Below are 143,436 nucleotides of genomic sequence, written 5' to 3'. Positions count from 1 at the left end.
ACCTGAGATCTAAAGACACATTGTAACTGCTGAGGCAGGGCTTCCACCCACTGGCCAGCTGGATGGCAGCAGAGACGAGCCTGCAAAACTTGAGGATCCCCTGCCTGGACCTGGGGACTGGCAAGCCAACTACCAGGCCTCTCACTATGGTGGAAGGCCACCCACTAGCAGCCCTAGTTGCCTGCCACTGCTCCAAGCAGTGACAGGAGAAACATAAAAAAGCAATATGGGCTGCATTTCTACATCACATCCAGAGGGAACCTGGATATCTCTAAGAATCAATAGGATATTGCTAAGAATCGCTATAAACTATATGTTAAAATAATAGAGTTTCTGGTGATTCCTAGAGCTATCCTATGTCACTTCATGGTTTTTCTCAGAAGTGATGTAGTGATGTAGTTGATGTCATTTCCCCTATGTCCCCACTCCTGACTCTCCAGTCAGTTGGCCTGGCATCCTATTTTATATTCTATTAGCAAAGTCTGGATATCTTTGGATACTTAAATCCAATTACTGGAGCTGTGAACAGCCAAGACAAATCATGCTACAAACCTAAAAAGGGCCCTAGGTTTGCAGAAAAATGTGAAATAAAAAAAAATATGCTGGGCAGCTTAAAAAGATACAAACATAATAAAAAGAGTACCCATAGCTTTAAGCAAGGAATTATTTCATTGACTATTGCTAGGCAATCCCAAACTTGGCTCTGTCAGGAAAAGGCAAAAGGAGGAAGCTGGGCCCTTTCCAGCCCTATTTTGGCCTATGAGGTAATGTGGCAAGCCTGGCTAGAGTTGCCAGATTGGGATATTCTTGGAGATTTTGTGATGAAGTCTGAGGAGTGCGGAGTTTGGGGAGTGGAGAGGCCTTGCTATGGTATAATGCCACAAAATCCGCCCTCCAAAGCAGCCATTTTCTCACAGAGAAGGTGTAATTCTGGGGGAACTCCAGGTCCTGGTGGGCAGAAACCCTCAAAAATAGAGGATCCCCCACCTCCATCTGGAGATTGGAAACTCTACTATAAAAGCTGATTTGGTGAAGCAGTTAGAGCTTCAAAGTAGAGTCTGAGCCAGCCAGGTTCAGATCATCATCTTGTTGTAGAAACTGACTGGGTGATTTTGGACCAGTCACGTACTTTCAGCCTAACCTACCTCACAGGATTGTTGTGTGAGTAAAAAAGGAGAAAAGGGGAATGATATAAGCCGCTTTGGTCCTCACTGTGGAGAAAGAATATAAATTTACACCCCATTTGGGGGTATAAAGGAAGTAAATAAAGAGTATCTCTGAATATGGGAGGTAGATAAAAGATAGGTTGGTAAATGGTTAAGAAGAAGAAAATGAGGCAAGGAAAGGATATGGGGATTTCCAAGAGGAAGGAAAGGTTAAGAAATTTCTAGAAAAAAAAACTTTTTTGGGTGGAGGGATCCTGAGAAGGTGACATTTGAGGAGAGGAGGGACCTTAGAGGAGTAAAATGCATAGACTCCACCCACTCAAACATCCATTTCCTCCATGAGAATTGGGGGTTGCTTAGTGGGGGCTGGAGATTACCTGAAAGTACAACTGCTTTCCAGATGTCAAAGATCATTACCCCTGAAGAAAATGGCTGCTTTGGATGCTGGTCTCTATGACACTGAGCCCCACTGAGGTCCCTGTCCTCCAAAGGCTCCACCCCCAAAATTTCAAAGGATTTCCCAGCTTTGACCTAGTCACCCTAAGGAGAACTGGTATCTGTAGTCGGGGGATCTGTTGTATTTCCACATGATCTCCAGCCCCCACCAAGATGTTGGCAACCCTAGAAGAAAAGAAGGAAACAGGAAAAAGGGAGAGATTATGAGGGCTTTCAGAAAAGAGAAAATAGTCAGAGAGGAGAAAGTGAGATGCCTCCCGTGAGTCTTTGTGGGTTCCCACTTGTTCTGTTCTAACATTCTTAACTATTATGCAATGCTAGCACTCTATTTTGAGACCTAAGGCCAGTCTGTTTCAGTCTAACCTCTACATCATATGGTTGGTGTGAGGACAAAATGGTGGGAAGGCCATGTATGCTGCCCTGAGCTCCTTGGAAGGGGGCATAGATAGACAACTATGCCCTTCTCTGCTTTTGCTGATACATGCAGTGCCTTTTTCAGAACAATAGTTGATTCACACTTTAAGGCCTAATTCTATCTACATACAAATTAAGACAACTTCTTATATTTTAATTAGGAGTCTCGCTTACAATTTGCCTTTCTAATTAATCTATTTATACTTCTCCACAATTTTGTCATTTCCTCTGCATGATAGCAAGCAACCCATCATGACTGCTTATTTAATGTCCTGTTCCCTCTCATTGAAAATCCATCCTAAAAACTGTGTTAAATGAAAGCCTCTGAATGGTGGATGCTGCATAGAAATTAATTATTTCTATGATTTGAATCTTCAGGGTTAGCAAGTCTAATGTATTTGAGCAGAGTCACTCTCTGGTCCCTGAGGATCAAGTTTAGAACAGAATTGTATCTAAAACTCATACAGCTGGAGGGGACTTGAAGATATGGTCCAAAATTCTAATCCAGGATTGTTTGTTTTTGGACTACAGAATATTATTTTTGCTTGCCTGTTCTTTGCAGAGGGTGACATTGTCTTTCATGCAACTAGCTCAATCACATTTTGTTTCTGGTTTGTTTTGTTTTACAGTATAGCTGTTACAGAGTAGGACAGCTGAAAACTTTCTAAACCAAGTTTTTTCTGTACTTCTGTACAGCTGTACTAAATGTCAGCTTGACAGCATCAGCGTGGAGAAGGAGAGTTTTCACTTGGTGTTTATTAGCAGTGTGTACCTTTAAACCTAACCTACTTAACTTGTTATTGTGAGATCAAGGAAGTAAGAATTTTAAAGCATTCCCCATGGAAAAGTGGTATAGAAATACTGCTGTTGCTGTGCTGAGAGTGAGAGAAATAAAGAGCACTGTTGACATCAATTAAATGTTTCTAATCATGTGGGGCCTCTTATAAAGTCACCAAGGAATGCACACACCCATGTGGGAAAGCCAGATGTAGCAATAAGCACATTTGTGCAACAACCTACTTCTGACCAGTTGTAGGGGCATGGCTGAATGCCACAGAAAACCACAGAACTGCACTTGCCTTTATAGAGAGCACTCTGCTGCTGCATTTCAAATGGGTACCCACTCACAAATGGGCCATTAAATTCCCTGAGGTTCAGTGCAGGAGATGGCAGGCTCCCAGCACCTCATCTGTCACTTCCGGCAAACTTTACCAAATATAGTCTATGTTTTTACCTTACTGTCCTCCTTCTTTGGACTCTTAGATTTGTATAAGTTAAAAACTAGTCATAGTTTGGAGTTACAGATCTGTTGTTTTACTGGTATTTATACTTGTTTATCACTGCTTTCAGCTGTGAGTTCAAAGTTCAAGGGTATTGTCCTAGAAAGCGAATCACAAACCTTGGAGCTAAACCAACCTGAATTTTTGTTTTCATTAACTAACTGGGAGGTGCAACAGCAAAAGGACTGTTGTTTTGCTGTATGTTTGAATGTATGTGTGCCTTTTACACTCTATATTTCCATCTCTAATTCCCTATGCAATTACTTTTCTTAATAAAAATGCTCACTTTAAAACTTTCCCTGTTTATTTCTGGGGATTTCCCCACTGTCATATGAAGTGCACCCCAAAGCCAGGACTCTGGTATACATCAGGCAGAAGGTTCTAGCTTCCCTGGATACACATGCGCAGGTGTGCTTGACATGCAAAAAGAGAACACTCCTGTAGCTGAGACACACACACATATATACCATTCAGGTACCACTTGCAGGACTGCAAGAACAGCCCTTTCAGAAAAGTAGCAATTAGCTGATTGGAAAATAGGACCAATTCTCCACTAGCCTTGTCTCGGTCTCACACTCCTCTTCTCCTCAGGGCTTCGGTCTGATTTCACGCAAGCTGCCCCGGGCCTACAACCTGCTCTGTCTCTTTCATGCAGCAAGCAAGATCCTCTAAAAACCATTTTCTTCTTGCTGCGCAGAAGAGGCAGAGCGAGTTGCAGCCCCAGGGCAGCTTGTGTGAAATCAGATGGAAGCACCGTGGAGAAGAGGAGCATGAGACCAGGGCAAGGCTAGTGGGGAATCAGTCTTGATTTAATTTAACCTCCCCCCATCCTGCCAAACAACCAACTAATGAGATCTCTCATTTTCTGAGAAGTTATGCAGCTGGCTCCAGAAGCCACAAGTATGCACAGTTGCACCAGGGGATATGTATTTGAAAATAACACTAGCCTAAGGATTTTGGGGTGATTTCTGTTTTTGTGTTTGGCTTTTTTAAAAAAGTCACTGGAACTGTTAAACGGTTTGCATTGGGATGAAAACCATCATTTAGCTAAACTGTCTTTAGTTTTCAAAACAGTGGAATTATAATAAAAATACTACAGCACTTAAAAGAGCTTGATAGTGCTCCATGATGCTTACAAAACCATCAATTATTGATCCTCTAGCTCATGATAATTGCTGTTTCCCTACTTCTCTTGCCCCAGCTGTCAAAACAGGGAACAAAGAGTCTGCCTCCAGTTCATTTAACATAAACAAAAGTACTGGCAGCCTTGGAACTGTCTGTCTTCTCAAAGGCTTTAATGTGGGCATATAGTCTTCAGTTTTTGTTTTTGTTTTTTTAAAAACATACCATTTTGATATTTCTTTTCATCAGGACCAAGTGTTTGTGAATGAGTGTCAGAATTCATGGTTGCATTAATATTGCAGTTCTCTTCCAGATATCAAAAGAAGATTCCTTCAGCGTATTGTGACTGCATCTCACCTATCCTGTATTTATCCTGCCTTCCTTCTAGAAGTTCAAGACAACTCCATTTTATCTTCAAAACAATTGCAAGGGTAGAGTTGCCAACTGCACTGGAGAAAAGTGCCCTTCCTCTTCAACAGAGGTTTGATAAGAACATAAGAGAAGCCATGTTGGATCAGGCCAACGGCCCATCCAGTCCAACACTCTGTGTCACACAGTGGCAAAATTTTTTATATATACACACACACTGTGGCTAATAGCCACTGATGGACCTGTGCTCCATATTTTTATCTAAACCCCTCTTGAAGGTGGCTATACTTGTGGCCGCCACCACCTCCTGTGGCAGTGAATTCCACATGTTAATCACCCTTTGGGTGAAGAAGTACTTCCTTTTATCTGTTTTAACCTGTCTGCTCAGCAATTTCATCAAATGCCCACGAGTTCTTGTATTGTGAGAAAGGAAGAAAAGTACTTCTTTCTCCACTTTCTCCATCCCATGCATTATCTTGTAAACCTCTATCATGTCACCCCGCAGTCGACGTTTCTCCAAGCTAAAGAGTCCCAAGCGTTTCAACCTTTCTTCATAGGGAAAGTGCTCCAGCCCTTTAATCATTCTAGTTGACCTTTTCTGGACTTTCTCCAATGCCCTGAGACCAAATGAGACCGCACCATCGATTTATACAGGGGCATTATGATACTGGCTGATTTGTTTTCAATTCCCTTCCTAATAATTCCCAGCATGGCGTTGGCCTTTTTTATTGCAAACGCACACTGTCTTGACATTTTCAGTGAATTATCTACCATGACCCCAAGATCTCTCTCTTGGTCTGTCTCTGCCAGTTCACACCCCATCAACTTGTATTTGTAGCTGGGATTCTTGGCCCCAATGTGCATTACTTTGCACTTGGCCACATTGAACCGCATCTGCCACGTTGACGCCCACTCACCCAGCCTCAACAGATCCCTTTGGAGTTCCTCACAATCCTTTCTGGTTCTCACCACCCTGAACAATTTAGTGTCATCCGCAAACTTGGCCACTTCACTGCTCACTCCCAACTCTAAATCATTTATGAACAAGTTAAAGAGCATGGGACCCAGTACTGAGCCCTGCGGCACCCCACTGCTTACCGTCCTCCACTGCAAATACTGCCCATTTATACTCACTCTCTACTTCCTATTACTCAGCCAGTTTTTGATCCACAGTTTTTGATGTGTAACTTGCCTCCCATAGCGGGATACTGAAGGTTTTCATGACAGGGAAAATATTATTACCTCATAAATATGCTTCTGTTGAAGAGATGGGACATTTTTCTCCTAGCCTTTTGGCAACCCTATGTGAGGTAGGTTAGGCCATGAGAAAGTCTTGCTAGTCCAAGGTCTCCATGTTTCTTCATGAGTGAATGGAGGTTTGAACCGAGGCCCTCTGAATCCAAACTTTCATATGGAATGTAAATCCTTTTCATTCACAGTATTCTAAACCAGAAAATTCCCCAAACATGTTCCATGCTTTGCTGAAATTATGCAAGGAAGAGCAGAAGGCCTTTCATCAAATCCTCAAACTCCACCAGTGTGAAAGCTTTCTAACAGTAGTAGATGTGGGGCATTATAAAAGACAGGGCTTTGGGCATTCCTGCTTTTGTTTGAATATGAGGACTATTTCTAGGGGACCCTGATGATCCTCAGCATATTACCAGGAATTACTCAATGAGAAAACCAGTAATGGCAGGAATGCTTTCTTGAAAAACAAGTTGTCTAACATTCCTTATATTCCCTGGTGATGTGGAGTCAAAAAAGGGAGTAATGTATATTCTAAGACATGGTTCTTTTGGTGAGAGGGTAAGCACATGAACTGAATATGTGCTCTGGTACCTTCTCCAGAATCCACATGTAGGAAAACCACTTCAGTCAAAGTAGAAATGAGGCTGAATTTTGTCATAATGGGTTATACTTTGGGGCTGGTGTCACCACTGTCAGTGCTTTTTTTGTAGCAGGAACTCCTTTGCATATTAGGCCACACACCCCTGATGTAGCCAATCCTCCAAGAGCTTACATGGCTCTTAATACAGGGCCTACTGTAAGCTCCAGGAGGATTGGCTATATCAGGGGTGTGTTGACTAATATGCAAAGGAGTTCCTGCTGCAAAAAAAGGTCCTGCTTTTGGTCAAAGTATGCACCCTTCCCACTAACATTGTTAGTTAGAATCTCCCGTGTCTTCCCAAAATGCATTGTGTCAGCTTAGGGTTGCCAAGTCTGAATCAAGAAATATCTAGGGACTTTGGGGGTGGAGCCAGGAGCAAAGTTGTGACAAGCACGATTGAACTCTGAAAGGAGTTCTGGCCATTACATTTAAAGGGACTGTGGTCTTTTTAAATGCCTTTCCCAGGTGGGGAGAGCCAGTTTGGTGTAGTGGTTAAGTGTGCGGACTCTTATCTGGGAGAACCGGGTTTGATTCCCCACTCCTCCACTTGTACCTGCTAGCATGGTCTTGGGTCAGCCATAGCTCTGGCAGAGGTTGTCCTTGAAAGGGCAGCTGCTGAGAGAGTCCTCTCCAGCCCCACCCACCTCACAGGATGTCTGTTGTGGGGGAGGAAGGTAAAGGAGATTGTGAGCTGCTCTGAGACTCTTCAGAGTGGAGGGCGGGATATAAATCCAATATCATCTTCTTCTTCTTCCCTCCATTTGGAAATAATGAAGGATAGGGTCACCTTCTTCTGGGGCTCATAGAATTGGACCTCCTGGTCCAATCCTTTTGAAATTTGGAGGGTGTTTTGTGAAGAAGCACTAGATGTTATGCTGCAAATTTGGTGCCTCTACTTCAAAAGAACAGCCCCCCAGAGCCCCAGATACCCATGGGTCAATTCTCCATTATACCCTATGGGAATCAGTCTCCATAGAGTATAATGGAATGCCCAGCAGACATTTCCCTCTCCCCATTGCACTTTCTGATAACCCTGAAGCAGAAGGAGGGCTTCCAAACTGGGGGATCCCCTTCCCCCACCTGGGGCTTATATATCACCCTAGAAAACCACAGAAAGTGTTAAGCAACCCAAAAAACTGTGGAAGTTTTTTGGGTTGTTCTTCCCACCTGGGGCTTGGCAACCCTATTCCAGCTGCCACTATCAAGCATGATGAGAAGAAAAGAAACACTCTGGTTTGTAGTCACAGTGATCTGACTCTCACTGCTAATTGAGACCTTGCTCATGATATAATTACTTGCCAAAACCTCACATACAGCTGAAAGCTCACATTTCCAGATTATCGCATCCCAAGGCTGAAATCAGTGCATGGCAGAATAGTCACAAAGGCACCTTTGTGCTGGGTGGCCTTCAGACACATCTAATTGCATATGCAAACAAATTATCTGCTCATTATGAGCAGGCAGGTTTAAACATTAAAGTCTGGAGTAAAGAATAAATATCCAATTAACTCTATGCCACTAGAGGCAAAGGTGTGTTTTTCTGAAAGCTTCCTCTACATGTGCATTTATGTTTTCAGTCAGACAAGTGGATAAAGGTGTGAAGAAATGCCATGTGTTTCAGAAACCAGAGTCTCCATATTTTCAGTGATAGTTAATGACTTCCTATCAGGAATTTAAACCAAGGACTAACTAGCTGTGTTATACCTCACTTGTGAGTTTCCAAGAAGTATATGAAGATGGCTTCATCTGTTACTAGGAAGTATAACAGTTGATATGTGAATGAATTAAGAACATAAGAACATAAGAGAAGCCATGTTGGATCAGGCCAATGGCCCATCCAATCCAACACTCTGGGTCACACAGTGGCCAATATATGTGTGTGTGCACTTTTTTCAATGTTATAATATCCTTTTTGAGGTGCAGTGACCAGAATTATACACAGTATTCCAAATAAAACCGCATCATCGATTTATACAGGGGCATTATGATACTGGCTGATTTGTTTTCAATTCCTTCCTAATAATTCACTGCATGGTGTTGGCCTTTTTTATTGCAATTGCACACTGTCTTGACATTTTCAGTGAGTTATCTACCACAACCCCAAGATCTCTCTCTTGGTCAGTCTCTGCCAGTTCACACCCCATCAACTTGTATTTGTAGCTGGGATTCTTGACCCCAATATGCATTACTTTGTACTTAGTCACACTGAACCTCATTTGCCACGTTGACACCCACTCATCCAGCCTCAACGGATCCCTTAGGAGTTCTTCACAATCCTCTCTGGTTCTCACCAACCTGAACAATTTAGTGTCATCTGCAAACTTGGCCACTTCACTGCTTACTGCCAACTCCAAATCATTAATGAACAAGTTAAAGAGCATGGGACCCAGTACTGAGCCCTGCGGCACTGCGAAGACTGCCCATTTATACTCACTCTCTGCTTCCTATTAATTAGCCAGTTTTTGATCCACAAGAGGACCTGTCCTTTTATTCCATGACTTCTGAGCTTACTAAGGAGCCTTTGATGAGGAACTTTATCAAAAGCTTTCTGGAAGTCAAGGTAAACAACATCTATTGGGTCCCCTTTGTCTACATGTTTTTCACCCCCTCAAAGAACTGTAACAGGTTAGTGAGGCAAGGTCTTCCCTTACAGAACCCATGCTGAGTCTTCCTCAATAACCCGTGTTCATCAATGTGTCTACTCATTCTGTCCTTGATAATGATTTCTACCAATTTTCCTGGTACTGAAGGCAGACTGACTGGCCTGTAATTTCCTGGATCTCCTCTGGAACCCTTTTTAAAGATGGGGGTGACATTTGCTACCTTTCAGTCCTCAGGAACAGAGGCATATTTCAATGAAAGACTACATATTTTTGTCAGGAGATCCACAAGTTCAACTTTGAGTTCTTTCAGAACCTTGGATGTATGCCATCCGGACCTGGTGACTTATTAGTTTTTAATTTGTCAATCAGTTGTAAGACCTCCTCTCTTGTCACCTCAATCTGACTCAGGTCTTTCAACACCCCTTCCAAAATTAGTGGTTCTGGAGTGGGCAGACACTTCTCATCTTCCACAATGAAGACTGAGGTAATAATGCATTCAGCTTCTCAGCCATTTCCCTATCCTCCTTCAGTAATCCTTTGACCCCTTGGTCATTCAAGGGCCCCACTGCCTCCCTGGCTGGTTTCCTGCTTCTAATATATTTGAAGAAATTTTTATTATTGGTCTTTATGATTTTTGCAATATGCTTCTCATAGTCCCTTTTTGCCTGCCTGATCACAATCTTGCATTTGATTTGCCACAGCCTGTGTTCCCTTTTATTAATCTCACTTGGACTAGCTTTCCACCGCTTAAAGGAGTCCTTCTTACCTTTTACAGCTTCCATTACTTTGTTTGTTAACCATGCAGGTATTTTCTTATACCTGTTTGTGCCTTTCCTAACTTGTGGTATATATTTTATCTGAGCTTCTAGGATTGTAGTTTTAAATAGCCTCCAAGCTTTCCCAAGGGTTTTGACTGTATTTACCTTTCCTTTCAGTTTCCTCTTCACATGCCTTCTCATCTCAGAGAATTTACCGGTGGTTGTGCTGATCTTTTGGGGCAACTCCCTATTTATACAAATGGTAAAATCAATAACATTATGGTTACTGCTCCCAAGCGGTGCGATCACTTTTACATCTCTCACCAAGACTTGGGCATTACTTAGGACCAAATCCAGGATCGCCTCACCCCTGGTAGGTTCTGTGACCATCTGCTCCATAGCACAGTCATTGAGAGCATCTAGAAACTCAATTTCTTTCTCTCGACCTGATGGAAGTTAGGCCCACAACCTTCCTCCTGCTGCCTCGAGACTTTGGCAGACACTCTATACTGCTTGTCACCATCTCAGTGGAAAACTCTGATCCATTACCCGGTAGAAAAGTAACAGCTAACCCTTCATCTCTTTGAGATGAGTCCTCCCGAACCAGAGACATTTCATCTCCTGTAGGCTTTCCCCCAAGATTTAGTTTAAAAACTGCTCTGCCACCTTTTTGAATTTTAGCGCCAGCAGCTTGGTTCCATCTGGGGACAAGTGGAGACCATCTCTTTTGTACAGCTCTCGCTTGTTCCAGAAAAAATCCCAGTGCCTAACAAACTTAAATTCTGCATCCATACTTCCATACTTCAGAAATTCTTCTTCAGATACTAAAAAGAAGTTTGCTTTGCTCACAGAGATCCAAGTGATACTGCTTATTACAACAAATGTCATGGAAAATGTGCCAAGTTAATAACTCAGCCCCTATATTTGCTTACAGATACCCTGTGAAGTTGCCTTCACATGACCGTAGAGAGCCAGTTTGGTGTAGTGGTTAAGTGTGTGGACTTTTATCTGGAAGAACCGCGTTTGATTCCTCACTCCTCCACTTGCACCTGCTGGAATGGCCTTGAGTTAGCCAAAGCTATTGCAGGAGTTGTCCTTGAAAGGGCAGCTGCTGTGAGAGCCCTCTCAGCCCCACCTACCTCATAGGGTGTCTGTTGTGGGGGGAGAAAATACAGGAAATTGTAAGCCACTCTGAGTCTCTGATTCAGGGAGAAGGGTGGGGTATAAAACTGCAGTCTTCTTCTTCTTCTTCTTAGAAATGTATGGATGTAAGTCTCTTGGAAATAGGAGAGTACACCTTCTAAAAATGGAAATGCTTTCAATTTTTTTTTTTAGTACCCATAAGGGGAATTTGAATATCTGCTGCATGGGACAATGTGTGAACTATTTATGTTGGTTTTTGTCAAATATGTATTTATTTACAAAATTTACATCCTGCCTTTCTGCCCTCATAAAGGCCACCAAGATGGCTAACAGATCAAAAACATATATAGTAAAAGCACATCTTAAAAACCATTAAAACAAAAATAATTAAAACCAGAGTTAAAATATACATATCTGAACATAAAAACAACAATTAAAACATTGTGCAAGAAGAGATCACTGAAAGAAACAATTTGTAGAAAACTGTCAACAGAAGGGCTGGGAGGAATTTCCTAAGAAACAAGGTATTTTTTCACCCCTGGAAAAAGTGGTGCAGGAACTCTCAAGAGGGAAATGAAGCAGAAACATAAGGAAAAAATGTTTAAACACTTTTTTTTTTGAGAATTTTGTTTCCACAAAGAGGTTCTGGAACTCCATTCTGCTGCACTGTTCCAGCCCTGCTGGGAAGAAAATTTCAGAGTTTTGGTGCCACGATTGAGAAGTCCCTTGCCTTGTTTGTCAACCACCTAATCTGAGAAGATGCAGGCACCTGAAGCAAAGCCACCAAAGATGACCACAGTAGTTGGACAGGTTCACAAGGGAGTAGGCAGTCCTTCAGTTATGCTTTAAGGGTCAATAGTAGCACCTTGAATTGTTCCAAGAAACAGAAGTGGGAATCGGGCATCTCTTATTGCCATTTTGTGGCAACTTACAAATTCCTTTGAACTTTGTTCTGAATCTTAAAATCAATGTCAATCTTCCACATACCTGTCTGATGACAGAAATGATATTCCTATTTAAAACAGTCTTTAAATTCAGGAGGCTATTTTTCACAACTTTGACCTGGCAAGCTTAATCCAGCATAAGAAAGACCCCAAAACTGGCCAGCAGCCTCGTTCATCAATAGGACAGCAAGCAGGGTTAGTCTCTCATTTGTGAATGAGCCTGAGTTTTGAAAAGCTGTACTGATCACTTACTTAGCCATGATTGTGACTCACAGGGGCTGTTCAGACACACAGAATAATCAGTTGTTGGTACTGTTTCATATCGGATTAAAAGTGGCTGATCAGACAGCAACATCTGCCTCCCGGTATTAACTCATAGTAGCCCCCCCCAATCCTTCTCAGAGCCGGAGTATTTTGTTACCTGCTCCTTTGCGGTGTTTTTTGAGTTCTCCAGTTTCACCTCGTAGTTTCCCTGTCTGGATAGTTCTCGACCAACTTCCAGATGTCTGAAGGTTGTCCCAGAGCAAAAGGAGCCTCAGATATCTGGTTTATGGTCGGCATTTTTTTTTTTACTGCTTAGTGATATGTGCATAACCACATAACCACAATGTTTTAACCCATGCGCATGCGCATAATAGTGGAGAAAAAAAGAACTGCATGGTGCCGTCATGTGGACGGCAGAAGAAGGTTTCACCATGGAGTGATTCGAATTGCAGTATGGCAGTCTGATTGATAATATCTGGAACAAAGATATTTGGAACAGAACCGGGTCAGTTTAACCCAGACTCAACATGCTGTGTGAACAGGGCCACACTATGAGTAGAATCTTCCATGCTATGCTCACATTAGGAAACAGGAAAAGTGTCTTCCAGCTTTGCATCATGAATACATTGGAGAACTTGAAGTGGAGACTGCCTCCCATATGGAAAAAATAATATGGCAAATCTTGTTAATTTCAACATAGGGATCTTTATCTCTTACTGCTGAACATTCTCCATGTGTCAGCATCAGCTGAAGGTTTGTACAATCAATCAAGACTGTTTTCCTGTACACCAGCTGCAGTTAGGCACACAGGTGCTCAGGCAAGAGACAGATGCCCAAAATCAAGCCACGAATTAGGTAGTCAGAGATCAGCAATAAAGCTGCAGGTTACAGCAGACCCAAAGTGAAAATCAAGCCAGAATCAGGATCCATGGGAAAAGGGCAGTTTAAAGATAGGCAGAGTATCAAGATAAGGCAGGGAGTTAGAATCCACCAGGCATTCCAAAGCAAAGACAGGCAAGATCCAAAATCAGCATTATAATATTCACAGCACAGACTAGTTGCTTAGATTGGCAGCCCACTCTGGAGGCAGCAGCTTTATGGCTTCCTATTGAGTCCTACAGTCAGTTGACTCCAGCAGCACTTATTGAATCCTTCCAGGCAGGGTGTGGTTCCTCATTTGGCCACCTTCACGAGACCACTGTGGTGGAACAAACTGGGCTAACAGGCAGCTTGGATGGCATAGAGAGCAAAGCTCCATTTGTTGGCGCCAGATTTGGGGTCTGAGCCTCCATAGCACCCTTCAGCATCATGCCATAGCCATATATCCCCTCTGCTTTGGGGCTTTTTGTGCATCTTCATTCTAGAACACTGCTGCTCAGAGCAATGACACCTGAACTCAAACAAGTACTTTACATACTGTACAACCTGGGGATATATGCATATCTACAGTGCAGTCCCATGCAGTGTAATCCTTTTTAAACCCATTGATTTCAATGGACTTTAACCTGCTTTAACTACTGAAAGCAAACTTTTTTTTACAAGAAGTTTTCACATACCTTGAGGATAAAATAGTACATATGCAATCCGCAATGGCATGTACTCTAACACTAAAGTCAGAGCTTTTCTATAACTTGTTGCCAGGGCTTTTTTTGTAGCAGGAACACCTTTGTATAATAGGCCACACACCCCTGATGTAGCCAATCCTCCTGGAGCTTACAGTAGGTCCTGTACTAAGAGCCCTGCAAGCTCTTGGAGGATTGGCTGCATGCAAAGGAGTTCCTGCTACAAAAAAAGGCCTTGCTTGTTGCTATCTCGAGAGTAATGGGCTTTCTTTTGGGAATCAGAGTCCAGTGCCTGCCATCAGGTGTTGACAAACCAAGTTATATTTATGCACTTGTGAGCATCAATCAGCCCTTTGTTTGCCACCTCTCTAAATGAGGGGAGAAAATCACTGTATATTATAAAAATCCCAATCAAATCTCAAGACAGAAACAACAGAAGGCTGTAGGACTAAGTTCACAGGATAAACAAGAGGTCCATACTAGTAAATTTACCCATGATCTTGTATGGACAAAAGACTTATAAATAATTTGAAAAATCCCAGATTTTCATTATGTTTCTTACTCTCTCTCTCTCTCTAACTAGAAACCCAACATTGAAAACTATCAGCAGTCAGCATGAGCGCATAATGAGGGCATTTCCATGTAAGTGGGGCTCATGAATAATTTCATCTTGTTTCTGAGTGATTCAGGAGAAATGATTTTTCCAATTCATAAATTGGGGTGGGGGTATGAACTTTTAGAAACCATAATGCTTTCATGATTTCCCCATAATCATAACTGCCCCAAACTGCAGTTTCCAACTGACAGAGACTTCAAAATGAACTCCAAAGGGAAAACAAAAGCCAGGATGATTTTCAATGTTGTGTTTACATTATGCAAGCCAACTTGGCGGGGTTTGGTGGTTTTTGCATATTTCATCATCAGGAGCATCATGGCATTTGCTGCAAACTTAGAACGTCTTGGAAACTGGTTCATTGGCTTTCAGTTTGAAATTCACTGGCAAGGATTAGTGGTTTAGTCTAGGTTTGGGACTCCACCAATGACATAAATTAAGACCATAAATAAAGTCTGTTAGATCAGACTGCTGAACCATCTAGTCCATCATAGTGATTAACACAGCAGCCAACCAGTTGTCCTGGAAGGCCAAATGACAGGGCACAGAGACCAAGTCTCTCTCCTACCGCTGCCTCTCAGCACTGGGATTCAGAGGTTTGCTGCCTTTGTATATGAGGGCTCCCTTCAGTAATCATGACTACTAGTCATTGATGGTTCCATCCTCTATGAATCTGCCTAACCCCACCCCGTTAAAGCTATTTGCTCTCATAGCCATCCCTACTTCCATTGGCAGTGAAATTCACAGTCAATTATTCATCTAGTAATGAAACATTTCCTTTTATCTGACCTGAACTTATTTCTCAACAATTTCATTGGGTTACCTATCCCCCAAAATGTTGTATTATGAAGATGAAAAAGCTCCCTTCCTCCATTTTCTCCGCCTCATGCATCATTTTATAATGCTCTATACTATCTCCCTTAGTTGCTTCCCCCCACCCCAAGACTGAGAAGTCCCAGGACATACACAGCTTCCTTTAATGCAGCATGCCTAGATATGATACATAGAAGGAGGCTATAGACCAAAGAGGTTGAATTACTTTAGGAAGAGCAATGTCTGAAGGCATTGTGTATCTTGAGATCTCTTGGGAGTCAGTTTAATGTTGTGGTTACAATGGAGGGAGAAGGAGGAGATTGGATTTGTAACCTGCCCTCACTTGGAGTCTCAGGGTGGCTTACAACCTCCTCTCCCTCTCCCCCCCCCCCCAGCAGACACTCTGGCCGTTTTCGCACTCACGTTTTACTGGCGCCACGACCATCCTGACGCCGGCGAATCTGCATGGCTTTCGCACCAGAAGCTCCGGCGCTCCCAGAAGCGCCGGCTACTTCCGTCGCTAAGCCAGCGCAAACGGAAATCGCAAAGATGCAGGAAAACGTTTGCGCTGGCTTAGCGACGGAAAGCGCCGGCGCTTCTGGGAGCGCCGGCGCTTCTGTTGCGAAATCCATGCAGATTTGCCGGCGTCAGGAGGGTCGTGGCGCCAGTAAAACGTGAGTGCGAAAACACCCATTGTGAGGTAGTTGGAGCTGAGAGAGCTCTTTTCAGGACTGCTCTTGAGAGAACAACTCTGAAAGAATTTGTGACTGACTCAATGTCACCAGAAGCTGCATGTGGAGGAGTAGGGAATCAAACCCAGTTCTCCCAGATTAGCTCCTAACCACTACACCAAACTGGTTCTTTTGGGGACACTTGGTTTTAAATCCCCACTTGCCCTAAAATTTAGCAGGTAATTTAAAGCCTTTCTTTATCTATCATGCTAACTCATCTCAGAAGGTTGTTGTGAGGAAAAAATGGGGGTGAGGAGATCCAAGTATGCTGCCATGAGCTCCTTAAAGGAAAGGTGGGATACAAATGCCTCAGATAAGTAAATATCTCTGAATTTTTTTGTAGTATATTAAGAAATGTTTCCAGACTTCAGATTATGACCAGTACTTGGATCCAGTCTATTTTAAATGTTAACATTCAGGAGAATTCTTTCAGTGACTGTGAAACTTGTTGTAGCATTCATGATGGATTCATCCCTTGGTCCTAACCATGGGCAGGCAAATCAGAATCCCTTGTTTCACACTCTAAGCATGTACAATGAACAGCTGTGTTTCCATTGGGAGGGGTCATCTCAAACACAGCACCATGACAACCAATGTTGAAAAACAACATAAGGGCATTTGGCCGTAGTAGCATTTCAGTTGCTTTTGTTCAGTGCATGAATTATTTCATTTACCAGACAAAAGGTAAGATCTCTGGGTTGTGGTCATTTGAATCATTAAAGGAACAATCCTAACCAAGTCTTCTCAGAGGGAAGGCCTACTACATTCAATGGTGCTTAATCCCAAGAAAGTTCTTTTCAGGATTTTTAACTTAACTACCTCTCAAGCATGGGCTCCCTTGCCCTTCATCTCCTCTTTGCACCTGCTGGATGCAACTGCATATGTTGTATTGCCAGCTTTCTGTACATATTCAGTCAAAGGCATCTGTTCAAGACATGACCAAAAGTAGGGATAACCTGGGTAGACAGGCTGGCACTGAACGCACACCAAAACTGTAATTCCCACTCCAAAATATCAAACTCTTACTTTGTTTTTGCTTATTTCACTTTGGTGCTTCAGGTATGTAATGTTCAGTCTGAAACCAGTCAGTCTGCATTTCATTCAGTTTCATAATTTCTGCTGCTCTGATTGCTCTCTGATTCTCTTCATTTGTATCTGTTGGTAGCTCTTCCATTGGCCCTTTAAGACTTCCTATGCTTCTTCTCCCTGCGGTGTCCATTCTGACTAATTCAGTTCAGTTTAGGTCACTCCAGATTTTAGTTTAAATGGCTTCATAGCAAAATCACTCCTCCTTGCTCTAATGACAGAGGAATCTTTTCTCCCTCACCTGCTGGGAAGACTGCTGATTAAGTTTAGCAGCTGTTTCTTCTGAGTTGCATAGACAGGAGGGGTGGGGTGGTGTAGTGTATTGCGTTAGTACACTATCACGTTATTGCGTTATTATGCCATATTGTAATACAAGCACCGCGCAGCCATGCAGCGGAGGCGACTGGGGGACAGTCCCCAGGCAACTCTGCGCAGCGCGCGAAAGGCTCCGCCTATGACCATCAGTGGCGGGAAGTTTGACTGGCCAGGATTGGACTGGCCAGCCGGGGAGGTTGTTCCGGGTTATGTATATAAGCGGGACCCGGTCCGCGTGTTCTCTCTCTTGTGATGTGCCTCCATTAAAGCATGTTGCCCTATCATCATCTCCAGTCTCGGTACATTACAGGTGGGGTGGGGTGAGGGGTGGAAAGTGTTGTCAAGCTGCAGCTGACATGGTGATCCTATAGAGTTTTCCAGGCAAGATACCAACAGAGGGTGGTTTGCCATTGTCTGCCTCTACATAGCAACTCCAGACTTTGTTGGAGTTTCCATCCAAATATTATCTGGGAGTCAACCCTGCTTAGCTTCTGAGATCTGACAAGACTGGGCTCACCTGAACACTCCTCTACATCTGTAATGCAGGTGTATGCATGTGATCAACTGACAGCTTTTTGTTTAACTCTTTCTGGTTGGAACTAGCATGAGGGAGGTATATCGGGTTAGATAAGGTAATGATCATGAGAATTTCTGTACCTGACTCCAGTTTTTCCACACAGTTTTGTTTCCTTGCCTTAAATTCACCTGACGATGTCTGAAAATTAAAGATCAGGAAAATCTCACCCCCCCCCCCATTCTATTTACTCATTCAGTTTCATCATCAAACTGCATGTGTTGTTCTGGCATATTTTCATGTCAGTTCACATGGTTATGTAACTTTATTTCCTGAATCATTCTTCTTTGTTTCAGGTGCAAGACCAGAGAGCAATATAAATATTCTGTTTAATGAGAACTTCCCTCCTTTTCACCGTTAAAACCTTTTCCTGTTTGGGTGTATGCACCTGAACACAAGCAGGCTGTATTTTAAAATAAGTATTGGAAAAGAATGTCCTTTATATTGATGCAGTTTCAGAATAATGTGCCAAGAAGGGGAATGCCCAATGTGTTTTGCCCTTATCCAGTTAATGGGGGAATTCAGGAACCAGTTTTCTATATGCATTTCCTCAGCTGGAAGAGAAATGGGGGTCACTTGTGTATGGATGGTTTGCCCCTGCTTGGATCCCTACAGCATCATTGTGCTTCCATGCACTTCCCAGGGTTTTCCCAACTTTCCTGAAATCTTTCCCAAACCTGCTTTGTTGCAATGCTTTGGGAAAGGTCACAGCAAATACAAGGGTCTTTCTGGTCTCATCTACACTGGTGCCACTCCCCCCCTTTTTTTTTTTAAATCAGCAAGTGACATGTTATATTGTTATAGCATTCTAACAATCTTTCTGTCAGGTTCTCTGAATACCCAGCTTTCATTTTAAAGAAGTCAGCCTCTAGCCCTTTTCATTGAAGAGATACAAAGAGTAAGGCATATTTCTGTAAGAAAAGGAACTAGGGAGTTAATTTTAAACAATAAGCATGGAATTCAGAGAACCCAATCAGCATATTGTTAGAACAATATGTCAACTGCTGCTTTTTTTTAGGCAGGAAGGAGGGACATCCAATGCATGACTGGGCAGGGAAAATGCCAGGAAACCTGCCAAATGTGGAAGCCCCACTGCCACTGTGTTTTGCCTTGGGATTTTTTTCTTGATTGTGCAGAAAACTTACAGCTAGGGGTGTCAAGCCTCTCTTACCTTGCCTTCCACCTGTCTGCACATAGGGCCCCAGTGATGTTCAGTTCCAAAGAGTAAGGGTTTTTTCCATCCCAACGGGGGAAAAAAATTCATATTAAATTAGATCTCTGGCAGTAGATCTCTTGATCAGCTTCTGTTTACTCAAAGCACAAATGCAAAAATTGTAATACAAATTATTTGGTGTTGTTTTTGAAACACGTTATATTGGCTGTGATAGATGGGTAGTATTGTGTTGTTTTCTCTTTATAAAAGACTAAATTTTCACAATTTGACATTTGTAGAACAGATGGCTGATTTCTAGTACTACCTTCTGACTGGCTCTCATTTTACCTGTGACTCTTCAATTCCCTAGAACAGATGGCTGGACGATTTAATTTATTCAACTTTAAAAAAAGAAAAACAGATTATCTCCTTAGGTGGTGGTTTGGTGGGCTTTAAAAAACTCAGAGCTTCACGTTGCTTGGAGCATCTGCTCAAAGCTCAGTTGGTTTACTGCAGCACTGTTAACTCGGATTGTCCTACCAACACTGTGAGGAGACATGGAAAGTCACATCAATGCCACAACCTCTATTAATACTGATGTGGCTGCAGCTTTCCATTTCCCACTGTTGCTTGGTATATCAGGAATGCTCCAAAGGCAATACTAGGGAGATGAAAGGGGGAGGCACTCATAAAGCATTCTAATATTCCAGCCTAATAATTTCTTTTGGGTGTGGAGCATCAACTATGCACTCACTGTTTCTGTGTAGAACAGGCACTTCCATTCACTTAAGCAGCAGCAGCAGGATGTGTGGGCCTACCCAACCTGTTGAACAGAATTTAAAGGTGGTTTAGACAGATGAAGACTTTCTGGATCAGGATGCTGGAGACTTCTGACCATAAGCATCAGAATGACTAACTGGACAGAAAAGTTATCTTCTTGGCCTGTGTGGAAACAATGGCAGGGTCATTTTAGGTGGCAGGATCACTGCTATAGACCAGTATCTCAGAGGATGTTAGAACATCCACATCCCAGAATGTATTATAAAGGCATTTGAGCCATCTGTAAGAATGGTTGCAACACTCTGGCTTTGAAGGGCACCTACTTATATTTTAAATTTGGCACTGCTGGCTAACTTAATGGTTGATTGCTTACTTATTTACTTGCTTATTTCATTTGTCATGCCTCTCCCTCCCAATGGGGACCCTAATCAGCTAACATCCTTCCACCCTCCTCCATCTCTGTGAGTAGGGTTGCCAAGTCCAATTTAAGAAATATCTGGGGACTTTGGGGGTGGAGCCAGGAGACATTAGGGGTGGAGTCAAGATCAAGCCTGTGACAAGCATAATTGAACTCCAAAGGGAGTTCTGGCCATCACATTTAAAGGGACAGCACACCTTTTCAATGCCTTCCTTTCATAGGAAATAATGAAGGATAGGGGCACCTTCTTTTGGGGCTCATAGAATTGGACCCGTTGGTCCAATCGTTTTGAAATTTGGGGGATATTTTGCGGAGAGGCACTAGATGCTGTACTGAAAATTTGGTGCCTCTACCTCAAAAAACAACCTCCCCAGAGCCCCAGATACCCGCGGATCAATTTGCCATTATTTTCTATGGGAATAAATAGATTTCCCAGCAGACATTTCCCTCCCCACTCCCCGCTTTCTGATGACCCTGAAGCAGGGAGAGGGCTTCCAAACCGGGGGATCCCCTGCACCCACCTGGGGATTGGCAACCCTATCTGTGAGGCAGGTTAGGTTAAGAGTGTGTGAATGACCTGAGGTCACCCAGCAAGTGTCCATGTCAGAGTGGGGATTCAAATGTTTCTCCCCCAGATCCTAGTCTTTTTTTAACATATTTTTCCTTTATTAGGCATTTCAAAGGATATTACAGTACAAAGAAATGAGATATATAAAGAAAGAAATTATACAAAAGGTAAGTAGGTAGATTTATACATGTACAACTTCAGTTTACCATATCTTAAATCCAGATCCTAGTCTGAAGCTCTAACCACTACACCACACTGGTTATTCTTTGTTGTTTTTTTTATGCTATATTGGTTGTATCATTGGAATCTGCATTAGTTCCCAGTTTTCTGAGGGAAGATTAAATAATGTAAATAAACAGCTAGTAGAGGCTCTGATCTGGATAGCCTGATCTTGTCAGATCTTAGCTTCGAAGCAGGGGTGGCCCTGGTCAGTATTTGGATGGGAGACCACCAAGGAATTGCAAGGTTCCTGTCTGGAGGCAGGCAGGCAGGGAGGCAAACCACCTCTGAATATCTCTTCCCTTGAAAACCTATGGGGTTGCCATAAGTTGGCTGCAACTTGACAGCAAAAAATGATGTGAATTTTCAGAGCACAAACAGGAACATTAAAGTACTGTAGGGTGACTACAATTTGGGGGGGGGGGGTTGCTGGTGAAAACAGCTTCCATGTATGTATGTTGCTTCCCAGCATGCAATTTATGGACCAGCCAGGCCAGAATAATGGAATTGTAGAATCACAGAGTTGGAACGTACCTCTGGGGTCATCTAGTCCACCTCCTGCACAGTGCAGGAAATTCACAAGTACCTCCCTCTACATACACACCCAGTGACCCCTGCTCCAGGCCCAGAAGCTGGCAAACAAAACAAAACTCTCAGGTCAAGCCTCTCCTATTCATTTGCGTGATTAACAACTGTCATCTCTTACAAATTGTTACAATTTGTTACAATCTCTCAGTGAGTGTGATGCCCACAGAAGAAGGCATGTTCATACATGGGGAACTCTGTCACAGAGATTTCATCCCCTGCCCCCCCAAAAAGAAGCTGTTTCCTGTTATGTGCTCAGATGTACAGAATTACCAGAATTCTTCTGGAAACAAGAGATGGTAATTGCAGAAGCGCACAGATAAATGGTATTGCATGCAGTGTTCTTCAAGCAATTTTCAGCATGCAGTAAATATGGTTAGGACATGAGAAACCTCCAGTTAAAAATGATTTAAACTTGGCATCATCTTTGGAGTGTTTAGCAGACTGACAATTTGATGACACTTCTGAGGAGTGAGCAAAAACATTTATGACAAAAAAGGAATGCAGCATTTTCCAGACTAAAATCCATGCCAAAATGTTCTGAGTTGGAAGCTTTGAATTAAACTTCTCACTCCTATCTATGGCATCTAAATGTCTCCCTGCAGGTGCCAAGCATATGCAGATCCATTTGACTTGAACAGGAGTTGTGAGAGAAATCCCAGTTACTCTTATGTAATGCTTCAATGTGAAATTAAGAACATCAAGTTGGGCACTTCACTTAGCAAATATAGAGCCTCACATCCTTCACAACTGTCATATACCCTTAGCATAGACCTAGCAATGCCCTATTGCCTGCATTTCAAGAGAAGAAGATGTCAGGCAAATTATTTCAGCAAATAATGAAAGTGTAATTGGATTGAATCCTGATCGGGATGGCCCCAGCTACCCACTGTTGTTATCTCTGAAGCTTAGCAGGATTGGCCCTGATTAGTACTTAGATGGAAGGCCAATGTACTCTACACAGAGGCAGGCAATAGTAAACCACTTCTGTTCATCTCTTGCCTTGGAAACCCTATGAGATTGTTATGCTGGCTGCAATTTGACAGGACATTCCATGACCAATTGTATTGATTGTAGATTGTGTGGTGCATAAAAACTGTTAAGAAATATGTATGTTTCCTGCAGATCTTGATTACCTTGGAATGGAGACGGCTCAGTTCTAGAATTTTCAAAGAATGGAGAAACACAGTGCATAGACAAAATAAAGGGGGGAAAGCTACTGCAATACAATTAAAAACCCTATAATAAAGTTTTCCAACAATTAATATTCCAATTGGAATGGGAACATTTGTAATGGTCTTTATAATACCTCATGTCATGACACTTTTTTGTAGAAAAAGCCCAGCAGGAACGCATCTGCATATTAGGCCACACACCCTGATGCCAAGCAAGCCAGAACTGCAGACCTGTGCATTCCTGCTCAAAAAAAGCCCTGCTATGTGTATTATTATTATATATTGGTGGGTTGTGAACTTTGTATGGAAAAATATTGAGACAAATAATGTGTTGTGAATCATAAGGATGTATTCATATTCTATCAAAATATAGTTAACAGTATTAATTGTTGGAAAACATTGGTGTAATTTCTTTATTGTACCACAGTGATTTTTTTCTTATTTTGCCAATTCTAGAATTAAGCTTCTAGCTATGATCCACCATGTCCTAAAAACTCAAGGGAAATAAAAATATGGCAAAATCAGAAACCCTATTTCATTCATTAAAATTAGAGCTGACCCCTCAAAATCTGTGCATACTTTTCTATCCTTTTTGCCTACACTGAAAAATTACTGTTCCAATTTTGAGATTTGGAACTATTGCTTCAAAACAAGGCTGAAAATACCTGCTTAGTCACAGAGTCTGACCTCCATATGAACTAGGCTTCCCAATCCCCAGGTCCCAGCGGGGGATCCCCCATTTTTACAGGCTTCTCCCCGCCCCCAGCCAGCTGGCCGGCGGGGAAAGCCCCACCCCCCACAATCACCATGTAGTTTTAGAGCTCCTGCAGGTCCGTTTTTAAAATATGTTCCTTTAAGGCTGAGCAGGAAGCAGGAAACAGGAAGGGCTTCAGAGAACGGCTCCTCCCTTTGTTTTGCTTTCGTTTCTTAACAGTTTTTATGCACCACACAATCTACAATCAATACAATCGGGGTGAGGGGGTCTGCCTTACAATGGCTCTCCTCCTTCCTCGAGGATCGGGGACAAAGGGTGGCAATTGGGGGCGAGCGGTCCCAGAGGCGCACACTGGACTGTGGAGTGCCTCAGGGGGCAGTTCTCTCACCAATGTTATTTAATATCTATATGCGCCCCCTTGCCCAGATCGCCAGAAGACATGGACTTGGGTGCCATCAATATGCAGATGACACCCAACTCTATCTGCTAATGGACGGCCGGCCTGACTGCGTCCCAGAGAATTTAGACCGGGCCCTGCAGGATTTGGCAACTTGGTTAAGGAGGAGTGGGCTGAAATTGAATCCAGCGAAGACAGAAGTCCTCTGTCTAGGTCGGGGTGCTCGGGGAGGGGAAATACCTCTCCCTGTCTTCGACGGGGCGCCACTAAAAGCAGCGCACCGGGTTAGGAGCCTGGGAGTTTTACTGGAGCCTGCACGATCAATGGAGGCCCAGATTGCAGCCACTGCCAAGTCAGCCTTTTTCCATCTAAGGCGGGCAAAGCAGTTGGCTCCCTTCCTAGAGCGCCAAGATCTGGCAATGGTGCTTCATGCAATGGTCACCTCGAGACTGGATTACTGTAATGCCCTCTACATGGGGCTGCCTCTGTACCGAACCCAGAAGCTGCAGCTGGTGCAGAATGCAGCGGCCAGACTGTTGCTGAGGCTTCCTAAATGGGAGCACATACATCCTGGGCTGCGCGAACTGCACTGGCTGCCAGTTATATACCGGGTCCATTACAAAGTGCTGGTCATTACCTTTAAAGCCCTATATGGTCGAGGACCTGTCTACCTTAGGGACCGTCTCTCCCCATATGAACCCCAGAGAGCACTGAGGTCAGCCGGGAAAAACCTGTTGACTATTCCCGGACCGTGAAGTTGCAATGTACCCGCAATCGGGCCTTCTCCTCTATAGCTCCGAGCCTATGGAACCAACTTCCAGAGGAAATGCGGGCCCTGCGGGACCTTGAACAGTTCCTCAGGGCCTGCAAGACCTTCCTCTTCCGACTGGCTTTCGCTGATGAAAATGGAAATTGCTAAGGAAACCGCCATCATAAAAGCAAACATAAAGTAAACATAGCATTAGCACTTTTATTAATTTAATTTAATTTAATTTTAAAACTTAAGCAGATTTTTAATTAAATGTTCATGTTGTTTAACTGTAATTTTATCTATCTGTATAGCTAAACTTGAATTGTGTTGTTAGCCGCCCTGAGCCTGCCCCGGCGGGGAGGGCGGGATATAAATAAAATTTTGTTGTTGTTTGTTGTTGTTGTTTTCAGATCAAGTAAAGTTCTGCAGGAACAAGACCCCATAAGTATTTGTGTGTGTGAGAGAGGAAGGGGGCAGGGGATTCCCTGGTTTGGAGGCCCTCCCCCCACTTTAGAAAGCATGGCGGGAGAGGGAAATGTCTACTGGGCACTCTATTATTCCCTGTGGAGAACGATTCCCATAGAGAATAATGGGGAATTGATCTGCGGGTATAGGGGGCTATGTTTTGAGGTAGAGGCACCAAATTTTCAGTATAGCATCTAGTGCCTCTCCCCAAAATATCTCCCAAGTTTCAAAACGATTGAACCAGGGGGTCCAATTCTATGAGCCTCAAAAATGGTGCCCCTATCCTTCATTATTTCCTATGGAAGAAAGGCATTTAAAAAGGTGTGCTGTCCCTTTAAATGTGATGGCCAGAACTCCCTTGGAGTTCAATTATGCTTGTCACACCCTTGTTCCTGGCTCCACCCCCAATGTATCCTGGCTCCACCCCCAAAGTCTCCTGGCTACGCCCCCAAAGTCCCCAGATATTTCTTGAATTGAACTTGGCAACCCTAATCTGAACTGATTTTGTTTGCTCTGAATTATATCAGCAGATGAAACACATCTGATAGGCTACATAGTGTCCTGGTAGTATCATCCCATTTAGCAGGTGATCCCCAATTGGCTGGGATTGCTCATGTGATTAGTCAAGGATGAAGATAAAGTAGGAAAACAGAGCTGAGGCAGCACTAAGTGTATGGCTAAGGCAACAGCAATTGAATCCAGGTGCTTCCAAGGGTCTACCTTGCCAAAGGCACCCAGTGATGCTGCTGTCTAACGTTGGCCCTGAGAAAAAGGGTAATTTCTGAAAATCCAACCTTTATCTTAAATTTTGTTTTTCCCAGGATGCAGTGAAGAGCACTGCATTTTTAAATGCTCTGTCCCCCGTGGCGCTATAGTGTTAAAGCTGGAGTACTGCAGTCCTAAACTCTGCTCATGACCTGAGTTCAATTCCTGGTGGAAGCTGGGTTTTCAGGTAGCCTACTAGCCGGCTCGAGGTTGACTCAGCCTTCCATCCTTCTGAGGTAGGTAAAATGAGTACCCAGCTTGCTGGGGGGAAAGCGTAGATGTCTGGAGAAGGCAATGGCAAACCACCCCGTAAAAAGTCTGCCATGAAAACATTGTGAAAGCAATGTCACCCCAGAGTCGGAAACAACTGGTGCTTGCACAGGGGACCTTTCCTTTCTTTTCTTCCTTGAACGTGGAAAAATAGCATGTTTGAGGAAAATCTTGGCTTAAGAACATAAGAGAAGTCATGTTGGATCAGGCCAATGGCCCATCCAGTCCAACACTCTGTGTCACACAGTGGCCAAAAAACCAGGCACCATCAGGAGGTCCATCAGTGGGACCAGTATACTAGAAGTCCTCCCATTGTGCCCCCCCCCTCCTTAAACTCCTCTCCCTAACATGCTGGTTAGGGATGAGTTGATATGCCAATTTTAACACTGTAGCATTCATTAAGTATCTTGCAGTACAACCCTATGCAGAAGTATTGCGGACTAATACTACAAAAAATCACTGGTTGTAGAATGGAGTAACTGTCATAGGATTGTAGCGCTCACTATGATATATGAATGATATGCTTCTTTGACGGGCACCAATAAGGATGTAGAACCTAAATGTTCCAAGTTCATTTTTAAAATGAACATTTATCCTTATGTAGGTCTTTAAAACAATTTATTATTAGAATGTATGTGGCCTGTTTTTCTCTGCATAGTGGGTCCTGGTCTGGAAACAATGGCCTCTAGGTGATTTCTAGACAGGCTCATAGAAGGGTTGCCTGGCAACAGAACAGAAAAGGAGCGTGAACTCTAAGAAAGGAAAGAGGGAGCTGAAATGTTCCCCCAGCCCTGAAAAAGTGAAGGATTTCTATGGAAGAGTCCCAATGAAGACAGCCTGTGGAGCAGCAAGAAGGGCAGTTGGTGGAACAGGAGCCATCATCTGGCATGGGCCTTTTGTTCTACAGTGTTTACAGATCTTCAACTGCTTCTGTGAGGAAAAGTTGCTTAGAGCCCATGAAGAAGAGGGAACTCACCAAGCATTCAGACCTTGCTGGAGTTTTTGAAATGGAACTGAGTCTAAACTTTCCCCCTCACTCTGAATTCAGAACTACTCAATATATTTCATTGTTTGCACTGTTCTGTTCAAAATACTCAGTTCTATCCTTCTTATTTTCCCCCATCTTTCAACTAAACTGTTGTTTGTACAAGCAGCAGACCAGGTTTTGAATGAGGCATCCACAGCTCTATGACCATGGACCAGGTTCTTTTGAGGCTGAAAGGGTTGCACATGTATTTATGGGCTTCCTTGCCCCCACCCCTTAAAGCTAACACTACAAACTTTATCAATGCAGGTAACAGCTGCTGATTACATGCGTGTTACTTAGGGCATATGAGATAATTAACTAAATAAGGCCAAATGACAGAGTTTTATTTATTTATTTAATTGATATCCCACCCTCCCCACCAAGGCAGGCTCAGGGCGGCTAACAACACGAGGGTCAGCAGCAGCATGCCCAACCATTTAACAATAAATACAAACATTAAGTATAAAAACATTAAAATATTTAAAACATCTGATGCTAATTCTATATATCCAGACAACAAGATATTAGTGGTGATAATCAGATTGGTTGATTTTTTTAAACTTCTGGAGGTCTTAGACAAGCCACTGGTGGTGTTTCTGGGTCCAATCCATCGCTGTCGTTATGAAACAGCTTGGTGGAAGAGTGCCATTTTGCCGGCCCTGCAGAACTGTGTGAGCTCTCACAGGGCCCTCACCTCCTCCGGCAACTCATTCCACCAGCTAGGAGCAGTGATGGAAAAGGCCCTGGCTCTTGTTGACGCAAGCCTAGCTTCTTTGATGCTGGGGACCATCAACTGGTTTTGGGTTCTGGACCGAAGTGCTCGCTGAGGCATATACGGGGAAAGGCGGTCCCTAAGGTATGCGGGACCCTGGCCATATAGGGCTTTAAAGGTGATAACCAGTACCTTGAAGCAAATCTGGTATACTATCAGTAGCCAGTGCAGTGCTTTCAGCACAGGCCGAATGTGCTCACGTAAAGGAATTCTCATTAACAACCTGGCTGCAGCATTCTGCACTAGCTGGAGTCACCGAATTTGGGACAATGCCATGTAGAGGGCATTGCAGTAATCTAATCTCAAGATGACCGTAGCATGGATCACAGTAGCCAAGTCATCGCGATCAAGAAAGGGAACCAACTGCCTTACCGTCTACAGATGGTAAAAAGCTGACCTGGCAGTGGCAGCTACTTGGGCCTCCATCGTTAAGGAGGCGTCCAAGAGCACTCCTTTTAACCTTGAGCGCTGACATAAGTTGTGCCCCATCGAAGGTCGGTAAACGGACCTCCAATCCAAGACCTCTGTGACTTAGGTATAGATCTCCATCTTCATCGGATTTCATTTCAGTCCACTCAGCCTGAGCCACCCAGCCACAGCTTGTAATTCTGCAGACAGATCTTCTAGGGTGGAATCCGACTGGCCAACCATCAGCTGGTAGAGCTGGGTGTCATCAGCATACTGGTGACAACCCAGTCCATGCCTCTGGGCAACCTGGGCGAGGGGGCATGTGTAGATGTTAAATAACATCGGAGAAAGAACCGCTCCCTGTGGCACTCCACAAATAAGTGGGTGTTGCCGGAATAGTTCTTCCCCTAGTGCCACCCTCTGTCCCCGACCCTGGAGAAAAGAGGAAAGCCACTGCAAGGCTAACCCCTGGATTCCAGCACCGGCGAGGCAACAGTAACTGATGATCAAATTGATTATTAAAGTGCTAAGACTAGGCAATCATTCTAAAGGGGAAACACTGCAGATATAAAGTGCCGATATTTAGCTTTTCTGGAGAAAAGTAAGTGTTCAATATTAGCAGCAGCATTTGGTCTTCTGGAATCTGTGTATACTTGTATAAACATTAATGAAAAATATTTAAGGTACAAGCATCAGAAATGTGGAGAAACAGAAAACAAACATTTATTCTTTAGTCATTTTGCAATATGATTTGCTGTGACAATAGAAACTGCACAGAAACACAAACACAATATGTGTTAGTTGATGTTAGTAGGGAAATATGAATGTAAAAAGTCCTGTACTTGCAGCATATAAAATATGGTTACGACAATTGTCAGCATGTTGTTCAACTATTGAATCTATACCTTTCAATCAAAATCTATACAATGGAGAGGGAGAGAACATATTGCAACTTCCAACTATGGATGTTTTCCTGTTATTGTAAGAAAAAAATGTCTTGTGGTGCATAATAACCAAGGGCCAGTAGTAATGTTTCTAACCATTTTTCTAAAGCACTCCAATCATCCTTGTGTGTGTCAGTCTTATTTGTTTGTGTTAGAGTCCAGGATTCTAACTTTGTTCTGTCGCTTCAGACCAACATGACTACGCACCTGGACTGATTTGTTTGTGTGTGAGACATACACGCTACCTATGAGCCACAGACTTCTAAGGCAAGTTCCCAAAAAACTGCATTCAAATTGCAATTCAATAAATAATTCAATAATGCCATAAAACACTAACACCACAGCCAGTGCTGTGTGTAGTGGTTAGGTCTTTAGTCTAGGATTTGGGATCTACATATATTTGCACCTTTTCTCACATGGATCCAAATACTTCTTTCCAATGCTGAATATTCCAACCAGGGGTCGTTTTGTAGAAAAATAGGTGGTGGAGTTCACTAGCATAACTTATTAGCACATGCCACCCCTTACCAGCCAAAAGCAACCCGATCCAAGAAAGGAGAGTCCCGGGCGAGCGAGACCTGCTTGGGCTGGCTAGAGATTCAGCCAACCCAAGCAGGCCTCACTCACCTGGGGCTCTCTTTGACTCCCTCTCACACACACAGTCAAAAGCCCAGCAAGCCACCCACCACCCAAAATCACATAAGAAGTGGAGAAAGGGTGCTGTGGGCTTCTCCAGGGGTTAATGAGGGCTGCTGTTGGTCGCATCTACAGAAGGCTTTGTTCCAATGACAAAGCTGCTGGTGGGGATTGTTCTGCAGCTGCACCTACTATTCAATGGAGAATGGACAAGGTAGGTGGGGAGGAAGAGGGGGAACCCTCAGAAAGGTTCAGGAGCTGTGCTCCTGTGAGCTCCTGCTTTGCCCCTGTGAGCTCCTGCTGTGCTCCTGTGAGCTCCTGCTGAATTCAAGGCCTGATTCCAACCCTAGTAGGGATTCCGTTTTGCTCCTTAGACCGCATAACCACAACTAGGCTAACAAGAATAGCACTCATCCTTTTTAACAGTAGTGTAGAAAACAGTTTTGTTCACTGATATTTCAAAAGCATGCGAGAAAAATCAGAGAACAAAATGCAAGAATCTACAGAGAATACATAAAACGGATCACCAATAATGTACATTATGAACAGAGGGCACTGAAGTTAATTAAAAATTCCATAGCATGGAAGCTGTATATTTAGTGAAATGGCTCCTCTATCCGTCAACATCATTTATATTCCCCTTTTTGCTTACACAAAATGATGAACATGCAATTCAAAACAATGCAAGAACTGTATAAAACATGTAACCAACAGTGAATAAAACTGGATTACAAAAATAAGACAGCAGTGAACTAAAGTAGTATAATACATACAATATAATGGTATAATACATATAAACAGGGCAGCAGAACTGGATTGTAAAACTGGAAAACAATGCAATAAGAACAGTGTAATACAAGGAAGAAAGCACTGAAAACCACCTAAAGTTTCACAGACATTCACATTTTTAAAGGACCACCTCCCCACCAAACAATATTGTTTTGCGCATTCTGCAGAATGATAAAAGCACTGGAGCTTTCCTAGCCTCTTCAGGTAGGGGCCGCAGCAGAGAATGGTTAGGTACAGGCTGCTGTTGAAGGGTTGCACCTACAGAAGGCTTTGTTACAATGATCAAACTGTTGTCATGGGCAGGGGCAGTTCTAGGGGGGGCAGAGGGGGTGCTTGCCCTGGGCGCCGATGGAGGGGGGGTGCCAAATTGGGTATGGAGTCCATTGTATTCTATGGGACCATAAGATAGAATGGCCCAAAATGGGCGCCATTTTTTAATTCCTAGACTGATGCAGCTGCTGGGACTGCAAACATATACTCCTTTTGTGAATCCTCACCAGTGCTGAACATGAGCTGGAAGGGGAATCAGGAGCTCAGTTTTATCCCTCATACTCTTCCCTGTTGAAACCTGATCAATGTGATTATTTGTTTTCTGAAAGGGCTCCAGCAAAACCCATGTGTGCACACAATTAACTCCAGACCAAAGTATTCTTAAATAGGTCCATAAGGGTGCCAAAGGCTGGGGCAGGGAAATTCGGGTGTGTGATAATTCAGTTACTCAGCTACATCACTTTCGAGGGAAACCCAGAAGTGACTAATGGTTGCTATAGGACTTGCCTTACCATAGAGTTTTACCATAGAGTTTCTGTCAATTCCTAGAATTACCCTACATTACTTCCAGGTGATCCCCAGAAGTGATGGAGCAATGCAGCTGACGTCTCTATTTTTGTTTGAATTTTTACTCCCACTGCCACTCAGGGCGTGGAGTTGCCAATCCCCAGGTGGGAAGCAGGCAAATACTGTGACTAAATAATGAAATTATTAGAAACAATTTATACAAAATTTATAGAATATATTCAAAGTGATACCAACACATACTTAAATACTAATAAAGTGCAGGGTGAGAAATTTAGAATAAATTTGACATACAACAAAGCACATGAAACAATTTCAACCGGAAGTTACTTCCAAAAGTCCAAAGTGTAAAGAGTGCTTGTAGACAAAATATGTACTCAAGGTCCAAAGTCCAAAGTTTTTCTATACTAGAAGATTCCAACAATACCACATTGACGGAGTCCAGTGCCTGCCGATAAGTTGCCATGCCATTTCAATATCTCTTTATCAAAGAGGAGGTATTTGAAGTTCTTCCAAGGTAAGTTATCACCACTTAGTAAAGACTGTTTGGTATGGTGCTTGTATGAGTTGGTGTTTATCCTAATAATGTAACTTACCTTGGAAGAACTTCAATTACCTCCTTTTTGATAAAGAGATATTGAAACGGCACGGCAACTTATCGGCCGGCACTGGGCTCCATCAGAGGGGGTGTTGTTGAAATCTTCTAGTATAATAATAATAATAATAATAATAATAATAATAATAATAATAATAATAATAATAATAATAATAATAATAATAATAATAATAATAATAATAATAATAGATTTTATTTATATCCCGCCCTCCCCGGGATATACTTTGGACTTTGGACCTTGAGTACATATTTTGTCTACAAGCACTCTTTGCACTTTGGACTTTTGGAAGTAACTTCCGGTTGAAATTGTTTCATGTGCTTTGTTGTATGTCAAATTTGTTCTAAATTTCTCACCCTGAACTTTATTAGTATTTAAATATGTGTTGGTATTACTTTGAATATATTCTATAATTTTTGCATAAATTGTTTCTAATAATTTCGTTATTTAGTCATGGTATTTGCCTGCTTCCAACTTCTCCGTGACTCTCCCTCTTTTTGGTTTTAATCCCCAGGTGAGGGCAGGGGATCCCCCAGTTTGGAGGCCCTCCCCTCATTCAGGGTCATTAGAAAGTGGTGGAGGGGAATGAAATGGCTGCTGGGAACTCCATTATTCCCTATAAAGACCAATTCCCATAGGGTATAATGGAAAATTGAACTGTGAGTATCTGGGGCTTTGGGGAGCTGTTTTTTGAGGTAGAGGCACCAAATCTGCAGCATAGCATCCAGTGCCTCTCCTCAAAACACTCTCCAATTTTTGAAACAATTGGACTAGGGGGTCCAATTCTATGTGCCCCAAAAGAAGGTGCCCCTAACCTTCATTATTTCCAATGGAGGGAAGGCATTTAAAAGGAATGCAGTCCCTTTAGATGTGATGGCCAGAATTCCCTTTGGAGTTCAGTTATGCTTGTCACAACCATACTCCTGGCCCTACGTAGCCCCAATGTCTCCTGGCCCCACCCTCCAAAGTCTCCAAGCCCTGCCCCCAAAGTCTCCTGGCTCCACCCCCAAAGTCCCCAGATATTTCTTGAATTGGACTTGGCAACCCTATCAGGGCAGCAGTGGGCAAAGCAGGCTGCCAGCAGGAAGTGTCCAGCTATAGTGGAAGGCCTTGCAGTCCAAGGTCACTATCCAAAGTGATGAAAAAGCCTGCCTTTGTAATTCAGAGTGTGACTGCCTGAGCTTTAATGTCTAAACTCTTTTGTTGTTCAGTCGCACAGTCGAGTCCGACTCTTTGCGACCTCATGGACAAAGTCACGCCAGGCTCTCCTGTCTTCCACCATCCTCCAAAGTCTGCTCAAATTCATGTTTGTTACATCAGTAACTCTGTCCAGCCATCTCATCTTTTGCTGTCCCCTTCTTCTTTTGCCTTCTGTCTTTCCTAGCATCATTAATCTGACTCATTAATCTTCGCTTTCTAAATGCCAAGGGTTTCTGGCTTTTGCCAACCCTCTACATTGTACCAGGGAGCCTTTACAAATAAAGCTTATTTGCTATACGTGCATTAAATATTTCAGTGTCCTGACCTTTAGTACATGGCTGATACTCTTTTTTTCCCCTAAAGCCCACTTAAGCCTGAAGTCATATTTGTACTTTTTGCAAATATTATACTTGTCTCAATGCCAAAATACACACACATCTTTCTGTCTCAAATAAGGATTTTGCAGTTCAAATATTCCTTTCAAGTGTCAGTGAACCATATATTTAAACGTTGGCAAGGAAAGGCAATGGAATATTAGAATTTTAATTCCTAACCTCAGTTTTATCCCTATGCTTTGCCTCAACATTTAATTCTTTACCTGTTTCTACCCTTTGTTAGTGTAGCCAACATTTTGTAAGGAGGCCATTTTCTTCTGTCTGGGCTCTTTGGCATTCATCAGCTGGCTGATATACATAAATGCAGCTAGAGGCACTTGCCCTGACATGGCTATGAAACGATGGGAACAAATCCAGTGGCTTACAGTGCAATCCTAAATGGAGTTGTGCCTTTCTAAACTTTGATGGTTTTCGCTGTTTAGGATTGTGCTGTTTTAATTTCAGTAGTTTCCATTTCTTGTTTAGATTCAGGAGCTTCACCAGAAAAAAAGCTGGCAAGCCAAGGGTCTTGCCTAATGTATGTTACCTTGAAGCATGCATAAAAGGCTCATCACACAGAGAAACCTGCTTGGGTTACAGCTGAGGAGTTTCTCCTGCACCCCAGAAGAAATGGAACCAGAGGCATGTGGTCACTTATATCCTAAACCTGCCCAGCTTGAAGTTTCTTTGCATTTCTTTAATATTGCCAAGGGAACGTCTGATAGAGGGGGAAAGCTGTGTTGTGCTCTATATGAGAAATGAGTGATAATAACAAAGCGTCATCTTGCTTAAACAAGGCCAATATATTTCTTCGAAAGGAATCAGAGACGTGCGGCAGCTGCAGCTAGTGAAAAAAATAAAATCTCCTGCCCTTGGGCGACTTCCAAAGGATTTATAGCAGAAGGAAATCAGAGCCCTGTCAACTGCTGAGGATGGCAACACAACCTGTTGTCTATTTTCATTTGGAAGCAATCAGTTGTGATCAGGCTTGCTGGAGTCCTAAGTGATTAAAGACTTTCTGTTGAAAGTGGCAGGAAGGAGGTGGGTGCCACAGACACCAGGCTTCTCAGTGTGTGCCCTGCTGTAGATAAAAGATCCACCCACGCATTTCTAGTTAAGCGCTTTTTGGACATAGCAAAGAAGATGCTGCCATGCTGGTTGTGTGGGTGATCAGATAGAAAAGCAGAATCCCTGTGCTACTGCTAGATATGTAAAACAGGAAAGTTCAATAGCTTTTTTGTGCCACCACAAGCAATTGCCCAAATGCAGTTTAGTTATACATATTAGATTAATATCCCATCTCTCTTCTATGATGGAACTTGAGTTCAATGTAGGGGTTCCAGAAATCCATAAGAACGTAAAGGATATTCTGCAATATCAGACTATTGGTCCCTCTAGCCCAGCAACCAGTTGACACCCTGTTGGTGTCAAAGTCATATCCTGGTATTACATCCTAGAACTGGCATTCATAGTCATCTTTGCTAGTAGCCATTAGCAGGTCCATGAATATGTCTAATCTCTTTTAAAACAATCTATGCTCACAGCCATCATTATGTCCACTGGCAGTGAATCCCACAATTTAATTACTCATTGACTAAAGAGGTATTTTCTTTTGTACATCCTGAATCCATCAGCATCAGGTTGCCCATGCAGACTCTGAACAAACCCACAGACAGCAGGGACCCCTCTAAAAACCTGCCAGATATACTCTCTTCTGGACCCCAGCCCCCACTCCTGTCATTTATGCTTTGTTAATTAAATTAGTGTCCCCCAGCACATCCTCCAGAATAAAAATCCTAGATATGGGCCTGATTCAGGTTCTTTTTCAGAAATCTTACAAGATTTCCAGGTTTTGTTTTGTTTTTAACCTTCCCCACCCTGACAAGAAATACAGAGAACAGGGGTACAGCGCTTAAATCAATGCATGGGCTACTTTTACAGCATAATCTATGCAGAATCCCCCCAGTTTAAGTCAATTGAAATCAATGGGCTGAGGCTGGAGCAGCTCTGCATAGGATTGTACTGGACTGTCATTGGTTCAAAAGGACCACATGGCTGTCTTTATTGATCAGCATTTCACCTCCATTTTCAGCCACTTCTTTTCTTTTTAACCCAGAACATTTTTATTGTCAGTATGTACAGCACATTCTCCTTGCTCTCAGCAATGCTTTGTGTGCACAGACGCCAACCTCTTTTTCTTCCTCTCCCTCTGCAATTCCCCTTTCCCTCTTTTCCAGTGGTGGACCCAAAGGGAAACAGGGTCCTGAAAAAGGGTCACATCCCCAGTCCACCCCAGCCCTGCCCACCCAGAGGATGGGGGGAGGGAAGGGAGGAAGAGGCCAGCAGCATGTGGTTGGGCGGGCCACACACACCAGGAAGGCAAAGGAAGGCAGAAGAAGCCTACTAAGGTTGCCAGCTTTGGGATGGGAAATTTCAGGAGATTTGGGGAGGGGGGGGAGGGCTTGGAGAGGGAAAGGACCTCACTGGAGTATAATGACATAGTCCACCTTCCAAAGCTGCCATTTCCCCCAGGGGAATTGGTATCTGTAGTCTGGGGATAACTTGTAATACTGGGAAATCTCTAGGCCTCACCTAGAGGTTGGCAACCCCACAGTCTACCTGCTTAGCAGGCAATGTGTGGCTTAGGCAGGCTGCACTTGTCTGAGTGGCAAAGAATGGGAGAGGCAGCCAACCTGTTCAGTGGGTCACATGCAGCTGGGGTTGCCAGCCTCCAGGTGATGCCTGGAGATCTCCCAGAATTATAATGGTTCTCCAGGCAACAGAGATCAGTTCCCCTGGAAGATAGCACTGCTTTGGAAGGGTGGGGGGCTATGGCATTATAGCCCACTGGAGTCCCTCCCCAGTGGGGCCTCCGCAATTGCCCAGTATTTCCCAACCCAGAGTTGGCAACTGTACATATAGCCTCCTTGTTGCTGTGCAGGCCTTCTGCTACTGAGTGATCGTGATGGCAGGTACACCTCTGCTCTCTTTTTCTGGACCCCATACCTGCCTTTTCATCTTTTTCTTCATCATCATCATCCATACACACCCACCTTTCTCTGACTGTGCTAACATCTATCAGTGCTCTCCCTCTTTTTTGCTTTCATCATTTTATTCTCTCAGTAGCCTCACCCCATTACAGCCCTTCACCCTTTCATTCTCTTCTTTTGCTCTGTTCCTGTCCTTTCCTATTCCATGCTGTTGCCACTGTCTTCTTATCATCCATCATGCCTGAACTCCATGGCAACATAATCTGTTTTATAGGGTTGCTTGCCAGCCTCCAGGTGGGCTTGGAGTTTCTTGGGATTGAGTATCAGGCAACAAAGATCAGTTCCCTAGGAGAAAATGGCAGCTTTGCATGACTTACATCTCTGCTGAGCTCCTTCCCACCCTCAGACTTTTCCCACCCCAGGCACTGCCCCTAAATCTTTAGGAAGTTCCCCAAAACCAGAACTGACAACCCTACAGGCTTCCACTCCCCTAGCCATTTACCCACTGGCTGCAACCAGTTGGGGGACTGGGGCCTTTTCTGTTTAGGGATATATACCCCACCTTTCACTTGGAGTCTCAGAGCATCTTACAATCTTCCTCCTTTCTCTTCCCACAACAGATACCATATGAGGTAGGTGGGACTGAGAGACCTCTGAGAGAACTGCTCTTGAGAGAACAGCTCACTTGAGAACTGTGACTGATCCAGGTCACCCAGCAACTGCATGTGGAGGAGGAGTGAGGAATTAAACCTGGTTCTCCAGATTACAGACCGCCACTCTTAACCACTACACCAAACTGGCCCCAAGGACCAACATTCTTCCCTTGTTGGTTTGTTGCACAGACAGATGCTCCTGCGATGTGGTGGAAATGGTTTACAAATAATTAGGGTTTCCTGGCTGTGTGGGTAACCAGAGGGGACACAGTAATGGGGGGAGGGGCGACACTGGCAACATCACATCTCCGTAGAATCTCTAGAAATTCTATATTAAGACCATAGATTTCCCAGCAATTGTTAGTGAGGGCTGCCACCACTTCTGGGTTTTCCCTGGAAGTGACATCATACTGTTGGCTCAATGGAGCAGTGGCAAGAGACAAGAACAGGGGGAGGGACCCAGCAACCCTGCAAATAATGGATATTTAGAAATTGCTCCCAAGAAGCTACAGACAAGGAGAGATCTACAGTTGTTCAGTGTGTACATTATTTTGTGCAATCCTGTAGAAAGATGACTATACACTGCGTTGTGCTAATGTGCAAAAAAGAATTTCAGTGTTTCTTAAATTATTGTTATTTTTGAGTTCTAAGTGTAGCTACAGCTCTCAAAGTTGTTCCTTGCAAAGGGTCCAACGCATAAATAAGAAATGTTTATGTAAATACAGAAAACGAATGACAGATAATAGGGCAATTGGGCCTAATTTAGCAATGATTGAAACCCCGCAGTGTTTTATCCCAAGCAGAAATAATTTTTTCCACTCTCCCTTGTGCTGCTCCAATGTTGCCTCTGCTTGCAGCAAGTCCGGCACAGAGATATGAGTTGCAGAGAGGGATTTACTGCCCCCCAGTGTCCATGCAGGGAGATGTTAGATTAGAGGAGAATGTTCTTCTTGTCTGCCCAAGGCAAAAAAGAAAAAAAAATCCCCTTAGAAAACCTTTCCTTTTTATTCATCTTGCCACTCAAGGCAGCGCTTGCTTCTGTTCAAGTCATGCAAAGCTTTCTTCATTTGTTTTAAAATGTGTGGTAGCAAAAAGACATAATTAAGGATCACTGGCATGTCCCTTAACATGAATTTCCCCTTCAAACTGGATCCAAAGTGGAGGAGGGCAGAATTAATGGCAGTCAGAGGGGAATGGCAGCAAGAGAGCAGGCCAGAATAAAAATGTAAGGAGAGCCCTGCTAGATGAGACCAAAAATCCATCTAGTCCAGCATCCCGTTTCCTGAGAAGCCAATCATATGCCCCCAGATGGCCAGCAAGCAAGGGCACAGAGGCCAAAGCCTCTTACTGTTCTTTATTCCCCAGCAAGATGTATTTCCTCTGAACATAGACACGGATGCACTATCCCCCTCTTCCATGAATCCGCCTAATCATCTTCTACAGTCATCTAAGCTAGTGACCTTTGCTACCTTCTGTGGCAGTCAATTCCATAAGGTGAATATCTATTGTGTGAAGAAGTACTAGCAGGGCTTGCTTTGTATAAAAATCCCAGCAGGAACTCATTTACATAATAGACCACACCCCCGATGCCACCATTGTTCCACACAGGGCTTTTTTGTAGAAAAGGCCCAGCAGGAACTCATTTGCATATTAGGCCACACTCCCTGACACCAAGTGAGCTGGAACTACGTTCCTGCTCAAAAAAACCCCTGAGTACTAGAAAGATGACCATGTTGGGGCTTCCAATTTCTCAGCTTTGACATCAGCATTATAGTTGATTGCACTGTTTAGTATGGTTGCCAGCTCTGGCTTCGAAAGGTCCTAGAGGTTAGGGGACAATGCCTGGGACAGGTAGGGTAATTACAGATCGACACTTTGGACTGACTCAGAAATGCCTTGGAAATCAACCAGAAGAATCCTTCCAAACACAAACATCTGCCGCCAATCCTCATACCTTCCTCGCTCTGCCCTCCGCAGTGTGTCTTAAAAAGCTACCACTTCCAAAGTGGTAGCAAATATCTGAGCCAAACGCCAGTCACCTCCTCACCATCTGGAAGCGGAAGGGCACAAGCAAGGTGCCTTGGCAGTGTGAAACCACCAAGCCACCCCAAGCTGCATCCAGTTTTTTTTTTTACAAAAAAAACTGTTCAGAGTGCATGTGCGCATGTGGATGTGTGAATGTTCATTAGTGTATTAGCGTGTGTGCACGTGTATGCACATGACCACTACAACTGTATGGAGAAAAAAACCAAACCCAGCAATGGGAATGGTGTATGACAGCTGTCTGATCACACCCATGTTGCCCCGTGGACGGGATGGGGACAGCTTGCAGGTGAGCATGTGGAGGCTTTGGGATGGCTCTTTTTGAGCTGACCTGATTTGGGACACCTCCAATCCACCCCACATTGCCCGTCTATTATCAGCCATAAAATCTGAGGAGAGGAGAGAGTTCAGCAGATATGTGATGCCCTAAAGTCTACCCTCTAAAGTTGCCATTTCTTCCGGGGGAGTCGATCTCTGTTGTCTGGAAATCAGGTATAATTCTGGTAGAACTGCAGTCTTCATGTGGTGGTGGGTATCCCTACATTGATTGCATATATATTAATTTGCTTTTGCTGCCTTGTCTTCTATTTTTGTAATCCATGTGTTCTGCATTGTGTATGGTATGTCATGCCTTAGAATCCTTTAAAAAATCTACATTGAGTTCATCTTCAGCCATTTCCTCCATGGGAATGGATCTCTGCAATCTGGAGAGCAGTTGTAATTCTGAGAGAACTCTGGTCCCACCTGAAAGTTGACAACCATAGTTGGGACTGATAGGTTGGGAAACTCTGAGGTTGTAGCACTTTGAGTCAAATCCTTTTTGGGACACAGGGTCAGCCCTAGATTGTCTGGCACCCTAGGCAAAGCTAAGTTCTGCATGCTCCCACCTGCACTGATAATCTCACTGAGTCATATGATAGGCACCCATCACACCTTGGCAAATAGAAAGGGAAGACATAGAAGTTGTGACAGACTTCACATTTCTGGGATCCAAGATCACTGTAGATGGTGACTGTAGCCATGAAATTAAAAGATGTTTTCTCCTTGGGAGGACAGCTATGGAGAACCTGGGCAGTATAATAAAAAGTAGAGACATCACCCTGCCAACAAAAGTTCGTATAGTCAAAACAATGGTATTCCCAGTAGTAATGTATGGCTGTGAGAGCTGGACCATAAGGAAGGCCAAGCGCGGAAGAATAGATGCTTTTGAGCTGTGGTGCTGGAGAAGACTCTTGAGAGTCCTTTGGAATGCAAGAAGATCAAATCAGTCAGTCCTAAGGGAAATCAACCCTGACTGTTCCCTGGAAGGTCAGATGCTGAAGCTCAAATACTTTGGCCACCAAATGAGAAGGGAGCACTCACTGGAGAAGACCCTGGTGCTGGGAAAGACAGAAGGCAAAAGAAGAAGGGGAGGGCAAAAGATGAGATGGCTAGACAGCGTTACTGATGTAACTAACACGAATTTGAGCAGACTTCGGAGGATGGTAGAAGATAGGAGGGCCTGGCGTGACTTTGTCCATGGGGTCGCAAAGAGTTGGACTCGACTGTGCAATTGCACAACAAGAAGAAGGCCAGTGCCCTAGGCAATTGCCTGGTTTGCCTAGTTCAGGACTGGCCCTGTTGGGAAATGCACAGAATTTCAGCCCTGGTGGATTTTCTTCAGTGGGATGCAAAGGAAGAAATAAATGAGGAATTGTGGCAACAGGGAAGTAGAAGTATGGATGACAGCAGCAAATGACCACAAGGAAGACCAAGCCCTACCGGCTGCCCAGCTGGCTTGTCTCACAAATCCATTGCTCTGCTGAGCTCATACTATGAGCTTTTTTTCAGCCAAAAAGGTTGGCATTCTTGATACCATTATTCATACAATGGCAGATCAGCGAGCAGAGCAATAGTTAGGAATACAGAACATACAGTTTCAGCACTTTGCATCTCACTTGCTGTCTTATTCTGCTGTTCTGAGAACTGCATACAGTGTTCAGGACAAACATTTTTGGCAGAAGAGGGGCACTTGAGAGGGCCCAAATGTTTTTTCATCTAGCAAAGTCAAAGCTACGGGCTGCTCTGGCCAGCAAGAGAACTGGGCCTAGCAATACGGTGGGGCACCTGTGACATTTTGTCTTGCATCCTTTTGTCCATATGGCTTTTGATGTTTTGCTAGCTGCCATGAGCTTTTGAAGACTAGGTGGGGAGTAACCAGTTTTAAATAAATGAATGAATTAAAATCTTATTCGTGAGTGCATGTGTGCTTTCCCTCCTGGAAGTCATGGTGACTGCTGGCAACCCCTAATGAGGATGAGAGACAAGGACATTCAGAGAAGTGGCTTGATAGCCTGCCTCTGCCTCCCAACTCCTGGTATTCTCTGGAGGTCTCCCATCCAGGGTCAGCCCTGCTTAGCTTCTGAGATCTGATGAGATTGGAATTGCCTGCACTATCCAGGTCAGGGCAATAAACAAATTAAAACCTTTATTGGCAGCATGGAAGTATTATAAGACCTATGTTGACCTCTGGGTGCTAGGTGCTGCCTTTCTGCTGTTGATATGATTGCCAACCTCCAGCTGGTGGCTGGAGATCTCCTGGAACTACTATTGATCTCCAGGCTTCAGAGAATAGTGCAACTGGAGAAAATGGCTGCTTTGGAAGGTGGACTCTATTACATTATACTCTGCTGAGGTCCCTGTCCTCCCCAAACCTTGCCCTTCTCAGGCTCCATGCCCAAAATTTACAGAAGTTTCCCAACCTAGAGCTGGCAACCCTAGCTGGTGGGGGGGGGGCATTCTGCAATTCCCTCCATGTATCATTGAGCAGTGGCGCACCGGTGGAATCTCCTCCCACAGCATCCCTTAGATTGTATGTTTCATAATTTAAAGTTTGATAATCCGATCCTTAGAACATTCAGAGATGGTGTTTTGGAATGAAAAAAGAGAGGCAGTGGGGTGCTTTTGTTCAGGGCTTTTTTTGTAGCAGGAACTCCTTTGCATATTAGGCCACACACCCCTGTACAGGGCCTACTGTAAGCTCTTGGAGGATTGGCTACATCAGGGGTGTGTGGCCTAATATGCAAAGGAGTTCCTGCTACAAAAAAAGCCCTGTTTATGTGGATTTTAAAACAAGCAAATACAAGGGACTGTTGGGCTCAGAGAATCTGTGGAACATGTCTATGAAAGGGGAGATCTATAAAGAAGAAAAGATAGGAGAAAGCAGATTACTGAACAAATACTTCCCAGTTATTCCAAGCCTCTCTTTTAGATCACTGAAGGATATTTGGTCTGTGCTGCTCAGAACACAAGATCCTAGTGATGTTATGTATAGTCCACTTTTCTCACTAAGACTCAAGGTAGATTACATAGTGTAAATCAATGCAATCAATACATCTAATAAACAAAGTAATAGGATTAAGATTACAACAGTACAAACAAAGCATAAGTATTAGACATATATTAAACAAAGCAGAAAAGAATATTACATAAGTATAAAAGCAAAGCAATAGGAGTAGAATAATGTGTATAGCAAAGAGAGTCAGTCAGTTTATTATTACAGTCATTGACCAGAACATGTAAACCATCCCGAATCTTAAAAGTACCTTATAAAAAGTCCCACAAAGAGTCATAAGAGCATAAGAACATAAGAGAAGCCATGTTGGATCAGGCCAATGGCCCATCCAGTCCAACACTCTGTGTCACACAGTGGCCAAATTTTTTTTTTTATATATATACACACAGAGAGAGAGACTGTGGCTAATAGCCACTGATGGACCTCTGCTCCATATTTTTATCTAACCCCCTCTTGAAGCTGTCTATGCTTGTAGCCACCATCACCTCCTGTGGCAGTGAATTCCACATGCTAATCACCCTTTGGGTGAAGAAGTACTTCCTTTTATCCGTTTAAACCTGACTGCTCAGCAATTTCATCGAATGCCCACGAGTTCTTGTATTGTGAGAAAGCGAGAAAAGTACTTCTTTCTCTGCTTTCTCCATCCCATGCATTATCTTGTAAACCTCTATCATGTCACCCCGCAGTCAACGTTTCTCCAAGCTAAAGAGCCCCAAGCGTTTTAACCTTTCTTCATAGGGAAAGTGTTCCAACCCTTTAATCATTCTAGTTGTCCTTTTCTGGACTTTTTCCAATGCTATAATATCCTTTTTGAGGTGCAGTGACCAGAATTGCACACAGTATTCCAAATGAGACCGCACCATCGATTTATACAGGGGCATTATGATACTGGCTGATTTTTTTTCAGTTCCCTTTCTAATAATTCCCAGCATGGCGTTGACCTTTTTTATTGCAATTGCACACTGTCTTGACATTTTCAGTGAGTTATCTACCACGACTGACTCTTGGTCAGTCTCTGCCAGTTCACACCCCATCAACTTGTATTTGTAGCTGGGATTCTTGGCTCCAATGTGCATTACTTTGCACTTGGCCACATTGAACCTCATCTGCCACGTTGACGCCCACTCACCCAGCCTCAACAGATCCCTTTGGAATGCCTCACAATCCTCTCTAGTTTTCACCACCCTGAACAATTTAGTGTCATCTGCAAACTTGGCCACTTCACTGCTCACTCCCAACTCCAAATCATTTATGATCATTTATGAGTCTACATATTTAAGATAGCAAAGAGAGAATGAAGTCCTCAGCAGGGCTTTTTTTGGAGCAGGAACTCCTTTGCATATTAGGCCACACACCCCTGTAATAAGAGTCCTGTAAGCTCTTGGAGGATTGGCTACATCAGGGATGTGTGGCTTAATATGCAAAGGAGTTTCTTCTACCAAAAAGCCCTGGTCCTCACCAATGTTCCCTCTAAGCTACAGAGTCTTGTGAGCAAAAATTCTACTTTGTGAGCTACTGTAATTAAAGATGTGAGTGACTGGCACTGAAGTTGTGAGCTACTGCATAAATTAGTTCCCTCTGGGGCCATTTTTCCTGAGCTAAGACAAAAATGTGTGAGCTGGAGGCTAAAAATCTGTGAGCTAGCTCATGCTAACTCAGCTTAGAGGGAACACTGGTCCTCACTAATGTGTTTTGTATAGTCCAGGGTAGCCTGATCTTGTCAGATCTCAGAAGCTTAGTAGGATTGACCCTGGCTAGTATTTGGATGGGAGACTTCCAAGGAATACCAGGGTTGTGACACAGGCATGCAACGGCAAACCACCTCTGAATGTCTCCTGCTTTGAAAATATTATGTGGTCACCATAAGTCAATTGTAACTTGATGGCAAAAAAAAAAGTGCTGTGCCATCTGTACTTCCAGCTGCAGCTGGTAGAATTTACTTTGGCTGAACAATGATCTTGGAACATCTGAAGAGCTGAATCTCATTGTGTTATCCAAAAAAAACCTAGTTGCCAAAATCCATGGTTCTCAAATATAGATGTAATTGCTTTTGTGGGATCTGCTCATCTACAATTACCAGCTCACAACCAAGATAGGGTGCCTCTGCCTTTAATAGATGGTTCCTCTGTTGCTTGCCTCTGTCCATGCTGCAGTTCATCTGCCCACTGCTACCAAGTGGAGATCAAGGCAATGGAAGGTCAGCTATGTAGACAGCAAAACTCCATTTGTTAGTGTCAAGTTATTCACCTGCAAAGAGCTAATGACTTGTGCATACACAAACTAAATAGGTGTCCTTGTGGTTCCTCATGCTCTCATGATCCAGGGTTACAACATGAGGCTCTGTGTTGAATCAAAACTGTTGTCAAACCAGTTTTTTCTTTCCCTACATCTTTTCACAAATTAATGTTGTCTTGGTCAATGTCCTTTATTTGGTTTTGTTATTAATGGGAACTGGTTGTAGAAATAAGGGTCTTAGCTAGGCCCTCAGTAAGATATTCCAAATTTTGTGGTTCCTTGAAAGACTAAACTTTGCCATAGTGACTCACACTTTAATCCAGGTGCCTATGGGCACCATAACATCCTTCACTACTTCCTTTGGTACAGAAAGTGGGTGGGGTCATTGTAAGGCATGGCTTGTTACTGGCTTCCCTCTTTCAAATGGAAGGATTTTCCACTGGAGAATGAGGAACACAGGTAAGTCAATGGGCTTTCTTTAGCCAGTGTTTGGCCCTATTTCCAGTTCAGGACTTCTCTCTTCAGGTATGACAAGACAAGAGAGGTAGTTCATTTGGCTGTGCCTCTGGAGGCGGCCATTTTGGGTTTGGCCGCTGCCTCATGTGGAAGCCATTTTGGCGTGGCAAAATTCCAAAGGTGCTCAAAACATCCCTTGCTTTAATCATATCCAGGTTAGATGACTGTAATATGCTGTATGTAGGGCTGCCCTTGAAAATGGTCCAAAACCTTCAATTGGTCCAAAGTGCATTGGTCTCTGGCCAGCCTATTCTTCATCATTTGTTACAGCCCCCCTCCCCTTTGGCTGAAAGAACTCCACAGGCTGTCCATCTCATTTTGTGCATATTATGTGCCATCATTTTGTTTTTGGCAAGGGGCCACAAAAGCTGGAAGTGGCCCAGGCCTCAATTGATCTCTGAGAGAGTGGGGGTCCAAATAACGTGTTTCTTCCTTTTTCTGCAAGTGCACTTTATTGCAAGTGTTTGTGCAGACAAAGAGAGCTTCTCTTCTTGGCAGACAAAAGGGCAGACCTGGAATCCTTGCTGGGATTAATCTAATGTGGAGAGGGGAACACTACCGCTTCTGCATCCTAATCACTGAACACCATTCAGTTAGGGATTGGGGACACTGACCCAAATGTCTCCTGCAAATCAACACAATCTTTTTTTATTAAAAGCCTTTTGAGCAAATAACACAATACCTAACAGAGACTTTTGAAATAGGACTCAAAGTGTCAGAGCTAATTATGATCCGTGAAAGCGGCCAGTCCCAGGAGAGGGCAGCGGAAGGCCTTTAATCATTGTCTAATTTCTTGTTCCTTGGTCAGTAACAATGGCTGCCCAAGGTAATAAAGGGGAGCCAAGCACCGGGTAACTCCAGCTGCCATTCAATAAATGATGATCAGGTTACTATCACCTTCTCCCTCTCCTGTAATTGCCAGCCTGGGTTCTGAAATATTAATTGGCCACCGCTCGTTTCTTATCTGGGTGGACAGATGGGGAAGACCTGGCTCAACCTACCATTGCAAGCTTTGGTGGGGGGTGGGTTGCAAGGCAATCCTCCGAGACACATAGGAGTTATTCTCAACTTCCCTGCAAAATGGATAAGACATCAGAAAGTAAAGTGATTTCACTGGTGAAATCAGCTGAGCAAGGTGGCTTACAGGATGTGCACCCCTTCCTGCTCTGCCTTCAGATCTGTCAGTTAAAATGAATGACTCATTTTGGAAGCACAAAGGACCATTGTGGGTTGCTGTCTGACAACATCAGTCTCGTGAGGTCATCAAGGATGTGTGCAGATGTGTATGCCTCTAGTGAGGCTTATCAAATGGGCTAGGCTTATCAAAAGTCCAACCACAGCATTTTGCTCAAGATGTCAGCAATATTAAATTATTTTTGTTCCAAGAATGACCAGAGACATTTTTTTTCACAGAATTTTGCAGTTATGTAATCAAGGGATACTTGCCTGGAAGCAAAACTCATTCCACCTGGTGGGATTTCTGAATCGATGTGCATAGGATTGTGCAATACATCTGTATGTCCAGTTCACCCAGCCTCCCTGAAAGTCAAAGGAACTGAATTATTAAACTTTGTACTGTAGTTGGCAATGCCTCACTGGTGGATTCTGGAATAGATATCAACTAGTTTTCAGATGTACATTGGCCATTAAAGAAACACAAACCTGACTGTAGAGTGCAGGGGCAAAACATTTCTTATATCAAAATCTTAGGAAGAGCAGTTCTATCATGCACAAAAGTATCTGCAAGCACACACACACAGCTATTTCCCCTCCCTCCTTCCCTCCCTCCCTCCTTCCTTCCTTCCTTCCTTCCTTCCTTCCTTCCTTCCTTCCTTCCTTCCTTCCTTCCTTCCTTCCTTCCTTCCTTCCTTCCTTCCTTCCTTCCTTTTTTGACAATCAAATCATAGCTGACTTATGGCAACTCCATAGGGTTTTTAAGGCAAGAGATGTTCAGAGGTGATTTGCCATTGCCTGCCCTTTCATAGTGACCCTTGTATTCCTCGGTGATCTTTTATCCAAATACTGACCAGGGTCAAACCTGCTTTGCTTCTGAGAGTTGATGAGATTGGGCTGAATGGGGCTATCCAGGTCAGGTTCTTCTGTAAAAAAAATCCCCCAAGTATCTCAAATATTTCTTCAAATAATTAAGGTAAAAGAATGACTCAAGAACCATCCAGAAATAGTACATCTCAGACTTCATATCCATATGTGCCTTTGATTGACCTAGATCAACAAGATCCTCCTCACTCTTTAATTTCCATTTGCCCTCCTTTAACAAACTCGAATGTGAATAATACAATATCTACTTTCCCATCTGAGATTTCACTAACCACTTACCCCCAACCTGAAATCAGGCGGCCTTGAGAAAGGCTGGTCGTTGCTGAAATCCATCCAGCGCCCACCACGTCTATGGATAATTCCATCAATCCTAAGGATAATTTCATCTGGCCAAGCCTTTGTGAACTTAGCAAAAATATTTCTAGGGGCCTCGAAAATGAAGGTATGATTTTTGTTTCTTCCTGCTTGCCAAACCAATTTTCCCAAGATGACTGACTGAGATCCTCCTCATTGTCTTCAATTCCAAATACTTCTCCATTATTGGACATTAAGATCATCTCGTGGAATGTGGCTGGTTGGTGGAATAAATCCAAAGATGCTGAATTTATTAGTTACCTTAAGAACTTTGATGTCATCTTACTCCAAGAGACTTGGTCCCAAAGTCCGATTCATCTTGAAGGTTATAAGTCCTATTCGCTCCCAGCCTTTAAAACCAACTCAAGAGGCCGTTTTCAAATGGGTTTGTCTATATTTGTGTCTCTTCTTCATAATTCTGTAGGCATGCCCCTACAGGCTGGAAGTTATGGAACAAGCTATCAAGCTTGTTTATGGGAATCTTTCTATGATTTTGGTAAACATAAGGCCCTACATAAATCGGCCCTTTTACATCATTGGGAACGTTTGAATGTAATTGTGAGTGAATTCGAAACCAAATTTCCTTCTTTTGAAATAATAATAGCAGGAGATTTTAATGCAAGAGTGGGCAATGATGATAAAATCTTTTTTAAGGCCCTTAACCTCAATCTAGATGATACCTTACCACCTTTTTTTTCCTATAGGAGGCAAATAAAGATAGCTATTCAAATTTGGCAGGCATTTGCTTTGCCAAATTTTGTATCCAACACAATAGGGTCTGGTTAAATGGTTTGCAAAACAAAATGAAGATTTTGCAATATTATAAAATAAAGTGGTCTCATGATCTAACCAAAGTTAAACACTTTAAAGCCCCATTGGTTTAAATGTTATGTCTTGCAATCTGTTTACTGATTGCCAGATGTTGGCATATTTTGTGATCCATCTACTAATTAGGATTGTCAGCTCCAAATTGAGAAATTCCTGGATATTTGGGGGGTGGAGTTTGGATAAGTGAGGGACCTCAGTGGGGTATTGTGCCATAGAATCCACCTTCCCTTCTAAAGCAGCCATTTCCTCCAGGGGAACTAATCTCTGTAGCCTGTGTATCAATTGTAATTCCAGGAGATCTCCAGTCACCAGCAGGAGGTTGGCAACATTCAGTATTGACTGAAAAGTTTTGATCATACAATCATGCCTTATGTCCCAGTGTAAAATCTCATTTTATTCCATAGCACTTAATCATAGGAAAGTTAATTAGGATTGCAAATTACATATCTCAGGTGTAAATTCACAAGGTGGCTCAGGCTAGCCCCATTTCATCAGATCTAGAAACTAAGTAGGGTCAGCCATGCTTTTTGCTTAGATGGGAGACCACCAAGGAAGTCCAGGGATGCTACGCAGAGGCAGGATACTATGCAGGATGCTAGCATCCACGGATGCTATGCAATGGCAAACCACCTCTGAGCATCTCTTGCCTTGAAATCCTTGTGAGGTCACCATAAGTCCACTGTGACTTGATGGCACTTTCCACAGAACTGGTAGAACTTCAATACTTATGTATGGCAAGGTCACACCCCATTTGGGGCTTACTGCATCATAATGGGTCAATATTTATGCACTGCACTGTGTTGAGAAATGGACAGACAGAAGCCTTAATTTAAATGCTGCCCCACCTGAGATTTCAGGAATCCATCCTATAGAGAAAAGGATTATTTATTTATTTATTTTAAAAGCAGATTTTGTTCTATGCAATGGTATGAAGGCGACATCTTCTGGTCAAAAAAGAAGCTGCAAGGCTCCCTAAATTTCCATAGCTCCAGAGCTGAATATGTTAGCTGGAAGCATCTTTCTCATGCAACAGACAGATCCTGCAGTTAGTCCATTTACTTTTTTTAAACAGATGAGAGCCTCTTTCTCTTTTATTACTGTCGCTCACTTTCTGTTCTTTGGATGACAGTTACAATCTGTATTCATTGTGATGGCGGAAAATGCTGTCAAGTCATAGCTGATTTATGGTAATCCTGTAGGGTTTTCAAAGCAAAAGAAGTTCAGGGATGGTTTCCCATTCTCTGCCTCTGTGTGGCAACTCTGGAGTTCCTTGGTGGTCTCCCATCCAAATATTGATTAGGGTTGACCCTGCTTAGCTTCTGAGATCAGATGAGATTAGGCTAGCCTGAGCTAGTATTCATTGGCCCTTTTGTTTTATTATCTATCTACGTTGTGCCATCAGTATACTTGGCACCTAACAGATAACAACAAGCAGGAGTCCCTGCCCCCAAGAAGTTGACTATATCTTTATTTACAAAATGTATACCCTTCTTTTCTTCCCTCAAAAGGGCCAATGCGGCAGCTAAATTAAAAACATGCATAATTAAAATACATCTTTAAAACCATCAAAATTTAAATATAAGGCAATAGATACAAAAAAGAGAAAAGAGGGAGCTGAAGGCAAGGACACAATGGGCAGGGACAGGCATTCCGTCATACACTTCTAAGCAGGAACTCATTTTCAAATTAGGCCACACCTCCTGACATCGCCATTGTTTCACACAGGACTTTTTTGTATATTCAGCCACACCCCCTGGCACCAAGCCAGCCAGGACTGTGTTCCTGTGTGTTCCTGCTCAAAAAAAAGCCCTGCTTCTAAGAATGAAAAATGCTTTAAAAGACTTGTTATTTTGCCAGTGCTCTTGTATATTTCACATCTTTACAGCAGACAAAGCAGGATATAAATACAATAAAATATATATTTTTAAAAAACAGACATTAAGCAAAATACTTTTTGGGGGGTATGGAGAGGCAGCAGTAAGAAGCAAAACGGAACATTTGGAAATATAATAACCTAACCTAATAATACCTGAAAGAGACACACATAGGCCTTTCCATTGGCTCATTTTCAGTGATTTTGTTGTTGTTCCTTGACGTTCACTTTTTTTTTTAATTATTCAGACACCAGATCAAGAGTTTGAAGGGGCAGGTTCACATATACTTTAGTTTTCCATATACACATATATTTTATGCTAAGTTTGGCCCTTAACAAAAAAAAAAGTTTCCCTCAAAAATTAAAGAAAAAAAATGTCAAGCAATTTCAGCCTCAATCAGTAATTTCCCTCAGGTGAAAAGATTACCATCATCATTATTTAAAAAAACAAGCAAACAAAATTTTACAAATATACATTGCATTCATAAGCAGAGTTACACTTAGATTTGTGACATTAGTCAGATATAATTAATATCAGATCTTGATCATTTATTAACGAGCTGCATTTCCATAATGCATATCTTATAATAATGAAAGATAAAGGAATCCATCTGGTGAAAAGGGTATCAGTTAAATTCAACCATCTGCATGTTCTCTCCCTCCCCCAAAGCCCCCACTGAAATTTCTTAAACACACATAGGCATGTGAAATAGCTACATATTTCAAAATTGATAACACTTACAAGGGGATACCAGTGGAGCAAAGTGTGCTAACATCTTACCTGGGAAGTTTCCAGATGAAGAAACCTAAGTTGTCAAAGTGCTAAATATTTCAAAGAACACCTCCTCCTTGCATCTTCAGAAAGGCCTTGTTTTTGGCACTCCCAATGGGTGAGTCTTGTCTAATGGTCGCTTCTGTAACTAAGGTGTTAACAGCAAATAAGGGTACCTTGTCATCATCAAGCCACATACCAAAGTGACAGCTGCAACCCCACACATGCACACACAAATGAATACCAGATGTTTCCTATGGGGAACTAAGGCGACTGCCCTGATGGGGGCAGATAATTTACAAAGGTTTTTAAATGGTTTTATTAAATATTATTAGCCAGCACATCACAGCATTTGTTTCTTTCATTGCCATCACAGCATAAGCATCTGAAGGTAAGCTGTGTATACACAAGAAAATATTTCTAAATAATATGTTAATTTTAAAAGGCATCCTGTTAGACAAAGCATCTGCCTGGAATATTGAAGAGTTAATATTATAGTTGTGCATAATCTCACCCTCTGACATTTTCTGGTTGGCTCCGCCTCCTGAAGCAGCCATTTTGTGACTGCTTCTACCTCCTGCTGCATTGTGCTCACAACCCCATGCCAGAATTCCAAAGGGGCTCATAGGCTTTAAAAGGTTGGGGGTCCTATCAGAACTGTTATAAGATGTAGAAGAAGAAGAATTGCAGATTTATACCCCATCCTTCTCTCTGAATCAGAGACTCAGAGCAGCTTAAAATCTCCTATATCTTCTCCCCCCACAACAGATACCCTGTGAGGTGGGTGGGGCTGAGAAGACTCTCACAGCAGCTGCCCTTTCAAGGACAACCTCTGCCAGAGCTATGGCTGACCCAAGGCCATTCCAGCAGCTGCAAGCGGAGGAATGGGGAATCAAACCCGGTTCTCCCAGATAAGAGTCTATGCACTTAACCACTACACCAAACTGGCTCTCATGTATTGTATGTATATTACATGTATTGTATGTATATTACGCAAAATGAATACAATAAATGATACCTAGGCTGTGATCATACACACTAAATAACACCCTTTCAATACACTTTCAATGTACTTTCCAACTGGATTTTACTATGTGAACTGGCAAAATCCAGTTGGAAGGTGCATTGAAAGTGCATTATTTAGTGTGTGTGATTGCAGCTCGAGAGTACATTACACTGGATATGTCAATGAGATAAAGGGATCTTAGTCACAATGGTGAAACTTTGGGAAATAATTAAGGTAGCTTTCTAGAGATTACTGAATTGAGATCACAGTTTAGTTCTGTAATAGTGTTTTTGTAGGCTCAAGGAATTCTACCTGCAGAACAAAATTTCCCTGCCTGCTACCTTTCATAGCAGCCCACCCCCCAATGACTCCCGTCTTGTTCCTGAGGGTCTCCTATCCCAAGGGACAGTCTTAGTGATTTTGGGACCCTAAACAAAAAGTCATGAGGGGAGCCAAGAATCGTTACCACTCCCTACTGGGTCCCTGGAATGCCTACCTCCTGCCATGCAATGTAAGGTGAGTAGGAGTTGTTGCCACGAGCCAGCTGCCCAAGCGCCAGATGGGGTGGATGCAAATGGCTGCTGCCGAGTCTACTTCTCCCCACCCCCATCAAAGGGGAAGGCCTTGGGAAGTAACCCCCAGCATGGTGCCCAGGGCACCTGCCCTTGTTGTCCATTGGTGAGGACCACCACTACCCGGAATTGAAATGAGGGCTGGGATTGCACTGGGAGGGAGGAGGCAAGAAAGTTGAGCTCTGTGGCCAGAAATAATTGCACCTGCAGAAACACTAGTCCATGCCTTGACCCATTCTCCTCTGCCCCCAATCTAATACAAGATTCATACTGGTTAATATTGCAAAATAATGTTACAAACAACTGGCTTTTCTGAGAGGTGAGAAGTTTTGTGAAATATGAAAATGCCACAAGTCTCCAGTACTCTCTTACAAAGAAAACCAAACCAAGGTAATCATTGTCCCTTGAACTTCTCGCCATTCAAGGAAGTAGGGAGTGAATAACAATATAAACCACCATGACTATGACTAGACAAACTCTTTTTTAAACGTCTTATTTTCATCGCTTGTGTGCCAGCATTTCATTGAGGGGGGGGACTCCCTCTAGTGGCTGCTTGGTATTTCATCGCTGTTTCTCCAGCTTATTTATGAGCACTTTTATATTTTCTGGGCTACATTCTGCTAAAATTGGAGAGCAATAGGTTGTAGATCACTCAAACAAAAACTAGCTGCATATTACAGACAAAGTCAAACTTCCCAACCTGTGGAGCCTGAGGGAAAATTCTTGTCAGGCTTATTTGTTGTGATCATCCTGATCCAAATGGTAAAAGGAACCTATTAATCGATTTCCACCAATTTCAGTTTCTATAAATAACTTGCTGACTGACTTTGGTGCTGGAGAGATGGTGTGAACAGTAGGACAGGCAACAGAAAGCATGCAAAGGGACCAGAGAGGTAAGCATAGGGCGGAAGAAAGAGATAACATTAGCCTTTAATCAACATGATTTCTAGCTAGTCAACAAATCGATTCAGTAAATGACACTTTTGTCTTCTCGACAAATAAACATTGCATGCGATCAAGTGATACTGTTGCTAAACCTCTATTAACATGCTCCTGTCCAACTAGTAAGAGTAAATGGATTCAACCAGCTTTTTTGCTGGTGTCAAATGAAGAAGGTAACCACCAAGAATGTTATGCTCATGGCCAGTGCGTGGGAGTAGGCAAGGTAGGTGGGGCATGTTCTCCCCATCTAGGGTGCCACCTCACCTAGGGGTTTACACTGGGCACCCCCACCCTGCTGCTCTCAGTTTCCCAGGTTGCAGACTCAGGAAGCTAAGAGCTGTGGGATGATGAATCAGTGTGTGCTCTCCTCTGAGCTAGCTTCCCTTGCAAGGGAAGCCAGGCTTGGAAGAGAATGTATCCCACCCAGCTGCTCTCGCCTTGAAGGCAAATGCAGCCAGGCGGGGTGTCAGCACAGCTTCTCTGAGCCCAGCTTCCCTCGTGATGGAAGCTGAGGTCAGAGGAGAACATGCCCCACCTGGCTGCTCTTGCCTTGAAGGCAAAAATAGCTGGGTGGGGCATCAGTGCAGCTGGGTCTGCTCGAGAAGGCTGAACAGGGGCTATGAGTGAGGCACACCTGCGCAGTGCAGTCTTGAGAATGCACTGCACAGGAGCAGCTTGCCTGGAGCCTGTCCAACCCTCCCCTGCTGCGCCACCACACCTGCCCTCCCCATGGACAGGGGTGTCATGATGGGGCAATTGTGGGGAGGCAGCCTGGTGCCAACATGGGGTGTCAGAGGCCCTAGCACCAGGCCTGGTTATGCTGAGGATGAGAGGACCTGTATGCAGGACAGGAGCTGAATACGGAGGTTAATTGGGTGAGACAGAGCAATGAAAGCAATCTGGATCCAATATATCCCCAACTTCTCATGAAGCACAGCTCTTGTTTCCAATCCCCATGTCATACTCTGAGGGAAATTAATGACAAACATTGCTAGGTGACTTGGAAATGCGGAATGCACTGAAGAAAACAGATCTCACCTTCTCACAAGCATTTGTTCCTTTTATCTAGTACATTTATTCCCTGCCTTTCTCTCCAGTGGAGACCCAAAGCAGCTTACCTCATTCTCCTCTCTTCCATTTTATTCTCACAACAACCCTGTGAAGTATGTTAGGCTGAGAGATTGTGAATGACCCAAGGTCACCCAGCATGCTTCCCTGGCATGAGTTGGAATTTGAACCTGAATCTCCCAGACCCTAGTCCAACACTCTTAACCACTACTTTGCACTTGCTCTCTAAAGTATGAGGCCTTCCACTCCTGCAAAAGATGGAACGTCTACTAAATTCATCTATTAAATTGCTATTGTGAAGGAGCTCTAGCTGTTAAATGGCTGTGACTTTTGCCCTCCCTTTAGTGGCATAACACATAATACTCAGCACATCAAGGTGCCTTTTAAACATTCTTCCCAATCTCCAGGAACCGATTAACCCTGATCAGCTCCTGAGGAGCTAGAAACACTTCTCTGTGATTCAAACACATGGTAATCATATGAGTCTTTACATGAAATTAACACCATGCTGGGAGGGGGGAGCAGTTCAAAGGGAAAATCTCATCCAATTAGCCCCTTCCTGCCTTCATAGTTTGGCCACTGAAATGGTCTGTCATTGGTGAGGAACAGATCCTTGATGTCTGAGTAAACATCTCAAGAGCACCAAAAAAAAAAAAAAAAAGCTTAGACTGACTGTCTAAGCTCTGGTTGCATAAGCTGCTGTCAGTGGGAAACAAATTTGTGTTTCAGTTATTATTTTAAATCTGATTTCTGCATGCAATCAGCAACATAATGGCTACTTTAGAAATGTAACTGTGTGAAAAGGCTGTACCATATGATAAGATATCTGAAGGGAGATGTCTGAAGAGTTGAAGCAACCCATCATTTTTTTTATCAGACAAATGCAAACACTCAGATCTTTCATATGTAAGGATCTCTGATATGGTTGCCAGGTCTGAATTTGAAAATACCTGGATCTGAAAGAAGGCAGGGTTTGGGGAGGGGAGGGGCCGCAGCATGGTACAATGCCATAGAGTCCACCCTTCAAAGCAGCCATTTTCTCTGGGGGACTGATCAAAGCCACCAAGCAATAAAGCGGCTACGTTGAAGCTACGTTCCTCAGGAGCACCCACTTAGCGAATTCCAGTTGGACTATTTCCAAGTTTGGACTTATATCTATTCATTTGGGGATGGGGGTTTCTGACCCCTTTGGGGTTTCTGTTACTTTAAAAGGTCCTAGCACCACCGACCTTTATCATTGTTGTATTGTTTATTATGCGTTATACACAATTCTTGTATTCTATATTTTTGCAAACTGAAAGATGGTGTATTGCTTGGTGGCTTTGATCAGTCTACTAATTACAGCAAGTGACCTTCAGACAGCACATTTTCTCTGGAGGAGCTGATCTCTACCAGCTGGAGATCAGATGCAAAAGTGGGAGATCTCCAGGCTCCATCTGGAGGCTGGCAATCCTAAATTTTCTGGGAATACATACAACTTCCACACCATGGCTCACATCTATGAATCAGGGTCAAACTTTATCCAGTGTCAGAGTTCTGGGACTTCAGATGCAGCCCTCAAAAGGGAGGGTTTGATTTGAGGTAAATCTGCAACACTGAGGAAAAGGTTTTCCTCTTGTACTGTTTTCCCAATTAACCCCCCCCCCCTTGTTTTTTAAAGCCCTGGATAGGAAAAAGATAGGCAAGGTATGTATGCCTGTTTCCCCACCCAACCACTTACACACCTTTAAGGTTCTTAAATGGCTTGAGGCTATTATACCTTAAGGCCTGCCTCTCACATGATTCCTCCTAACCACTCTGGTCATCTTCAGAGGCCTTGCTAGGCCCTGAGCAAACTGAGGAAAGGCTTTCTTGGCCATGGTGCTGAAACTTTGGAACCCTCTCCCCAGGAAGGCTTCCATCACAATCAATCTACACGTTGCAATCTGTAGATACCGGGTAATGGAGTAGAGGTATGTGGAGACAACTATAATCCATATGGTAATTCCACATATCATAGCCAGGGTATGGCATTCCTGATACAAAGCAGCTGTGTGTTTTGCACCTATTTTCAAGCAACTCAGCCTCTGAAACATTAGACATTTCAGCTAGCAGATAACAGCTGTATGAAAAATACCCTATATCTAGATTCATACTAACATTAAAGCTGATGCTAGAACAATATGGTTGGTGTAACAGCCCCTAGGTAATAGCAGAAATCTGGATGTATTAAACAAAGACTTTTCTGTAAAGTATTTACCAGAATGTCAAATATTCAGCCCATGTGCCGCATCCATCCTGCATAGGGCTCAAATTCATCCCGCAAGCAATTTCCTTCTTTCACTTCCTTTTCCAGGGTTGCTATTGCAGCCACACCTGTAGCTTGCTCCCCGCCCCTCCGCCCCCAGCTTCCTCAGTGGCTCTTTGCTTCCTCCATTTTACGCCATAGCTTCTCATAATTGTTTTTAAACAAATCAATAGTCTTCATTGTTATCTCCACACCCAAATATTTTACCTTAGAGGTAACTTCACATCCCGTTATCTTCTGCAGTTCCTTTTGTTTGCTTACTTGCATATTTTTACATAAAAGTTTTGATTTTTATTTATTAATATAAAGCCCCACCAGTTCTCCGTATTTTTGTATTTTAACAACAAAGGTGTTACTTGTATGGGATTTTCATTTATAAACATTATTTCACCTGCAAATGCCCTATATTTGTAAGTAAATCCTTTGCTTCCTGTTTCCTGCCTCTCGCCTTCCTCCCCCCCCCCCTCATACACACAAAAAGAGAGAAAGAGAAGTGCACATGGCTGATTCCTGTTTTGTGTGAGGGAGAAAGACAAGTCTCTGTCTGTCTGTCTGTCTCTCTCTGTCACCCACATACACACACACACAGTATTTCTGCTTCCTTCTCCAGGGCTGTTCCTCCTCTTTTGGGGACGAAGGCTTTTGAAAAACTTTGCAGATTCTTTTTATAAAATCCCTCATACTCTTAAAATGCTAAGGGCTGGATCCAAGGAGTATCCTCACTTGATCTCATCCTCTCCCCCTTCTTACAGCAACCCTGTCCAGCTTGATTTTTATACACAAGGTTCTCATGATCCCCAGTGTACGCTTTTGAGTGATTAAAAGGGCACCCTCTTTCTTTCTTTAACAGATAAATGCTGGTAGGATCCAACCCTGTTTTCCAAATATCCACCAAGAGAAAAAAAGACAAGTGTGTTCAGAAACATGCATATATGCTTCTCAACAACATGACTTTCATTTAGTTTTCTGTGAAAGAAACAGAATTATATTTTCTTTAATTTGTGGTCCTTGCACAAGTAAGATGCTATAACGAACATCCTTTTGACCAGGAAAATTTGCATGTCAATATCTGGAGAGTTGCTCCAGTATTTCACTCACCTTTCCAATACGGCTGTTTTCCTTCAACAAGTTCTAAACTTGGCCTTATTAGCCGTAAATCATTAAACCCATTTCCTTCTGCTTTATTAAAAACCACAGACAGGGGTATCGATTTTCCCCTGCCTACAACACAATCAGTAGCTCGCCGGTCCAGAATGCAAATGGATTGCCAGCCAAGTTATATGCCTTTCCTTTTTTTGGTCTTCATTTTCTTCTCCAAGGCCAACCTGGCAATTTCCACTTCATTAGAGCCTGCCCAGCTTTCAAAGATTGCTTTGGCTTCTCTTACGTTTTGTGCAGTTGGAATTTTAATGCACCCATGGCAGAACTGTGCATAACTTTTGAGTATTTTATGCAGAGATATTACTGTGGCTGAATGATTTTCTATGTAATTTCACTCAATATCAGTATCGATTTTGTAAAGAAAAAGAAAGTGTTGTTTTGGGGATTTGTTCATCTGAAGCATCAATATATCTCAGACAACAATCCCTATATGATTCTCTTCCTAAAAAGAACTGAATCATCAGTGTTGCTAGTCTCCAGGTGGGGCCTAGAGAGCTCCTGCTTTTTCAACTGATTTCCAGCTGGTAGAGATCAGCTCACCTAAAGAAAATGGCTGCTTTGAAGGGTAGAGCCTATAGCACTGTACCATGCTGAGCCCCCTCCCCTCTCCTCTCGAAACCGCACCCTCTCCTGTCTCCACTCCCAAAGTCTCCAGGTATTTTCCAACACTGCCCTGCCAACTCTAGCTTGTGTGACCTACAGGAAAATGGAAGAATATGAATCCTAGCCCTTCCACCATTGTCCTAAACAGCTGCTAACGATTTTCTAAGAGAGCTATAGATTCACCAGAGCTGCAAGAGAACTAAACCTATAGGCAGGATTTGATTGCAATTTCTCATCCAGCTATTTTTTATCCCACCACTTTTCCAGGGAGCTCAGGGAGACATACATGATTCTCCCTTCCTCCATTTTAGACTTACAACAACCATATGAGGTAAGTTTGTGATAGAAGTTAATGTTAATCCTGTATGCCAGAGGTCCCCAGCCTTATTGAACATGTTGGTAGTTTTGGAATTTTGAGAGGAGGTGATGAACAACACCCCAAAATGGCCACCATAGGAGGCTGAGTTAAACCCAATATGGCTGCCACAAGAGATGGACCTAAACATAACTTCTTTCTCACTCAGACTTGCAAAAGGGGAAGGGGGAATAAAACTAGTGAAATCCTGAAGCTGGAATGGACCCACACACTGACTAACAGAAACCTGTGGACTCACTACTCCTCTTGATTGTTCTTTTTGTCCAGTGACCATGGCTGCTATTGTAGACATAGAAACCCCTTTCATTTGAATGAGAACAGCCAGCAACAGGCCCTGCCTTTACAGTCGCCCCATCCAGTTTCTGAAAAGCTCAGTGGGCTGCAGGGAAAGTACTGGTAGCTCCCATGGCACCCATGGGCACCACATTTAAAATCTTTGACATATCCTATGTCATATTTTATTTTTCATAAATTTGTTTCTTTTGGACTATTGAATTAGTTTGATTCTCAGTATTACTTATTGCATCCTGTAAAGAACTAGAAATTTTCCTTGTCTCAGTGTTCTCTTTTGCCCTGAAGCAGAAACAGAGCTGGAGTGACTTAAAGTCTATCATTAAGTGTTCCAATTAGTTATGAATAGTTGGTACTATGCCCAGAAATTCTCAGGGCAGAACAGTACAGAAATGACTACTGGTTGGAAAATATCATGGCATGCTCAGAGGAACACCCGATTACAGCTGGGAAAAACCAGGTGATGCATTAAAGCCATGTTTCTGCCTTCATAGACATAATCTGTATAACCCGGTAACATTTTAGACTTGAAATTCAGTGAAAGCTGCTTTCTTTCCTTTCTAGAAACTGGGTAAGAGAACTTTTCTAAGTATTTGTAGGGCATCCATGCCCCCACCCAGGAGCTCCCTTATCCCTCACACCCTCCTTTGGCCTCTTTGGGCATGCAGAGCCTCAGAACTGGGGAGGAGGGCTGCAGCCCATGGTAATGGTGGTGTTCCTTTTGTAGTCCCTGTTCCCCCTCCACTGAGTCTCTCCTGCACAGCCTGAAAAGAGAGCCCAGCTACTTCATCACTAGCCAGTTTGGTGGAATGGTTAAGAGGTGAACTCTAATCTGGGAGAACAGGGTTTGATTTCCCATTCCTCCTCCACATGCAGCCAGCTGGGTGACCTTGCGCCAGCCACAGTTCTCTCAGAACTCTTCTCTCAAAAGCGGTTCTCTCCGAGCTCTCTCAGCTTTACCTACCTCACAGGGTGTCTGTTGTGGGGAGAAGAAGGGAAGGAGATTGTAAGCTGCTCTGAGACTCCGAGTGATGGGTAAGGTATAAATTCAACTTCTTCTAGTCTGCTTCTAAGCCCCTTAAGAGGTTAGTGCAGCACTAGTGATGCCAATCCACAGGTGCGGGCAGGGAATCCCCTGGTTTGGAGGCTCTCCCCTTGCTTCAGGGTCATCAGAAAGCGGGGGGGAGGGGGGAAATGTCTGCTGGGCATTCCATTATTCCCTATGGAGAACAATTCCCATAGAATATAATGGTTAATTGATCTGTGGGTATCTGGGGAGACTGTTTTTGGAGGTAGAGGCACCAAATTTTCAGCATAGCATCCAATGGCTCTCCTCAAAACACCCTCCAAATTTCAAAAGGATTGGATGAGGGGGTCCAGCCTATGATCACCAAAAGAAGGTGCCCCTATCCTTCATTATTTCCAATGGAGGGAAGGTATGTAAAAGGCGTGCAGTCCCTTTAAATGTGATGGCCAGAACTCCATTTGGAGTTCAATGATGCTTGTCACACCCTTGTTCCTGGCTCCAGCCCCAAAGTCTCCTGACTCCACTCCCCCAAAGTCCCCAAATATTTCTTGAATTGGACTTGGCTGCCCTATGCACCTCTCATTGTCCTGGCTGGGCTAGCCAAAACTGTCAGCAACTGTTGTCAGTAACTGATAGCGTTGCCAACCACTAGGTTAATGTTAAATCTAAAATGTTATAAAAGTGGGACCTGGGTAGCTTCTGGTATTACAATTGATCTCCAGACCACAGAGATTGGTTCCCCTGGCTGCTTTGAAGGGTGGACTCTATGATCTTATATCCTGATGAAGTCTCTACTCCCTCCCCCCAAATCTCCAGGTATTTCCTAACCCGGAGCTGGCAATCCTATGAGGCATTAAAATACCCATAGTACATTACTGCTGTCACAGCCTTCTTCCTGATTGCTGCTGTTGTCCTGGCAGGCTTGGCAGCTGTTGGTTGTGGTTGAACTGGGGCCTTCAAGGACTAATAATGTGCTGATGCTTTTCTCCCTGTCGCCACTGTAGGTAGGTGGGTTTCTTTTTGGCTGCCATGGTTGGCTCCCACATGAGCCTCCTATGACTTCTCCGTAAGTCTGGGGTTTGGGAAAAACTTGGGAGATTTGGGTGGTGAAGGTTGGAGTTTGGAGAAGGGAGGGTCCTCAGCAGGGTATAATGCCCTAGAGCAGGGGTGGCCAACAGTAGCTCTCCAGATGTTTTTGCCTACAACTCCCATCAGCCCCAGGCATTGGCCATGCTAGCTGGGGCTGACAGGAGTTGTAGGCAAAAACATCTGAAGAGCGAACGTTGGCCACCCCTGCCCTAGAGTTAACCATCCATATATTTTTTTCCCAAAACAGAGGTCCCAGGACAGGCTTGATCTGACATGATGCAGGGAAGGAGGGGCTAGCATGATTCAGGGATTATGCCACTGCTGGCGATGGGCCCAGCATGACTCTAAGGTTGCCCACTGCCAGCAGCATGCCCCATGCAGCTCCCAGGCTATGGGATGGCAGCTGGTAGGCTCAGTTGGGTTCCCGGATTATATCACCTGTGCAATATGAAGTTTCTGCACAATGTGACTGCCACTGCACAATGTGACTTTTCTAAGTGTTTGTAGGGCACAAGTATTTGTCGGGATTCGGGAGTGCCCCAAGTTTGCTGGGGAAATCTGTTTTGCCCTCCATGTGGCCCCAGTCCACAGATTTAGCTATCTACAGATGGGGGCCACATGTGGCTAATAGCACATAGACAAGTGTAAATTGCAGTATTATGTTATTATGTTATTATATTAATTTTATATATTGCCCATTCCCTAAATAGGGTTCAGGACAATACTCATGACGGGGAATCCTCCCCCTCTCTTGCTGCAGATTCCCTCCTTCAGGTTACTGTGAAAGAGCAAGGAGACTAGCTGCGTTTGGGCCTGGAGCAGCTGCTGGCATCAGCTGCTGCTGCAACCAGGCCCAGAACAACAGCCAGTACCCTGCTGTGCTGTGGCTGGTCTCACAGCAGATGTCAGTGTTCTCCTCCATCTCCGCTAGGCTTGCAGCAACTGTTAGCTTTCACTGCATTCTGGCCCGGAGCAGCTGCAGCCTGAAGCTGTGGCTAGTGACAGCCACTGCTACTCTACATTCTTTGCACATGGAATTCTAGAGAATGCAGTTCCATTTTGGGGGGATTTAAGCTTCCCTTTAAATAAATGTTTGATTTCAGATATTTCTGCAAACTGAGGGTACTCCAAAACGTGGGAAAGGATTTAATCTATATAATATTAGCAACCTGTGGACCTCATCTTCAAATAGTTAAATCTGCAGATTGGGGCCACATGGACAGTAAACAGTATTCAAACTTGGGACTCCATAGTCTGGAGACCAGTTGTAATTCCAAGGTATCTCCAAGTCCTACCTGGAGGTTGGAAACCTTAGTAGGGGGAATCAGGAGATGTTCCTGCTTCCCTCGTCTGAAGATTTAGAAGAAGAAGATATTGGATTTATACCTCACCCTACACTCTGATTCTCCCAGATAAGAGTCCGTGCACTTAACCACTACACCAAACTGGCTCTCAGAGAGAGAGGGGTCATGTGTTTAAGATCAACAGTGTTAATTGGGGGGTGGGGGGTGGAAAAGGGATCAGGCCTTTGAGGGAGAACTCTTTGGGGACAGTCCTGACTAGGGATGCCAGAACCAGGTTGGTGGGAAATTCCTGGAAATGCTGTGGTGGAGTTTGAGGAGGGCAGGTGGAGTTTGGGGAGGGGAGAGGCCTCAGCTGAATAGAATGCCATAGAGTCCACCCTCCAAAGCAGTTATTTTCTCCAGGCAGAGAGAGTTCTGTTGTCTGGAGTTTACTTGTTATCCCTGGAGATCTTCAGGCTCCACTGGAGGTTGGCTACCATAGGCCTGGCTGCTTGTTTATTTTATTTATTTATTATTCAGCAACAGCCCCCCATGACAGCCATTATGGTATAGCAGTTAGTCCTTCAGAACAGGGTCTGCCAGACTCAGGTTCTTGCTGTGGAAGCTGACTGGGTGATTTCAGATCAGCCACATACTTTCAGCCTAACCTACCCCACAGGGATGTTGTGTAGATCAAAAGGGGAAAAAGAGAATTATGTAAGATGCTTTGGGTCCCCCTCTTTGTGGGAAAAACTGTCCTTTTCCTATGTAGAGGCTGCAGGGAGGGGGGAGAAGAGATGGAAAGCTGAAGTCAGATCAATTCCCCTACAGAAAATGGCTGCCTTGGGTGGGGAGACAGTAAGGGTGAGGGGGCACTTGCCCAGAGCCTCCTTCTAGAGCCCTTTGTATCCCTCCCCCAAATGGGCCTTATTCCTAGTATGTTAATAAAAGCTGTGAGCCACTTCAAGAACCCCAGGTTGGAGGTAGGATATTAATACATTAATATTTTATTTAAATAAACAAAGCTTAGTGAATGTTTACAAATGGCTTTATTTTTTAGATTATTATATTACATTACATTACATTATCAAATTATCTACAATACACTTCCAGTTTACTCTCTCTCTCTCTCTTTCTCAAACACACAAGCACACAGACATATGTTGATGCTCAGAAACCACAAACACATTTTTCATGGCCTTCATATCACTTGAGTTTTAAGGCATCACATATACTGAACCTTTCAGAGCTGCACAATTATCTTTTAATGGTCAGAAAAACCTGATATGCAATTCTTTGTTCTGCAGAAGGTCATAAGACGCTATAATAATAAGATATAATTTCCACTTAGTTTTTTTTTTTTAAATGGCTTATTAGCATAGTATTTGTTTGGAAGATTTTTTTCCCCTTCTGTTTTCATCTTTGCATGATCTAAAAGTACAGACTCTGGACCTAGATTGCAATTATATGAGATTTAGGCAACTAATTCTTTGGCTCTCTCTTTACTTTTTCTGGCTCTAAACAGGTAATACGGGGTGGGAGAATTGGAATGGAAAGTTGTAGGTTATTTCCAGAATGGCTTATGATTTTAAATGTCTAGCCCAAATGAAAAATGTCTTTCAATTCAATGGAAGAGAATTATAGTGCAGTCCTATACTCCTATTATATTATCTTGTGGCCTGCATGATCTCCAGTTAAATCCCTTGCCCTGATGTATCTTCAGAATCCATCAGTGCAATAGAATTATAGTGGTCTAGCATTAATGATACACCTGTCTAAACTTTCTGCTGTTGCTACTACATTGGAGTGAGGTCCAAAATTGGAAAGTGCTTGAGGGCATTAGTGATGGTAGAGATTTATTTGGGCCCCTGAGGACCTGGGTTCTCTCTATATGGTCGAGGGCCTGCCTACCTGAGGGACCGTCTCTCCCCAAATGAACCCCAGAGAGTACTGAGGTCAGCGGGAAAGAACCAGCTGAACATCCCTGGGCTGAAGGAGGCCAAATTGAAGAACACACGGGAACGGGCCTTCTCTATTGTAGCTCCACACCTGTGGAATCAACTTCCAGATGAAGTGCGGGCCCTGCGGAGTCTTGACCAGTTCTGCAGGGCCTGCAAGACTACTCTTTTTAAGATGGCCTTCGCCTAACATTGAACCAAGATAGATTCGCTGTAGATGTATCTCGCCATTAAATTTATCAAAGATCTGTAATATAGCACCACAAATGTTTAAATTTTAATAGAAATGTTGGTTTAAAAGATGGTTTTATATAATGTAGTATTTATAGAATTATATTATTTTATTGTATATTGAATTCATGTTGTGAGCCGCCCTGAGCCTGCTTCGGCACGGAGGGTGGGATATAAATAAAATATATTATTATTATTATTAATGACAGCATGATTGACAAAAGAGGTAACCTCAGTGGGGGGAAAACCCCTCCTGTTGAATCATAGAGTTGGAAGGGACCTCCATGGTCATCTGCAAAATGAAAGGGCTGCCCTGCCACTTCCCATTTCATCTACACAGCTATAAGAAGCCACAGAATTCTTCACTACCTCTACTGCCAATCCTAGCACATCTGCAGCATGACAGGGAGGATTACAGCTCTATTCCATGTTCCTACCCCTGCCTTTCAGAGTAACCAGGTGGTCAACCAGTTGGCTGAAAAAGGATGCTGATTAGATAAACAACTGGTCATATCCAGCAGGGCTGCTCTGCTGTTCTTAAATAGCTTAGTCTGATAACAGTTAAGAGTGTATTGCCAAAACTTGTTTTTTTCAGAACCCTTGCAAATATCCTACCTCAAGTTAACAGCTGCAAATACATAACAGGAATCACTCCTGCAGCCAAGGATATAAGAACAATCTTAGTGCGCATGTGAGCAAGGGATGGGGAACTTGTCCCTTATTGAAAGACCTCTACACATGTCCTCTATGACCTTTCTCTCTTGCAGTACATGGCTTAGCAATCCTCCTCCCTTAGCACCTCCAACAATAGCTTATAGAGAGGACACAGAGTAAGTCATTTCCTGTGAAGAATGTGGAGTGGGAGTGTTGACCCCTACATGTAAGCAAGGTCCCACCAAAATTAATGGAGGCAGCATGAAGGACATATCTGTTGGGCAAATTCTAGCCACTCTCCCTATCCACTGCTAAAAAAAGGGTAAAGATTCCACTGCTACTGCTGGCCAAACATTCATGACCCCTTTTGCCTTACAGGACCTCCACCTGGTCCCTGGGATCAACACAAACAGAAACTGCAGATATGGTTCTATGGCAACTTGCTATGGGGAGAGGAATGTGATCTCAGTGATTATATTTTCATCCTCCGACAGAGAATTTTGAATTGTGGCTAGCATCAAGGAGGAAAGGGAACTTGAAGAGCACTTTTGTGCCACATTCTCCCAGTAATTCACAACTATAAAATAAACATGGCTATCTAAAATGGGCTTTTAAGACAATGCAGTATCCGGACTGTATACAGAGAAGACATTCCCATGACAAATTGAGAAAGACTGATGCCAGCATGTGAACACAGAAATGGGGGATAATGTTAAAGTATGTAATAAAAAAAAAATATTTAACCTAAAATTCAGAACCCTTTATTGCACACATCTTTTACATTCTCTAACATTTTCTCTATATATCCAGAGAATACTGACAAAAAATCTATTTTTATGAACAGTTTAAACAATTCTCTGATGTCAATTAATTTATACATAATTAATATGGCTTGTCTTTAAATGTCGTATTACCAAAGATCTTTGGTATTGCTACATTTGAAAATTCATAAGTGATATGACTGATTTATCCAGGGCTTTTTTTGTAGCAGGAACTCCTTTGCATATTAGGCTACACCCCCTCTGATGTAGCCAATCCCCCAAGAGCTTACAGTAAGCCCTGTAAGAAGAGCCCTGTAATATGCAAAGGAGTTCCTGCTAGAAAAAGAAAAAACGCCCTGGATTTATGACACATGAAGATTCCAAAAAGATGGGGCTCTTCAGGGGTTGTTTTGTAGGAAAAAAAAAGTGGTGGAGCTCATCCAGGGATTGTTATACAGCTGCAATACTATGCAATGGACAAGGAGGTGGAACTCAGAAGGAGGAGGTGGAACTCTCAGAAAGGTTCAGGAGCTGCACTCCTGTGAGCTTTCACTGAATCAGAGGCCTGGGGCTCTTTTTCTTTTCTTATTGCCAACCTTTCAGTTACAGTTATATATAAAATTTCACAATGGATGAATATGGCCCACCAGCCATTTCTTATTCATATTTGGCCTAGCTTGTAGGGACTGAAAAGTCAGAAATACAAATTCCCAATGAAGTAGCAGTGTTTTTTTTGCTTGTAGTCATGGCCGGAATGGATTATTTTGATAATATACTGCTTCCCTTACATAATAGAAGCTGGTAATCTGGCATAATTCTTCATTTATTGCTGTTCTCATATACATAAATAGGCTTCCCAATCCCCAGGTCCCAGCAGGGGATCCCCCAGTTTTACAGGCTTCCCCCCCTCCCCCAGCCAGCTGGCCGGCGGGGGAAGCCTCTCCCCCACAGCCATTATGCACCTCCATGAACAATTCCCATAAGGAATGATGGGAAATTGATCCGCAGGTATCGGGGGCTCTGGGGGGGCTGTTTTTTGAGGTAGAGGTGCCAAATTTTCAGTATAGCATCTAGTGCCTCTTCCCAAAATACCCCCCCCCCAAGTTTCAAAAGTATTGGACCAGAGGATCCAATTCTACTAGCCCCAAAAGAAGGTGCCCCTATCCTTCATTATTTTATATGGAAGGAAGGCATTTTAAAAGGTGTGCTGTCCCTTTAAATGTGATGGCCAGAACTCCCTTGGAGTTCAATTCTGCTTGTCACACCCGTGCTCCTGGCTCCGCCCCCAATGTCTCCTGGCTCCACCCCCAAAGTCTCCTGGCCCCACCCCCAAAGTCCCCAGATATTTCTTGAATTGGACTTGGCAACCCTATACATAAACCACAGTTATTATATTATATATATTAGACTAATGGCTGAATGTTGAGGCTAACAGTAGCCAAAAAAGGCTCTGTTTGGTATAACTGAGTATAACTGAGGATAACCAAAGAAAAGCAAACAGTACTTGTGTGATAATGTGTACATGTTTAAATTTAGCATCATCTTAATACATTTATTAATGAAAAGGCATTTTCTAAACAATACTATTTTTCCTAACACATCTAAAAGGCTGTCACCAGATGCTGATTATCAATGGCTCCGCTGAATTCATTTTCCTGTAGTTTTCTTATATGATGAATCTGTTTCCTTTGTCCTGCCTGAATTAAATGAACAGATAACAATGTATTTTTAGATGTACTAGCAAATCTGTAAAAAGCTTTACTTCGAATAATTGAGATATGCCTAACTTTTAAAACAAAAATACCTAGGACCAGGGCTTTTTATTTGCAGAAAAAGCCCAGCAGGAACTCATTTGCACATTAGGCCACACCCCCTCATATCACCATTGTTTCGCACAGGATTTTTTGTAGAAAAGGCCCAGCAGGAACTCACTTGCATATTAGGCCACACCCCCAACACCAAGCCAGCCAGAACTGCATTCCTGCTCAAAAAAAGCCCTGCCTAGGACAAACAATCCAGATCCTTTAATCAGAATATGACTTAAAGTATTTGGAGGGATCTGAATGCCTTAAGACAAGCCTGCAGAGCTTTAGACAAGTTGTTTCATATTGTAAGGTCTTGGGAGCAAGAACCTGTTTTATTGGACTCTGATGGGTGTCATGCACACTGATGATGCTGGATATTTAAATGAATAAATTATGATGATATCTTGTCAAATAGAAGGCTGTTCATCAGCTGTGTACTATGACCTCTCACTTGACATCCTCACTGTTCATTTTCTCTCTTTTTCTCTGCCATAAGCCAGTCAAAGATGTCTTACGGCGACCTCATAAAGTTTTCAAGATGCTATGTTCAGAGGTGGTTTACCATTGCCTTCCTTTGCATAGTGACCCTGGAATTCCCTGGAGGAATCCCATCCAAACATTAGATAGGGCTGAACCTGCTAAGCTTCTGAGATCTGATAAGATCATACTAGCCTGGGTCAGGGCTTCAGCAAAACTAGGGAGGATTGCAAAGTATGGTTGGTGACTGTGTTCAGCTTGGTGTGTTCCACACTGTGTTAAGAGCACACTTCACCTGGCTCATTGAAAAGAAACACAGTGCTTCTGCACAGCTGCCGTTCATTTACAGTTTATCCCAGAGGTCATTTTGTAAAAAAAATAGGCGGCGGAGCTTATTAGCATAACTCATAAGCATATGTTGCCCTAGGGTGACCATAATGTCTGAAGGCCAGCCAGGGACAACGGGGGGGGGGGGAGGCAGGGGTGTGCGCGCGCGCCGCCGGAAACAGGAAGTGACGTCACTTCCGGTGACGTCATGCCACCACCGGAAACAGGAAGTGGCATCACTTCCTGTGACATCATTTTCCCCGCGTCACCTGCCGGAAACGGGAAGTGACATCACTTCCTGTGACATCATTTCCCCCAAATGACATCATTTTCCCCAAATGCCACTGCCGGAAACAGGAAGTGACTTCACAGCACTTCCTGTGACGTCCCCAAAAATCCCCCAAATATCACCGCCGGAAACAATTTTGTTCTCAAATCCTGTATATACTTCATCAGTATATGGGATAAGGCACTTTCTCAACTGTGCTGCATAATGCAGCCTATTTATTTTGTCCTGTTGGCTCTGTTGGCTCTATCTGCGCCACCTTCATCACTTTCGGGGTGTGGATCCCCCAGTGGGGTGGTCTCCCGACTCCCTCCGCTGACTGTTTCTGATAGCCCTGCGCCCCCTCTTTCATTTGAAATGTGTCCCGTGCGGGTGCCACCCTCCCGCCGGGAGATGCCGCAAAATGAGCCCCCTTGAGGCTTATGGCGGCAGGGCTCGGGGGAAGCGAGCTAGACTGCTGTTCTTTTGAGGGGTTATAGAGTGTTTCGAGCCCGTCCCTGTGGCATCAGTCCCATCGTTGTGGGACCCAGGGGGCCGGCGCAGCGGCACGCCGAAGCAGCCTGTCACTAATAACACAGGTCGAGATGCAGGACAGGAACCTGGAAGTGACCGACAGGCTGCTTCAGCGTGCCGCTGCGCCGGCCCCCTGGGCCCCACAATGATGGGACCGATGCCACAGGGACGGGCTCGAAACACTCTATAACCCCTCAAAAGAACAGCAGTCTAGCTCGCTTCCCCCGAGCCCTGCCGCCATAAGCCTCAAGGGGGCTCATTTTGCGGCATCTCCCGGCGGGAGGGTGGCACCCGCACGGGACACATATCAAATGAAAGAGGGGGCGCAGGGCTATCAGAAACAGCCGGCGGAGGGAGTCGGGAGACCACTCCACTGGGGGATCCACACCCCGAAAGTGATGAAGGTGGCGCAGATAGAGCCAACAGAGCCAACAGGACAAAATAAATAGGCTGATTTATGCAGCACAGTTGAGAAAGTGCCTTATCCCATATACTGATGAAGTAAATACAGGATCTGAGAACAAAATTGCACTAGAAGACACAAACACAAAGCTCCCTTACACTGAATCAGTGCTTGGGTCCACCAAAGTCAGTATTGTCACATAAGAGAAGCCCTGTTGGATCAGGCCAGTGGCCCATCCAGTCCAACACTCTGCGTCACATAAGAACATAAGAGAAGCCCTGTTGGATCAGGCCAGTGGCCCATCCAGTCCAACACTCTATGTCACATAAGAACATAAGAGAAGCCCTGTTGGATCAGGCCAGTGGCCCATCCAGTCCAACACTCTGCGTCACATAAGAACATAAGAGAAGCCCTGTTGGATCAGGCCAGTGGCCCATCCAGTCCAACACTCTGTGTCACACTTAAGAACATAAGAGAAGCCCTGTTGGATCAGGCCAGTGGCCCATCCAGTCCAACACTCTGCGTCACACTTAAGAACATAAGAGAAGCCCTGTTGGATCAGGCCAGTGGCCCATCCAGTCCAACACTCTGCGTCACATAAGAACATAAGAGAAGCCCTGTTGGATCAGGCCAGTGGCCCATCCAGTCCAACACTCTGTGTCACACTTAAGAACATAAGAGAAGCCCTGTTGGATCAGGCCAGTGGCCCATCCAGTCCAACACTCTGCATCACACTTAAGAACATAAGAGAAGCCCTGTTGGATCAGGCCAGTGGCCCATCCAGTCCAACACTCTGCGTCACATAAGAACATAAGAGAAGCCCTGTTGGATCAGGCCAGTGGCCCATCCAGTCCAACTCTCTGCGTCACATAATAAGAACATAAGAGAAGCCCTGTTGGATCAGGCCAGTGGCCCATCCAGTCCAACACTCTGCGTCACATAAGAACATAGGAGAAGCCCTGTTGGATCAGGCCAGTGGCCCATACAGTCCAACACTCTGCGTCACATAAGAACATAGGAGAAGCCCTGTTGGATCAGGCCAGTGGCCTATACAGTCCAACACTCTGTGTCACACTTAAGAACATAAGAGAAGCCCTGTTGGATCAGGCCAGTGGCCCATCCAGTCCAACACTCTGCGTCACACTTAAGAACATAAGAGAAGCCCTGTTGGATCAGGCCAGTGGCCCATCCAGTCCAACTCTCTGCGTCACATAATAAGAACATAAGAGAAGCCCTGTTGGATCAGGCCAGTGGCCCATCCAGTCCAACACTCTGCGTCACATAAGAACATAGGAGAAGCCCTGTTGGATCAGGCCAGTGGCCCATACAGTCCAACACTCTGTGTCACACTTAAGAACATAAGAGAAGCCCTGTTGGATCAGGCCAGTGGCCCATCCAGTCCAACACTCTGCGTCACATAAGAACATAAGAGAAGCCCTGTTGGATCAGGACAGTGGCCCATCCAGTCCAACACTCTGTCACATAAGAACAGAAGGAAGGAAGGAAGGAAGGAAGGAAGGAAGGAAGGAAGGAAGGAAGGAAGGAAGGAAGGAAGGAAGGAAGGAAGGAAGGAAGGAAGGAAGGAAGGGAGGGAGGGAGGGAGAAAGGGAGGGAGAAAGGGAGGGAGGGAAGAAGGGAAGAAAGAAAGGAAGGAGGGAAGGAAGGAAGGAGGGAGGAAGGAAGGAAGGAGGGAAGGAAGGAAGGAAGAAAGGAAGGAAGGAAGGAAGGAAGGAAGGAAGGAAGGAGGGAGGGAAGAAAGGAAGGCCACCCCCAACCGCCAGCCCCCCCCCCGCTTTCGGCACCCTTACCTACGGCGGCGGCGAGTCCAGCGGCGGCGGCAGCGGCGGCGAGTCCGGCGGCGGCGGCGGAGAGGCCTTTCCGATGCCCTCCCGGGCCTCCGCCAGCACGGGGGGGGGGGGGTGGTAGAGGCCGGGGAAGCGTCGGAAAGGCCCGCGGTGGTCGCTGGAGGGCCTCCAGCGACCCCTGCGGGCCTTTCCGACGCCCTCCCGGGCGGAGGAGGACAGGGGGTGGGGGTTTCGAGCCCCGGGAAGTGTCGGAAAGGCCCGCGGGGGTCGCTGGAGGGCCTCCAGCGACCCCCGCGGGCCTTTCCGACGCCCTCCCGGGCGGAGGAGGACGGGGGGTGGGGGTTGCGAGCCCCGGGAAGCGTCAGAAAGGCCCGCGGGGGTCGCTGGAGGCCCTCCAGCGACCCCCGCGGGCCTTTCCGACGCCCTCCCGGGCGGAGGAGGACGGGGGGTGGGGGTTGCGAGCCCCGGGAAGCGTCGGAAAGGCCCGCGGGGGTCGCTGGAGGCCCTCCAGCGACCCCCGCGGGCCTTTCCGACGCCCTCCCGGGCGGAGGAGGACGGGGGGTGGGGGTTGCGAGCCCCGGGAAGCGTCGGAAAGGCCCGCGGGGGTCGCTGGAGGCCCTCCAGCGACCCCCGCGGGCCTTTCCGACGCCCTCCCGGGCGGAGGAGGACGGGGGGTGGGGGTGGCGAGCCCCGGGAAGCGTCGGAAAGGCCCGCGGGGGTCGCTGGAGGCCCTCCAGCGACCCCCGCGGGCCTTTCCGACGCCCTCCCGGGCGGAGGAGGACGGGGGGTGGGGGGTGGCGAGCCCCGGGAAGCGTCGGAAAGGCCCGCGGGGGTCGCTGGAGGGCCTCCAGCGACCCCCGCGGGCCTTTCCGACGCCCTCCCGGGCGGAGGAGGACGGGGGGTGGGGGTTGCGAGCCCCGGGAAGCGTCGGAAAGGCCCGCGGGGGTCGCTGGAGGCTCTCCAGCGACCCCCGCGGGCCTTTCCGACGCCCTCCCGGGGGGAGGAGGACGGGGGGTGGGGGTTGCGAGCCCCGGGAAGCGTCGGAAAGGCCCGCGGGGGTCGCTGGAGGCCCTCCAGCGACCCCCGCGGGCCTTTCCGACGCCCTCCCAGGCGGAGGAGGACAGGGGGTGGGGGTTGCGAGCCCCGGGAAGCGTCGGAAAGGCCCGCGGGGGTCGCTGGAGGCCCTCCAGCGACCCCCGCGGGCCTTTCCGACGCCCTCCCGGGCGGAGGAGGACGGGGGGTGGGGGTTGCGAGCTCCAGGAAGCGTCGGAAAGGCCCGCGGGGGTCGCTGGAGGCCCTCCAGCGACCCCCGCGGGCCTTTCCGACGCCCTCCCGGGCGGAGGAGGACGGGGGGTGGGGGTTGCGAGCCCCGGGAAGCGTCGGAAAGGCCCGCGGGGGTCGCTGGAGGCCCTCCAGCGACCCCCGCGGGCCTTTCCGACGCCCTCCCGGGCGGAGGAGGACGGGGGGTGGGGGTTGCGAGCCCCGGGAAGCGTCGGAAAGGCCCGCGGGGGTCGCTGGAGGCCCTCCAGAGACCCCCGCGGGCCTTTCCGACGCCCTCCCGGGCGGAGGAGGACGGGGGGGTGGGGGTTGCGAGCCCCGGGAAGCGTCGGAATGGCCCGCGGGGGTCGCTGGAGGCCGCTGGAGGCCTTTCCGACGCCCTCCCGGGCGGAGGAGGACGGGGGGTGGGGGTTGCGAGCCCCGGGAAGCATCGGAAAGGCCCGCGGGGGTCGCTGGAGGGCCTCCAGCGACCCCCGCGGGCCTTTCCGACGCCCTCCCGGGCCTCCGCCGCCACCGCCGGGCCCCGTGCGCGGGCGGGGAAGGCGGCGAGTGAGGGAGGGAGCGTCCCTGCGCGTGCGCAGGGCGATCTGCGCACGCGCAGGTTCGCTCCCTCCCTCACTCGCCGCCTTCCCCGCCCGGGCGCGCGGCCCCCGGCTCTCTGGCTGGCTAAACCGGGACCTCAAAATGGTCCCGGTATACCCAGCCCGGGAGCCGGGAATTGGGGGCCAGATCCGGGAAAGTCCCGGGAGACCGGGACGGTCTGGCCACCCTATGTTGCCCCCTCGGGCAAAAGCAACCCAATTCAAGAAAGGAGAGCCCCAGGCGAGCAGGCCTGCTTAGGCTGGCTAGAGATCCAGCCAGCCCAAGCAGGCCTCACTCGCCACGGGCTCTCCTCGGCCGACCTCCCAGTCAAAAGGTCAGCAAGCCACCGACTGCCGAAAATCATATAAGTGGAGAAAGAGTGGTGTGGGCTTCTCCAAAGGTTAATGAGGGCTAGGTTTCCCAATCCCCAGGTCCCAGCGGGGGATCCCCTGGTTTTACAGGTTTCCCCCCACCTCCAGCCAGCCGGCCAGCCGGGGGAAGCCACGCCCACACAGCCACCAGTACTTCTAGAACTCCCGCAGGTTAAAAAACCTGCAAACAGGTCCCGTTTTAAAATGCCTCTTTGTGTGTGTGCGCCCCTTTAAAGTTAAGCAGGAAGCAGGAAGTACTTCATGGGGAAGGTCAGAAGCAGAGCCTCCTTTTGTTTCACAGCAAGTAAGAGTGCATGCATGTGTGTGAGAGAGAGCAGCGTAGCCCTTGTAATTGTCGGACGTTGTGGAGGAACCAGACCCAATGAGAGAGAAACAGAGAGTACTTTTCAGAAGTCTTTGTAGGGGAGGCAGTAATAGTGTATGTCTGTCTCTGTGCTTGTTTTGCATTGTTTTCAGAGTCTTTGTATAGGAGCCTGTTTATGGGATAGAGAAAAACTCCACCTCTGTCTCTTTTGTTCGCCTGTGTTAGGCTGAAGAACAGCAGTTTCTGTGAGTAAAGTGCCAGTGAGATCACAAAAATGTGAGCTTGCAAACTGTGCATTTTGGCTGCTTTCTGTGTGTTTACACTTTCATTTACTAGAATTGCAGCTATTGGGGGATGAGGAAATGATGACTATTCAGGTGAACTGTGCTGCTGTATTTTTATGCATTTATTTTGGAAATGGAAAAGTCTGGCTCCGCCCCAAAGTCTCCTGGCTCCACTCCCAAAGTCCCTAGATATTTTCTGAATTAGACTTGGCAACTCTAATGAGGGCTGCTGGGTGCTTGGCGTAGCCCCTGGTGGCTGGCTGGCTGGCTGCCTACTCTCCTAATCCAGGGATTGTTATGTAGCTGCACCTACTACTCAATGAACAAGGTAGGTGGAGAGGAAGAGGGGAACCATCAGAAAGGTTCAGGAGCTGTGCTCCTGTGAGCTCCTGCTGAATCTGAGGCCTGGTTTATCCACAGGAGAATTTCCTGGCAGACAGTATCCGGAAAAAGGGGTGTGAACTTAAAAATGATTTAGTTTTGTTTCATTATTCCATAAAGGACATAATTGCGTCCCCAAATTTGGCATTGTTCAAAAAATCCATTTCATGTAAATTCTTTTGGTTTGTGGAATATCAGGTATGGATCTAGAGGCCAGATCTACCACCCATTAGGCTCAACTGGGGTAGACTCAATCTCCAGACAGGGCTGGTGCATGGGAGTAGGCAAAGTAGGCAGTTGCCTAGGGCGCCACCTGGCCTAGGGGGCACCACTGGCACCCCCTCCCCGATGCATGATGACTCTGGCTCCTGACCACTGTCACCTTGTCTTTTCTCATCACCAAGCTGCTCTCAATAAAGCCAAGCCACCCCCCTCTCCCTAATGTGCGACTTGGCCTCTCACCTCATCCTATCCTGCCATCCTCCTTCCTGGTGTAGCCAGCAAGCACTTATTCCCACAATTTTTTCAATAACTTACCACATGTTTTTGAAAAGATAAAATTAAAAATCAGTAAATTAAAAATGTGAAAAGTTTCAAGTTTGGCACTCTTCATTTTCGCTATATTTTTTTAATAATGGGGGGGGGCGCTAGTGGGTGATTTTCCTAGGCACCAGAAAGCCTAGCACCAGCCCTGTCTCCAGAAGCCAGGTCTAGTGCTCATTGAAAACTATGGAGGTAGCTCTGGCATCCTATTTTCAATAGGCAGTAGACCTTGCCTCAGGGACCACTAATGCCAACTTCCAGTTTTTTAATGGGTGTTCAGGTGCTGGGTCTACTGCCTATTCAAAACAAAAGTGGTCAAAATAATGTGGAAAAAGGCATCCCAGAATTTCAGGAGATAAATTTCAGGAATCCTTTGCATCATTTCAGGTATTTCTGATCTGAAATGAACAGGACATTTTGGTCACTGTTTCAGATAAAAAAATATCTGAAATCACTGCTTCCATTCCCTGAAGTTCATGTGACACTCAATCAAAACCCATATTGATCTCCCCACAGCCTGCTTGTGCAATGTGCTATCACTGTGGAATTCTCTCTCTCCAATACCATCTTACTCTATTTTTAAAACAGGAACAGAAATTCTTTCTTTCCCTAAATTCTAAATATGTCCAGGGGAAAAGCCTGGGTATCAGTAGAGAAGAAAGTAGGGGAATCCCTTCTGCCTCTTCACAGTTCTCTACCTCTGCCCCTTTCCAATCATTTTTTTTTCCTGGCCTTTGTAATATAATAATTTGGATAACACAGTGGTATTTCATAGTCCATTTAACATTCTTCTAAAGCAGAATACTGTCCTGTTTCCACAATCTCATAAACATTTACTTTGCCACAATCATATAAAATAAGCTACTTTTTAAAAAAAATTAATGTGCCCAGTTATTTTCTTAGGTGGTCTTGTAGGTTTCAAAATTGAGTGAAAACAAATGATCCTGAAGCAGAACTAGACTTGTTTCCCTGTTCTCATACATACCTTGGATTTACCAGCTTCTCACAAGGCACTTAAACATTCCTATGTCTAGCAGTACTATTTTCCACGCCATTGCTGTCCTCTGATTTTCTGTAAGGAGATACAGTGTAATGTTCAACACATACTCATGATGACTTAATGCTATTCATTATGTATTTATATCACTTGATTTCTCTATACTTGACTATTGTGTACTGGCAGAAGCATGTGCAAAATAACTTCATGAGAAAGCACTGTATTTTATGTGATGCGACTTATCAGTTCTGTCTATGTGATCTTGTATAGCTTATTCACACATGCAACTCACCACTTAATCCCACTGTCATGTGTTAAACAAGAATGTGGGACCAGTCTTCAGATTGCCAAGTATCTTTTATCTGATAACCATGGTCATAAGGGAAAAAATTAAATAATCTGGAAATCATACTTCGCAATAGCACATGTTAAGAAGAGAGCATCCCCCCACACCCATTAGCTAGAGCTAATGGCTGCAAGCCAATGCTAAGTGAGCACAATAGCAAAACATGCTTGGGTTTTATCAGAGATGGACTTTACTCCATATCACTTAAGCATCAGAACACTTTCTGTAACAAACACAAAACAAAATCAGAACTTACAGTTGTTCTGTTTGTTCAAATTCTTTTTCACCCTCTGTGAGACAAAGAAAATATTGTGCTTAGTGTGCTTTTTTATTAAATATGATACTGTCACAATGATAGCATTGACATCACCCTAAAAACTGCTGCAACCAAGATCCACCATCCACCATCAAAGAAGGTTTAGATCTCAATGGTTTCCACTCATGCAAAATCAAATCAGTGCGGAAGAATTTACTGGTAATTGCCTAGTAGTAAATATGGTCTACTTCGAGGAATCCAGAAACAGACCCACACCCTTATGATGGGGTTCAGTCTGAATGGAAAATAAAACATGTCTTCCCTTGATTAGGTCAGAGTAACTCAATTTTGCCACTATTGATTCTGGACCTAATGCATCATCTAAAATCAATCCCTGATTTTGCTAATGTAAAGATTCTCTCTTTTCCTTTGCCTCTGCCTTACAAGGAACCCATCAGTGCGCTCCATGCTGGAGAAAGAGTCAGATAACCCCTGTATTGTATTTATTCAGAAGGAGAGCAGCCATTGCTTCTTTGTTCAGGCACTGATGTCACTTGCAATCTTTAGTGCTAGGCATAATCTAATCTAATTATTCTGGAAAGAACTTCCTGAATTGCCATGTTAAGACTATAACATATCATAGGTGGGACTTCCATCATGGCTTCTACAAACCAATTTTTTTTCTTTCCCTAACTCCCACACAACTTCCTTCCTTCCTTCCTTCCGTTGTTGTTTGTTTAAGACCATGCCTAAGGAGGAGACCTTAAAAATTAGTTCACTGCTTGGTAGCTTTTGGCTGGTCCTAACTGTATATTCCCCCTACTGGAAAAACACAGTGGCCCATACCATATGTCTAAAAGGGAACAGTTTCTAAGAACAAAGAATATTTACTATAAATTCTAATCTAGAATGATCAGGTTGCCAGATTTGGTGGGCAGCGTCCCACTCTAGACCCCAGTTCTTCACCACTGCTTGAGGGGCCATTGGGGGGAAATGGTGGAGAGAGTGGCATCTGACAATGTTGCCATGTCATGGGATGCTCTAGGATGAACCCTAGACTGTCTTAAGGGGAGGAGACTTCATTTCTTGTCACATAAGGAGGAGGGGAAGAAAGAGACCTCTTCACTTAGAAGTCTCCTCTCCCCACTTCTCTTATTTTTCTGTTGTATTTTTCCTATATTCCAACTTGTTTTTTGGTCCTTATTGGGGAGAGAGGCAGGATATAATTAAACAAATACAATTTAAAAACAGACAGAGGCAGTTGGCTGGCCAATGAAGTGTTGCTCCTCACAAACATGATCCAAACATCAGTGAAAATCCTGTCTGAATACCTTGGCCTTGCACAACCTTTGGAAGTGGATACATTGTGCCATCCACAATGTAGGAACCATTACTCAAAAAGCCCAGGATAATGATAATCCTCCATGAAGGATCAAGGCGCAAAATGTAGTTACCATAAGGTTACGTACTGAAGGCCTTTATGCATGAGGACCAGTATCTTGAACTGAACCTGGAACCTAACATGGAATCATATAGTATAATTATCCTGTCGTGGTGACAAATCCTGACCATCCTGATTCATTGGTCTTGGTGGGACTGTGCATTACAAGCCTTTGGCCTGTCAGACTATCAATCAAGAGTACTTGCATGCTATACATTGAGACTGCTCTTCTCTCTCACCCAAGTGGCTATTGCTAGTTCTGCCAGTTACTGTGGGAACACACTACTGACCCATCACACACTGGTCACCATCTCTGGCCTCCCATTGGCTGACTCCCCTGCCACCACCTACTGCAGGTCCAGGAATGTTGAACACAGTGCCAAAAGCAATCTTACCTCAGAAACAGCCACATCTCCAACTCTTCTCGGTCAACTGGCCTCAGAAAGGGTTGCAGAGTGCCTGTGGCCTCACAAAAGGCCCTAAACTGTCCACACAGACAGCCTCCCAGCACAAGCAGACTCTGAAGGCCACTGCAATAGCCATTACTGTCTTTCACTCCCTCTCTCCCTTCAGTTTTGCCCCTGAGAAGGAGATAGGGAAGCCTCACAGGGTTGTTGTTCAGATCAAAGGGGGGAGATGAACGAGGAGACTGTCCTTTTCCTATGTAAGGCTGCAGGGTGGGGGAAGGAGATGGAATTCTGATATAAGAGGGCAGATAAAGGGACAGCTCCAGTTAAGGGTTGGCTACGCTACACTTGGCTGCTTGCCCCCCTATGACAGCCACTGTGGCATAGGAATTAGAGCTTCAGAGTGGGATCTGACAGACCCAGGAAGCTGACTGGGTTCAGACCAGTCATAGACTTCCAGCATAACCTGCCTCACAGGGTTGTTGTTCAGATCATATAGGAGGAAAGGAGAATGATGTAAACTGCTTTGGTCCCCCCACTGTGACGAAAGACTGTCATTTTCCTATGTAGAGGCTGAATGGAGGGGGAGAGCAATGAATTCAGAGGTTCAAATAAAGGGAAGGGGGTAGGGTTGCCAACTCCAGGTTAGGACATTCTGGGAGATTTAAGGGGTAGGGACTGGAGAGCGTGGGTCTCAGACAAGTACAATGCCATTTCTGATCCCTCAGATCTACAACTGCTCTTTAGATGACAGAGATCAACTCCCCTTGAATTGGGGGAGGGGAGTCAATGCCTTCACTTGGGTGGGTGGGAAGACAGCAAGGGTAGCGGGCACTTGCCCAGAGCCTCCTTCTATAGCCTGCTGTATTTTTCTTCAAATGGGCCTTACTCCTGGTGAATGTTATAAAAACCAAACAAACATATTGCGAAATATATTTCTTCCATATCTTACCAACAACAGGTTCTTTCTTTTTGGTGTATATTTCAAAGATGAAAATAAGAGCTACTAAAACAATGACTTCGGCAGCTATTGCAAGGAATGGTTTGAGAGGTGCCATATAGGTCAGAACTTTAAGGGACACTTTTCCTCTGCTTTCGCCTAATTGCAAAAATATAGCTTCACACCAATAAGAACCTCCATCCTTTTCTGTGAGGCCCAGCACCTTCAGTTTTGTTGAATTGAGATTTTTTGAGAAGACTTGGTATTTTTCTGGTCTCAGAGTATCATTAATAACAACCTGATGGAGAAAAAAAAAGTTTAGAACTTTATTGGGGATGATGCAGAATCAATTTTAACAAACTCATACACCGTTAGAAATGCAGCATCCGTCTAAAATGAGGTCATAACTCATGTTTACAGAGGACATTTATTCTCTCATCTTGATATATGAACAACATGGTGGAATAGCAGGATGTGCTAAAAATATAGTAAGACGAAAAGTGTACAAGTTGATTCAATTAGCTCCATACAAAACCATTACTATTTGCAGCATGTTTTGAGGGAGCACTGTTTTCCCTTTAATCAATAATGCTAAACTTTTACCTCTTCACTCCCATTCACTGTATACCAGACCCAGTACAGGGGATCATATTTGCCACTGTTACATCCCATGACCACGGAATCACCTTCATAACTAATTAAGGTCTTGGATTTTCCTTCTGCTTCAGGCACTAAGATAAAACAGAAAAAACCTCTATGAAGTCACGTATTCACAGATCTGCAATGTGTATATAAAGCCTCTATCATACATATCCAGCTATTTAATTTTAAGCACATTATTAACAAGTCTGTTCTCTTGACTCTTGCAACTAGACATTGGATTTCTTATGTCTATCAAATTAAAGCTATTTCTAGCTAGTCTCAGAGAATTAGCATCATTAAAATAATTTCTACAATTCAAGCAATTCTTGCATTTACACTTGGAATGATACTCCTTACAATTCTGTAAAGGTAACAGAAAGGGAAATTAGCATATAACTAATGCATAGGAAATCTATTGGAATCTACCATTAGCACCAAATTGTTTTAATATATTTTAATTGTTATACTTTTTAAGGTTTTAATTAGTTAATGCTCAATATTTGTAAATGTTTTTATTGTTGTAAGCTGCCTTGAGCCTGCTTTGGTGGGGAGGGCGGGATATAAATCCAATTAAATAAATGAATGAATGGTATAAAATGGTACCAAAGGTAGGTCTAAGGATCCCATGAAGCTCTGGAGATGGTTCTAGGTGGTGGTGATTTTCAAGGCATGTGTCTTAGCATCCTTAGCTATGTAAAGCTTTTTTCTGGATTCACAATGGATTGTGATTCACAATATGCTTTCTTCCAAATCCAGCTATGTTTATATGGAAATTGCACTTCCAATTGCACTTGAATTACTGCCATGTGATTTTAAACATTCTTATCTGGAAGTAAAATTCTATCGAAATCACTGGGATGAAGTTCTGAGCAAGCACGATTGCTGTTAGTGCACATGCAGATTTCAGTCAAGGTCTATGTGACTAACAGCACAATCCAGAGGGGGGGGGGGGGCAGAAAGTCTTTTGGGAGCAGACGAGCCGCTACGTGGGCGCAGGAAGGATTTGCACCGACGTACAACCGGCACCGCCACAGCGAGGGGGAGAGTTACGTGGGTGGGGGGCTGCCCAAGCACCGTTCCACCTGAGGGCAGAGGTGCCTGAGGGCTGCATCCAAGTCTGGGCAGAAGTGAGGCGGAGTGCGGCATTCAAGCGGAGGAGGGGGTGGAGTTGGGGCTTAGGCAGCTTCCTGAGCAGTTTGGCCCATGACATGCTCCCCCCCCCCAAGAGGCGCAACTTTACGCCAGCAAAAATAGCAGCATGTCCCATAGGCACTCGTTGAAACCAAAAACAAAGGTCGCCTCTGCCACTGCGGAAGCTCGCAAACCCCTTAGGGAGTGGCATGATTGCCTTGCCAATCCCCTCGTGCTGATGAGCCCCCTCCCCAGCACCCAATCGTGGTCTCCCCTCCTAGAAGTACTTCTTCTCTGGCCTCGCACAACTCAGTTGTTAGGGAGAGGAGCACGTGGCGGGAAGTTCTGCCGGTGAGCTCCCAGCCATACATACTTAGAGTGAGGGACAGGCAGGCACGTTGGTGACAGGTTTTGCACCATGCGATTGCTTTGACAGTATCTTTGACTTACGAGGGGGAGAGAGAGGTCTCTCCCCTGGGGCTAACTGCTCTTGTTTCCAGGACTCCACAGGTTCCTGGAGGCTCTTCATGCGAGGACTGTCACCCATGGCTGGGTAAGTTCCACTGTCCCCCCAGTGGGAGGGTGTGAGGGGATTGATGGCTTCTCCATGGTTCCATGTGGCCCTGTCTCGCTCCCACCCACCACCAAGCCAGGCTTCTCGTGTGCGCATGCCCAGCCTCACTCCTGTTCCCTCCCCGTGTTGGTCAGACGTCTCTCCTTTGCTTGTGATGATCTGCCCATCATTGGGTCCGTTCTCTGTTTGGGGGCAGGTTGGGGATGGCTGTCAGCCTCTCTGGGGCCACCTCTCACCATCCCTGACTGTCATGAGCTGCAGCGCATGTGCCAGGACTGGCCAATGGTGGGGGGGTGGGGGGGCTGGCCGTCCCCTCTGGCTGCCTCCACCTCCCTTGTGCCTACGCCAGCAGTGTTGCCATGGCGACCATCTCCCTCACGGCAAGCTACGCCTCTCCCCTTCCCATGCTCCAGCGTGCTGAAGTCCTCAGGAAGTCTATTAGCGGCGCGGCAACTATGCTGCGGCCGCCCACCCTTTACGTCTGGATTGGGCTGTAAATGTATCAGCTGGTATCCTATAAAGCATCAATGCAGCACAGATGTTTCTTCTGTCCCTTGCTGCCTCTGCAGTTCCTTTTGAGTCCTGGAAAGTTTTTTCCCCCCTAGTGTTGCAGGACCCTCATGATTCAGGGTGGGACTGGAATGAGGAGGGGCAAGTTTCCATCCCTTCCTTCCTTACTGCAGCCCTGTGACCCACTCGATCATTTGTCCACTCCTGCAGCCTCAGGAATAGTATTTCCAGGGCTTCAAATAGGTGTCAGGCAGCGACAAGATGGTATGTAAATGCAATGCTTGGCCAAGTGAAAAGCTGAGCAGTGGCACTGTTCAACATATTGCCTTACTCTCACTGATAGATGAGAACTCAGCAAATAAACCATGAAATAAAGGGCATCTGATTAGTATCACCACTTTTCAGTGATTAATGTTTATCAGCAGAGCATGATCTTTGTTATGGCTCTGTATTATAATGAAATTTTGCTTCTTAAATAGCATGTGCTGTTTTTGCTACTTAGAATACGAGATCGACAAACAGTCTAGGCAGCTGGAGTATAGGGGAAGCATAGCATGCCTACAGCAGCTGTATTCATTTTCTATGTTTTAGAACAGTCCAGGGACTATTGCATATTTTGAGGACCCTTGACAAGATAAAGGGTCTTGTCTACTGGAGCTACAACTGAGGTTGCCAACTCCGGGTTGGAAGATATCTGGATATTTGGGAGGTAGAGCCTGGGGAGGGCAGGATTTGGGGAGGGATCTCATTGGTATATAATGCCATAGAGTCCACCCTCTGAATCAGCTGTTTTCTCTGGGGGGAAATGATCTCCAGAACAACCAGTTTGGTGTAGTGGTTAGTGTGCAGACTCTTATCTGGGAGAACCGGGTTTGATTCCCCACTCCTCCACTTACAGCTGCTGGAATGGCCTTGGAATAGCCATAGCTATCACAGGAGTTGTCCTTGAAAGGGCAGCTGCTGTGAGAGCCCTCTCAGCCCCACCCACCTCACAGGGTGTCTGTTGTGGGAGGAAAAGATAAAGGAGATTGTAAGCTGCTCTGAGTCTCTGATTCAGGGAGAAGGGCAGAGTATAAATCTGCAAACTTCTTCTTCCTCTTCTCCAAGGGGAACTGGGGATCAGTTGTAACCCAGGAGACCACCAAGCAGCACTTGGAGGTTGGTGACACCAGCTGCAACACACATAGAGGTTGGTGACACCAGCTGCAACACACATAGAGGTGCAAAGAGCAGATGTCCCAAGTGCAGCAGGTGAGCAAATGAAGCAAGCAGCAGCAGGGCAGCTCCTAACTACCACGGCTGCTTTCTGACTCGCCCCGAGGCAAACAAACAGGTAACAATGACAACTAGAGGGGCACCAGATCTGGACACTAGGTCTAATGTCCATTGACATCAATAAGAGTAGACCAGACCTTCAGAAATATACTCCTCACTAAAATCCAGGGACATAGACCTGGTCTTCAGATATTATTGTCATTAATGGGATGAGTGCAGGTCTTCAGAGAACAGGTCTAGCTCTCTTGGAAATCAATGGAAGCAGACTTGGCCTATGCACAACAGACCCACTCACACACTTGGGTGGCAGCTCTGGAATAGCAATCACCTGCTACACAGGAGAAGCTACATACACAAATGGATGGACAAGGACTGTTTCCACCCATTTATGTGTGTGTACCTGTGTAGAAGCTCATTAGGGTTGCCACACACCCCACCACCAGGCCCCACTGCCCTGCTGCTGATCAGCTGGCTGGTAGGGGGACTTACCCCCACAAAAGAGCAGGTCCAGCTGATGTTGCGGTGACATGTTTACTTCACTTTTGACATGACCTGGAAGTGACATCATCATGTCAGCAACACTGGGGTGATGTTCTGGTATTTGGGCAAAAACTCTATGATCAAAGCCAAATTTACCATAGAGTTTTTGCCCAAATACTAAAGTGTCACCCCAGTGCCACTACAAGTCACACTGGAAGTGACATAGACAAGTCACTGCAATGTTAGCTGGGCCTCTCTTCCACTCCCACTAAGTCCCCCCCCACCACCACCACAATCTCCCACCAATTGCCAGGTAGGCCCTGGCAACCCTAATAACTGCCACTGTGTCTTTCTTCTGTAGTCTGGCTTTATGTCAATGGTGCTGCAATGGTAGGTGGACTGGGGTCTCTGAAAGACTGCCCTCTTGTCCGTGGTGTCACGCTGAGGATACATATCCCCTGCTGCATAAATCCTCCTCCTCTTACTATTTCTGTTTTGTAAGACAGGAGGAGGAAGCAGCTTGGATGGCTGCTGAAGGTAACAGATGGCTTCTGCAAGAGCAGGGTGCTCTGGGTTACCAACTTCCAGGTGGAGCCTGGAGAGTTCCCAGAATTACAACTGATCTCCTGAGTACAGAGACCAGTTCCACTGGAGAAAATGCCTGTTTTGGAAGGTGGATGCTGGCCTTACACTATGCTGAAGTCTCTCCCTTCCCAGGTTCCATCTTGAAATTGCCAGGGATTTCTCAACCTGGAGCTGGTAATGGTAAGGGTGTAGCAGATCAGCTGGCAGTGGAAATTTGGTTGCCCAACAGTCCACTGCTAAAGCAAAGATCCTTAAGCTTCCTGGATAGGAAGTTACTGGAAGATAGTTGTATAGCTCTGCCCAGCCTATCTTCTTATTCCCAAGGCCATTTAGATAATCATAAATTAAATAATGTAATAAAGAAAAAAATACTAACATGCCAATAGTGGATGGTGTGGATATATTTTCATATAACTGATATCATCTTAATTTGCTTAGTTATTACACTCAACATGTTCAGACTGGCTTACATAAGTTGACAGAGCTGAGAAAAGCCATCGTGATGGTTTCATCCAGGGAGGGTTGCGTGTTTTAGCAAATGAAGGGTGAGTAATCCAGGTTTCAGAAATTCTCTTGATGCTGAAGTGTCATCAAATTTAGCAAAATGTCTGAATGAATGTGTTACCCAAATGGATGGACAATGTGACTCCCATGATTAGCTGTAATTTTATCACAGGTTAAATGTGATTCCTCCCCCCCCCCTGTTGTGAAACAATGAAATGCTAATCACATGAACATGCAAAGCTGCTTCCTACTGAGTCAGACCCTCAGTCTATGGAGGCCAGTATTGTCTGCTCTGACTGGCAGCAGCTCTCAAATGTCTTTCCCTTCACCTACTACCTGACCCTTTTAATTGGAGAGGTCAGGGATTGAAGTTGGGACATTCTGCATGCAAAACAGATGCTCTACCACTGAGCCACAGTCCCTTCCCTGTCACTTTTCAGAAAGTCAATTAGGATTTTTGCCTTCCACAAACATCAGTGTAACTAAACTACTCCTGTGGGAAGTGAATATATTTACAGCTCAAGTGCAGGTTTTCCCAAAGATTCTTGCACAACTCTATCACCATGACTGTGCATCTAAGGTAACACATCATTAATATATGAGCGGCATTCATCAAGGTGCATCACTGTTCTATAGTTAGTCACATTTTAATAATTCAGCAACTTGCATCTTCAGTCAAATATCTTCTTGCATCAGGGTACCTTTATAAACTATCCCATTTCAGAGAAAAAGGGAGAGCAGCAGTAAAAACTGTTACCAATCCTGTGCCGATTGGAAGGAGTGAGCAGAAATAAAACAGAACATCAAGTCAGAAAATTAGACAAGACTCAAGGAATCGCTATAAAATTTTAAAAAGGCAGTCATTTTTTTTAAAGGAGAAAAAGAGAGTCCTGCATTCAGTACAGCGCATATCTTTATGAGAAATGGGTCTTATTCTTACATTCTGCTTTGCTCTGACTGGCATGCATGTTTTTGGACCTTCTGTTATTCTGGATCACCCTGGCTCCTGGACCCTGCTAGAGCATATCTTTGTATTATTTTCATTTGGAATGGGAACAACATCACGCTAATGAGCTGTAGCCACCTAATGATAAAGCTACACATTTACCTTGCTGGTTCACAGCACTGAGCACTTTTCAATAAGCAAGATGCTTGTAGATCTCTAATGCAATTAATTTTATATCTGGGCCAAGCAGCAATCACTGACCTCAAGAAACAGAGTTTTGCCCTTGAGCTCAGGCCACTGAGCCATGAAGTACAGCTGGATGGCCTTGCCAAATGTCAATATTGCTCAGCTTAATCTGCCTTACCAGTTCACGGGGGAGACAATAGGAAGAACTCCTGTGTCTGCCACCCTGAGGTTCTTGCTGGAAATGTAAGATGCAAACTGAATTAAGTATCTGCTGCACCACAAAGACTTAAAAACAGAGCCTGTAATAGGGCCATTTCAGTTTTCTTAAACACTTTAGAGATGTTTTTCACATTTTAAGTTTTACCTGTTGCCTGTATGCACACCCCATCCCTGAAGTGAAGATGCCAGATGTATAACTTGAGTTAAATTGGGTTTAATTAATAACAGCTGTTCTGTGCCATAATAATCACCCCCATAGCACCCCCAGGTTTCTATAATAGCATTTTCATTTCACTCCCTGTAGGGATATCTACATGGAGGTCCCCCTACATAGATGTAGAAGAGAACAGATATATAATAATAATAATACCTTGGCCATAAGAGAAAAGCGCAAAAAACAACAACAAAACAAACCCAGAGAGTAACATAATGGGACACCACCATATAATATAATATATATGTGTGCATGTGAATTACTCATTTAAAACCTAAATTTTTTTACAATAAATTGCAATTAGGTAAAATATTTTCCATTTCATTCACAGTGGAAAATGCAATCCAAACTTCTTCATTTCAGTGGAATGTCCCTAGTTCAACACCAGTGTCACAAACCATGGTACAACTGGATTGTATATCAGACTTAAATCTTTTTATTTCTCCTTTTGATGATTTCTTGCTTAGCAGTAGTGTTCTGACTTATTTTATTTTCTAGATTTGGACTCTAGATTCTATTAGTAAATGCCCATTGGCATTACTAATCCAGTACAAAATCTAATCAAATAAGGTTAATATGAATAAATAATAGCATAAAGGAAGCAACACTGTGGGATCTTACCTCGCACATTGAATTTGCCTTCAGCATTTTGCTTCGTTTTGAAGACACATGTATAATTCCCCAGTTGGGTTCTGTTTTTGATCTCTGCCCTGAAAAGAATAACGAATTATACCACTATAACTGGTAAAAGTAGAAATATAATAGGCAGACTTGAACTATAAAAGTAAAATCTAAAGATCTAGATGTTCTCCAGGGTCTCAGGTGGAAGTCTTTCACATCTCCTGCTACCTGGCTCTTTCAATCAGAGATGCCAAGGATTGAGCCAGAACCTTCTGCATACCAAGACAGGGACTGAGCCATGGCCCTTCCCAGCAGTTGCCACAACACCTAATCAGTGTTTGTTTTAAAAAAAAACTTGGAGGAAGGTGGGCACTGGCTTTGGCTGAGGCCTGGCCAACTCTGCCTCCAGTGGGAGGCAGAATTCTCACGATGGGACAAGGATAAGAGAGGGCATGCATAGCTAGTTAAGCCATGTTTACAAGCAGCTGGGAGGTGACAAGTGGGGTGGACACCTGTCTATGCCCACAAGCTGTAAGGAAGGGATTTCTCAAGACAAAGAGGAACAAAGTGCCAGAACTCTTCTTCACTCATACTGTCAAGGCCAGTAAGTGAAGCCAGTGGCAGACATTGGAAAGTGCCCTGATGGTAGGATTGCCAATTCTGGGTAGGCAAATATTTAGGTATTTTAAGGGTAGAGTCTGTGGAAAGCAGGGTTGGGGAGGGAGGGTGCTGTCTTTGGTCTGGAGATCAGTTGTAACTCTGGGACATCTCCAGGCCTCACTTGGAGGTTGGCAAACCTACCCAATGGTGTGGCAGGCTATGATGGACTACACTTTTATAAAGCTTCAAAATGCTGTACAAACAGGTTAATTAAGGACTGTGAAGGGTTAAATCTTCACAGAGCCAGAGAGCCTTGAGTGACAGACTGCTGTAAGAGATCTGGTTGGTTAGCATCAGATGAACAGAGAAAGTCTTCTGAACTGGATGCTGAGGAGGACACAGTCTGAGACTAGAACTGACTGAGTTGAGTCTAGCACTGAGCATTTTGAATTCAGCCCTGACTTAGAGAAGTTTAACAAAGATGGAGAACTGGAGGAAAGTTGACAAAAACAAGTTGGTAGTTAGGCAAGGACTCCCATTCAGGCCAGGAAAGGGGATAGGTCTTCTAGAGAGAGAATTTTCCCTACCCAGTTGGAACAGGGAGATCACTCTGAGGAGAAGAGATATCCCTGATCTGATATAGTTAGAAACTGCCTTGTGAAATCTTCAAGAGTTAAATAAATGTCAAGAAGACTATGATTATAGAAGGAGTTTGAGTACAGGATAGGGTGTAACAGACTTCTGGAAACCAAAAGAGCCAGTGAATACTCAAAGAAAGTGTACTGGAGTGTTTGGGAAACACTGGAGCAAAAGTCTCTCACCTTGAAGTTTCTAAGTCACTGGGAAAAGCTTATGAAATTCTCAGTAGCCTGAAAAACATATGAACTAAAGTCTGTGCATATACTGTTTTCCCTCAGAGTTATTTGTTCTAGTTACCTCAGAAATTTTACCCCTGATTTCACTTGATTTTTCCCATCTGTTAAATAAAATATTTTGTGATTTTTGAATTTCAAAATGCCTCGAGTTCTATTAAGTTTTTTAAGTTAAAGGGGGCTCCTGATCCTTCCCTCAGGTTCCTGGGCTGAGCTAACAGCTAAAATATCAGACTGTAACAGGTGGGACAGCTAGAGTTCTTCAGCAAACAAGAAAGCACATTACTAGGGTGGCTCAGTCAGTAAAGGGGAATAAAAATGGAGGGAAAACCTTGCCTCTGAGGGAGGGAAGCGGACAGGGCCATCATAAAGGCCTTCGGAAACCACCTGACATATGATGTCATAACAGTGGATTTCCTCATTTGGCAAGGAAAAGAAGGTCATCATGAGTCCTACGTTGTCAACTTCCAGGTCTCTCCCCTCCCCAGATCTCATCCTCTCTGGGTTCCACCCTCAAAATCTCCAGATGTTTCCCCACCCACATCTGGCAACCCTGATCATGATACAGAGTACTTGTTACTGGTTATGGGCAAGGGTGGAGACATGGTGATACCATTTTGGACAGCAATCCTACCTGTCCTTTTGTTTCAATTCACTTCAAATGGTTTGGATCCAAAAATATCCTTTCTTACTTTTTGAGTAGAGTCACTTTGCACATTTGGCCAAGAAACATTAGACGCTAGATGAAGCATGCATATTACTCCCATTCTGCAGTCACTGCAGTTAGTGACTGCACATGTACAGGCTCAATTTAAGGTATTAAGCCCTCCAAGGTCTTGGTCCCTCATATCCTCAGGACTGCCTCTCCTTCTATGATCCACCATGACATCTTTGCCCATATGAATACAGCCTTCTAAGGGTGCCAACCTGCAAATGGGCAAAATCAACAACTGCCTCGAGTTCTTTAAGTTTTTTAAGTTAAAGGGGGCTCCTGATCCTTCCCTCAGGGGTAAAATCAACAACTGCTCATACATGTGCCTTCTCTGTCATGCCCAATGCCTTGTGAAACGGCCTGGCTGAGAAGGTCCTGGCTTTCTGCGAACCAAATTATGCAAGAGGGCTTTTATAAACAGGCAACAGTGTTGCATTGTACTAAATTATTCACAGTTATTTGGATAACTTTTTAGGGACTATAGGCTCCTGTGTATAGCTTGCTGAAACTAGGATCCTACTATAGAATTTTGCATAATTAAAGTTGTCATGTCAACAATTGCTTTGATTCAGTTTTTTTTTTTTTTAATTCTGGTTGGTTTTACAACCCAAATCCTATTGCATTTTTTAAACTGAATGTCCCATTGTGTTGATTGGATTGACTTACTATGTGTAATTCACCTAAAGTCCCAGGGAGAAAGGCAGACCATAGATAATGTAAATAAATAAATAAATAGGCGAATGAATGGATGGGATTGAATAATCACCCCCCCCCCAAAAAAAAAAAAAAGTAATTCAGAGGCACATATCTGTATTATACTTCATTCTCTACATATTTCAGACAAAATAGCCTTGAAAATATGCCAGGCAAATCATAACAGCCACTCACATATACTGAGTGCTCCAAATATTTTGGTGTTCATCCTTGGTGGCATTGTCATCTCTGATTGTTGTATTATCTATCCTCCATGTGACCTCAATTGTTGTCCTGTCAGGGGAAGGGTTAACTTCTAGGGTGCATAGTAGTTCAAGGACAGCTGGCCGCACCAATGTGATATTTTTCACCACAGCTTTAGTAGAAGATTCTGTTGGGAAAAAGGAAGACACAGATGACTTAAAATGTAAGTTGTAAAAAGTTTCAAGCATTTGTTTCAACTATTGGCACACAGTCTGCTGACCTGAATTTGGAAGCCAGCTTCAACCCATCCCTCCTTTGCTGAAATGCATTTAGAGTGAATCAAGCAGTGCATAGACACATGAAGACCTTGAACCTATCAAGGGCAGTATTATCTACTTTGGATGGCAGTAGCTCTGTAGGGTCTCAGTAGTGTTGCCAGCTCTGGGTTGGGAAATATTTGGAGATTTTTGGGGTGGAGCCTGAGGAGGATGGGGTTTGGTGAGGGAAAATACTTCAATTGGGTATAGAGTTCAGGGCTTTTTTTGAGCAGGAACACACAGGAAAGCCGTTCCGGCTGGTTTGACATCAGGGGGTCTGGCCTAATATGCAAATATGTGCAAAACAATGGTGATGTCAGGGGGTGTGGCCTAATATGCGAATGAGCTCCTGCTGGGCTTTTTCTCCAGGTGATCTCCATTAGCTGGAGATCAGTCATACTCCCAGGAGATCTCCATCTATCAACTGCATGAGTCTGCTCATTCTTTCATACTTCTTTTTGGGCGCAATCCTGAGCAGGCCTACACACATCAATTGAATGGGGTTTATTACTAGGAAAGTGTTCTTAGGATGTCACTGTGTTAGGCAACACAAAGAAAGGAAAAGTAGCTGAAGCTGATTCCAGTAATTCAAAAGCCGTCACTATTGTACTACTAGCGTGACTGGGACTGAAGAAAGCAGAATGTATTTGAGTGGAGCTGTATAGTTGGGTGGGGCTTCAGCAGAACTTATAGCAGCACCACTTCTGGAAGGTGCCAGCTACCACTGGAACCAAGTATTTCCTAATATGTTACAGGAGAAAAGTCTAAATCATTTTGTCAGACTTACATCAAATCAGTTGGAATTCCATTTTAAAAAATGTTAAAATAATTTTGCAGATAGATATGTTCAGCTGTGATCACACACACTAAATAATGCACTTTCAATCCATTTTCAATGCACTTCCAACTGGATTTTACAGTGTGAACTGGCAAAATCCAGTTGGACAGTGCACTGAAAGTGGATTGAAAGTGCATTATTTAGTGTGTATGATCACAGCCTTAAGGCATTAAAAACCTTCAATACTGTCCATGAAAACTTAATCTTAAAAAAAAACCCTGAAACTTTTCCGCTACTATTTTTCCAAGGCCTTCTGTATGTGCTCTTGAACACAGAGGTCATTTGCTTCAACCACACTAGAGATTCATGCTGCACAGTACACAATAGTTGCAGATGAACAGCACAGGAATAAACATAATAAATAAGAGGCTCACTTGTCTTTTTAATGTCACTGGCTTAAGAACATGCCTTCTTTTGTGTCACTGGTTAAGATTCTGATCAGAAAAAGAAAACAAATGTTCTTAAGTCCTTTTGAGAAAGCAGGAACCCAAATGAGTAATTCCATCTCCTCTTTCACTCCAAGTGGGGCACCTGCCAGGTTGAAATCTGATGCAAGTCTCTCATGCACTGCCAGGCCAGAGGTAGTTTCCAGTCTGGCATGTATCCATAAATGAGAGGTCACTTGTATTGGGAAGGGTGCTTGCCATGGGAGAAGTGGATACTTCCCATAAGGTTTGAGGGGCAAAGGGCCACAATGCCTGCCATCTTACAATAGCATCCAAACTGTATACCTAATTTTTCCAACACATGTAGGGTTGATATTTATCCTTAATAAGTTGCAATGGAAAGTTCTGTCCCGCTCCTCCCGCCCCCCGCTATTTGTGTAAATCGGTTTAGTCTTATCAGGTAGAGTCCCTGTTTTGTTTGTTAGCTGGAAGAAGTATAAATGGTATAAGCTCCCTTGTTCTGAAACCAGTTGCTCCCTTCCCTGTACATAAAAACATAAGAGAAGCCATGTTGGATCAGGCCAATGGCCCATCCAGTCCAACACTCTGTGTCACACAGTGGCCAAAAACCCCCCAACCCCAAGTGCCATCAGGAGGTTCACATGTGGGTCTAGAAGCCCTTCCACTTTGCCCCCCCCCCCCCAAGCACCAAGAATACAGAGCATCTTGTTAATCAATGGAAGATGTTTTGAGCTAGTGTGGCCAATATGCTTTGGCAGTCAGTCTCCTACACTTGGTCTCAGGCCTCCAACACCGTGCAACGGGGCAGCAGAAAAATGGGGGGAGGGGTCAAAACAGCATTCCATAATGTCACTTCCGATGGTGTAACCAGAAGTGAAGTAACTGCCTCACAGGATGCTTAAGTATTCCTTCAAAATTTACACAGCCAGAAGTTATGTCGTGGTACTGCAGGACACCGTTGGGTAAGTCTCCATCCTCCCCAGGATCATTTTGGTAAGTCTCTGCCACCCATCCCCACCCAGCAAACCCATCTCCACTGTATGGATCTAGGAGCAAGAACATTACATGGGTGAGGGAAATGAAACCCTGCCTCTTTCTCTGCCATTCTTTGCTATAGCCCATTGCTTTTACCAGGGTTAATTTCTATGAGGAGAACCAGAACTGAGCCTGCAAATGCTGTCACAATCATATGTAACTTGTGTGTTCTTCTTTCTTCCTGCAGTCTGTTCTAGTTATGATTATGAACACATGCTCCTAATTCATTCCTTTCATCTGAGAAATACCTCTTCAAGTACTTAATGGGACAAAAGTAGAATGAAACTGTCTTTGTGTTCATCTGGGCAGAAGGAGGGAACAAGACAAACTAGTTTCACAGAAACTCCTATGGAGTGGCCCAGAAAGGAGAAGAGGAAACAAAGGGGGATAACAGAGAAGACCCAACTCCTGGGAGCCTTAAAAAAAGTTACAGCTACAGGTATGCTGTAACTTTGCATCCTGGACTGGAATGAAAATAGCAGCAGCAAAAAAACCCAAACAACCCTTCCAAAAGAGAAAACCGGGTTTAGCTTTCATGTAATTTTCATTTCTGCTTCACAAAAAAAAAATCTCATGTAAAAAAGAAATGCAAACTTCAACATGAAAATCTTGACTCACAATAAACAAACAAACAAGCTTGGCTTTAAAGGAAAACATATCCCCCTCCCCTTTGAGTTTGCCTGGGATTGTCACCAGGAAGCAAGACAAGGCTTGCTAGTACTACCTTAAGGTAATGGTAGTCCCCTGTGCAAGCACCAGTCGTTTCCAACTCTGGAGTTGGAAACCTAGAGTTTAAGTTAACCTAGAGTTTAATAGAAACTCTAGGTTAACTTGCTATATGTAGTTTTTACTATGTGTTTCATGTCCTACACATTCACTGGCTGATGTGGGACAGGGAAGGGAAAATGAAAGGTCCCCTGTGCAAGCACCAGTTGTTTGCGACTCTGGGGTGACGTTGCTTTCACAACGTTTTCATGGCAGACTTTTTATGGGGTGGTTTGCCATTGCCTTTCCCAGTCATCTACACTTTCCCACCAGCAAGCTGGGTACTCATTTTACTGACCTCAGAAGGATGGAAGGCTGAGTCAACCATTGCCTTCCCCAGTCATCTACACTTTCCCCCCAGTAAGCTGGGTACTCATTTTACCGACCTCAGAAGAATGGAAGGCTGAGTCAACCTTGAGCCAGCTACCTGAACCCAGCTTCTGCTGGGATCGAACTCAGGTCGTGAGCAGAGCTTAGGACTGCAGTACTGCAGCTTTACCACTCTGCGCCACGGGGTTGCTTAGTACTACCTTACTGAGGTATAACTGGTACCTGGCAAGGATGAGACCCCTGAGGGCTCTTTACATTCACATTGCTATAAGTGACTTTGAGAGAAACTGAGAGATGAATTAAGGTTGCCAGCTCTGGGTTGGGAAATACCTGGAAATTTTGGTGGTGGAGTTTGGGGTGGTGGGGTTTGGGGAGAGAAGGGACCTTAGCAGGATACTATACAATAGAATCCATCCTCCATTTTCTTCAGGGGAACTAATTCTGTCCATTTGGAGATCAGCTGTAACAGCAGATCTCCATGTTCCACCTGGAGATTGGCAACCTTGTGTATGAATGCTGAAGACACTACTGGAGGATAGTCCCCATTGAATAACATGAGAGCTACTTATGAATGGCCTAAGCAGTTGCCCATATCTTCTCATTTTAAGATTTGGCTTTATTCTATAACTTTGTGGTGTTTGAGGAGACTTTGATCAGATGTTTTGACACTTACCTCCATAAGCAGGAGAACTAGAAACTTGCTGGTGAAAAGTTAAAGGACAGAACAAACCCCAGCTCTCATGAAGCCATAGTTGTAGACATCCAGGGTTTTTGTTGAGCAGAAACGCACAGTAACGCAGTTCCAGCTGGCTTGGTGCCAGGGTGTGTGGCCTAATATTCAAATGAGTTCCTGCTGGCCTTTTTCACAAAGAAAGCCCTGTAGACAACTGATAGTAATGAAAAACATACCCTTTGTGGTGATATTATACTTCACTACTTCTAAAACAGGGCTTTTCTCCGTCGGTTTCTTAGCATCTTCTGTAGTAGATGGACCTGACAAAAAGAGACCTTGAGAATTAATTTTATTATCCTATATATAAGATTCAGAAAAGCATTATTTTTGTTCTTTTATGTGTTCTTTAAATTGTACAGTAAAAGCATGCTGGAAGAGACAGCTACACATTAGCAAGACCAAGGAGCTATCATTGAAAGTAGAAACTCTAGGTTAACTTGCTATATGTAGTTTTTACTATGTGTTTCCTGTCCTACACATTCACTGGCTGATGTGGGACAGGGAAGGGAAAATGAAAGGTCCCCTGTGCAAGCACCTGTTGTTTGTGACTCTGGGGTGACGTTGCTTTCACAACGTTTTCATGGCAGACTTTTTATGGGGTGGTTTCCCATTGCCTTTCCCAGTCATCTACACTTTCCCCCCAGCAAGCTGGGTACTCATTTTACCGACCTCGGAAGGATGGAAGGCTGAGTCAACCTCAAGCTGGCTACCTGAAAACCCAGCTTCTGCTGGGGATCAAACTCAGATCATGAGTTTGGGGAGGGACGGTTGCTCAGTGGTAGAGCATCTGCTTGGGAAGCAGAAGGTCCCAGGTTCAATCCCTGGCATCTCCAAAAAAGGGTCCAGGCAAATAGGTGTGAAAAACCTCAGCTTGAGACCCTGGAGAGCCGCTGCCAGTCTGAGAAGACAATACTGACTTTGATGGGCCAAAGGTCTGATTCAGTATAAGGCAGCTACATATGTTCATGAGGAGAGCTTAGGACTGCAGTACCGCAGCTTTAACACTCTGCGCCACGGGGCTCTTGTGGGACAGGGGACAGGTGTATTAATGGTATAATTACATCAGGACACAGTGTAGGTTGTACTATTATTGAAAAATTGAGCCTTAAGTATCTAGAATGCATTCTGGAAGACCAATTGCTTGATGGGTCATATAAGAAGATGAAAGAGTTGTGTGCCTTGGATGAAAATAGATTTATGCTGGCTGTACCCCTTAGTTCTACCCCTGAATAAATGAACTCCACCTCAGGTTCAGGTTCCGCCCCTTGCCCAATTTTTGCCTTCTGAGAGGTTGCCTGTACATTTCCCAAGTAAAGCAAATTGGCACTGTGTGGGGCCATGAGAAAAACCATATAGGTCCAAATCAAAGAAACGTTTTGACAACCTTGCAGCATTCCGTCTCCCTCCATAAACACTTCAAAGATCTAATCATGGATTCTCCAGTGTCTTGTCTAGCTTAGCTCTAATTTCAGTTCAGCATCTTTGACCAAGTATAAGTGCTGATCAGAAGATTTTGAAAGCAGCAGTGACCTGAGGCTAGAATATGACTTACAGTTTAACTTTAGAGCACTACCTTCTAATTGCATTGCTCTTCAGAAGAAGACATTTGTGAAACTGCACATAGCTATGGAGAATAGGAGTCATTCTTGTTTAGAAAAAGACAGTTTGGGGCATTTTCTGGCTTGACTCCTTGCTCTGCAAGAGGTCCTTTCCATCTAATATTTGGATTACAGTTGAAGGCTTTACTGCTTTATCATTGAGATGGAATGTTAGGCGGCCAGGAGTCTGAGTTTTATCTTTGGAGAATTTTGAATGGAAACTATTCAGGCACCTTGGCAAACAACGTCCACAAGAAGGGAGAAACATACTGGGTTGCAGAATGTGTTTTAAGAACTTAAGAAGAACCCTGCTGGATTGGAACAAAGGTCCATCTGGTCCAGCATCCTGTTTCCACACAGTGGTAAACCCAGATGCTTCCAGGAAACCCACCAGCAGGGCAGGATGGTAACAGCCCTTCTCTGCTGCAGGAAATTTCTGCAGTAAACCTCCACAATGAGAAACAAGCTGCCTGAATTTCTCTAAATCTAACTCAGGACAAGTTTATACAATTAGGGTAAGTGGTAAGCATTTGCATTGACTGTACCACTTTAGGATGTTGATGAAGCGAGGCCTAATTGAAGCCACTGCAGATGGGGTCACGGGGTTGCCAGCCTCCAGATGGGGCCTGGAGTTTTCTCAACATTACAACTGATCTCCAGGCTGTAGAGATTATCTTCTGCTGGAGGATATGACAATGTCAGAGGGTAGACTCTATGACATAAGGTTGCCAGTCAATAGCCCCCGGAGAAAGATAGGGGTGGAGACTTGAGGGGCACCATCATTGTGCATGATGCAACATCATTTCCAGGGAAAACCCAGAAGTGAAATGTCACATGTAGTGATGGCTATTTTCTTTTTTTAAAAAAATTCCTACCACCCAAGGGAATTGCGGTGGCAAGCACAGGGTGCTGGCTGAAAGCAGAGCCGGATTTAGGGGGAAGCAAGAGGGAACGCTTGCCCTGGGTGCCACCAAAGGGGGACACGCCAAATTGGGTATGGAGTCTATTCTGTTCTATGGGCCCATAAGATAGAATGGGCCTATAAAGGGGCGTCATTTTTTAAATTTTGCCTCCCCGTCAAAAAACATGTAGCTCCAGTCCTGGCTGAAAGTCTGTGGTAGGAGATCTCAGAGCCCTACTTTGTCTCCCCTCCCCAACTTTTCCCGCTTCATCCAAAAATCGCTAGAAATGTCTCAAGCTGGAGATGGCAAATCTCTAAGTTCTGGTTCATATCTAATAAAGTCACTGAAATCCACTGTGACCTAGAAACTTCCAAGTCCAACCCAGCAAGGAATGCCAGGTTCCAGGTGGGACCTGAGGATCCCTGGAACAACAGCTCATCTTCAGACTACAGCAATCAGTTCCCCTGGAGAAAACAGATGCTTTGGAGGTTGGACTCTATGGCATTGTATACCACTAAGGTCCCTGCCTTCACCAGGCTCCCTCCCCAAATCTCCAGTTGTTTCCCAACCTGGATTGCTCAACCTACCTCCCCACCCCTCCCTACTAGGGAAATCTGGCAAGCTTAAACCCAACAGATGTCCAAGTAATAAATGGTCCTTTCTAAAGAAGGGGGATTTGACCAGGGGTGGGTGAGGAATGTGCCCATCCCTAACTAAGCATGCACGAATCGCAGTCTGGAGAATGTTGGTATGTGCTGCTTTCAGTTTGCTGAGACCTCTATTTGTATATTTTTTTTCCCTATACGAATGGAGCCAGTGCACCTGGATTAAAACATGCAACTGCATCAACACACACAAGGCAGGCATTTCTCCTAGCATGCGTATTAATATTCTTATAGGAAAGTCATTGGTTAAAGAGTATTTCCTGAGCATTTTAGCTTCACTTGAAGAAGGAGGAGGAGGAGTCTGTTTTATACCTTGCCTGTCACTACCTGAAGGAGTTTCCAAGTGGCTTACAATCTCCTGTCCCCCTTTCCTTTTCCCTTCCCACAACAGGCACCTTGTGAGGTAGGTGGGGCTCCAAGAGTTCTGAGAGAACTGTGACTGGCCTAAGGTCCCCCAGCAGGCTTCATGTGGAGGAGTGAGGAATCCAACCTGGTTCTCCAGATTAGAGTCTGCTGCTCTTAACCACTACATCAAAATGCTGTAAAATTTATAGTTATGAGGTTACCCTGCACCAGAGCTGCCACTCCCCACAGCAGGCACTCCCTGCCTCTGCTCAGGTGGATCCAATGCATGGTCTGACACACTGATGCCACTCCTGTGCACCCCCAAATGATGTCAGCACAATGTTGGGGGATGCTCTAGCATTGGGCAAAGTTCTTACGAGTTTTGCCCAAATGCCAGAGGGTCTCCCAGGAACACTTTGACATCACTTTTGGGTGCAGAAGGAGTCATGTTAGTGTGTCATAAGTGACATCATTACATTGCTGGTAAGCCCCTCCCCCCAGGTTCCCCCTCTGGTTGCAGGACCATTCCAGGCAATCCTGCCCCACATAGCCACTATCACTGCTAGAAAATTAGTCACAGCACCCACTGAAGGGGGGGGGACCCAGATCATTACCTGTGCTATATGTTGCATATTCTGATTCTGTGCTGTGTGAAATGCTCACTGGAGTCCTCTGGCTGGTAGTTTCTGACGTGATTTCTGTAGTGGTGGTAGGAACTATTTTAAAAAAGAATAATAATAATGCTTTAATGATAACACAGAAGTAATAAAACAGTTTATACAATGCAAATGTATCCCAGGATTGTGCCAGAAGTGAGAGCCAGTTTGGTGCAGTGGTTAAGTGTGCTGACTCTTATCTGGGAGAGCCGGGTTTGATTCCCCACTCCTCCACTTGCACCTGCTGGAATGGCCTTGGGTCAGCCATAGCTCTGGCAGAGGTTGTCCTTGAAAGGGCAGCTGCTGTGAGAGCTCTCTCAGCCCCACCCACCTCACAGGGTGTCTGTTGTGGGGGAAGGAGATAAAGGAGATTGTAAGCCACTCTGAGACTCTGATTCAGAGAGAAGGGCGGGCTATAAATCTGCAGTCTTCTTCTTCTTCTTGGCATCAGCCTCAATCCCCTCCCCCAATCTAGCTCTGACCCCTCCAGCAGCGTAGGAGGTCCTTCTGTTTCAGAGAACATTTGGTGGCAGCTCAGTTGTTTTGGCAGAATTTTCTGCATGTCCTTGACCCTGTGTGCTTTAATTCTTGCATGTTTGAAATCTGGAGTACTTTTAAATGTGTTGATTTGTATATTGTAATCTGCTTCAATTTTGTTAAGTGGGCTATGACAATTTATGTCCTCACAACTTGGTGGTTGTGTTGATCTGCTGTCTTGACCAGAGGAAATAAGGCAGAGTAGAAATGTTTAAAATAAACTAAATAATTTCCTTTTTGTTAACAACAACAAAAAAACCCTCTATGACATAAAACTACCCCAGAAGTGTACTGATTTTGCCATTGCAGTGCTTTGTTTTTGTTATGCTACCTCAAAAACGTTTTGGGGTACAAAAATACCCCAAGAGTCATCCCAAAAAAATTGATGGGACAGACATTTTTACATTCTCCGCAGTGATACAACCCCTCCTAATGACTTTTGCTCATAATATGGAGCACATCTAGTTCTGTGATTGCCAGTTTGGGAAATACTTTGGAGATTTGGGGGCAGAACCTGAGGAGCAGGACTTTTTTTTTTCTTTAGTGGGAACGCACGGGAACACAGTTTTGGCTGTCTTGGCATCAGGGGATGTGGCCTAATATGGAAATGAGTCCCTACTGGGCTTTTTCTACAAAAAAGCCCTGCAGAGGAGGGGAGGGGAGAGACATCAATGGGGTATAATGCTATAAAGTCCACCTTCCAAAGTGGTATTTCTCCAGGTGAACTGATCTCTATCATCTGGAATTCAGTTGTAATCCCGGGAGATTTCCAGCTACCATCTGGAGGTTTGCAACCCTATCTAGTTCACCATAAGGAGCAAAAATACCCCAGATATAAACAGCATTAGCAATGGTTAATGTTTCCTGCTTCATATGAAAGTGTGGTTTCAAACTCCGTCCGGGTATTGCAACCAATGTCTTCTACCACTGCAAACAGATTTACCTTTTTTTTTTTTTTTTTTGCCAGGGATTTCTCTACCTCATGAAACACTGACATTTGGTTTGGGGTATGGATATATTCCATAATACAATTTGTGGAAGTTTTTCAGAGAAAGTTAGCAGTGTTAATATGCTATATGGTAAGATCTGATAACCTCCCATTAGTAATGAATGTATCTGATTAACAATATGGAAAATGTAGCATTGAAACTGTGACTAGCTGTAATGGTGCCAGGAGGGGGGAGTGAAATGAGTTTTCCCCATTTGTCAACACCACATTTTAAAATGAGTGGGACTGGCTATTTTTGGACTTTCCTACCGATTATGATCACTATGCGCAGAAATGAGTCAAGACATATTCCACATTCCTCACGTACAAGGTAAATTCTAAAGTTCAGTTGATTCTTTAAAACACATTTTCTTCCCAGTTTTCATAACACTGTGTTCAGGGAAGCTAACTAAGGCATGAGGCATGACATTTTCAGACCACAAGCCATTGATAGGCCAATCATAACCATGCCCCATCAGTTGATATCAACCCTGAGATCAATCATTGCTGACAAATGGCTACCCGTGAAGAGGAAGAAAATTTTTAACAATACATTCAGAGGTGACTATTTATGGTTCCCATTCTTCTACACTCATCATAAGCACCCTGTTTTCAGTGTTAAAATGAAACAGAGAGCAATCTAATGCACTTTACCCTACAACCAATGTTCCCTCTAAGCTGCAGAGTCTTGTGAGCAAAAATTCTACTTTGTGAGCTACTGGCATTAAAGTTGTGAACTACTACATAAATTAGTGTGCTCTGGGGTCATCCTTCCTGAACTAAGACAAAAATGTGTAAACTGGAAGGTAAAAATCTGTGAGCTAGCTCACGCTAACTCAGCTTAGAGGGAACACTGCCTACAACTGACCAACTTTGGCAGGGACTGCCCCAGTAAATGTCCTGGGTTTAAAGCAGTGTTTCCCAAAATGGGCGATATTGCCCCCTGGGAGGCGCTGGAATGATCCAGGAGGGGCGGTAGTAGCCTTGGGTGCAATGGGGGGGTGAATAAAAATAAAGGGGCAGTGGAAGCATTAAGGGAGGAGAGGAGAGGAGAGGAGAGGAGAGGAGAGGAGAGGAGAGGAGAGGAGAGGGTGGTAGGTGTCAAAACATCACATTTCTGGGAGGTATCCAGAATTTCTAATTTAGAGAAAAATTCCCATTAACAAAAATAGAGGGTTCCTTTTTGTCTGCTACTTAGTGTAAATTCATCCAATTAGGCTACTGCTGAGGACCAGAACTTCTTCCACTTAAAATATAAGAAGGATGCAATTTATTTACAAGACAGAATAAAAAAATAGAGGTGTACAGACAAACAAGAAACACAGAAACAAAAAACCTTACTACCTATCCTAGCCAATATTTGCTACAGCTAGCAGCTTCTCAAGGTTGCTTGCAGTTTCTCTCTGAGCAATACAGTTCAAGTCAGGACAGTGGAAGCACTGAGGCAATTGCACAAACTTCTCTGAAGAGTTCCAACCTGCAGCTTTCTCCTCACAAGGTTTTCTGCAGAGCATCAAGCTTCTTACAATCTTCTGGTTACCAGGTGGTTGCTTCTGTTGATTTTAGCCAACTGCAATGCCCCAGACACAAGAGTGTTTTCTGCAGGGGCCGTGCATGGGAGTGGGCAGGATAGGCGACTGCTTCCCATGTGGCATGATCTTGCCAGCCAACAAGCAAGCCGAGAGCCACTTTTCTTTGCAGGGCAAATGTTGCCTGTGCTTGTCGGAGGCTTCCAAAGAAGCCTCCAAAGAGAGCCCCATTTTACCGCTGCCCGCTACTTTGACGTTGAAAGTGGCTGGGTCGCAGCACTTTCCCATTGCACTAGTCAGAGCTGATGAGTGCAATAGGAAGGTGCCACCCACCCAATGGCTTTCAACCCGAATGCAGTGGGCAGCAGTAAAACGGGGCACTCTTCGAAGGCTTCCTTTGAAGCCTCTGAAAGCACATACAACATTTACCGTGTGAAGAAAAGTGGCGGTGCGGCAGCAGTTGTGTGCGCCGCTCGGGGCTCTCGGCTTGCTGGCTGGCACAATGATGTCATCACCAGTGTGCAAAGAATATTGCCCCCCTTTGGAGCACACAGGGGGGGGCATGCCTAGGGCGGCAGAACCCCTGGCGCTAGCACTGATCTTCTGCTCCTCCTCTTGAGTTTTGATATTTTACTAATCCACTTGTATCCCTGACTGGCTGTCAAAGTGCTAGAATTGTGCAACCAATCATTGGTACAAAACAACCAATTTAGCTGGGCCCGTCTAGATCTTCTCCTGTCAAATACATATGTATGCAAATATTACTATGGTTGATTTTATAAAATAATTTTAGAATTTCAAGCTTCAAAGTGTCTTCTTTACAACATCTTTGTTTACCCTGTGTGCAAATATACTGCATTTCGTAGTCCACTTCTTGAAGGTAGATTTCCGGGGGGGGGGGGGTGAGTAATTTTTTTCCTGAAAAGAAGGCCTTAGGCCAAATAAGTTTGGGAACCTCTGGTTTAAAGCGTCCATTTCCTTTAATTTTTAAGATACTGCATAGGTACCTACATTAGCTAAAGTGGAAGCCAAAAATTAAGTGCTCCAATAAACCTTTCTTTCAAAGAGAAACATATGGTCCTGAATTTTGATGTTACAAAAGTTACAGTGACAACAAAACTTATAATTTTTGGATTGCATAATTATCTAATGGTGCAATCTTAAACTGCTTTCCATTTTTGGTGAAGTTTCTTTTTAATTTTTTTTTAATACATCTGTTTTGTGAGGTGGTTGGTATAAAGGAAAAGATGCATAGAGAGGAGGACTAACCAAAAGTGGAATTCCCCACCATCAACCACACACACACACAAGGGAAAGACTGTGTTAGGTTATACTTCAAAACCTCACCTAAGACTCTGCTCAGAGATAGCCCGAGAGAGATACACTCCACATATGGTTCATAAATTCTTATATTTCCATGGTCTAAGCATAGGATTGAAAATCCATTCCTGGGCTATGCCCTAGTAAGGTCTTGGCATAAATTAAGAGTTGGATAAACAAATAACATTTTATTATTGTTATTATTTATTAAAACCTAACGTGTGCCAGACCACTACGCCCCTAGCTATGCCTGCTCATGAATTATCCTTGTTTCCATCTGTGAAATACTGGCTGGTATGCACTTCTTTTGAAAAAGTCCCATTGATTTCAATGGCACAAGTAAGTTTTTCTTGACTGCCAGTCATAAGTTATGACTGGCAGTCAAGAAAAACTTACTTGTGCCATTGATAAGCATCAGTACAACCCTGAACATGGTGGACTCATTCACATTTGCACAAAACATGCTTGCATAAAGTAGGCTCTGCATTACACTGGAATTGGGCTGGATATCTCTAAGGCAAGAGTCCTTGATTCTTTTTGAACCTGTAGGCACTTTGGGAATTCTGACACAGTGTGTGTGTGTGTGCAGCCACAAAATGGGTGTCTTAGCTTAGTTTCAAGTCACATGAAGAGGAGGAGGAGGAGGAGATTGGATTTATACCGTGTCCTTCACATGGAGACTCAGAGCAGCTTACAATCTACTTCCCTTCCTCTCCCCACAACAGACACCCTGCGAGGTAGGTGGAGTGGAAAGAGCTCAGAGAGAACTGTGACTGACCCAAGGTCACCCAGGTGGCTTGTAAGCCACAAGAGGGAATTCCCTGTGGGATTCAGCCAGAATAACCCACATAGGACAGGTCAGTGGAGAAAGGATATTTAAAGCTTTATTGCAATGAAGTGAGAGGGAGCATAGAAAAAGCCAATCGCTCTATGAAGCTGGGAGGGCTTAAAACTGTACATATACATTTCAGTACTTCCTCTTTATTCCATACATAGAACTTTAGCAAGCATTGATTGGTTATTTAGCATCATAACACCACTATTACATATGAATATATCAGTATACCTAAAATTAACTGGACACCTGTATTCTCACGGATCCGTCCTCTTTAGCATCTACTTATCTCTAACCATTATGTGATTTCCTAATATAGCTTTAAGAGCCCCGTGGTGCAGAGTGGTAAAGCTGCAGAACTGCAGTCCTAAACTCTGCTCATAACCTGTGTTCAATCCCGGTGGAAGCTGGGTTCAAGCCAGCTCCAGGTTGACTCAGCCTTCCATCCTTCTGCGGTCAGTAAAATGAGTACCCAGCTTGCTGGGGGGGAAGTGTAGATGACTGGGGAAGGCAATGGCAAACCACCCCATAAAAAGTCTGCCATGAAAACGTGAAAGCAACGTCACCCTAGAATCAAAAATGACTGGTGCTTGCACAGGAGACTACCTTTACCTTTAATATAGCTTAAGACCCTCAGTGGTACTTTTAGGCTTCCCAAACCTCCCGCCCTGGCGGGGGACCCCAGGATTAGCCCCCTTTTCTCCCGCTTTCCAAAAAGCTGGAAGCGGGGTGGGGGGTATGGCGTCTGGGAGCAATTCCGTTGTGAGCAGTTGCTTAAGGTGGAGAACTCAGTTCCTCTGCATAAGAAGAGCCAAGCCGAGTCCAGGAACACCTTAAGAGACCACCAAGATTTTTAGGGTTATACACAGCTTTCAAGATTCAAAGCCCCCTTCGTCTGATCTTCTGAAGGGAACTTTGGTTGCAGTCACGCACACAAAGGTAGGAGGGCCTCCTGGAGCGGGGCAGGGGGGGAGTGGTAAGTTAACTGCATACTGCCTAGCCCTTGTAGGATTGCCGCCGCCCCCCTCACCCGCTTTCTGGCTCCTCTCTTTCACTTCGCAATCCCGGCGTTTACACAGAGAACCTGCTGGGATCAATTTGCAGCCGCTTCCGTCATCCCACTTCTTCATAATCTTCTTCTTTTTGCACATTTACTTGGAAGCAAATCCCAGTGTTTCAGCTGAGCTTACTCCCTACTAGGCGCAAGAAAGATCGCAGTGCCTCTTCCTGCTGAAGAGAGCTGCCCCAACCTTGTGCATGCTGATTTGGGAGCGCTCTTTGAAGTAACTGGGTGAACTTGCCTTCTGAGCTTAGGGTTGCCAATCCCCAGGTAGGGACAGGGGATCCCCTGATTTGGAGGCCCTTCCCCCACTTCAGGGTCATCAGAAAGCAGAAGGGGGGGAAATGTCTGCTGGCCACTCTATTATTCCCTATGAAGATCGATTCCCATAGAATAATGGATAATTGATCTGTGGGTATCAGGGCTCTGGGGAGCTGTTTTTTGAGATAGAGGCACCAAATTTGTATCATAGCATCCAGTGCCTCTTCCCAAAATACCCTCCAAGTTTCAAAATAATTGGACCAGGGGGTCCAATTCTACGAACCCAAAAGAAGGTGCCCCTATCTTTCATTATTTCCAAAGGAGGAAAGACATTTAAAAGGTGCGCAGTTCCTTTAAATATGATGGCAAGAACTTCCTTTGGAGTTCAAATATGCTTATCACGCCCTTGTTGCTGGCTCCACCCCAATGTCTCCTGGCTCCACCCCCAAAGTCCCCAGATATTTCTTGAATTGGACTTGGCAACCCTAGGTACTTTCCCCATCCTTAGGGTCACTAGATAATACAAAAGTCCCTTGCAACATATTTCCTCAGCAAAGCTAACCACAAGATGTGTTAATCGGGGTAAATCAGACCTGTGTGTTCTCACTGATAGTTACTCAAAAGAGGAACTGCTCTATAGCTGCAGCTCTTGACCTGTCTTCTTAGACTCTAAACTTTTTGTTTAATTTAGGGGCTATGAGTATTATTAGCTCTAATAATTATTAGATTTAGGGTGTGGCCAGCAGGCTTCATGTGGAGAACTGGGAAATCAAACCTGGTTCTCCCACATTAGAGTTCATACACTTAACCTCTACACGAAACTGGTGGTGACACAGCTGGTGACAATTAAAAAAAAAAAAAAAAGAAATATTCACAGCCAATCAAATCTCCCGTGGCTCATCAGAAACCTCACTGGGTAAAAGCCCCACCTGGCCCTGCCTCCTTTCTAAAACCACTTGCTGGGTGCCAGAAAAGGTCTCACTGGGCACCATGGCAACCACAGGCACCATTTTGGGTTCCCTGCTCTAAGGGATAGCTGTTAGTGTGGATTGAGTTTGCACCAGTCCAACTCTGAATCTATCCTCAGTGCCCTTGTCTTGAGCTGACACTGCGTGTACCTAATACATTCAAGCAATTCTTCCCCTGCAGACTGTGTGCTAATGGCCTGCTCTTCTGTTTTGTGGCTGCTTCCGGAAATGCCACCAGAAGACATTTACATAAACTGAGAATTGGGTAACACCAATGCCTGTAATTTAAAAGGGGGAAATAGGTTTCATTTGCTCTGCTTGAAGTAAACGTGCTGACACGGCAAGCAAACAATCCCCTTTTGTATTGCTTTTGGAAGGGAAAGACCACACACTAACAGGATTTAGATACAAGCTGTGTGTTTTGCAGTGAGGCAGGAGGTGAAATGATTACCCTCTTGTCAGATGGAGTCTCTCTCATATCCCACTGAGGTCAGAGAACCTGCTTTTCTCTTGCTCTGCTTGTGCTTTGCAGTTCACAAAGAACATTCTGTGCCAGCACCAGACTGATGAGATCATCTCAGTTAGGTCTCCGAGGTGGACAAGGAAGACAGAGTGTCTTATCTGAGATCATCATAGCCAATGATGGCTTTGTCAATAACGGGCTGAGAAATCAATCACTTTGATGCTCTACTCTGAACTGAGTTAGCCATCCTTGCATAGTCTCTAAGGAAATGTGGAGCCAGCTATCTACAGATTGGTTTCACTATTGTTAAAACTTAACTGAAAGGAATCAGTATAGCAGATGCAAGGGTGCAAAACACACAATAGTGGGAATCCAAAATGCAGCCAGGAAAGTTCCAATGGGTTGAGCACTTCACACAAGATTAGCTTTGGGGAGTGGCTGTGGCTCAGCGGAAAAACATCTGCTTTGTATGCAGAAAGTCCTAGATTCAATCCCCAGTAGCTCCCATTTAAAGGATCAGGCAGGAGGTGACATGGAAAACTTCTGTTTGTTCCCTGGAGTGCCACTGCCAGTCAAAGTAGAAACACACACAGAGAGAGGCAGAAGGCCATCATTCTATCCAGATCAGAATTGTTTGTTGCCCACTGGCAACTTTCCTGGTGCCTGCCAAGTGCTTTAAGAATGTGTGTAAGGCCAGGTGAGGCTTTTGCCCAGCAAGGCTTCTGTTTGGTTGTGCAGATTTTTTTAAAAAAATTGCTTTGGCAGCAACTGCTACCACAGCACAAGGATTTCCACAATGTGATGGAAGGTAAGCCATGGCAGCCATTTTGTGACTGGATCTGTCTCCTGGAGCAGCCATTTTGTGCCCACCACACTGTATCAGAATTCCAAAGGGGCCCGCAGGCTCAGAAAGGTTGTGGAACCCTGTTCTAACATCTGGCTCTGGTCTTCTTGTTTCAAAGCATAAATATAGGGTGCATTTTGAGCAATGTGCCTGTTTCAAAGCTATCTTTGCTGTATTCACTGCAAATATACTAGTTGATCTCTCATTTTTTTTTTATTAAATTATTCTAGATATGGAGAGGGGCTGTGACTCAGTGGCAGAGCATTTGTTTTGTATGCAGAAGGTCCCTGGTTGAATCCTCAGAATCTCCAGTTAAAAATAAATAAATGCAGTTGGTGATGTGAAAGATTTCTGCCTGAGACCTTGGACAGCTGCTGCCAGTCTGAGTAGACAATACTGACCTTGATAAACCAATGGTATAACGGACAGGGAAATACAAATTTGATTGGGTTCAATTGAAGGGGTCCAAATAAAGAAGCATTAACCTGTAGAAGCAAGTTCTTTATTAGATGATCATATTCAAGGAAAATATCTATCCCAACAAGTGTTCAAGACACTATCCCCATTATATTGTTCCCCTTTGTATTTATAGCTTTCCTTATATCACTGTAATGTAATAGCATGTTGCCAATTACTGTATATCGACTCATTATTGCAGCAAATTTTAGCCAATAAGCAAGCAATCTATACTTCCTTCTTAACATATTTTTAAGAATATCTATCTCACTCTACTAGCGTAAGAAGAATTGCTGGCTATTATGTCTAAGAAACAGGACATAGGTTAAAGACTAGTTGGCCAATATAAGGCAGAGAATGCAGATTTTTGCTGAAGGCACAGATAACAGCGCAGGTTCAGCACTTCAAACAATTCTTTACATGGCCTTCATACACAAGGCTATACAATGGTCTATTCACATCTCACCTTTTTCCCCTTCCCTAACTCAGGCAGCTTTATGTGAAGTTTGCAACTGGAGTCAGCTAGGCAACATACTGATTGGCTGATGCCCAAGGTTACCAGCTTCATGTTGGGAAATACCTGGAGATTTTGGGGGTGGAGCTTGAGGAGGGTGAGGTTGGGGGGAGAGGCTTCCTTGGGGTATAATGCCATAGTCAACCCTCCAAAGTGGCCCATTTTCTCCAGGTGAACTGATCTGTCACCTGGAGATCAGTCGTAATCCTAGGATATTTCCAGCTACCACCTGGAGATTACAACCAAAAACAAAACAGAGAGTTTTACTATTTATGTTAATATATTATTTACTGTTAGCCGCCCTGAGCCGCTTTGCGGGGAGGGCGGGGTAGAAATAAAATTTATTATTATTATTATTATTATATTACTCTCTGTACTGTGAATCTATTTTGGTGCCTAAGACTTCCCTCTCCTAAAATCTGCAGGTTTGCAGTTTGAAAATAAGTAAGCACATATACCGAGGCAATAAATAATACATGCAAGTGCAGTGCTTTTTAAAAGAATGTGGTGGACAGGCTGCCAGCAGCATGGAGGGGGGGAATGCTAATAGCTGGATGGGTGTTCAGTTGCTGATATGTATGTCTGTAGCTCAAACTGTGCTGGATAAGGGAAAATGGAACTAGCACTGCAGTGATTTTTTAAATGGATTCAAGGACAGAGTCAAGTGAAAAACAGCCAAAGATGGGAGTCTTCTTCATCATGCTGGAAAGTTCACATCAAACCTTCAGTGGGTCTGAAGTTTCATATGAATAGACACACACGAAGCTGCCTTCTACTGAATCAAGGTCAGTATTGACTACTCAGACTGGAAGCAGCCTTCCAAAGTCATTCACTATCAGATCAGATCCTCTTAACTAGAAATGCCAGAGACTGAACCTGGGATCTTCTGCAGGACAAGCAGATGCTCTACTACTGAGCAATGGTGCCTTCTCCACACATCATAAGAACATAAGAGAAGCCATGTTGGATCAGGCCAACGACCCATCCAGTCCAACACTCTGTGTCACACAGTGGCAAAAATTTTTATATATACACACACACTGTGGCTAATAGCCACTGATGGACCTCTGCTCCATATTTTTATCTAAACCCCTCATGAAGGTGGCTATACTTGTGGCCGCCACAACCTCCTGTGGCAGTGAATTCCACATGTTAATCACCCTTTGGGTGAAGAAGTACTTCCTTTTATCCGTTTTAACCTGTCTGCTCAGCAATTTCATTGAATGCCCATCGAGTTCTTGTATTGTGAGAAAGAGAGAAAAGTACTTCTTTCTCTACTTTCTCCATCCCATGCATTATCTTGTAAACCTCTATCATGTCACCCTGCAGTTGATGTTTCTTCAAGCTAAAGAGTCCCAAGCGTTTCAACCTTTCTTCATAGGGAAAGTGCTCCAGCCCTTTAATCATTCTCGTTGCCCTTCTCTGGACTTTCTCCAATGCTATAATATCCTTTTTGAGGTGCGGCGACCAGAACTACACACAGTACTCCAAATGAGACCGCACCATCGATTTATACAGGGGCATTATGATACTGGCTGATTTGTTTTCAATTCCCTTCCTAATAATTCCCAGCATGGTGTTGGCCTTTTTTATTGCAAACGCACACTGTCTTGACATTTTCAGTGAGTTATCTACCACGACCCCAAGATCTCTCTCTTGGTCAGTCTCTGCCAGTTCACACCCCATCAACTTGTATTTGTAGCTGGGATTCTTGGCCCCAATGTGCATTACTTTGCACTTGGCCACATTGAACCGCATCTGCCACGTTGACGCCCACTCACCCAGCCTCAACAGATCCCTTTGGAGTTCCTCACAATCCTCTCTGGTTCTCACCACCCTGAACAATTTAGTGTCATCCACAAATTTGGCCACTTCACTGCTCACTCCCAACTCTAAATCATTTATGAACAAGTTAAAAAGCATGGGACCCAGTACCGAGCCCTGCGGCACCCCACTGCTTACCGTCCTCCACTGCGAAGACTGCCCATTTATACTCACTCTCTGCTTCCTATTACTCAGCCAGTTTTTGATCCACAAGAGGACCTGTCGTTTTACTCCATGACTCTCAAGCTTTCTAAGGAGCCTTTGATGAGGAACTTTATCAAAAGCTTTCTGGAAGTCAAGGTAAACAACATCTATCGGGTCTCCTTTGTCCACATGTTTGTTCACCCCCTCAAAGAAATGTAACAGGTTAGTGAGGCAAGATCTTCCCTTGCAGAACCCATGCTGAGTCTTCCTCAATAACCCGTGTTCATCAATGTGCCTACTCATTCTGTCCTTGATAATGGTTTCTACCAACTTTCCCGGTATTGAAGTCAGACTGACTGGCCTGTAATTTCCCGGATCTCCTCTGGAACCCTTTTTAAAGATGGGGGTGACATTTGCTACCTTTCAGTCCTCAGGAACGGAGGCAGATTTCAATGAAAGATTACAGATTTTTGTTAGAAGATCCGCAAGTTCAACTTTGAGTTCTTTCAGAACTCTCGGATGTATGCCATCCGGACCCGGTGACTTATTAGTTTTTAATTTGTCTATCAGTTGTAGGACCTCCTCTTTTGTCACCTCAATCTGACTCAGGTCTTTCAACACCCCTTCCAAAATTAGTGGTTCTGGGGAGGGCAAAAAGTTCTCGTCTTCCACAGTGAAGACGGAGGCAAAAAATTCATTTAGCTTCTCAGCCATTTCCCTATCCTCCTTCAGTAATCCTTTTACCCCATGGTCATCCAAGGGCCCCACTGCCTCCCTGGCTGGTTTCCTACTTCTAATATATTTGAAGAAATTTTTATTGTTGGTCTTTATGTTTTTTGCAATGTGCTCCTCATAGTCCCTTTTTGCCTGCCTGATCACAGTCTTGCATTTGATTTGCCACAAGCTGTGTTCCCTTTTACTAATCTCACTTGGACTGGTTTTCCACCGCTTAAAGGAGTCCTTTTTACCTTTTTCAGCTTCCATTACTTTGTTTGTTAACCACGCAGGCCTTTTCTTATGCCTGTTTGTGCCTTTCCTAACTTGTGGTATGTATTTTATCTGAGCTTCTAGGATTATAGTTTTAAATAGTGTCCAAGCTTCCCCAAGGGTTTTGACCGTATGTACCTTTCCTTTCAGTTTCCTCCTCACATGCCTCCTCATCTCAGTGTATTTACCCCTTTTAAAGTTAAATGTGGTTGTGGCGGTCTTTTTGGGCAACTCCCTATTTATACAAACGGTGAAATCAATAACATTATGGTCACTGCTCCCAAGAGGCGCAATCACTTTTACATATCTCACCAAGTCTTGGGCATTACTTAGGACCAAATCCAGGATCGCCCCACCCCTGGTAGGTTCTGAGACCATCTGCTCCTTAGCACAGTCATTGAGAGCATCTAGAAACTCAATCTCTTTCTCTCTACCAGAACACATATTGACCCAATCAATCTGCGGGTAGTTAAAATCACCTATTATGACACAGTTTTTACATTTAGCCGCTATCTTTAAGCCTTCCATCATATTATAATCGTCCTCTCTCTTTTGATTTGGTGGGCGATAACAAACTCCCATAGTTAAATTTCCTTTTGGGCCCTCTATTTCAACCCAAAGCATTTCTAAAAGTGAATCTAATTCTCTGACCTCAGTCTTACTGGACCGTATATCCTCTCTGACATACAGAGCCACCCCACCTCCAACCCTTCCCTCCCTATCCTTCCGATATAACTTATATCCAGGAATCACCGTGTCCCACTGATTCTCCTCATTCCACCAAGTTTCTGAAATTCCCACAATGTCTATGTTTTCTCCCAACACTAAACATTCCAATTCACCAATTCATTCATGTTGTCTTGGTCTATCAAGGGAGGTGCTGACTAGTCTGGCTAGCAGCGGTTCGCCAGTGTCTCTCTTTCACCTACCTAACTCAATTTAACAACATCAGGAATCGGACCTAAGACTTTCTGAGTGCAAAGAAGATGCTCTACCATTGAACCATGGCTGTCTCCTGAGATCTCTGTGCCAGATTTGTGTTTAACCTTTCTGCAAATAAAGTCTAAAAATACACTGAAATAAATTAAACCACTTAGTGAAGTTAATGTCTTCCTTTTCTTTTTTGCTGTTCCTTATATGCTGTCTTAATTCAACCAAAGCACATCAAAAGTTCTGAGATCAAATGTCTGTATATTATTAAAGACTAACAAATCATTCATCATTATGCTGGAAAGATGGGGGCTACTAGCAATGGGTGGGGTGGCTCAGAGGTGAAACATGTACCCTGCATACATAAGGCCCAGGCAATTCCGGTAGGCGCCAGCCAAAGGATGTCAAGCGGCACGTGCTTGGAAACACCCCAGAAAACCACCCAACTACAGGGTAATCTCAAAGGCTCATGAATACTCTAACAACACCGCTATTCTCATTGTGCATTTTGTCATTCACTTGTATTCAATGTATATATTTGAGAGCACTGCAAGAAGGGCAGGTTGTTTTAGCCTCTCTAAAATGTAATATGGACTGCAAGATCTATACAACATAGAAACCCAGTCTTCTGCAATAGATGGAGTCTTAGGCTAGAACTAAGATTGCCAAGTCAAGCCTGGCAATTAATGGAAAGGGTGGGGGTGGGGGCCAGCATCATGAGTTTGATGCCATCATTTCTGGGGGAAACCCAGAAACATGGCAGGAGCTCTAGGTATTGCCAGAAACTCTAACCATGGGGTTTCTGGCATTTCCTAGAGCTACTGCCATTGGTTCTGGGTTTCCTGGAAGTGAAATCATCATGCTCACAATGGTGGAGAGATAGGGAATGGGAAATGCCCCAGCCCAACTGGGGACTTGGCAGGCCTGAAGAACAATTGGGTTTAAACCCCATTTAAAATGAAGCTCACTGATGGCCTTGAGCCAGTGTTTGTCACTCAGCCTACTCTACCACACAGGGCTGGAGTGAAGGTTAAACTGGAGAATGATGTATGGCCTGAGCTCTGTAAAGAAAGGATGAGAGAAGAAGAAGAAGAAGAAGAAGAAGAAGAAGAAGAAGAAGAAGAAGAAGAAGAAGAAGAAGAAGAAGAAGAAGAAGAAGATATTGGATTTATATCCCACCCTCCACTCTGAAGAGTCTCAGAGCGGCTCACAATCTCCTTTACCTTCCTCCCCCACAACAGACACCCTGTGAGGTGGGTGGGGCTGAAAGGGCTCTCACAGCAGCTGCCCTTTCAAGGACAACCTCTGCCAGAGCTATGGCTGACCCAAGGCCATTCCAGCAGCTGCAAGTGGAGGAGTGGGGAATCAAACCCGGTTCTCCCAGATAAGAGTCCGCACACTTAACCACTACACCAAACTGGCTCTCCAGTTTGGAGAGAAAAACATATTTAATGTGTTTCATTTATATAAGCCACCTGCAGGTGGAAGATTGTGGGGTTTGGAGAGGGGAGGGGTCTCAGCATGGTACAATCCCTTAGAGTCCACCCTTCAAAGCAGCCATTTTCTCCAGGGGAGCTGATCTCTGATAGCTGGAGATCAATTATAAAAGCAGGAGATCTCCAGGCTTCACCTGGAGGCTGGCAACCCTATGATGTGACACTCCATTGACAACCTGATGGGTAGGAGGCTTGCAGAGGAAAGCATGTTTGGCACAATATCTACTCCAAGGCAAAAGCCTTGCGCACAATGTAGTTGGATAGAACTGGGACCAGAAAACGCACAGGATGTTTCCTGCTCCAAGCTGACCAATTCCAGCCACCAATTGCCAGCTGATCACATTCAGGCTTGGAGTAGAAAACATACCAATCAGCTGACTGTGGTGGTTGTAGGGGGAAGGTGGAACAGAAAACACACCTTGCTATTATTGGCTAGCTGAGTGGGAGGGGCTTATGAGGGAAAGCATGTCCAAAATGCTCCACAAGTCCAGCCCTAATCACTCTAGCTTGTGGTTGATGGGGGAGGCAGCTTGGAGCTGAAAATATGCCACACATGCTTTCCACCCCCCCCCCCACCCTCAACTCCTGTCTATTGTATGGGAGGCCTGGGGGTCCTCTCCCTATTAATGCCTGCAGACTTATAAATTAAGAAAGAGGTTGAAAATAGAATAGCCAGTATTGGCATGCCTTTATGAAAATTTATAGTGTTTTCACACCCTGTGTGTAGTTTTCACACTGTGTGGAGTTTGGCTCACCTCCTCTTAAAATGGATATTGTGGGAAAGGTTCAAGAGAAGGGCAACCAAAACTATTGAGGGCCTGGAGCACCTTCTGAGTTAGGAAAAGCTACAAAGGGTTCGGAGCTTTGGTGGGGGAGAGGGGTTTAGAAAACATATAGCTAGAGAATTTTAAAGTTAAACATGGGGGGAAGACAATCAGTGGAGAGAACTGTTTCTCTTTGTCCTGTAAGACTAGAATTTGGCAGCACCCAATGAAATTGGCTGGCAATAGACTTGAGGGGGGGGGACAGAGAAAAGTCTGTGGTATTAATACCCCAAGTATCAGTTGCTGGGGGAAAGAGTTGAGGAGAGGTACAACTGCCTTCACAACCTGCTGTGTAGGCTTCCTGGAAACTACAGGAAACAGATGCTGGGCTCAGCAGACCTCTGATCAAGTCAGCCTTCTTATGTTCTTAAATATTGTTAACAATAACATCCTATAGGAAACTGATGCCTTATCAGTTTTTAAAGTCATTCAACTCACAATCTAAAAACTCATGACTGTATATACTAGTGGTACTTTGTGTGTTCTTTGTATACTTATGCTGTGATCTTCGGCCAATCAGCTGGGGCCCCTCGAACATGCTGGGTTATGACTAGGGGTGTGCGTTTGGTTTGGCTGAACCGAATAAAACCCTGAATAACAGTTGATTTGGCTGTATTTAGCCCTTAATAGAGCCAGATCAGATTATTTGGGGGCTGAATACGGCTGGCTGAATACTGAATACGGCTGGCTGAATACTGCCAGATACTAATTCAGCAGTATTCAGCTCCATTATACCCTATGGGTCACTGAAATCAATGACAAAATAGGGTATAATGAATTGCTGCTGGGGGGCAGAGGGTAGAGACCTGAAGTTGGAGGAGGGCTTCCAAATCAAGGGATCCCCTGCCCACATGTGGGGATTGGCACCCCTGTGACTTTCAGTCAGTCACCTTCTCTCTGCCTTACCAGTTTGGTGTAGTGTAGTTTGGTGTAGTGGTTAAGTGCACAGACTCTTATCTGAGAGAACCGGGTTTGATTCCATACTCCTCCACTTGCAGCTGCTGGAATGGCTTTGGATCAGCCATAGCTATCACAGATGTTGTCCTTGAAAGGGCAGCTTCTGAGAGAGCTCTCTCAGCCCCATCTACCTCACAGGGTGTTTGTTGTGGCGGAGGAAGATAAGGGAGATTGTGAGCCAGTCTGAGACTTTGAGTGAAGGGCGGAATATAAATCCAAAGTCTTAACCTACCCTACAGGGCTGCTGTGAGAAGGACAAACTGATGTAAGCTGTTTTGGGTCCCCTTGTGGAGGAAAGCAAGATATAAATATGTTTTGTAGGCTGGCATCACCATATCCAAGATGGCAAAACCCTAGCAGTCAAGAGCAGTCAACCATCTTATTACTATACCATCACCCATTGTATTTTTAGACCATCAGTACACTGAATTGTAGAACATGCCCAATTGAAACTGCCATCTATGGTCTATAACTTGCCTATTGTTTTATTGCACTGCCTCATATTGTTTTAATTTTAATTATAAGTTTTAATTGCTGTTTTATCCATGTTATCATCTGCCCTGAGCCCATTTCAGGAAAGGACAGAATATACGTAAATTAAATAAATAAATTTGGAGGGCACTGGAAAAACTATCACATTTTTATCTTGCACTTCCTCCATGGTGGTGTATCTGCTCCTCCATTTCTCCATCTGATCCTCAGAGACACTCTGTGAGGTTGGTTAGGCCCAAGGCCTCCCAGCATGCTTCATGGCCATGCTTGCTAACTCTTGCTAAAGAAATATCTGGAGATTTGGGAGATGCAGCATGAGGAGGACAGGCTTTGGGAGGGAAGGACTTCAATGGGATATAATGCCACAGAGTTCACCCTCCAAAGCAGCCATTTTTTCCTGTGGGACTGATCTCTTGACATCTGGAGATCAGTTGTAATAGTGGGAGATCTCCAGGCCCCATCTGAAGGTTGGCAACCATATTAATGGCAAAGGAGGGTGTGCAGCCATGTCTCCCAGATAATAGTCTGTGGTCCACAATGCTGTTTAAGGGACTACAGTATCTTAAACCCCAACACTTCAGTGATTTGTGGAGCAGGGCCTCAACCTAACACAAAGTCCACTGCAAAAGGAGAATTATTTCCCACAGATTATTCTTGGCCTTTCCTGAAGCTGCTGAAAGTAATACATTATTAGAGGCAGAAAATAACTTGTAAAACCAAGATCTTATTTCATCTGGGGCTCTCATTAAAAATGCACACTGTTCTTTTACTGAGAACTCTGCCGCTGCAAAGTGCTCCTTGGTTTTCCCAATTTAGGATACCACTGTAAATGTTATGTCTGTAAATAGCAATGAGCTGGGGTAGCATTGTGGCAAAGGGTCTGACCTACAAGCCAGGAGTTTCCTGGTTCAAATATCATTTCAGCCACTGATTTATTATGAACTTTATGCAACTTTCTGTCTAGCTTACCCTCTGTTCTCTTGCAATAATTACATCATCCTACCTTATAGGGTTGTTATAAACTCTGCAACTAGCTAATGTATGTGGAGTGCTTCTGATATGAAAACCACTGTGCCCAGTATTGAAGATTTAATTAATCTACATCATTAAGCAAATACAAACCCCATGGATTTAAACAAGAGAGTTATGCATGCACAGAATGTTAGACTAGATAGACTAATTTATTCATAAATGGTCGGGAATTAGGTTTGAGTAGTGTAGTGGCCAAGTTTCCAGATTACAAGAATGATTCAGGATGGTGAAAACCTAGGCTGACTGTGAAGAGCCCCAGAAGGACCTCCACAAACTGGGTGAATGGGTGATAATGTGGCAAATGAAGTTCAATGTTGGCAAGAAATGCACATTGGGAGAGAGAAAAATATTAACCTCAAGTCTAGGCTATTGGGGGTGGGGTCTGAATTTGCTGAGATTGAGAGAGAAAAAGATCTTGGGACTATAGTGGATAGCTCAATGGAAGTGGTAACCCAATGAGTTGCAGCAAATTCTATCTTAGAGAGTATTAGGAAAGGGGTTAAAAATAAAATGGCCAATATTATAATGCCCCTCTTTAGATCTATGGTGCACCATCATTTGGAATACTGTGTACAGTGTTAGTCACCGAATCTCCAAAAGGACACTGCAAAGTGAGAAAAAGAACAGAAGAGGGTAACAAGAGGATTAAAGGATTGGAGCGCCTCCCCTATGAGGAAAGGCTGAAGAGCCTGGGACTTTTTATTTCAGAAAACAGACAACAAATGAGGAACATGATAGAGGTTTATAAAATTATGCAGGGGATGGAGAGAGCTAACAAAGACACAGTTTTCTCCCTCTCTCAAAATACTACAACTTGAGGGAATCCAATGAAGCAGATGGTCAATAGATTCAGGATGGACAAAAATACTTCTTTAGAAAGAGAGTCAGGCCTCAGATTCAGCAGGAGATCACAAGAGCACAGCTACTGAACCTTTCTAAGGGTTCCCCCTCCTCTTCCCCACCTACCTTGTCCATTGAATAGTAGGTGCAGCTGCATAACAATCCCTGGATTAGGAGAACAGGCAGCCAGCCACCCACCAGGAGCTTTGTCACACCCCCAGCAGCCCTCATTAGCCCCTGGAGAAGCCCACACCACCCTTTCTCCACTTCTTGTGTGATGTGGCTTGTTGACCATTTGACTGTGTGTGTGTGTGTGGGGGGTCTCATTTCTTGTGTTGGGTTGCTTTTGGCTGGTGGGAGGGCAGCATATGCTAATGAGCTCCACCACCTATTTTTCTACAAAACAACCCCTGCAGAAAGTGATTAAAATGTGGAATTTGCTACCAAAAGATATAGAGATGGCTACAAGAATAAATAGCTTTAAAAGGGGATTAAATTGATTAATGGAAGATAGGTCTATCAGTGGCTACTAGCCATGGTGACTGTGGGGAACCCCACATTCAGAGACATTAAACCTCTGAATCCCAGAACCAGAAGGCAATAGAAGGGGACGGTCTCAGCCTCTATCCCATGTTGGCGACCCTCCAAAGGAACTGGTTGGCCACTGTGTGAGACGACGCTGTACTAGATGGGCCTCTGATCTGATCCAGCGCCTGCAGCCTAATGCTTATTTAATGACTACTTTTTGAGTCTCCCTAATGGAGAGTTCTGGTTAGCCAACCCAAATCTTGAACTTAATGGAAGCTGTGCCCATTTTTTTAAAAAAAGATTTGCAACTCAGATTCACCCTACTGCTCATTAAGCAAGAGTTGGAATGGCCCATAGCAACTCTGAATCGACAATGTTTTCATCTAAGCACTGCAACGCTTTGTACTCTGTAGATGGATTTTCTCAGGCATCTGGATTTTCTGGTATCTTCCTCCCCACTTCTGCTTTTTGTCACTGTGTATATGTCTGCCAACTGAACATATCACTGCATGCATCTGACAAAGAGGGCTCTGGACTGGACAAAAAACTCACTTCATTAGTTCTTCAGATACCACATGACTGCGTTATAGTGAAGGAGTGATGATAGCTAGTAAATGCATGGGAAACAGATTCATGAGTATCAGAGGCCATCATTTCCATGAATATCAAGGCCATTCATTCATTTATTTACTTGTGGCAACTTTTTTTTTTAAACAAATTACTCAGTTTCAAACCTAGGCCAAGTCAGGAATTGGAGCTGGTGATGAGGAATAAAGACATAAGAACATAAGAGAAGTCATGTTGGATCAGGCCAATGGCCCATCCAGTCCAACACTCTGTGCCACACAGTGGCCAAAAAACCCAGGTGCCCTCAGGAGGTCCATCAGTGGGGCCAAAACACTAGAAGTCCTCACACTGTTGCCCCTCCCAAGTACCAAGAATACAGAGCATCACTGCCCCAGAGAGTTCCAACAATATGCTGTGGCTAATAGCCACTGATGAACCTCTGCTCTATATGTTTATCCAACCCCCTCTTGAAGCTGTCTATTCTTGCAGCTGCCACGACCTCCTGTGGCAGTGAATTCCTTGTGTTAATTACCCTTTGGGTGTACTTCCTTTTATCCCTTCTAACCCAACTGCTCAGCAATTTCATTGAGTGTCCACGAGTTCTTGTATTGTGAGAAAAGAAGTTCTTTCTCTGCCTTCTCTATCCAGTGCATAATCAGAGCTTCCATTCTTCAGAGGTAACAGACGTAGTCACCACATGTATTCAACTGGCTCTTATCATGTATTCAACTATGCTGGTTCTTATCATGTCACCCCTCAATAAATCAAGAAGTCTGTGAGAGTGCCATTCTGTTCCACCAGCCAGAAAAGCATTGCAAGGCAAATAACTTTTTCAGGGCACGGAAGATACTTTTGAGTTTACTCTCAGCGCTTCGTTCCCTGTGTTCTCTGCTTTCACTTTACAGTACCCTACAAAACCACAAATTCCACAAGCGTAGGTGTATTAGCCTGTTGTAGCACAAACTGCTGTAGACAGCTGTGCTGGCTTATTTTTTTAAAATACAGTCACAGTCACATAGTGCTTTTCTTATGAGTAGCCACCTAAAATGGTACAAAACAATGAGTGAGGTACTGAGTTCCCCAGAAGGAGAACTTGAAAATCTGGTCCCTGTTTTGTGTGATTTTGACTGGTCCTTATGAAAAGATGCCCTGACTTGGATAGCCCAAGCTTTTCAGAACTCAGGGGCAGCCACAACCAGTATAGATGGGAGGGGCAGCCACAACCAGTATAGATGGGAGACCACCAAGGAGCAGAAACAGACAATGGCAAACCACTTAAGAAGGTCTCTTGCCTAGAGAACTCTATGGGGTGGCCATAAATCAGCTGCAACTTGATAATAATTTTTTTTAAATGTGTTAAATGTCTGGGTGTCTTGCAGCAACATAGAAACATGCTGTGTGCAGTGTTCCCTCCAAGCTGAGTTAACATGAGCTAACTCACAGATTTTTAACTACCAGCTCACACATTTTTGTCTTAGCTCAGGAAAATTGACCTCAAAGCGCAGTAATTTATGCAGTAGCTCACAACTTTAATCCCAGTAGCTCACAACTTTAATACCAATAGCTCACAAGTAGAATTTTTGCTCACAGGACTCTGCAGGTTAGAGGGAACATTGGTCGTGTGACCTATGCTTTGGTGGCCCAGAGTCTGCTTCACCAGGTGCCTGAATTGGGTCCCTTGTCTCCAAACACGCAGTCCAAAGCAGAGGGGAAAATGGTTCCCATTAGTTGTGTACCCTCCAAAGAGATACCTAAGTTGGTCTATTGTATCAAAATAAAACTGAAGTGGAGTGGCACCTTAAAGAGCAACATTTATTGTGTGTCACGAGGCACTTTCATGAGTCAGCTGCCATTCTTCAGAGGTCACAGAGGTAGTCACCACATGTATTCAACTAACAACCATTTATTCTATCACAAGCTTTTGTGAGCTAGAGGAATTCACAGCTAGAGCATCTGAAGAAAAGAGCTCTGACCAATGTTCTCTCTAAGCTGCAGAGTCTTGTGAGCAAAAATTCCACTTTGTGAGCTACTGGCATTAAAGTTGTGAGCTACTGCATCAATTAGGGTGCTCTGGGGCCATTTTTCCTGAGCTAAGATAAAAATGTGTGAGCTGCAGGCTAAAAATCTGTGAGCTAGCTCACACCAATTCAGTTTAGAGGGAACACTGGCTCTGACTGACCCAAAAGCTCATGTTGCTAATCTTTAAACTGCCACTTGTCTTCTGTTTTATCTTCTGGTGGGCAGCTTGTCAACATTTCTAGGCAAAGTTCAAATACATACAAGATAAGCCCAGGGCCCTGTCTGAGGAGCGCAGACCAGGTACCAAAGGAAAGAAAATGACTCCACGGGAAATGTGGCCTCCCTGTCTGACATCATCTTTAGTTCTTTTGCAAACTACTGAGCGTCTTCACACTGCACAGTTCGCACCTTTGCGTATGGTTCTCCCCACCATCTCCCAATTCTGATCAACTGTTCAGAAGACAAGGACCGGGCTTTTCATGAGAGGTGGATTCCAAAACAAAGACAACATGATTAAAAAAAAAAGGGGGGGGGGATAATTTCCAGGCAGATGGGTTACATGCACCCCCCCCCCTCCCTGATGAACGACAGATATTCCACAACCCGTTAGTTTGTCCAGCTCGGGGAAGGGGCGCGCCGGGGGGGGGGGAGTTTGTCTTCAGAATGCCTCCAGGCAGACAGAGCAGCTGGATCGTGACCCAGGCGGAGCATCAAGACTCCTGAGCGCCCCTTCCTCCCAAAATAAACTCAGGCCCCCGCCTGGTCGGGGAAATACTTTCCCCCTTGAAAAGAAAGCTTCCCAAGGTGACTCTGGACTCCTTGGGAAGAGCACTCCCCCCTCCCTTAAAGATCGTCCTCGCTGGAGCGCCAGCGGATGCGAGAAGAAGCGAAGGCTCAACCGCGTTACCTGCAGTCTCAGCGGCGGCATCCGAGAGGCAGAACCCGGCCAGGAGGAGAAAGAGCGGGATGGAGCGCGCCGCGGAGAAGCTCATGTTGCTGCCGGACAAGCCGCACCAGCTCTGCAATGATCTCTAGCCCGAGGGGGTGGGGTCTCAGCAGCGCCCCTAGCGGCCGACGCCTGCTCAAGCAACAGGCTTTCGTTCCCCACCGAGAGGGGCAAAAGCCGAAAGGAGCGAGACGGCAGCAGAGTTGACTACCGTCTTATAAACGCTTTCCTGCCGCCCTGCGCTTGTTCGAGAGACCTGAGCCTTTTCGCAGATCTTAATGGGAGCGGTGATACGAAGTGTGCAAAACAAGCGGAAACTCAAGTCGCCGAGCAACCCGCTTCCAAAACTGTTGCCTGCATGGATGACATTTGTGCACGCTTAAGTAAATACAAACGTTATTTGTTGGATCAGATCTATAAACCCCCTTCCCAGCACAGTATGAAGTCAACGCTCCTTCTCCCCTCTCTCCCCGCAAGCGGATTCTCCAAGGATTGGTCTAATACAGAGGTGGGCAAACTTGCTTAAAGAAAGATCCTCATAGAATAAACACCAGATGCTCTAGAGCCCCAAAATATGAACACCAGATGTTTAAGGGAAGGAAGGGAGGGAGGGAGGGAGGGAGGGAGGAAGGAAGGAAGGAAGGAAGGAAGGAAGGAAGGAAGGAAGGAAGGAAGGAAGGAAGGAAGGAAGGAAGGAAGGAAGGAAGGAAGGAAGGAAGGAAGGAAGGAAGGAAGGAAGGAAGGAGAGAGAGAAAGAGGTGGAAAGAAAGCAACTTTAACTTTAAATGCATTTTCCAAGCCATTTACTAGCTTGGCTTGGAGAAGTGATTTAAAGAGACAAATGACTTCTCCAAGCCAACCAATGGGGCAGTGGGGCTTTGTGAGCCATACAATATGTGTGAAAGAGCCACATGTGGCTCCCAAGCTACAGTTTGGCCACCCTTTAATATATGGTCTCCAAATCATAAGAACATAAGTGAAGCCGTGCTGGATCAGGCCAGTGGCCCATCCAGTCCAACACTCTATGTCACACAGTGGCCAAAAAGACTTCAATTCCACTATGACTCTTTAAAAAAAAAATCCAAGCAAAAGGAACTAAGCTTCCACTGGAAAATAATTGTTGATTTTATTAATGTTTGAAAGCCATCTTGAAACTTGGAGTTGAAAGCATGTGAGATTTTTTTTAAAAAATGAAAAAAAAAAACCAAAGAAAATAGCTGAATCCATTCCTTTGGAGGGTGCAAGCAGAAAACCAACAGTATACATAAGAATCTAACATGCCAGAGAGCAGACAGGGGGTTGGATCCAGCTATCTTTTTTTGCATGCAATCTTCCCCAGTTCTCCTTACTACAGCAGCCCTGTCCTATACAGGTTTCATCCATGTAAGTCCCATGATCCCATGCACAGCAATTTTGGGTAGTCAAAGGGATCAGCTCTTCTCCTTTTCACCAACAGAAAAGATGGCTGCATTGAACCCCTGGCTAGAAGTCTTCTCCATGACATTTAGTGTTTTGGCTACAGGGAACTATTCTTACTAGGGGAAGTGTTTATTTCTGCAGCTCCCCTGCTGGCTGGCTGCATCTCTCACAAAAGGATACTTTGTGTGTCAGGCCTGTGTCACAGTGGGGCAACTGGCTGAGCCTGCAAGAATGTGGATCTGATCTTTTGCTATAGATTCATATTGTATTTAGTCTTAAAGGCTTGTGATCCGGTTGTCCTAAATCTGACCTAAAGGCAGATTTTTTTTTCTAGTTTGAAAAATAAAAGGCTTACTAGATGCTGAATTATCTGTCTATTGTTTGCACAATCAAAGATCCCATTAGCTGGCAACACTGCTTGTTAAAGAGAAGCTATTCTACCTGTAGAATCCATTGTTGTGGAGATTCCTGGGTCATGCACTTATCTTTTGTGTTGGGGGAAAGATACACATAAGCGTAGTCCTCAGTCCTTGTAGTGCTCCACAACTATTTTTCAGTTCATTAAATCATTGAAGAGTTTACCAGTCTGTTCTCAAGTTAATATGTAAAAGTGCTGGAGAGCAGAAAGTATTGTCCCAGCTTCTTGCTTCTTATTTGTCTTCTGGCTTAGTTTTTCTTTTATTTGCAGGAAGGCGCCTCCAAAGGGATTTTAGGATTAAGCTTGACCATTTGAAGTATCTGAGCACTGATAGAGCATGCTCTATTCATTACTGAATCATCTATTTGTTGCAAGCTTTGGTTTGTAATTTTAATATGATATTGGTAAAACCAACATTCGAATGTTTCATCAGCATGATTTCAGGGGATAACCAAACTATTCTGCGACATGGGTGGATGTCCACAAGAAATGGCTAATTTTTCCTTCCTGTTCTCCAGATGAATTCTCCTCCCACCCCCATGTCCTTTCTGACCTTCTGGAAAGTTAATTCTCAGGCTTGGAGGACCTGGATGGAGTAATAGCTATTCAGGTGGGGGACCATTGTTCTGTGGAGTGAGACAAGGACAGAGCTGCCCCATTCCCCTTCCACTAGCACAGCTGCACTGGCAAAGGAGGCAAGAAGGGGAATTTCATCCCCTTGTACTTCAGTCCCCTTACCCACATAATTCCACGAGTATTCTGAAACTCCAGGAATCATGTTAGAGTAAGATGGAAGTGATGTTGGGAGGGGGAATGCAAGAAAATTTTGTGACCACCAGCAATTTCTGCTGAGGGATCACTGGATTTGGCCTGTCGTTTGCCATTAATTCAGCCGCCCTGAGCCCATTAGGAGAGGGCGGGATATAAATCTGAAAAAATAAAATAAATAAAACGATAAAATAATAAAATAATGAGGAACCCACCCTAGACCTTAAACTGTAGAGGAACATGCCATCTTCTCAGTGGTCTTTGTAATAGCCAAGCGGGGTATTAGGTTATAGCTATGTACTAGAGATAAGGGCCATGATCTCCACAAACATGATAGTAACCCCACTGTATCAATCCTATATAAATGCCAACGCATTATGAGAGAGGGCATTTTGCAGTTCTCATACTAAGTGTCAAAATTTGGATCTAATACCAATGAACTTGCTGGTGGGAACAGGTATGTTGTTGTCATATTACCTCTAACTGAAATACAGCATACAAACATCTCTCATATCTATTTTCATAGATACAGGTGTTCAGTCATAGTTTTTATGCCTATTTTCATGTTTATAATCTCCACCATCAACAATAAAGTTGGTAAGCATTTTCATTACTAAATATATAGCATTCAATTGCACAGAAGTTGAATGCCATCTCTATGCACACTTTCTGGGAGTGCTTACACACGACCATGCAGTTAATGCATTTTAACTCCAGTTTGGTGAAGTGATTAAGGGTGTGGACTCTTATTTGGGAGAACCGGGTTTAATTCCCCACTCCTTCACTTGCACCTGCTGGAATGGCCTTGGGTCAGCCATAGCTCTCATAGAGGTTGTCCTTGAAAGTGCAGCTGCTGTGAGAGCCCTCAGCCCACCCACCTCAAAGGGTGTCTGTTGTGCAGGAGGAAGATAAAGGATTGTGAGCCACTCTGAGACTCTGAGATTCGGAGTGGAGGGTGGGATATAAATCTTTTTAAACAATTTTATTGATAACATATGGTAACAATTTCCATTAATAACTTCTTTTCATCTATCCCATATGCTTCTTTCTAATCACCCCTCCTCCCTCGTTACTTGACCCCCGCCAGTGTTATTTACTCAAAATACTAACATTAAAGGGTACCCTTAATTCCTAAGAACTAAAATTAATATTCTTTTTTCTTCTAAAGTTTAATCATTATCAAAAATTGTCCAAAGTCCTTTTACTTTCCACTTGTCTTCTACATAACTTCTAAATTTTTCCACTCCCTTTTAAAATCTTCTAAATCATAGTCTCTTAAAGTTCTTGTTAATTTGTCCATCTCACTCCATGTCATAACTTTTACAATCCAATCCCATTTTTCTGGTATTTTTTCTTGCTTCCATAACTGCGCATATAGTGTCCCAGCAGGAGAAAGCAAGTACCAAATTATAGTTCTATCTTCTTTTGGAAATTTTTCCATTTGTAATCACAACAGAAAAGTCTCTGCAGCTTTCTTGAATTCATAACCCAAGATCCTAGAAATCTCTTGTTGGATCATCTGCCAATACTTTTTTGCTCTTTCACAAGTCCACCACATATGGTAGAAAGAACCTTCATGTTTTCTACATTTCCAACATCTGTCTGGCATCTTGTTATTCATCTTTGCCATTTTTTTAGGAGTCATATACCATCTATACATCATTTTAAAACAGTTCTCTTTGTTGAAAGTTTCATAGTGTTCTTCCATAAATATTTTCATGTATCCATCTGTATGTCTTTATTTACATTTATTGCCCATTTGAGATTTCACTACTTCATCTTCTGTAGACCATTTTAAAAGTAACTTATAAGTTTTTGAAATTAATTTTTCATTATCTCCAAGCAGAATTGTTTCCATTTCTGTTTGCTCTCGTCTTATTCCTTCAGTTTTAATATCATTTTCCACTAAACTCTTTATTTGTTGCATTTGAAACCAATCGTATTTGTTATTCAACTCCACAGCAGTTTTCAATTCTATTTTGCCACTTTGTATTTTTAATAGTTGATTGTATGACAGCCATTTTCCTCACCTGTCTCAGCTGTTATTTTTATCACTTCTGCTGGCACTATCCATAATGGTTTTCTTTCATCACCATATTTCTTATATTTCATCCAGGTATTCAACAAATTATTTCTTATATAATGGTGAGAGAAAAAACTATCTATTTTTTTCTTCCCATAATACATATAAGTGTGCCAGCCGAATTTATTTCCATGACCTTCCAACGCTAAAAGTTTTTTATTCAACAGCATCACCTAATCTTTTATCCACACTAAACAAACTGCTTCATGATATAATCTTAAATCTGGTAATTGGAATCCTCCTCTTTCTTTAGCATCTATTAAAACTTTCATTTTAATCCTTGGTTTCTTCCCAGCCCATACAAATTCTGAAATCTTCCTTTGCCATTTGTTAAATTGTTTACTGTCTTTCACAATCAGAATGTTTTAAACAAATACATTATTCTTGGCAAAATATTCATCTTAATTGCATCTATTCTTTCAAGCAATGACAAGTTAAGCTTATTCCATTTTATCATATCTTCATCCATTTTATGCCATAGCTTTTCATAGTTATTTTTGAACAGGTCAATATTCTTCATTGTTATTTCCACACACAAATATTTTACTTTAGAGATAACTTTACATTCTGTTAGTCTCTGCAACTCCTTTTGTTTATTTACTTGCATATTTTTACATAACAATTTTGATTTTTCTTTATTAACATAAAATCCCGCCAGTTTTCCATATTCTTGCATTTTAGCTAACAACAAAGGTGTTACTTATATGGGATTTTCATTTATAAACATTATATCATCTGCAAATGCTCTATATTTGTAAATAAATCCTTTAACTCTCAACCCTTCTATTTCTTTATCCTCTTGTATTTGCATCAATCTCAAGAGTCATTATAAACAACAAAGTTGAAAGTGGACAACCTTGTCTTGTACCTTTGCTGATTATCATTTCTTCTCTAAGATCTGCATTTATACATAACCTTGCATGTTGTTCAGTATATATTGCCTTTATCATTCTTATAAAGTTTTCCCCTAACTCTATTTTCTCCATTACTGCAAACATAAAGTCCCAGTTCAAATTGTCAAAAGCTTTCTCTGCATCCGCAAAGAATAATGCCACTTCCTTCTCTGGATGTTTTTCATAATATTCTACAATATTTACAACAGTTCTAATATTGTCTCTTATTTGCCTTTTAGGGAGAAATCCCACTTGGTCTTAATTTATGAAATTTATCAAATATTGTTTAAGTTGTTCTGCCAAAATTCTTGTATATATCTTAGAGTCATTTAGTAATGAAATTGGTCTATAGTTCTTTACATTCATGACATCTCTATCTTCCTTAGGAATCAAAGAAATTATAGCTTCCTTCCATGTATTTGGTATTTTCCCTTTTATTCTTATCATATTCATCAATTTTTGAAGTTTCGGTACTAATCCTTCTTTAAAAATTTAAATTTTTTTTCCATATATCCATCTGGCCCAGGTGCTTTTCCAATTTTCATTGCATTAATCGCTGCTTCAATTTCTATACTTTCAATTGGATCATTGAATTTTTTTTTCATATATTCAGTTAAGGGTGCTATTTTAATCTTTTGCAAATATGCTTCCATCCTTTCCTTCTTTACTTTAACACCTTTAAATAATTTAGCATAGTACTTGAAAAATTCTCTCTTTATTCCTTCTTGATCTACCATCTCTCTTCCATCAACCACAATTTTATTAATAATTTTACTTCCTCTCTTTTTCTTCACTTGCCAGGCCAAATACTTTCCAGGTTTATTCACTCCCTCAAAGGACTTCTGTTGTAATTTTTTCAAATTCCATTCCAATTCCTTATTTAACAAATGCCTCATTTGTGCTTGTAGTATTGTAATCTCCCTTATAATTTTCTTTTTCCCTGGCATTTTCCTCAGTTCCCTTCTTTTTTCTTTATTTCATTTTGAATGTCCAAGATCTGTTTTTCTTTTCCCCTTTTGTCCTTATTGTTTAATGTAATCAATATTCCTCTCATTATGGCTTTATAAGCATCCCACACCATCTGAAATTCTATATAATCTTTATCATTTATTTGGAAGAAAGCTTTAGTTTCATTTTCTAGAGATGTCACTAATTCTTTATTTTGTAGTAAATCTTCATTTAATCTCCATCGTCTCACTTTTTTAGACAGTTTTGTAATCCATAATATTGGGTTATGATCTGTACCTATCTTCGGTAAGATCTCTATTTTCTTAGTGATAAGGCCTAAGTCCTTTGTACCCCATAACATCAATTCTGGGAAAAATATTATGTCTTGCTGAAAAAAATGAATAATCTCCTACTTCAGGATTAAATTTTCTCCATATGTCTTCCAATTTTTTTTGTTTAACCAGTTCAAAGAAGGATTTTGGCAATTTTCCTTCTTTATTGTTATTTCCCCCCCATTTCCCTTTATTGTTATTTTTTTTTACCAGATCTGTCCAATGTATTCTGAATTGTTCCATTAAAGTCTCCCATAATCATGACCTGGTCATATGTCACTTCATCAAGTTGTTTTATAATGTCTTTAAAAAAAAACATCTTTTGCACCATTTGGTGCATACAGTCCCAATAATAAGGTTTTTTTTTCATTTATTATTACTTCTACTGCCACAAATCTTCCATCTTTATCTTTAAATATTATTTTTCGGTCCAATATTTGTTTAATATAAAAAATCACACCCCTTTTCTTCTGTTCAGCCAATTTAAAAAAATCCAGTCCTAATTGTTTATTCCATAAAAATTTATAATCCTTTTGTTTAATATGAACTTCTTGTAAGCAAATTATATTACAGTTTTGTTTTTTAATCCAATGCATTTTGCCTTTCTTTTTTGTGGTGAATTTAATCCATTTACATTCCAAGATAATAATTTATAATCCATCATGGTGCAAATTCTTTATTCTTTGCCCTTTACTACCCCAAACAGAAGCTCCAGTCTGCCCCCCCTTAGAGAGGCAGGTCAGCTCAGCATTCTCCAAATCCCAGAAGTCAGGGGTGGGATATAAATCCAATATCTTTTTCTGTAGCTGAAGTTACTAGACAATTATTGTCTTATGGATGATTTTGTTTACAGACAACCCACAGCTAAATTTCATTGGCCCACTACTTTCTACATAAATCTCAAGACAACAGGGCATCATTCAAGTTTTATTTGTAACCACAATTCATTAAACCATTCATTTTGGCATCCATTGGAGTCAGTCTCTCGTGACATCAAATACACAAGCAGAATAACAGTGGACATAAAACAAAGCAAACTGGAAAGGATTACTGAGAAAAGACAAGCAATTAAAGACTTCTAAACTTGGGGTTTTAAATGGCTTGGATCCAGATTGAAATGCCTGTTAATTTGTCCAGGAAGACTTTGTAGGCAGTCCTAAAGATCTGACACATCAGTAAGAGGTTGGTTTTTTTAAAGAAAGTAGTTTGGTTAAGAACAAACATATGCTAAATAACTGAGGAAAGCAGACAGAATCAACTTAATCATGAACCATGAGCTTGGTGCAAGAGCTGTGTTTGTCTCCATCCTGTAGAACAGCACCAGCTTAACTTTAAGTGGATCCTCAGAGTCTGCTGACACTGAGGTTGAGGACTCTGCTCTGCACTCTTTGTCTAGCTACAGCTGGAGCGGGGGTGGGGGGAGTACATGAGGGTGACTGTATCACCCTCTAATGTTGTCAGCATTTTATCTTTGTTGCCACCTGTTGGTCAAATGATAAAACGCTTATTTAGCTAAGCAGACAAAACTCATTTCTGGTGATGGAAGTTATTTGTCCCAACTATAGGCCTTGGTAAAACTCATATTAAAGTAAAACCCAGTGGGTTGCCTTTCAAGTCTAGTGCAGCCTCTATGCTTTGCAAAAATACAAAATGTCACATTAGATCAAGGTCAACTCGAGGGGGACGGCGGGGGGGGGGGGGAAGGGCTCTAAGCAAGCTTCTCCAATCATGCATTTGCACACATACCTCCTCTGCTGGCAGAGGGAGCAGATTATAAGATTTCTAGAAGAAGACTGCAAATTTATACCCCACCCTTCTCCCTGAATCAGAGTCTCAGAGCGGTTTACAATCTCCTTTACCTTCTTTCCCCACAACAGACACCCTGTGAGGTGGGTGGGGCTGAGAGGACTCAAGGACAACCTCTTTGAGAGCTATGGCTGACCCAAGGCCATTCCAGCAGGTACAAGTGAAGGAGTGGGGAATCAAACCCAGTTCTCCCAGATAAGAGTCTGGACACTTAACCACTACACCAAACTGGCTCTCCAGTTGTAACCAATGTATGTAATCAAGGGTTCTATGATCCTTTGCAAGGCTAAAAAGAAAGACAGTGTGGTATAGTGGTAAGAATGTCTAATTAGGATCAGGTCTGAATCCTTACTCCCTCTTGGAAGTGTGTGGGTGACCACACATGAGCAATCAGCTTGAGTCTTGGCTTGGACAGCTCCCTGCTGAGGAGTTTTCAGTTTTCCTGGCCCTTGCCTGCCTCCTTGTGTCTTTTCCTAGTTCCTGCTCCTTTTCCTGCCTTTGCCAGTAGCTCTGGCTCTGCTTTGTCCACCTGGGACTCTTGTGATTGTACTAGCCAGGTACAAAAAGGGGACTATCAGGAAGCCCAGAGTGGAAACTTCATTGGCATGTACACACACACACGCACACATGGGATGAAGGAGACAATAAACAGCTGAACTGAAAAGCCATGAAATGCAAGAAATCCAGGGCTTATCCGCATGTGCAAGCAAAAATTCAAATGTAATCAAGGGCAGCATAGCACCCATTCAGAGTAGCAGTCTTGGTAACAGCATCATTTTCCTAGCTGATTAATACTGCTAATGAATGAGGAACCTCCAGTCTTTGTTCACACCTTGGGGAAATTGCAATCAGATGTCTTGATCAGTTCTAATTCAGTGGGTTTGTGCTACAGCCTTGATATAGTAAAGTCTAACAGGAGGGAAAGCTCAAACCACCTCAAGATGGGTTCAAGCAACCGAGTCCTGTCTGAGCTCTATGGGCCAGCCTAAATCACATTTATTCAGCTTTATCTGGTTCCCACCTAAGACTGCATTGAAAAGCCAAGCCTAATTGAAATATTCCCAATATCTCAATGGGAGAATAACAGTGCAATGCTAAACAGAATTACACCCTTCTAAGCCCAAGACTTCAATGGACTCAGAAGAGCATGACTCTGCATAGGACAATGCTGTTACTGTCAAGGAAATCTAGTGGGTTGGATCTAGCCCTCTCTTTCCCTCAGTCTTGCCCAATTTTCCTGCCTATTACAGCCCCCCTTCCATGCGACTTTCATTCATATTGGTCTCATGATCCCTAACATAGCCTTTTTGGTGGATAAGGGGGACACTCATTTCTCTCTTTTTAGTGCTGGAAAAGCTGGTTGGATCCAGCCCCTGGAATTCAGGGCACCAAAACAGCCACCTCAAAGCCCTTATCCTAAGATGAAAGCTAAATGAAGGGAGTAAGTAAAATTTAAAGTCCTCATCATTGGATCAATAGAGTCCTTACAGTGTAATTTTATACTGTGCCCAAATCATACAGAAATCAACCCAAACTTTTTTTTGTGCAGTTTGCAAAATGGACAGTATTGACCAAATGTCAAATATATCAATGACACTTTGTGGGGTCCAGCTCTATTATGCTTTATATGATCAGGAAGTGGAAGACATCGTTGACAGAGCATCTCTCTGGAAGTTACTGGAGATCTTGGACTGAGATGGTGGAAAGGTGTTCCCTTACTGTGCATGTGTTATGTGCCATCAAGTCGCTTCTGACTTATAGAATTAGGACCCTGCTGACTTATAGAATTAGGACCCTGCTAAGACCTCTAAAAAACCCTATCCATTAACAGCCTTGCTGTGGCCTTGCAAACTGAGGTATGTGTAGGGTTGCCAGAAAATAACTGGAGACTTTGGGGGTGGATCCAGGAGAGGGTGGGTTTGGGGAAGGGGTGAGACCTCAGCATGGTACAATGCCATAGAGTCCACCCTGCAAAGCAGCCATTTTCTCCAGGAGAGCTGATCTCTGCCAGAAGAAAATCAGTTGCAAAAGCGGTAGATCTCCAGGCCCCACCTGAAGACTGGCAACCCTAGGGCTGTGGCTTCCTTGATTGAATTAATCCATCTCATACTGGGTCTTCCTTTCTTCTTTCTGCCTTCATCTTTCCTTAACATTATTGTTTTTTCCTTTGACTTTTGTCTTCTCATAATGTGACCAAAGTACAATACCTCAGTTGGGCCATTTTAGCTTATAGGGAAAGTTCAGGCTTGACTTGATCTGGAACCCACTTGTCTTTTGGGTGGCCCTCCATAAAACCCTCCTCCAAGACCACATATCAAATGAATCAACTTTTTCCCTGTCAGCTTTCTTCACTGTCCAGCTTTTACATCCATACATAGTAGTGGGAGATGCTATAGTATGGATTATCTTGATCTTGCTGTGGTCATCTTCCAGGAGAGGGAGCTGCTTGCCCACTCTCTGCTGCACTTGAGCACCACAAGCACAGGTGCATCAGAGCTAGAAGCTCAGCAGAGATCAGGTGACACAAGGGCCAATAGAGACCCACCAAGTGCTAGAAAGGTTCTTACCTCAGCCAGGCTCTGCTGAAGAGCTCTTAAGAAGGCAGCTGGTTCTTTGGGCAAATTGTTGGCAGGCACCCGTGCAGGAAGCATCCAGAGTTAGCTAGTAGCTGCCAAAGAGACACCAAGCAGGTACTCCAGGCATGTGGTGCAGTGGGAGGAAGTTTGAAAAAGAGAAGAGATTGAAAGGGAAAGGAAGAAACTATAGCTGGTGTTAGGGTGTTGTGGATCCTTATTTTGCAGTTTGGCAGGCTGCACTGCAATTGCATTCATGTCCTGGTGTTTTGTCCCAGATCTGCACAACTACCAAAGCCTGTTTTTATGTTAGCTATCTTGCATGCTTTACGTGGCAAGTAAAATCCTGCATGCCTCTCATTGGTGTTTATCAGGTTATGGATATTGAGTGGAACTGACTGCATTCATGTTCACAACCAATCATTCCATAGTTCAAAACTCTGTGATTGCAGAATTTGTGATTGCAGAATTTGTGCGGATCTTATTGCTGGATGTCAGAATTTTAGTCTAGATGGACCCATGTCAGCCATATCTTTGTGGATGGGCAACTTTCTGTTTTTAATGATCTTTCTTATATTCATGAAGCAGAGCATCTTGTCTTCAGAGATGAGGGGAGTGAGGAAAGAGTGAGGACAGAGAAATATGAGTACTATTATATTAATAAGATTTTATTATTTGAATAGAGAAATAATAATATATTATTTGCTTCAGTTTCACAGGTGGGCATCCCAAGTGTAGTTTCATCCCTTGAAGTCAATGGGTTTAGAAGGATGTAACTTTGTTTGGGATGAGTTTTGATAGGGGAAGGAAACTAAGGGGCTGTGCAAAGGGTCTTACGGGGAAAGTATATCTTCAGGAAGGATTGGGAATAAGTGGGAGAAGTAGAATCATGCAAGTTTTGGGGGCCGGGTCAGTTCCACATACAAAAGGCAGCAAGAAAAAAAGGGTGGTGTCATGTTTATTTGTTATTCATGAGGGAAAATCCTGAGAATTTATTAGTTTAACTAGTGGTATGGTTGCTAACCCCAGTCTAGGGAATTCCTGGATATTTGGGGGTAGAGAGCGGAGAGGACAGGGTTTGGGCAGTGTAGACTTCAGCAGGGTATAATGTCATACAGTCCATCCTCTGAAGCAGCCATTTTATCAAGGGGGTCTGATGTCTGTATTGTGGAGATCAGTTGTAATTCCAGGAGATTTCCGTGCCCCACCTGGAAGATGGAAATCCTAAGTGGTTTTGTAGGCATTAAGGGAGAGGGAGAAGATTGTATAGTAGTTACAACTTTGGATTCGGAGTGAGTGAGAACTGGACCCCAAACTCTGTTGCCTTGAAACTTCTTGGGTAATCTTGGGCTATACAGTCTAACCTACCTAATGGGATTGTTTTGAGAACAAAATGGAGGAGAGGAGAACCACATAATCTACCCTGAGCCCCTTGGAACAAGGGCAGGATAAAACTGCATTTAATTAATATTATCATACTGAGGGCTGATGAATTCATAAAATACAATCTGAAGAAGTGTTCAGTGCCAAAGAGATAGCTGAGAACAAACTATTTATATCTGTCCAATTAGGCAGTGTGCTTTTGAGATGACAAATCCCCCAAATGAATCAGTGATGTGGGTTACGAAGAGGAACAAAAACCCTTGGTATCTTCATTTATGTATCCACACAACATTCTTTATACAGGCATACTGTGATATTTATAACTGTAATATTTATTGTAATTAGCTAATTCATCAACACGTAGATTAAAAACAAGAGAACTGCTTGACTATACATTTTAATTGGACTCTCCTCCTAACAAATGAACATGAGCGTGTTGTGTGAGCTTAAAATCTCCATTTAGAGGGAGGGAATGCAAACAGAAAACAGGAATTAAAGAGCTGTATCTGAGCCAGTTAAAGGCTAGGCATAGCTCAGACATATCTTTCCTATGCATTCATGTGGCCTAAAAATTATTTCTTTTAGTCATCAAATATCTGCCCAATGCAATGTGAGGTATGGGTTCTAGCCCTGTTTCTATTATACTATGTTGTTTCTATTATACCTTTCTCGCATCCCTTCCTCCAGAGAGCTCAGAGAGACCTGTATGATTCTCCCTTTCCTTATGTTCATCCTCACAACAATCCAATGGAGTAGGTTAGGCTGAAAAAGACTGGCCCAGTTTATTCCCTAGTTCAGCAGGCCCAAAGATGCAGAAAGGGACAGTTTTGCAGTAGTCAGCAATCTCATAATTTGCACATAGTTTAATACACCTGTACCTTCACTCTCTCCATTTGGCTCCTATCTAGCAACTATCAACTCAAAAATAACAAGATGATCTACTGAATCCTCAAAGATTAAGTGGGGCCCCTAAAATACATGTTTGTGTGTGTGTGTGTGTATATATATAAAGGACTATTAAGTTGCAGCTGACTAAGTTATGACAACCCCATAAAAGGATTTCAAGTCAAGGGAGAAGCAGCAGTGGTCCACTATTGCCTTTCTCTGCACAGATGTCCTTGATGGGTCTTCTATCCAAGTACTGACCCTGCTTGGCTTCCAAAATCTGATAAGCTCGGGCTATACTATACCATTCCACATACTAAAATGCAAACAAATCGTTAAAAATTTCTAAATTACCATTTTTGGTAGTGTGATGGGGGACCATGATACTTGGCATATTTTACAATCTCGGCATGTCCTAATTAAGTTCTGAGGGTGTACACGTATAAGTTCCATGCAAATTTGACCCTTGAGCAAATTGAGGGCAAGGGTGGGCTAGGAGGCATGATCAGTCCACACAATGAATTCAGTTGTACTGTGACAAACACATTAACAGGGAACATGTGTTGAGTAATCAAGCAAGCAGAGAACAAGTGACATGAAAGCATGAGTAAACCAGCTCAAGCTAGTGTGGTACTTAATTAAATCAATCCCCCTCCCCTCCACGGACTGTTTTAGAGCATGACATTCAAAATAGCTGTGTTCACTATAAAACATTCAGCTATTACTTACTGACAATATAATGAATTCTTGTCCTCCACTAGGTCTTACCATGTTCTTAATAGCTGTATCTGATCATGCCCCTGGGTACCTATTGGGAAAGATCTTAACGCATATTTGTTCTAAAATTACTCTTAAACAATTATAGGAGGGCATTTCAAATACTGTATCACACAAACAAAAAGCCCAATATAGTTTGGGACCAGGCATATTTTAAGGACCACCTACTCACATATACACCCACCCATCACAGGACTTATTTTCTAAGGCTCTGCTTTGGGTGTTCCTGCCTTCTTAGGTTTAGTGGGAAGACTCTGCTCTTCATAAAAAAGCCCTAATTAAAGCGGCAACACAGTACATAACAGCAGAAAAACAACCAGCAACTGTGTACAAAACACTCGATAAAAAATCAATAATATAAAGTCTCTCTTTGTGATTTTTTGTATGCTCTGTATTTAGTATCATCCTTACATTTACTGAAATAACAAAGAGAGACTTCATATTATTGATTTTTATTGAGTGTTTTGTACACAGTTGCTGGTTGTTTTTCTGCGTTCACAAAAAGCAGCTGAGCCGTTTAAGCCCTCCAGTTTTCCTCCCCAATGTTTCAGAGTGGTTGCACTTAAACCTCCAGTTCTACTCTTCCCCTTGAGTGTTTGTGTGTGTGGAGGGGGGAGCAGATCCAGAAGGGTTGAAAAGTTTTAAGTTATCAGAAATCTGGGGGTGAAGTTCCTCTCGGGGCATTTTGCCCCCTCCTTTATGCTGGCTGCAGCTCTCTCCATCCAGCAGAAAGGAAGGGGTGAAGTGCCCCCTGGGAAGCACTTCAACCCCATATTTTACCCTCTGATTTTGCTCCCCCCATTTTGAAGCAAAACCCCATTTGAAGGGGGGGGAAGGAGTGGAACCTGCTTTCTGCTGCTATACAAACCAGTCCTTTTCTCCAGGGGATCTGATCTCTGTAGTCTGGAGATTAATTTTAATAGCAGGAGATCTCCAGGTGCTACCTAGTGGTTGGCAATCCTCCCCCACTAGATTCCTTTTTCTCCTCAAGCTTGGGCCATTTGTGCAAGGTCGTTACAAGAATGTTTTAATGCAATTTTTTAGAAATTACATTTTAATGGTAAATTAGGGTTGCCAAGTCCCCCTCGGCCTCCGGAAGGGGACTTCTTCTGCGCGTGTGATGACGTCACCCAGAAGTGATGTCATTGCGCCAATGATGCTGTGCACCGGCTGCTCTAGGCATTTCTGGGGGAATTCTATGGTTTTTCTGGATGCTCTAGCAGTTTGGGAGGGAAAAACTCTATGGTACCTATCATACCTATGGGAGGGGAAATGCTATGGTACCTGTAGGGCTGCCAAGCCCCCGGGCCGGGTGGGGGAGAATCCCCACCCGGCCCGGGGGCTTGGCAGCCCTATGGTAAACATTTCAAATGCAGATCTTCCAAAGATGCCATTCAGCTCTCCATTTTATGTCTCCTTTCAACTAATGAAGTAAGGCCTAGGAACAGTTTGCTCTAGTTTGCTTCTTCTCCTCACTCTGCAAAATGCAGAGTAGCAATCCAGTTATGTGTTTAAGCAGCTGCAGTCTCATTCAGTGAGTAATTTAGCATCCAATATAATAAAGGCAGTGACAACAAAAGGCAGATTCTCCTCTCTTTGCCTAGAAAGGTCAGATTTTTCGACTGGCAGGCTGAGTCAACAAAATATGGGGCTTTCAAATGCTCATTTCTCAGCTAGCTGCACGGCTTTACAGTCTGGCTTCGGTAACGCCATTGGTACATTGCATTTCCCCTCTCATGTTAAAATCCAGAGGTGTAGGTCTTTCAGAAAGAGAGTTATGATATCATAATGAATGTAAATCTGGTCTGATTCATGTGGAGTGGGAAGGTATGGATGGCCGACAGATATTTAAAGATGACTCACATAAATTCTGCTTGCATATTCTCATTCACTCTAGGTGACAAGAGCTCTCCAAAATCTCAGAAAGAAGCTTTTCCCATCAATGCTTTGGCAGACTCTTTCTGACAGAGCTGCCAGATCTGTGTTGGAAGATACCTGGAGATGTTGGGGGTGGAACCAGGAGAGCGCAGGGTTTGGAGAGGAGAGGAGCCTCACCATGGTACAATGCCATAGAGTCCACCTTCAAAGCAGAAATTTTCTCCAGGGGAGCTGATCTCTGCCAGCTGGAGATCAGTTGTAAAAGCAGGAGATCTCCAGGCTCCACCTGGAGACTGGCAACACTATTCTAACAGGAGCTGCTAGGGACTGAACCTGAAACCTTAGCCAGGAAGAGAATATGTTGGGAGGCTCTTCTACATAGATTATCTATACACAGTGTGTTAGCTTTGTTCTTTCCTCTCTTAGGGGTTTGTTAGCTGTTGAAGCAGGAAGTGACACCCAGTAATCTCCATCTCCCCCAGTGCTCCCAAGGATGGCTAGTCAAAGGCTAGCCACCCAATGACAAGGGATGTTTGGTGTGGTGGTTAAATGTGTGGACTCCTGTCTGGGAGAACCATGTTTGATTCCCCACTTGGGTCAACCATAGCTCTCACAGAGCTGTCCTTGAAAGGGTAGCTTCTGGGAGAGCTCTCTTAGCCCCACCTACCTCACAAGGCATCTGTTGTGGAGGAGGAAGGTAAAAGAGATTGTAAGCCACTCTGAGATTCAGTAAATGGTAGGATATAAATCCAATATCTATTTAAAAAATCCAATATCATCATCATCTTCTTCCTCTTTTTCTTCCTCTTCTTCTTCATTCTAGGGCCTGGGGCAGAGTTCAAGGATGCCATACAACTCACTAAACAAGAATAAAGGGAATGATCTCTCCAGACCAATGGTGGCTGATGGAGGGTGGCACCCAGCACAGCTTTCTTACTCCCCTTGTCAGCTTCTTTGGCCCACTGTCCTTCACCCAAAGATGATGCAGAATTATACCTTTCTAAAACCAGGGCTTTTTTTCTGCCAGAGCCCAAAGTAATGGAGCTCTGCCTGGGCTGGCCAGGGCTCCAGCTGGCCAGACTCACCATGCGGCAGCCACATGCTCCCAGGCCAGGCAATGTGCATATGAGCTCCTGTGCTTTTTCTACAAAAAAAAAAAAAAGTACTGTCTTAACACCATTGAAGGCAATAGGCTAGAAGGATTATCTCTACTTCTAACTGCACTAATAATCCAAACAGGTTCTTGTATTAGCAAAAGAACCTGAGCAGTGTCTTTTCTAAGCAGAAATATGATTAGCTGTTACAAGAACTTGTTAAAGCCCTTAGTGAAGTCTTCTGCAGCACCTGTGTTAGAATTAGCAGAATAGGACTAGATTGCATTTTGCCTTTAGTCCACCAGTCTTTTGTGTTCAACCCCATCTTGTGAATCAGCTTCTTTGCAAAGGCAGAAGGTTAGAAATGATCATCAATTTGGATGGGAGGCAGAGACTATATGTAAAAGCTAATGCACAATAAAGCCAATTGTGCATGTGATGCACAACAATTATTCAGATCAGCATTACACTGTTGGTTAGAGAACCGTCTGTGCTTCGGAAATGGGAAACATAATGTGCAGTTAAGCCAGCTGTGAACAGTAATATGTACACGTGAATGCAACAGTGATTTGAATTGGCATTGAGAAAATGGTATAGCCACTTTTACAAATAAGTGACTTGGACATACAACATAAATATCTGTGGAAATAAAGAAATGAGTTCTGTACGTTTCTACTTACAACTGACCCTCTTCTGAAATTGCCAATGCTTATTCTAAAAGTTTGACAATTAATTGATTAATGCAGATATCACTATCCTGCTTTTGTCCCCAGTAGGGACTTCAAAGAGCTTACAGCATCCCCTTAACAACCACCTTGTGAGGTAAATTATACTAGCTCAGCAATCTAACCACCACAGCAAACCCATCAGGACAGAAGCTTCTCTCTTGTCTAAGTGTTCATCTTGATGAGTAGGAAAAGATCTATGATCAAACCTCTAGATGTCTTTCTTTAGAATAGGGGTGGGGAACGTCCAGCCTGAGGGCCATTTACGGTCCTTGAGATCACTTGGTCTGGCCCTTGGGGATTGCTGGGCCAAGCCAAGCCACATGGCAGCCTCCCTGGGGCCCAGCTGGCCAGCAAGAATTGTGGGGCCCAGTCACGCCGTGCAGCAGCTTCCCCAGGGCCCAGATGGTGGGAGCTACCACCAGTTCAATTTGCACTTGATTATCCCAGATGGTATGGCCTAATATGCTACTGAGTTCCTGCCTGGATTTTTCTACAAAAAAGCCCTGAACCTAGGCATTTGCCTAGGGCAGCAGGTCAAGGTATGTGTGTGTGCCAAATTAGGCTCTTCCCACATGACTTCAAATAGAAAAATAATTATTTACATTAATTTTGCCATGCTGAATCATTCTCGTTCAGCAGAGCACTGTTTTTTAAGTTGATAATTTTGTATGGCCCGCAAATGATGTTATAAATATCCAAATGGTCCTTGGCAGAAAAAAGGTTCCCCACCCTTGCTTTAAAAGCAGATACAGGGATAGATTGAGGAGTGTGGCTCTGGGGAAATATTTGCATGCCCCTTCTGTATACATGTAGCCCCAATAGGACAAAAACTGGCCCCTGATGCTGTTTAAGATTGGGAAAATGGCAGAGGGGAAAGCCATGTCCTTTCTCCCTTTGATTCAGCCTGAATCAGGCCCCTCATGCCTAACTTGAGTTTCCAACAAGCAACTTGCAAGAGTATGTCTGATCCTGTAGACTCAGGGAGGACTGGAGAAAAATGTAACATGTAGTAGGCTTTTAGGGCCCCTACTCTGTGTGACTCTGCCTGCCATGGTTGCCAGTCTCCAGGTGGGGTCTGGAGGTCTCCTGGAATTACACCTGATCGCCACAGTACATCAATCAGTTCCCCTGGAGGAAATGGCTGCTTTTAGGGTCCCCAGGTGGCTACCCCAACAAGCCCTTTCTTCTTGTACTATCCTGGTCATGTAACTCCTTCCCTACAAACTAGGGAAAGCTGAGTTGATTTCCTCCAAGGAACAATGGGGCAGACACACAACATTTATGAAACAATCCCGATTTGCATTTCAGAAATACCAAAACGTGGATATGTCTTGGTTAGTTTCCAGCCTGGAATAAAATGGGACATTTTGTAAACTGTTTAGGATTGGAAATATTCGAATGCATGCCCTTTCTACAAGTATTGCCTTGCCATGTAGCTTTTTACACTCTTAGTCTTTTTATTGCTAGTATTATTGTTATTTTTATGTCTTTGTTATTCCACAGCTGCTTTTACTGGTCTGGGCTTTGTGCTATAATCTTTGTAGAATGTTGACATTGGTTGCCCTGGGCTCTATCATCCCAGCTGTTCCACCACTGACAGACTGAGGAGGGCCTCTCGTTTGACCACTGAAGAGCCTATGCCAAGGACTGTGCAACCCGTGTACACAAAAGTCACATGGAACTGAGGCTAAAGTAGAGGACAACTGGAAGAGATCAAGCAGAAAAACTGGTAGAAGCCAACCCATTGTTGTTTTGATTGATTGTCGTATTGCTTTATTGTTTTAACTATTGTGTTTGGAAGCCAGCATTCCTACCGTCTGTGATATAAATATTTGAAATAAATATAGACATGTCAGGGAGCCAGCTCAGCTGCCTTTT

The 143,436-nt window shown here is 43.9% G+C and overlaps 1 protein-coding gene across 1 annotated transcript; it reads right to left on the bottom strand.

Annotated features, from left to right (window-relative positions):
• Nucleotides 1–68,359: 68,359 nt before the first annotated feature.
• EMB (embigin) lies at nucleotides 68,360–123,619 on the bottom strand. The gene is made up of 9 exons (XM_060236589.1): nucleotides 123,535–123,619; nucleotides 96,223–96,306; nucleotides 91,613–91,808; nucleotides 88,541–88,629; nucleotides 81,257–81,384; nucleotides 80,666–80,951; nucleotides 77,866–77,899; nucleotides 77,252–77,338; nucleotides 68,360–68,583 (listed from the first exon to the last, which is right to left on the bottom strand). The coding sequence occupies exons 1-8, from the start codon at nucleotides 123,617–123,619 to the stop codon at nucleotides 77,281–77,283; spliced, it is 960 nt and encodes a 319-aa protein (XP_060092572.1). The 3' UTR covers nucleotides 68,360–68,583; nucleotides 77,252–77,280.
• Nucleotides 123,620–143,436: the final 19,817 nt, after the last annotated feature.

This window comes from Heteronotia binoei, chromosome 4, assembly GCF_032191835.1.
Source record: "Heteronotia binoei isolate CCM8104 ecotype False Entrance Well chromosome 4, APGP_CSIRO_Hbin_v1, whole genome shotgun sequence".
NCBI lineage: Eukaryota > Metazoa > Chordata > Lepidosauria > Squamata > Gekkonidae > Heteronotia > Heteronotia binoei.
Note: the sequence above shows the minus strand (reverse complement) of the source record. Positions and strands in the feature narration are given on the sequence as shown.

Bases quoted from the DNA above. Each gene is read 5' to 3' on its own strand.
- EMB (XM_060236589.1), bottom strand. From the start codon at position 123,619: ATGAGCTTCTCCGCGGCGCGCTCCATCCCGCTCTTTCTCCTCCTGGCC. The intron at 80,952-81,256 runs GTAAAAGTTTAG...TTTCTCCATCAG, and splicing joins CAGTGAATGGGAGTGAAGAG to GTTGTTATTAATGATACTCT. The intron at 77,339-77,865 runs GTAAGTTCTGAT...ATCTCCTTACAG, and splicing joins TTTGAACAAACAGAACAACT to AAAATCAGAGGACAGCAATG.